This window comes from Dromiciops gliroides, chromosome 4 (genome assembly GCF_019393635.1).
Source record: "Dromiciops gliroides isolate mDroGli1 chromosome 4, mDroGli1.pri, whole genome shotgun sequence".
Taxonomy (NCBI): Eukaryota; Metazoa; Chordata; class Mammalia; order Microbiotheria; family Microbiotheriidae; genus Dromiciops; species Dromiciops gliroides.
In genome coordinates this window covers 122,811,286-122,955,464 of record NC_057864.1, presented here as the reverse complement: position 1 = coordinate 122,955,464, position 144,179 = coordinate 122,811,286, and the positions used below count along the sequence as shown (strand labels likewise).

Sequence of the window (144,179 nt, the reverse complement as noted above, 5' to 3'; positions counted from 1 at the left end):
ATTTTTTATCATTTGAAGTCTCCTTCTTAAATGTATTTATTTCCAAGTTTAGAAATGAAAGTCTTCTCTCCCCTAGCTGAAACTGGGATCTTCCAACTCATATTCTCAGAGCACTCTGCCCCCATAACACACGGACTTGTATGATTCTTTCTGCATGTGTTGCATTCCCACCCTCAAATGTAAGCTCCTTAAGCACGCGGTGTTGTCTCTTACCTTTGCCCTCCATATAGTAGGGGCTTAATATGTATTCATTGAATTAAAATGAACTGAGCATAACAAATGAGCCCTCCCCCCCAAAAAAGAAGGGGCATCTCACAGCTATACCCTCACCTGGCCTCAATCATCCCTCCCACCCCACCCCCAAGGCTATAAGGTGTTGTAGCACCTCCTGTCTCTCTACTGCTATCTGCCCATACCTGGGCTCCAGGGATTCTAAATTTGTCTTTCCACCTTCCAGTTTCCTGGGCCTCAATAAGGTTTCTTCTTTTATTCTCTTTGGGGCAAACAAAACAAAAGCTGTTTTTTTCCCCTAAAGGACTTTAGAAGCAACTACAGAAAAGGAGGCAAATTAAGACAAATTCACTTAGTTTAGTGTGCAGCTAGGTGGCGGAGTGGATAGAGAACTGAGTTTGGAATCAGGAAGATCCAATCTGTCCAATCTGGCCTTGGACATTTACTAGATGTGTGACCCTGGGCAAGTCACTTAACCCTGTGTGCCTCAGTTCCTCATCTGTGAACTGGAGAAGGAAATGGCAAACCACTCTAGGATCTTTGCCAAGAAAACCCCAAATGGGGTCACAAAGAGTCAAACATAACTGAACAACAACAAATATACATTTGAAACAATTCAACAAACAGACAGACAAACAAAAAATATCATTGAGTTACACAGCATGGGAATCTAGAACTTTAAATTCCTTGTTCTAGCCATTTATTTTTAGCATAGCTTCTTCGGTTAACTAGCCCCATTCCCACCTGCCTAGCATCTAGGTCTGCCCTATCCTTTTAATAAACTGCCATGATATATTGAGAAAAGATCTGATATGGGACACTTCCTGCCTTTGACTCAAACCCAACTCAATGGTTCATATTCTCTTCAAAGCTGATCCTTCCATCCTTGTTTTTATTTTTTTTTTCTTGGTGAGGCAATGGGGTTAAGTGACTTGCCTGGGGTAACACAGCAAGTAAGTGTCAAATGTCTGAGGCTGGATTTGAACTCAGGTTCTCCTGACTCCAGGGCCGGTGCTTTATCCACTGTGCCACCTAGCTGCCCTTACAAACTTCTAATGTCAACGTCATCTTTTGGAATCCAAACCTATGATTTTATCTCTGTAGGAATCTCCTAGGTGTAAAAATTCCTAGGTGTTTGTCATTGCTAATCTTAGAAAGTTGTCCATGCTCCTGTGTCTTGCTGTGGTCATACAGCTCACATAGGGGCAGCTAAGTGGCACAGTAGATAGAGCACTGGCCCTGGAGTCAGGAGGACCTGAATTCAAATCTCACCTCAGACACTTACTAACTGTGGCCCTGGGCAAGTCACTTAACCTTAATTGCCTTGAACATCCACGGCCATCTTCAACCATTCTAATATATATCTTGCCACTGGACCCAGATGGCTCTGGAGAAGAGACTGAGGTTGGTGACCTTACACAGCCCTCCCTCACTTAAATCTAATTCATTGTAAGCCATGACATCACTTCCTGTTGTCATGGTCCTCTTCAAGAATGAAGAACAATCAACAACAACTGAAGCCGGAAATAAATTCAGGCCTTCTTGCTTCTATCCACTATGCCAAGCTACTTCTCACCGTCTTACCAGCTAACCTTACTCCTTCATATTAACAAGAAAACCAGACTAATACTAGCTGGATCCAATGAAAAATTTCATCCTTTCCTCGGGCCTGCTGCTGGCTCCACTCATTTTTCCATTGTTGATAATAAGTTGATACCATAATTATCTTATGGTGCCTGAATAAGTCATTTAATCACTTGGTATACAAGGATAATTCTCTAAGACCATAAATTATAAACCAAGTGCCCATCTGCTCCATTAAAAGTAGTGTTCTCAATAGTAATATTTATACCAGTAAAATCTCAGGTCTAGTACCAAAATTACATGTGAATTAAATGTAAAGTAATAACTATGACTCCTACCAGTAGCGAGCAATCAATCCATAAACATTTATTAAGAGACTACTATGGGGGCAGCTAGGTGGTGCAGTGGATAAAACACCAACCCTGGATTTGGGAGCACCTGAGTTCAAATCTGCCCTCAGACACTTGACACTTACTAGCTGTGTGACCTTGGACAAGTCACTTAACCCTCATTGCCCTCCAAAAAAAAAAAAAGAGACTACTATGTGCCAGGTACCAAACAATGAGGACACAAAAGGAGGCAAAAAACAGTCTCTGCCTTCAAAAGGCTTATAATCTAATGGGCAAAAGGGTAGCTTTTTTCCATCAAAGGAAGCTATTAAGTCTCTAAGGGGGACAAAAGGGAGAAATAAAGGTGATCCTCACCTTCAAGGATCTTGTAATTAAGTTGGAGATGTGAGATACATTAAATAATTAGCAAATAATACAAGCTGCACATAACTAAGTGCTAAATTGAATGTACTAAGGCCTCTTGTTCCACAGTGACCCTTTGCCTTTACTTTAAAAAGTTTGGGGCTCCAGAATCAAGAGAGGGAATAAGTGGTGCAGCTAGGTGGTACAGTGGATAAACCATCAGCCCTGGCTTCAGGAGGACCTGAATTCAAATCCAGCCTCAGACACTTGATACTTACTAGTTGTGTGACCCTTGGCAAGTCACTTAACCCTCATTGCTCCGCCCCCCAAAAAATTCATTGGGCTCATCATTTTTCATAGCACAGTAGTCTTCCATCACAATCATATACCACTTGTTCAGACATCCCTGCAATTTCCAGTTCTTTGCCACCACAAAGAGAGCTGCTATAAACATTCTAAAACATGTAGGGTTTTTCCCCTTTTTTTCCCCTAATCATCTTTGAAAATAGGCAAAGTACCTTTTAATTTTATCTGTTTTAGCCATAACTTTGTCTGAGATCATTATTGATACCCCTGCCTTTTTTTTGCATTAGCTGAAACATAATAAATAAATAAATAAAGCATAATAAATTCTACTCCAACCCTCCATTTTAATTCTGTGTGTATTTCTCATTTTTAAATGTGTTTCTTGAAAACAACATATTGTTAGATTCTGATTTTTAATCCATTCTGCTTTTTACTTCCATATTATGGGTGAGTTCATCTCATTCACATTCAAAATTATAATTGCTTTTTGTGAATTTCACTCCATCTTATTTTTACTCACTGTTTTCCTTCTCAGACTCTCTTTTCACCCTACCCCTATTACCCTATCTTCTCCCTTTAACAATCTTATTCCTTATTTTACCCTCCCCTCTAAAAGTCCCTCCCTTATCTATTTTCCCCACCCTACCCTTTTCTAAAAACCCCTCCCCCATTCTATCCCCCAATTTTTCACCTCTCTAGAAGTTCAGAAGATCTCTAAACCGAGAGAGAGGGATTGTTTCCTCTTCAACTCAGACAAGACTAAGGTTCCATATTACCAGCTTTCCACCTCCACTGGCACCCTCTGTATTAGTTTTTCCTTTCATGTCCCCTTTTTATGAGATTTCTCCTTTTAACCTCTTCCTACTGAATTTTGCTTTTAGAATCACTTCATCATACATAACTTAACCCGAATCTTTCTTTCAAACTACCTTAGTAATGATAACTAACTGGTATGTTCCAATGCAACCCAGTTTTATGTCCTGGGACAGCAAATATCTACTGAACACATATTGTATGGGAGTTTGACCAGATCACTTTATTTTCTTTTAAGTAGTATTTTATTTTTTCCAATTACATGTAAAAATAATTTTTAGCATTCTTTTTAAATAAAAGTTTGAGTTCCAAATTTTTTCCTCTCCCTTCCTTCCCTCCTCTTTTCCTTCTTCCCAAAGATATTTTGATATAGGTTTTACATATATATGTATATATGTGCATATACACGTATATATGCAATCACATAAAACATATTTCCATATTAGTCATGTTGTGAAAGAAGAAACAGAACAAAAGGAAAAAACTATTACAGTGAAAGTAGTATGCTTCAATTGATCAGAGTACTTGATCAATTGGATGGGATTGCAGAACACAGACTTTTTTCTAACATGATATAAAGAACACCTACTATAGAGCTATGCTTGGATATTTACCCTTTGCTGAGAGATCACAGGAAATTCTTCCATTTGATTCCTAATAACTGAGTTTTTCTCTAAGATGATTGTCCACTGAGTCAATGCAACTAGTTTCTTATCAGAAGATCTACTCCTTCCCTGTAAGTGATAAAAGAAAGCCAGTGCAGCTTTTTCTTCTCTTTCTTCCTTTTACTTCCAAACTATAAAATAAAAGAAAGAATCACTGTTTGGGCAGAGAATAGGAGATTTCTCTTCTCTTTTCCCTCCACCCAAAAAGTGGTTATTGCTGGTTTGCTGAAGCATGTAATGAACTAACTGTATGTTCTTGCCCAGATGGACTGAGGTTCCTAGATTGCATATTCCTAGAACCCTCTTGCATTTATGTGTTGTTTTTTTCTGAGTATAGATCAGAATCTAGAGTTCCTGATGATGGACTTTTCCTTGCATAAGTGTTTGGAGATATTAATGGAATTCCTTCAAAGCAGATGGAAGAAGTCAGCATGGGCTTCATATACAGCTGAAAAGAGAGATAATGAGAGTAGACTGTCTTAGGCCTGGAAGTTGAGTCATGGGTAATATTAAAGTTGAATATTCAGAAATTGGTCTCCTAGAAAGAGAAAATTCTCTCAGTGGCATGCTCTTGGAGAAAGAAGAGGATTATTTATAATCACCCAGCTAATGAAGGACTAAAGCCACACCATGGCATGAGAAGCTCAGAAGTGGAGACGCAGGAGATCTGAACCTGGTTGACTCTTTTGATGTGAGTTGCCCAGAATCATGTATGTGCAAGGTGAAGAGGCTTGATTATTCAACAGCCTCAAAGTTTATTATTTACCTTATAAGGGAAGTCTAAGGGGCTAAGTGTTTTGTATTTAGAACTCCTACAAGTCTTTTGCATGTTGAACATTTTCTGAGAGGGAGGCTATCCTTTGCCTATTACCCAAATTGTAATACAGTGAGTTTCTATGTGGAAGTTGGGGACACAGCTATCCAAATGACAACTAGATATGAGCTCTAAAATGAACATATTTAGAGATTTTCTTGAAGTATTTTAGAAGGGGGCAGTAAGTCAAATAGAGAAAATTTCTTACTGCAGATCAGCCCCAAAGATTCAACCCAGTCTGTGTGAGTCCAGAGTCTTGGGGGGCCCTGGGAAACAGGTTACAGTGCCATAAACTCTAAGTGCTTGGATTCAGTGCCAGAAAAATATACCCTGTATGGTGCATGGATATTCCCAGAACTCCAGCTTTTTGTTATAAATTTCATCTTCACTAATATCTTTAAATGGGGCATTACTTCCTGTAAGAAAAACAGTGCAAAGCTTTTGAAAAACAGCTCCCTGATGCTAATGGAAGCCCACTAGAAGCAAGATTTATATTAATAGGGTCAGCGTAGTTAAGGAATACTCTGTATAAAGAAATTCTCTCCCCTTCTTTCTTCCTTTGACTTTTTTCTTTTTTTATTCTCTCCTTTTTTCTTTCTTTTCTTTTTTCTTTTTCTTTTTTCTTTATCTTCTCTCTCTTCATTCCTTTATCATTTTCTTTGTTTATATCACTTCATGTTTCCTTTTCTCTTTTTTCATGTTTTCAGTTTCTCTTTCTTTTTATCTTTTTCTGTCTCTTTATTTCTTCCCTTCTCTTCCTCCTCTACCATACTTCCTCCTCATTTTTCCCTTCTTCTTTTTCTCCTTCTCCTCCTCCTCCTTCTCTCCTTTTGTTTTTGTCTCTAGCATTCTTCTACTACCACATCTGATGAAATGCCCCCCCATACCTTCCACCCCCCCCCCTACTCCAAGCTAAGTAAACCCTCCTCCTTGGCCTCCCACATGAGGAATTAGCAAGCTTTGTCTGTGCCCCTGGTGCCTATTTTTACACTTGTGTTTGTCCCAGAGTCTGACGTGGTTTATCACGGCTCCTCCAAAGCCCCATTGTTCAACTCTTCAAGAAGAATGTTGTTATATTGACTGCTAGTGCGTCAGCCCGGCTCTCTCTGGAGCTGCTCTTGGATGAAATTAGATAATTTCCATTAGGAGACCACGCATTATTAGTCCCTGGTGCCAAATTGGAAAGTGAGCCAAGATGACTATTTCTGGCCACACTCACCTCAGGAAGGAACCTTCTCAGCTTTAATGGGATTTTGCTATTGTTGGTTGCCTTCTGTTTGACACAGGGCCAGGCTGGGGTTGAAAATTGTTTAGAAAGCTGCATGAAATATAATAGAGCCCCAGCCATTTGCTGCGGCACATTCCAGCATGATGTTTATTTTGAAGAGGGGGGAAAAATATATTGTCCTTGGCAGACAATAATGAAAAAACCAGTAACTCAAATCTCTGAACATATGCTTCTTGTTGCTGTAGTATTTAAAACTCCCTGCCGGTATCAGGGAATTTCACGCTGAAGTGATAAATCTCAAGCAATATTTATAAGCATCTTCATTACCCTCCCAGGCAGATACTCAAAGCATGTGGGGCCTCCAGCAGCTAGCTGAGACTTTTGGGAAGTGGGTAGACATCAGGGAAAGGGAGTAATCCAAAAGAAAATTTTGGATTCACATTGGTCACAGCTCACACCCTGGATATTAAGCCCAACAAAACCCATGCTCCCAATCACTCCTGTCCATTGCTTGGTCAGCCCCAGGAGGATTACTTAAGATTACTCAGGTCCCACACTGGGTTAACAACAAGAAGAGAGAGCAGTTGTGGTTGGATTAAGCTTTTCATCCCAGAAATTTTCCTAAGGATGGATTTTTTGCTTTTGAAAAATTGCTATTTTATTCTTTTAATGCTATCTTATCACCATCTTGGTACTAAGGACATGGTTGTTGTCTAAGTGTACTGAAGCATCTCTCTGTTTTCATTGAGATTGGAATCCTTAAATCAGCTTTCCTCTAGAGAGTTGCTTAGGTCCAATAGGCCAGACCTTGTCCATGGATAAAAATAATTCTAGTTCATAGAACTAATTCTCTGTTGCCAATGAAAATGTGAGAACTCCGAGTGGTCCAGTGGATAAAGCACTGGCCCTGGATTCAGGAGGACCTGAATTCAAATCTGGACAAACACTTGACACTTACCAACTGTGTGACCCTAGGCAAGTCACTTAACCCTCATTACCCCACCAAAAAAGGGGGGGAGCAAACGGGGGAACTCCAGAGCACAAGGAATCAAAATTCATAGATAAACACTTTCAGCCTCCATCCCTTTAAACCTTTCCCTTTTGTCAACAATTTGCTAGTGTCCTGTTGAAGCTTTGCCTCTCCCGCCTTATGCCCATTCTCTGATGAATGTTCTCAGAACTAGTAAAGAGGCAGGGAATAGGAGGACAAAGGAAACCTGGATAATGGCTGGTGAGGGTAATGGCAGCCAACTCTTAATGCAAATCTGTGGTCAAGAGGAATGCCCTGGTCAACAGCCCCAACATGTTTACCTTCCAGGAGAAATCACATGAACTCAAAATGATACTATTACTTATGAAGTATACTGGAAGGGCAGTTTGATCAACCTTGGATGGCATCCTTGTCTCCAAATTAAAATCACTGCAGGCTTCTGATGGGATACTCATCCAGAACTAGAGTTCTGGCCAGAAACACCCTGGAACAGGGCTTCTGACAGCCCCCTAATTTTTTAAAATCCTTTTTTGGTGCCTTTTTGTCTTTACATTAGTCATTTCAACAATCTCCTCCTCAGGTTGACCCCTCCCTTCTGAGAAAGAAAACCTATTTTAAAATATACAGTATAGTGATGTAATCTGACAATCTATACAATAGCCTGTCCTGGCCATTCTTGGCCTCTTTGCCATGAGCGGGAAATACATTTCATTATCTGTCCTCCAGGACCTTCAGTGGTTTTTCAATTACTCAGAGCTTGACTTCCTTTTAGTAATCTTTAAATTCCCATTGTTGTAGTGATTATGTATATTGTTCTCTTGGTTTGTGTTATTTTACTTTTCATCCTCAGATGTGCCATTTGTTACAACACAACAACATTCCATCACAAAGATTTACCCTCATTTTTTTCAGCCCTCCCCCAATCTGTGCCTTTAGTTAAAGATTGCCTCCAAATCTTTCTAGAATCACAGGCTTTTAGAACTTTAAAGACATTGACAGTTATCTAGCCCAAACCCTTCAGTTAACAGATGTAGTGACTGTGAGCCAAAGAGTTGAAGTGATTTGCCCAAAGACCACACCATTTTTGGCAGAGCCTGACCTGGAACCCACGTCTGTTGATTCCATGACCCTTGTTCTTTTTATTGTACCACAGTGTTGGCAAATCCTTTCTGCTCCCATTTCCTTAATGGTGAGGGAGGCTTTGATCCTGAATTGGATACATGAGCCTATATGTGTGGGAACTTCCAAAACAGTTCAGATTCCTGTCTATGATTTTTCATATAATGGGATTTTCATACATGTCTTTTTTTTCTTTTTGCTTTCAAACTGGATGTTATTGATTCCTTTTGTTTTTACATTGATGTCTCTTCTGGATATTATTTCCCCTCCCCCCCAAAAAAAAACCCTGAATATTATCTTATAAAAAAAGAAAAAACAATTAAGGGAAAAAAAAGATAGAATGAGAACATCTGATAAGGTCTAGTGCATTCTACCATTAGAGTCTCTCAAATCTCTGCAGAGAGAGGGGAGATATATTTCGTTATTTGTGATATAGGACCAGTATTAATTTTTCAATGACTCAGAATCTGGCTTCCTTAGTGAATTTTTAATTTACATTATTATACCTGTTATATATTTTGTATTACATGTAAATGCAGTTATATGTAAATATATTTACACAGATAAATGATGTATTATATATACATATGTATGTACACATATAAAAGCTACCATATTACAGAAATATATCTATGTATTTGTGTGTGTGTATATATATATATGTATGTTTATTTTATTTTATTTTTCTGGCTCTAGGGTTGGAAATTTTTTTAATCATATAAATAAATCTTCCAATGTTTCCTGCATTACTTTTTTAAGGCATTCTTTTTATTTCTGCTTGCATAATAATATTCCATTATATCCATATACCATAGTTTGTTCAGACATTCTCCAATCAATGGGCATCCACTGTGTTTTGAATTCTCTGCTACCACAAAATGTTTGATATGAATACCTTAAAAGATATTTTTTCAGTCATTCCATAAATCCTTCATGAAGGATCCACCCAGCATGCTCACAGCCTCCATTTATTTCATTTTGCTAATATTTTGAGGGTACCATTACCAATCTATTTTTTTTAGTGAGGCAATTGGGGTTAAGTGACTTGCCCAGGGTCACGCAGCTAGTACATGTTAAGTGTCTGAGGCCAGATTTGAACTCAGGTACTCCTGACTCCAGAGCCAGTGCTCTATCCACTGTGCTACCTAGCTGCCCCCAATTACTAATCTCTTGATGTCTATCTGCTCTCTCATTCTTACTGTTGGATAGGTCCACCTCTTTTTTCTTCTCATACCTCCACCTGATGTCTTTTACTCTACATCACTCTCACAAATCATTACTGGTAATATGCCACAGCCTGCTTACACCCAGTATATCTCTTCCAGAGATGGTGGTGGTTCATGATTCACAGCCCTATAGCAATTGGCAAATATTGGTGTTAAAGGTGTCAAAGTCAGAGAAGCTTAGAATCTTTGAAAGCAAACACAGTTCATAAATGGAAGCTAGCCCAATATCTTCCCCCTCCTTACTTCTAGAATTAGCTCATTTTCCATCTCCATTATCTGTCCAAGATATATGCATATAATAAGAGTAGCAAGTCTTCTTGACTCCCAGTATCTATCTACTGCACCAAGCTGGTAAGTAAAGCATCATCATTCCCTTCAAGGTGGAAACTGAGGCCCAGAAAGATTAAGTGACTCACTAAATTGTCACAGAGGAGAAAAGTAGCAGAGAAAGGTTTCCAACTCAATTCCTCAGACTTCAAATCCTGGATTTGTTATTCTGCACACACTCCTATCTGACCAAAATCCTTCAGTCTGTAGCTTCAGCTCATTTCCTTTGGCTCTGACTGCAGATGACAGAGGACAGCTGTTCTCCATCCTCTGTAGTCTAACCTTTTCCATGTTCAAAGACCATTATTGAGTCATCCTTCAGTCTTCACCTGATTTACACTGTCTATAGACTAGGGATAATTATGTTTCTCTGCCTCTAAGGTTTGGCCATGAGAAATAACTCATTAAAATGACTGTAAAGTGTGATGACAATTATGGAAAACAATAGCCAGTAGCCTGCTCTGGCCCCTGCATTCCTTTCTGAGGAAAAAACAATGCTGGAGCTGAGCTATAAAAAGAAACCTCAAGATAATATGTGCCTATCTCCTACCAATATCTATTTATTTACCAGGAGGGCCCAGGCACTTCTGGGCTGTTTTCAGCCTTTATGAGCACATTTCTCATCTGTCCTTTTATTCCTGCTGGGTCGTTTTCATTGTTTTAGGCTCAGAGATGTGTGATAAGAATCTGGTATTAGGAAAATCCCAGTTCCAGAAAGGAACCTACCATTGTCCCTCAGTACTTCAAAGCTCTCACAATCTCTTATTTGTATTATTTCTTTTTTAAAAATAAGCACCAACAATGGGTTTTGCCTCAGAGACTGTCTGTGGAAAAAAATTAATTTCTCATTCTCATGACAGTGACAATGTAATGAGAAATACTGCTGAGAAATAACGAAAGGAAACCACTTTTAACTTTAATATTATTTTTATTATTGCTGTATATCACACAACAGAGGCATTGTGGTTAACTTCATTTCATTATTTGCTTTGATAGAAAGCAAGTATCTGGATAGTAAATAAAGAATTGAACTTGGAATGAGGATAACCCCAGTTTAAATTCTACTCCAGACACTAAATGTGTGACCCTGGGGATGTCCCTTTAACTCTGTGAACTTCAGTTTCCTCACCTGTAAATGGATCATAAGAATAACACCTACCTTATGCAGTGGTTGTGGGGTTCAAATGAAATAAAATTTATAAAGTGATTGATGTTGGCTCGTACTCACACACTCATTCAATCATTGAACCCTTCATTCATTCATTTGCCTGCAGTAGTTAGTATAAAGAGGGTTACATTTGAAGTCCCAAGGACCTGATTTTGAATAATGAATGGCTCTACTACTTCCAATGGGGATAATAATACACACTCTAATTACTTAGGAGGGTTTGTGAGGAAAATACTTGGTCCATTTTAAAAGGCTGTAAATTATCCCTGCTGGGGTGCTCAGAGAGGGTACCACTTGCATTAGGATTTAAAGGACAGGTGGGATTTTGACTAGCAGAAAGGGAAGGGGAGTGCATTCCAAGCAGATGGGATCTCATGAGGAAAGTTTCTGAGCTGGAAAAGCTCAAACTGGCAGAAGAAAGGATTTGTAGGAAGAAACCATAGGAGGTAATCCAATAATTCAACAAACATTTGTAAAACACCTGCTATGCACAAGGTGTGGGGCCAGGTGCTAGGCATACAAAGACAAAAATGAAACAGTTTTTGTCTTCAAGGAACTTACATTCTATGTAGAAGATAAAACTTATATGCAGCTGTTGTTCAGATGTTTCAACTGTATCTGACTCTTCATGAACTGATTTGGGATTTACTTGGCAAAGACACTGGAGTGGTTTTCCATTTCTTCTCCATCTCATTTTATAGATGAGAAAACTTAAACAGAGTTCAGTGACTTGCCCAGGGTCACATAGCTTAGTAAGTGTCTGAGACCAGATTTGGATTTAGGAATTAGAGTCTTCCTGACTTCAGATCCAGAACTCTATGCACTGTACCACCAAGCTGCCCCTAATATAGATGAATAATTATCAAGTGTACCCAAAATGACATAAAGAAATTTCAGGAGGGAGGAGGCATGAACAACAGAACAGATCAGAAAAAGTCAAGTGTAGAAGAAAGCATTGGAGTTAAACTTTGAACAAAGATAAAAATTCCAAAAGGGAGGGATGAGATTAGAAGCACTTTTTAAACCCGAGGGAAAACCAACACAAAGGTTTGGAGATTGGAGATGAGATGTCAGGTACAGGAAACCGAATGTGGGCTAGTTTATCGGAACAGAAAGTATATGAGGGGGAATAGTATGAAATTAAACTGGAGAGGTAGGTGGGAGTCCTGAAATGCCAAGAAAATTTTGCATGAATGGAAGACATCGCACTTTAATTATGTTCCTTCCCATAAAGCTTTATTTTATCTTGTTGACAACACTGTAGGTTCTATAGGGCAAGTTTCATCTCTTTTTGACACATGAAGTATAGTGCCAAATAGAGTTTTCTTCAAAAGGAGCTAATAAATAGTAGACCCTTCTGGCCAGTTCCTTATCACCCTAGACTTGGGTTACTACTCAATGGTGTAAATATGAAGTTACTTCTCTTGGGATCTTGCCCAGTGCTCATCACCTGTTATACTTTCTCTTCTTAAACTATCCCATAGGGACAGCTAGGTGGTGCACTGGGTAAAACACTGGCTCTGGACTCAGGAGGACCTGAGTTCAAATCTCACCTCAAACAGTAGCTGTGTGACCCTGGGCAAATCACCTAACCTCAATTGCCTTAAAAATCTGGGGCCATCTCTAGTCATCCTGATATATATCTTGCCACTGGAACCAGATGACTCTGAAGGAGAGATTGAGGTTGGTGACCTTGCATAGCCCTCCGTCACTTAAATCCAATTCACTGAAAGTCATGACATCACCCTGCTGTCATGTTTTCCTTCGAGAATGAAGGACAAACAACAAACTACTCCTATGACCATCACCACAAATAGACCATTAAATTTCATGGGTAAAAACTAATTTTAACTTCAGATGTAACCTAGGTCCAGGGATATGCTGGTAAATGTTTAACAACCAACCGACCAGAAAAAAATGTACACATGATATGGTTTAAAGTTTACATTTCGCATTAATAATATTCTCTCCATAACTTTCTTAAATCTAGACAACCAATGAAACAAAAAATCAAGCCCCAACTAGTAGTATTTGCTGATTAAGGAGGTGTAAATGCTCATACTAAAAAGTTAGCAGTTAGCTCTCTAAAGCTAGTTCAAGCTGGCTCCCACCTAAACTAGGTGGGAGAGTGATGGTCCTGTGTTGCAAGCTTTCAGACTCTTCATTGGTTGAGAGAATCACACAGGCACCTGTGCTGAAACAGATAAAGAACTCCTGATCTGAGAGGCTCTTCAGGAGAAACACACATGGAGAAAGAAGCTACAGACATGTAGGGAGAACTGACTCCTCAAAATGCCCCTGATTTCTATGTTGCCTATGTAGAGAATGAATTTCCTTGGATGAGATCAGTCTCTTTTTCTTGGCTTAAGCTGAGATATTTCACCCCCCAAAAAAAGTTCATTCACTCTTGTGTATTTGGGGAGGGGAGAGGGGAAATATTGTAATCTTCAATTTTGGTTTGCTGTTTTGCTTGGATAAATGAGTTTACTTGGTATTCACCATTTATGATGGACTTTTGTGTAACTTGTTCTTCTTGTTGTTAGTCCTTTGTTCTCAAAGAGGTCTGTGACATCAGGGTGATGTCATGACTTGCACTGAAGTGAGGAAGGACTGTGCAAAGTCACCAATCTTCCTCCCTCCTTCAGAGCTATCTGGGTTCCATGGCAAGTTATTTATACATATATATATATATATATATACATACATACAGAGAGAGAGAGAGAGAGAGAGAGAGAGAGAGAGAGAGAGAGAGAGAGATTATAACAACTGAAGATGGCACCAACGTTTAAGGAAATTTGGGTTAAGTAACTTGCCCAGGGTCACACAGCTAGTAAGTGTCTAGGGTGAGATTTGAACTCAGGTCCTCCCAACTTCAGGGCCAGTGCTCTAACCACTGTGCCACCTGGCTGCCCCTTTTTGTAACCAGAGTTTAGTAGGAAAGACCTAAACTGCCTAGCATAAACTAAGGGCTACCCTTCCCCCTCCCTTAAAAATGACTAGAGAAGCATCTTTCTTTCTGAATCTCTAAATGTTGTACTCTTAAACAAGCAACATTTGAAGGGGTAAATAGACATAATTCTACCCAATATTTCTCTCAGAGACTGGAGAAAAGTGTGCCTGATCTCTGGGTGCTCCTAGGGTCTGCTTGCCCTCCCATGTCCAGATAGGGTGAAAGAATCACCCTTGGATTGAGTCCTCTTCACTGAAGTGGAGACAAGCTTTAGACCATATCTATCCATTCTACCCATAAGCTAACCATTTATACAACCTTTGTGGACATACCTGTCCTACATAGCCAATGTGAAGGAATATGTGTGGATGCTCCCTCTTCATGCCTAAATAGATGGTTTTCATAAATAGGCATGACTCCACCCCCTCCATGCCCCATTACATTCCAGTGGCTTTCTGTCTCCACTGGATCAAATACAAAATCTTCTGTTTGGCTTTTAAAACCCTCTATAATCTGGCCCCTTTTTACTTTTCCAATATTCTTATATCTTATACCCCAGTGTCTTTGATACAGACACTGGCCTCCCTCTTGTTTCTTGCAAACAACACTCCATCTCCCAACACTGAACATTTTCACTACCTGGTCCCCATGCCTGAAATTCTCCCTTCTCATCTCTGCCTGCAAGCTTCCCTGACCTCCTTCAAATGCCAGTTAAAGTATCACCTTCTATAGGAAGACTTTCCCAGTCCTTCTTTGTGTCTTCCCTCTAAGATTATTTCCAATTTACCTTGTATATGTATATGTCCAGTTTGTACATAGCTATTTGCATGTTGTCTCATACCCCTACCCCCCAGACTATGAACTCGTTGAGAACTGGATAACTTTTGCCTTTCTTTTTGTACCCCTAGTGCCTGGCACATAATAGGTGATTAATAACTGTAACTTGACTGAATGATTATTTTCCCTGATCTCTTTCCATTTTTTGACACATACTGAATTCCATTATTCCCAGTCCTGAGAGAGAGATCCAGAACAGATAGAAGGTTATATATGGACAAGAAAATGTATAAAGAATGCCAGGAAAGCATAATGGAAGAAAATTGATAAAGAAATAGCCCTTGTCTATTATTATGTGTTTTAGGATAAGTATAGAAAAGTACTGGTAAGCAAACTCCCTCTACTGAGGGAATTCTGTCCATTACTATAGACTTGCAACTTTTCTGCAACTCATAGTCTTAGAGAGTGACCTGGGGCAGTGAGAGGTTAAGTGATTTACCCAAAATTTATCCATACAGTCAAAATGTATCAGAGGTAGAACCTGAACCCAGATCTTCCTGACCCCAAAACAGGCTGTCTATTCACTCACCTGGCTGGACAAACAGTAGAACAATAGAATATTTAGCAAGCCCTAGGAAATGTCTCCCTTTGAGGACTCTATTAATCTCAAGTTAACAAAAGAGCCTTTATAAAGAAGAGATGACTAATTGCAGTTCCCTCCTCAGGGTCAGTTTGGGCAAGAGCCCAAAAGGCATCTCTAAAGATATGTTATTTATTTTCAACTTTTATAAGAGTTCCCTCACTGTGGGACAGCTACAGGGACTCTGATTGTAGGATGCCTCTAAGGGATCTCTGTTATTGCAAAAGAAGATTCTAAGCACTCATTTGTAACTTTTATAGGCATCACATTCATTTTCAGGGTTTTTCACAAGAAGCATTCACCAAGTCTTTTGTGCCAAATCTTTATTTTTCTTTCAGAAATGAGCACAAATGGAGGGAACTAAGTATAGTAACATCACAAGAACTTTGATAATTTAGGGATAGGAAGACGAGGCTGATTATGAAGCAATGCTTCAATCAATAACTAACCTTATGATGTGATGACTATTATAGATATGAATATGGTTTATGCTCTTAAGAGGAAAAGAACTTTATAATCAAGGAGCAAAGGAAAGGTGCCTGCTTTTATACTGTTCCCAGGGGGTATTTTCTAGCCCTTTATCTTCATGTCCTTACCAATTTCTATCCTTAGCCCCAAATAGAGAAGAGTGATACAGAGGAGGGAGCCTAACTGTCTTAGCCTAACTGACTGAAATGCAAAGAGATGCTCCAGATGTGACACTAAGTACTATGTCTTTGAAACTTCAGACTCTGATTCTACTGGGAGCAGAGGCATGGCTTAAGTTTATTGCTTTGAGCTAGTTCCGTCAACCTAAGGGAGGAAGGAGAAAGTGATTTTTTTCATAGCAATGTATGGGGTAGAGAGAGAATGGAGCCATGGCAATCATTTTAGAGGGAAGTCTGCCAATGTTTGCTCATGGAAGGCTTTGCATTTCTCAACTGTAATTCAGACCATGCAATTTAGTCCCAGAGCAGTTCACTGATAGTCTGGGCCCTAGTCTTGATGCTCATCGTCAACTTTTGATCTGCCCTTTTGCCTAGCAGCTTCCTCATTTATTATAGCTATATGTTACAGTGTTGGCCTTTTAATCAATCCATAAACCTTTACTAAACACGTAATATATGCCAGGCACTGTGCTAGACACTAGAGATATGAATCAAAGACTAAAAAAAGTCCTTATTCTCAATGAACATTCCTTCTAAGGGGGAGAGAAAAGAGAAACAAATGCAAAAGAAATATAAAGAATAAATGCAATTAAATACAAGGTAGTTGGGGAGGGAGGTGGGCAGTTGGGTGGCACAGTGGATAGAGTGCAAATCCTGGAGTCAGGAAGACTCATCTCTCCGAGTTCAAATCTGGCCTCAGACATTTACTAGCTGTGTGCCTCTGGGCAAGTCATTTAACAGTTTGCCTCAGTTTCCTTATCTATAAAATTAAGCTAGAGAAGGAAATGGTGGGAAATGACAAGAAATCCTCAAATGGGGTCAGAAAGTCAGACATAACTGAACAACAACATAGGGAGTAGGGCACTATCTGGAAAGACTCTTTGATAATGCATGAACTTCATCTTGAAGGACGGGAATTCTTTGAGGTTGGGGTCAGGAAGGAATGCATTTCAGGCATGAAGGGTAGACAATGCAAATTCCCAAAAGTGAGAGGTAGACTGTGATGCATAAAGAACAGAAAAGTCAGTTTGGCTGGATTGCAGAGTGTGGGATGGGATATAATGTTCAATGAAGCTGAGTTCTGGCCCTGGCTTAGCAATTTACTGGTTATGTGATACTAGGCCATTCATTCACTGAGGCTCAGACTACTGAACTGCAAAATGGGAATAAATCCTGACACTATCTCCTTCACAGGATTGATGTGAATTTCAAATGAGATCATGTATGTGAAATTCTTTGTAGCTCTGAAGCCCAAGGGATGTACAAGTTATTGTTCCCTGTGGCTAGTAATACTTCTCCCCTCTGACATACTGTTTTTTGTTTCTATTCCTTGATTTCTTTAAATGAAAAATTATCTGTGTGTTTAAATATAATTAACCTTATCTGGAATTATGCTTAAGTAGACTATTTTAACTGGAGGGAAGAAAAGAGTCCAAAGCAAAGAACCAAAACACCCATGGGCATTCGGGATGACTGAAATGAGTGAAAGATAGGGTCCCCTTTTGCTATGCTTTTACTTATATTTAAGCATCATTGGAAAGAACCAAACCAGACAAACCAGCCCTTCTCAGTGGGGCAGCCTAGCCTTCTGCAGATCAAAGCCAGCAAATTAGCAGCTTTTGCTCAGACCCTTTAACCCCTTGGAGAACAGACATGTCAACCCTAAATACTACTCCAGGTTCTAAAATAAACTCCTAAAAACCGAAACTCATTACTTCATAACTTCAAAATACCACAGAAAATAATCATTATTTGAAATATAAACTTTGAAATTGTGGAAGATAGAAAAGCTCTCAAACACTAGTTTGAGTAATCTGGAAAAAGTAGTCTGGAAAGAGTTTGAGTAATCTGGAAATAACATCAGAATTGTAAAGGATTGTAAGAATATATCCACTACACTTACATTACATCCGCTGCACTGCATCCATAACATGATATAACAGGATTTGACAATACCTATCTGAGGTTAGCAAACCATATTTTGTTCTTTTTTAAGAACCCATAGAATCACATATTTGGAAGAGGCATTAGAAATCAACTAGTTCAACCACACCAGAAACATAAATCACTTCAATACCTCCAATGAAGGGTCATCCACTCATGCAGAAAGAAAGAAAAAGAAACAATTTTTTTTCAGGCTCAAGTCTAAAGAAAACAGAGGGGGAAAGAAAAGCAACTTAAATTCTAACAATATTTGCTAATTATCTGGGAATTCCCTGCTCTGTATTTCTCAGTGTTTGATGGTGTCAGAAGAAACATTGTTATAAAATATTACTATAAGGCAAAAAGCTAACTCTTTCTGACCTTGATACTGAGAACTGTAAATAACATTTCTCTATAATACTACAGATATGTGAGCATTGGAGAATTTAAGATTGATCATCAGGGGGCAGCTAAGTGGTGCAGTGGATAAAGCACCAGCCCTGGATTCAGGAGGACCTGAGTTCAAATCCAGCCTCAGACACTTGACACTTACTAGCTGTGTGATCCAGGGCAAGTCACTTAATTCTCACGGCTCTGAGAAAAAAGAAAAAAAAAAATTGATCACCAGCATTAATAGGAGTGGGAGATGGGATTAATTACTAAAAAAAAAAAAAAAGCTAGTAGCTGGGACTCATTTTTAGTTGTGTAATTTAAGATTCTAAATGTGGATTCTAATCTGTTCCCCCAGTTTTGGGGGAAACTGACTAAAATCACTGATAAAAACGAGTTTAGGTTTTTAAGGGTTTATTAGAAAATAGAAAGAAAAAGATTGAGAACAGAATTCCAACAGCCTGGCATTCCTATCTTTCCTCAAATTTCCTGTGAAGTCCTCTGCCGCCACCACCACCAAGTCAGGAACCCAAAAAGCACAAGAGCTCTCCGCGCAGGCTCCCTCTCCTCCTTCCTGTCTCCTCCCAGAAAATAGGAGGCTCCTCAAGTTGATTGGCTGGTAGCCTTGATAGACAGAACCCATGAGCAAACATCATTTCCTGACGCCAAGGAAAAGCCACAATGTCTCTGAGGCATTTTCCTCATGGTGGAGCTTTCCCACAGCAAGTCTCCAGTAGGTGGCATCATTCCAATCATTACAGTCCCCCCTTTTGTTCCTCAAGAAACAAAATGTTTCCTTGACAGAACAGTAAAAAGAATATAATAACTATTGCTAACTAATAATATGTGAACAACAATATAGAAAAGGAAGAGAGGAAAGTTTTGTTCAGAGGGGCGATTTTTTTTTTTTGTCCTCATGAACCGACGCTTTGACATTAGTCTTGCAAAGGGAGAGCCTCTGCATAGAGTACATGTTACAGATGGCATATAATAACAGAAAGGAGATAGTAAAAACTAATAAAGCAAAACAATTCATGTAAAGTCTCTGAGTTCTCTTGTCTTCTTGAAGTGGTAAGATGTCATCAGGAGGAAGCTGGATTCTGGTCTGGAAAACTGGATTCTGGACTCTGGTCTGGAAAGCTGGATTCTGGACTCTGGTCTGGAAAGCTGGATTCTCTTTAACTGATTGAATTGCTGGATTTTTATTAAACCTTAGCATAGCATTGTCAATGATCAAATTAATAAATTCCATTACGTAGTTATAGTAGCAAGGGCAATGGATATGGGAAGGATTAATTTGAGGGAAAAATAGTTTCCCCTAAACATTAAATGAAGAAGCCCGAGTAAATTATTTCTAAAGTCTCTTCCAGCTCTAATATTCCATGACTCTATAAAGTCAATGAAGGGGGGCAGCTAGGTGGCGCAGTGGATAGAGCACCAGCCCTGGAGTCAGGAGGACCTGAGTTCAAATCCAGCCTCAGACACTTAACACTTACTAGCTGTGTGACCCTGGGCAAATCACTTAATCCCAACTGCCTCACTAAAAAAAAAAAAAACAAATAAACGACAAAAAAAAAATAATAAAGTCAATGAAGGGAAGGAGGAAAGGAGAAAGGAAGGAGGGAGGGAAAAAGGAAAACAAGCACTGATTAAGCACCTACTATGTTCCAGACTCTTTGCTAAGCATTTTACAAATATTATCCCATTTAATCCTCAAAACAACTCTGAGTGGTAGATGCCATTATCTCCACTGAAGCAGACAGTGGTTAAGTGACTTGCCTGGGATAACACAGCTAATAAGTGTCTGATATAAGATTAACTCCAGGTTTAGTGTTCTATCCACTTCACCTTTATAACTTTATACAGTCACAGAATCATAGAATCACTGAATTTGAAAGTTGGGAGGGACCCTAGAAGTCATCTGGTCAAATAGAGTCACAAAAACCCCATTGTAATATGGCCAACAAGTGGTTGTCCAGCCTCTACTTGAAGACTTCCAAGGAACCCCAAGACTTCTACCTCTCAAGGTAAATCATTTCATTTTTTTTTAAATCCAAGCATCTTTTATTATGTTTTTTAGTCATTTATGCCATGAATTCATAGGGGATGATTCCAACAGCTCAGGTTCCTTGCCATTGGTTCTCACAAAGTGTGCTTCTCTGGATGGAGCATTTCAATTGAACGCAGGTGCCTTTTTCTTTGGCTTTCTTCTTCTTCTGGTCATATTCTTTTACCCTCTTCAGGAAGCTATCTCTGCTCTTAGAATGTTTAATATGTTCAATACGCACATTAATTCTCTTGGCTAGAATCTTGCCTTTAACCTGTTTGTTTACAACAATGCCTACAGCATGTTGAGTAACATTATAGACCCATCCAGTCTTGCCATTTGTGGGGTATTCCTTGCTGAACTCTGCCTATACCCTTGATATCTACAATATCACCTTTCTTTTATATTTGCATATACATAGCCAAAGGGACAACACTGTTTTCTAAAGGGCCAAGAAAACATGTATCATGTCCCTCTCCTTTTTCCTTTTATGTTCATCATTTTGGCAACTCACTGAAATATGGAGGAACCAGCAGAAAAGCTAAATCATTTCATTCCTTTTTTTTCTTTTGGCAAGGCAATGAGGGTTAAGTGACTTGCCCAGAGTCACACAGCTAGTAAGTGTGAAGTGGCTGAGGCCGGATTTGAACTCAGGTCCTCCTGAATCCAGGGCCGGTGCTTTATCCACTGTGCCACCTAGCTGCTCCAAATCATTTCATTCTTGAACAGTTTTAATCATTAGAATTTTTCTGACATCAAGTCTGAATTTTCCTCTTTGTAACCTCCAGCCACTATTCCTGGTTCTACTCTCTGGGACCAACTAGAATAAATCCAATCCCTGATCCACATGACAGCCCTTCAAATACTTGAACACAGCTACTTGAACACCTCTTCCACCCCATGCCCAAGCTTCTTTTCTCCAGGCTAAACATACCCAAGTCCATCCGCTGATTCTCATGTTATAGACTAAAGGCCTTGACCATTCTTGTTGCTTTCCTCTGGACACTTTCAAGTTTATCAATGTCCTTCTCACACCATGGTGCCCAGAACTGACCATAGTACTCCAGCTGAGGTCTGACAAGGGCTCAGTACAGTGGGAATATCACCTTCCTATTCCTGAAAGCTATGCCTCTCCTGATGCATCCTAGGATGGCATAATATTTTTTTGGCTGCCACATCACACTGATGACTCATAATGAAGCTTGTAGTCTACTAACCTCTCTCCCACCCTTAAGATCCTTTCCAGAACAATGCTTCCCCATCTTATACTTATAAAGTTGATTTTCTGTACTCAAATACAGAACTTTACCTGAATCACTATTCAATTTCATCTGACTGAATTCATCCCAATGTTCTAGTCTATCAAGATCCTTTGAAATAATAATTGTCATCTACTGGATTAGCTATTCCTCCCAGCTTTATACCATCTGCATAATTGATGAGCACACTATCTATACCTTTATCCAAATCATTGGGAATAGCACAGGGCCAGATACAAATCCCCTGGGGTACTCCTCTGAAGATCTTCTGCCACATTGACACTGAACCATTAACAACTCTTCTTCAAATCTGGACATCCAACCAGTTCTGAATCCATCTGGTTGTATTATTTTCTAATCCGCATCTCTCCATGAGAATGGTATGACATAGTTCATAAAAAACCTTTGTTAAAATCTAAGTAAAGTAACACAGAATTCCCCTGATCTAGTAGTTTAGTAATCATGTCAAAAAAGGAAATAAGATTAATCTGAAATGACTTGTTTTTGATGAAGCATTGTTGGCTCTTTGTAATCATTGTTTCTCTTTTTAGAAATCTCCTAACCATCTCTTTCATTATCTTTCCCAGAACTTTCCCAGGAATACATCTGCCACTTCTTTCCAGACCCAAAGAGGTAGTTTACCCAGACCAGATGGCTTGAATTCACCAAGGGCAGCTAAATTCTCTCTATTTCCTTACTTATCTTGGGTATCAATTCCTTGTTAGTAATTTCCAGTGTAAAGGCCATCCCTCTTTGCAGAGAAAATAGAGCCAAAAATAATTGGGACCCAACTTCCTCCCTGTCTTTAGTCAACAAGCATTTAGCTTATCACATGTTGTCAGTCCCATCCACGCAAAGCAAAAGTCCTATCCAGCAAGGTGCTGGTAAATGTTTAACAACTGGCTCTCCAAAATCTGGTTCTCCTCACCACATTTTCAGTAGGGAAGCTCAGGTCAGGAGACACTGGCTCTCAGACAAGCAAAATAACTTTAGGGGAGAGAATCTAGGAGTATAGACTGGGATTGGATTTCATGAGTTTCTGATTTAACCCTTGACCCACCAAATTTGGTGGTGGAAGTTCTGAGGAAAAACTCTTGGTAGTGGGACAGCTCCCTGAATGAAGTCAGTAGAGTCCCATGGGTGGGTTTACGACTTCAAAGTTCAGGGAGTGGCCTTGTCTGAATCACTTCTCTACTTGAACTGCAAGTCACAAGAGCAGAAATGAAAAAATAAATTGGGAGGGGCAGAGAGCAGAAGGAAGAGAGCAAAAGAGGGAGAGGAAGAGAAAGGGAAGAGGGAGTTGGGTCCTGACCCTGAGGAAGATGAGAAAAGGGGTTGGTTAGAGAAGGTGCTGGAGGTGAGGGATGGACCAGCCCTTGGAGGGTCCCTAAAGCATGGAAGGCAGGGGGCAGCTAGGTGGCACAATGGATAAAGCACCAGCCCTGGATTCAGGAGTACCTGAGTTCAAATCTGGCCTTAGACACTTGACACTTACTAACTGTGTGACCCTGGGCAAGTCACTTAACCCCCATTGCCTTGCGAAGAAGAAGAAGAAGAAGAAGAAGAAGAAGAAGAAGAAGAAGAAAGGAGGAAGAAGAAGATTAATGTAAAGAAGGTAGGATCCTGAAGGCAAAAGTAGAATGTAAGGAGGTTGGTTGCTGTCCTTTCTTCTTAAAGAGAACCAAAATGACATGACTGTGTTAGAGTCAAGTTACACAAATAGTGCATGTGAACATTTGGGGTGGATTCTCTAAATTTGTGCATCTTGCATTTCTTTTGAGTTACTTAATTTTGCTTTGCTCATAGAGCACAGCACCTTCTCTGATGAGGGCACAACATACTAGGCTGTCCTTTGCCAGTGTCTCCAATTCCATGGAATCAATTCCAAAGTTCTTAAGAGAGTACCTTGAGAATGTACTTGTCTTGCTTTTTCTGACCACCATGTGAAAACTTGCACTGTGTGAGTCCTCCATAAAGTAGTCTTTTAGGCAAGCATACACTTGGCAATTGAACGACATGGCCAGTCCATCAGAGCTGTGCTCTCTGAAGTAGAGTTTGAATACTTGGCAGTTTAGTTCAAGAAAGGACCTCAGTGTCTGGTACTTTATCCTGCCAGGTGATCTTCAGAATTCAATTCAAATGGAATCAGTTCAGTTTTGTAGCACAGTGCTGGCATACTGTCCAGGTTTCTTTCATAGGCATACAACAATGAGGTCAGTACAATGACTTTGTAGACCTTCACTTTGGTAGTCAGTGTAATACCTCTTCTCTCCCACACTTTCCTTCGGAGCCTCCCAAACAATGAGCTAGTACTGGCAATGAATGCATTAATCTCATTGTCAATGTGTACATCCCTAGAAAGTATACTGCCAAGGTAAGTAAACTTGTCCACAGTATTCAGAACTTCTCTATTTGCTGTAACAAATGGTTCCACATTTGGATGGTGTGGTGCTGGCTGATGGAGCCCCTATATTTTCTTAGTGTTGATTGTTAGGCCAAAATTAGCACAAGCAGCAGAGAACTGATCTATATTTTGTTGCATCTCAGCTTCAGAGACTGCACTGAGTGCACAATCATCTGCAAAAAATAAATCATCCATTACCATATTTGATGTTTTGTATGATCATATATGTATAACCCATATCAGATTGTTTGCTGCCTGGGGAAGGGGAGGGAAGGAGGGATAGAGATTGGAACAGAAAAATATAAATAAAAATGTTTAATCTGGAAATAAATTTTAAAAAGAAGGTGGGAGAGAACAGCTAGGTGGCACAGTGGAAAAAGCACTGGCCCTGGATTCAGGAGGACCTGAGTTCAAATCCGGCCTCAGATACTTGATGCATACTAGTTGTGTGACCCTGGGCAAGTCACTTAACCCTCATTGCCCCATGCACACACAGAGAAAAAGAAGATGGGGGAGGAATGTGCTGGGAAGGATACAGGAGGTATATATGTATTTATATACACACACATAAATATATATCTTATGCATATATGAGTTATTTAGGTTTTATTTATATAGTAATTATATTTAAACAAATTTGTCATATATATTATTTACATAAATTGATATGTATATGTTATTTATAAAAGTTATTTAAGGATTTAAAATTCTAAGTTGTATGTATTAGAATATTTCTAGGTATATCTAAATGTAATAATGTAAAAAAATACATTATATATGTCATATATATGTATGTATATATTATGTCTATGTTTTATATATGTATAAAATATAATTAAATATCACAAATTAAATTTAAAAGAAATTATGCACCAATACTTCCTCCATTTTAGTCTTGGCTTGTAGCCTTTTCAAGTTGAATAATTTACCATCAGTGACCTTGATGGCACATTCATCCTCATTGAAGGCATTTGACAATATGGTTGAAAACATCATGATAAAAATCATGGGATGGGGGCAGCTAGATGGCACAGTGGATAGAGCACCGGCCCTGGATTCAGGAGTACCTGAGTTCAAATCTGGCCTCAGACACGTACTAGCTGTGTGACCCTGGGCAAGTCACTTAACCCCAATTGCCCTGCAAAAAAAAAAAAAAAAGCATGGGAGCAAGCACACAGCCTTGTTTTAATCTATTGGTGACTGGGAAAGTGAGAAAGCATTATCCATTATCCAGAACCCAGGCAAGTGTGCCATTATGATATTGACATATCATACTGATGAACTTCTCCAGTCAACCAAGTTTTGTCATAATTTTCCATCAGCTGTCATGACTGACAGTATCAAAGGCCTTGCCCAAATCTACAGACATTGTGTACAGACCTCTGTTCTGCTCCTGTCATTTCCCCTGGAGTTATCAGGCAGAAAACATTAGGTCAGCCTGTTCCAGGCCCTTTTTGAAGCCACACTGGCTCTCAGGTAGATGACCATCTTCCAGGTGAAGGATCAGTATGTTAAGGAGGCTTCTGGCAAGAATCTTGCCATCACTAACTAAGAGAGAGACCCCCATGATTATCAAAGGACAATCTGTTTCCTTTACTGTTATAGAGATAGACAATGGAAGGAAGCATCCTTGAACTTCTAGGGGCTAACCTCCTCTTGCCATATAACCTGAAATATTTCAGTCAGCTTTTCTTTGAGCAATGGACCTCCCCCACCCCACCCCAACACACACACACACCTTGTAAATCCCAGCTGGAATAGAGTCAAGACAACTGTTGATGGCTCAAGAGAAGGGGATAACCTTGGCATCTTCATTGTCTAACCAAACTCTAAGGGCTTCATTGCACCAGCTTCAGCTGCCATCATGACCATTGGAACAAATTGTTCTCATCTGCCTGTTCTACCAGGGGAAGTCTTCACATGCTTGGGGTAGACACCTCCCTAACTCATGGAAGGAGTTGAGACTCCTCAGCTACCCTCAATATGGTTTAGCCCATCTGCCAAAATGGTTTACTGGGGTGTGGCCTCTGCACATGCTACAGCTTCTCGGAGCCATAGGCAAGAGTTAAGTGGATCCAGTAGACGTGAAAGGTGGGAAGCAGCCCTGAAAAAGCAGCCCTCACACCAGAGGTACTAGTCCTCCCTGAACACCCTACACCCCAAAAGAAGTAGGAATCCCACATCATAGGAGTCCAATTCAGTGAGCAGCAGGAGCAACAGAGTGAGGATAACAGGGCCAAGGGATGGTCTGCTGCTACATTCAGTTCTTCCTTTATAAGGTAATGGTTACTGATGTCCAGAGGCTCTGCCTCAGTTAGCTGGAAGATTTGGAAATTGAAGTCAGCCACTCATTTCAACAGAAATTGATAGTCTTCCTTATGAACGACTTACTCAGCCACAGGTGCAGGTTGTGCTATCCTTTATGGTCATTTATCCTTCCCATTAAAAATCAACCTTTAGAAACCCAGGGCAGCTACACAGTGGATAGAACACTGGGTTTGCAATCAGGAAGACATGCGTTCAAATCCACCCTCCAACACTTATTAGCTCTGTGACCCTAGCCAAGTTATTGAACCCTGTCTGCCTCATCTGTAAAAAGAGCTGGAGAAGGAAATGGCAAACTAGTCCATTATCTTTGCCAAGAAAACCCCAAATGGGGTTACAAAGAGTCAGACATGACTGAAACGACTGAATAGCAACAACAACAGTATTGGAAGCCTACTGTGTCCTTAGCACTAGCTCCCCTAAAGAGTGATGATCCCCCTGTGTGGAAGTCTTCTAGTCATATCACATATTCTCTATGGAAGGGTTGGAAGATATATTACAGGGCATCTTGCTCAGGCACCACATCTTTAAGGGGTTTGTGCAGTGGTACCAGGGCCAGCCTAGGGACCAACTTGTTGGTCAGGGTGAATTGACCAACACATGGCTCTTGGGCAAAGGTTACCTTTGTTGTATTATACATAGGTATCATAAGTCTAGTGTGAGCAGGGTTCATATGTCATCATAAACATATTTATCCATGTAGGTACTATATCCCGGTAGGGACTACTCAGGGAGGCCAGAGTCATCAAACCTGTTGAAGTCCCTGAGCAGCAAGGAGATGGCATAGCCTGAGGCATCTACCACTTTCTGCAACACTATGATGTCACACTCAGTCTGGATCTAACCATGGTGCCCATAATATGGATATTCACTACCTTGCTGTCTATCAGCCACTGGCCAATGAAGGTGAAGATCTAAAAAGCACTAGCCATGCCTGCCAGGACAACAAGCATAGGGGCCTAGCTGGGCATGGCTCCCTTAATCTATCTTCCTTCTCATGACAGAGTAAATGAAGTTTTGGACTTGGAGGCAAGAAGTCTTGAGTGATCATGTCTGTATGACCCCAGCTCTCAACCTCTTCGCACTGCAGATTCCTAATCTGTCCAGACCTGAATAATTTACTGAGCATCTTCATGTCCATCATATAATCTAGTGCTTTGGGGAGTTGCAAATATTTGAGGAAAAGCTGTGTGTGTCTGTCTAACCACAGACAGAGCCTTGGACTTTACTTCCAGGTCACCAAGGTTCCTTCTACCTTTGACTCAGTTGTATGTAACTTAGGCATCCTGCCTGGGTGGAAAGAGGACTGAATTTCCTTTTTCATTTGTTTGTTTAATCTAAATTCATTGGTGAGTTTCTGTGCATCTTTATATGTCTTTATAAAAAATTAACTTGTCATTGGAATTTTTTATCTTTGTGTAGTCAAAATATAATTTTTGATTATCTCCCATTCTTCCTAGGCTGACTTGCCCTTGAGATATTTTATTGAATGGTATCCTACCTCTCTTTCCTCTGAATTGGTTGAAATTTGCTTTTCCAAAATCTAGGGAGCATGACAATTATGCCCACATTTCATCTCTTCTATCATAAACTCTAGGTTGGAGTGGTAACTTCTGATTCCTATCATGCACTCTAGCAACTAGTTCTGTCCAGTTAGTGAGAATCAGATCCAAAATGTAATTTTCCCTTTTTGGTTCCTCCCCATTTTGAAGGATGAAATTATTACTAAAGTAATTCAAGTTGTTACCTATTTTGGAAGGGAGGGGAGAGAAGAGGGGAGAGGAGAGGAGACATATTTCTAGTCTTCATTAGGTCTACTCCAAAGCCAAATATTTGAAAAGAACCCCTTTGTTCTTTGTGAAAATAAAGATAGCTTCAAGGAAAAGATACACTTGCCCCTTTTCACAGTTTTTCTGGAAATATTTAATGATTACTATTTATGCCTATGCTTAAAGGTAATGATATTCATCATCTATTAAGTATACAAGGGGTGAATAGATGTTAGTTCCTAATTATAGTTCATGTTTATTGGTCTTGGACTTTTGGAGCTCACATTCTCACAGAGGCTAAATTGGAAAAAATAGACATAAATAATAACATGATATATATATATATACACACATACATTTATATACATACATATACATATATATACACACATTTATATACATACATATACATATATATATGTATGTATATATATATATTCTGCATTCCACTTTTGACATACAAACTACTGGGTTCAATAAGGGTAATTTTGCAAATAGTAAACTTCAGCTGATTTGATCCCCATTCCCAGCTAAGTTAAGAACATCTGAAATGAACTGAATTCAGTTTGCTTTTTACTAGCAGACCCCTGGGATATAGCAGGAGCTTAATAAATGTTTTTTCCCTCCCTGCTCACCTCCACAAACCAGAATGACAAATGAAAGCCCTGAGGGCAAGGGATTTGTAGCATACCTAGTTATTTACAGGTTGTCTCCCTCATTTGAATGTGAGCTCCTTGGGGACAGAGAATTTTTTTGTACCCCCCACCAGCACCCCTGCCCCAACACAGTACACCTCACAGAGTAAGTACCTCATAAACATTTATTGACTGACTCTTTTTTTCTGCCGCACCCCCTAACAGCCACCCTCCGAGTATAAAAGCAAGATTATTAAAAGAAAGTTTTGGTGGTGGTGGCGGTGGTGGTGGTGGTGGTTGTTTTAAAAAAAAAAAAAAAAAGATCTGATTTGAAAATGTTAAAGCCTAAAATGACAGAACACAGATTTAATAAATCCATTTTCCCCTCTCTTCTCTCTCTGGTGTGATGAAAAGAGAATTGGAACCAGATTGCTTGGCTTCTAGTTCTGGATCTGCCACTAATGAGTTGTGACTGTGAGGAAATCATTTAAATTCTTTGAACCTTACTTTCTTCATTTTTTTGAAATTAAGGGGTTGGATTAAATAATCTTTATGGTCCCTTCCAGCTCTGACACATTCCACAATTATAATAGGAAAGCTATATTGCAGTGTAATGGTGATTGGATTAGAGCACTTCCCATGGATCTTGGACAAACTTAAAACTTTTCTATAGACTATTGCAGGTACAAATATGATAAATAAGGACCCCTTAGCCAATAGGCTACTTGCATTTAACAATTTAAAATCCATTACAAAAAGAGTAGTTCCATTTAAAGGAGAGATGTTAAAAATATTGTAATTGGAAAGTCTAGGACTTATAATAATCCCTGTCACATTTTAAACCTTTCCTTTAACTTAAAGGTTAGTATCCATCTTTGTATTTAAATCATAGCGACATCAAAGATCATAGCCACTGCAGAGCCAAGGCACCAGAACAATGCAATTTGATCCAAAAAACCAAAATTAAGTACCTATGATGTGCTCTGAGAATATCAAAACAAAACAAAACAAAACAAAAAAAACCTACCAACAACCCAGTCCCTACTCTTAAAGAACTTACATTTTACCAGACTATTCACCCTTCTTTTTGTGGAGAGAATAAGGAGTAGGAATAGATGAGAGATGGTTGGAGGTTAAGTATCATAATTATCTTTAAAAACTCAGTAGCTGGGGCAGCTAGGTGGCACAGTGGATAGAGCACCAGCCCTGCAATCAGGAGTACCTGAGTTCAAATCCGGCCTTAGACACTTAACACTTACTAGCTGTGTGACCCTGGGCAAGTCACTTAACCCCAATTGCCTCACTAAAAAAAAAAAATTTTAATTAAAACAAAACAAAAAAATAACAAAAAAAACCTCAGTAGTTTTCCTAGCCTCTAACTGATCCACTTCACACAAAAAATAAGGCAGTGGGAAGTTTCAAATTGACATTGTTCTAGAAGAAATGTAGGAGAAATGTCAAACTCTTTATGATTGTCAGAGTGGACAACATTCTACATCATAGCTCTATTTCTCCCTAGAGTTGTTATGTTCATCTCATTAGTCTAAGAGCTCTACCTAATTCAAATTTACCCCCATCAGAATAGCTCTGAAACCTCACTGAAAAGCCTACCCTTTTCCTGAGTCTTATTTTTCACTCAGCTTTAATTATTATGTCAGGTCTCGACATAATAGAATTGGCCCCCACAGGACCAACAAGCAGATTTAAAATTTGAAAGCAGTATTTTGCTCTTTTGTATAGTTTCAGGAAAGGAAATAAATAATATATAATTAAAGATCAATTGAATGACTGCAAAACCATAACTTCTCCTCTACTGATGGAGCTGATGGGGGAGGTGGGAAAAGAAATAAGTATATGGGTGTAACCCAAACCCCAAAGACCATTGGTATGGAACTCTTTCCTCCCTGGTGGAAATCCAACCCTGATCCAACCTTGTATAAAGGGTGGGACACCCTTTGGTGAGAGCAGGAGAAAAAAGAGATTAGGTTTCTTCAGGTTTTTTCAGGTTCTTCTGGCTTCCACCTTCTGGAGAGAAGAAGTAAAATGCTAGACTCTCTTCAGCCCTCCTGAAGAGAGAAAGACCTTGGAAGGAAGGTAATATGAGAGGAGCTGGCAGCTTCCATCATGTCCCTATGCACAGCTTGCTACACTAAACACTTCAGAGAATTTTCTCTTTGGGTGAAATCTGGGATTCTCAGTTGAGCTGGGTTATCTTGCTCCCAAAAGGAAAAACTCATTTACTCTTTGTATTCTCTGGTATGTATCCTCACATGTATACTTTCTCTATTTTTACTTTCATGATAAACTTACATAAATGGGTTTCTTTATTATTTGCCATGCATGTATTCATTATGGAACTTGTATTTGCTGGAAAGTGAGTCAAATTTTGGTTATACAGCTTTGGAACTTCCTTTTCTCATTAAGAAATGGCATTCAGGAATTTAGCTTGAATGTGAAAATCACATCCCCTAAACTAACAATATGTAAAGGAGTAGATAGATGTAATTCTAGCCTAGTATGTCCTCTCTTTGAGGATAGTAGAATGGCCAGCCTCTGAGTCTAACTTCTTGCTTCCTTTCCTGGAAGGAATTAAGAAGATTAAGTTAGGGGCAGCTAGGTGGCACAGTAGTTAAAGCTCCGGCCCTGGATTCAGGAGGACCTGAGTTCAAATCTGGCCTCAGTCACTTCACACTTACTAGCTGTGTGACCATGGGCAAGTCACTTAACCCTCATTGCCCTGCAAAAATTAAAACACAAGCAAACAAAGAAGAGTGAAGTTGGGAGGGAGAGAAGAGATGCTAGAGATATTTATTCTTTCCTCCCTATAAGCTACATAAACATAGCCACATTACCTGGGCATATTCTGAACACAGAAGTTTAGTTGTTGTTTTTAAAAAATAAAGCTCAGTTCTTTTCTTGAGAATAAGCAAAGCAGTATAAGAAATAAAACATAGAGGGTAGAGCCAAGATGGTAAAGTAAAGGCAGGGATTCACCTGAGCTCTCCCAAATTCTCCTCCAAAATAACACCTCAAAATGACTTCTGGAGGGGCAGAACCAACAAAAGGTTGGGATGAAACAATTTTCCAGTTCTAGACAGCTTAGAAGGTCAGCAGGAAAAATCTATCTCACTTAAGTGAGAATGAAGCACAGTGTAGCCCAGGCTACACCCAGAAAAGCCCACAGCAGGACTTGGGGGAAGAGGGTTTGCATTTTCAGGGACTTCCAGAACTCTCAGTCAATAGGCAGTAAGGTAGTCAGATTACTAGTCAACAAGAGAATATAGAAGACTCTTTGCTGGCACTGAGTGCAGGACTCTGTCGCACTGCCCACGCATGGTTTCAGGTCACAATTCCAGGACAAAGAGGAAGCAACTCCAAGGGATCAGGGACTTTGGTCAAAATTCTAGAACAGAAAAGAGTGCTTATGATCCTTCACAGATGAGAGCACAGGCCATGAGAGCAGTGACCACACCTCTCCTTAAATCATCCCACCTTGGAAGAACAAAAAATTTATGGACCCCAAAAACTACCTCTAAAAACAGTAGAAATAAATCCTGAAACTTGGGACAGTGCCCCCACCACCCCAGAAGCAGAAACCAACTTCAACATAAAGTTAAAAGTCAAGAAATAGGCTGGAGAAGCAACAACAACGAACAACAACAACTTGACCATATAAAATTACTATGGTGACTGGGAATATAAAAACACAAAGCCAAAAGATGAGAAAATCAAAAGCAGTTATATGCAAAGAAAACCATGAAGAAAAATACAAATTAGTCATAGGCCCAAAAAGAATTCCTGGAAGAGCTCCAAAAAATTTTAAAAATCAAATAAAAGAGGTAGAAGAAAAATTGTGAAAAGAAATGAGTGATGCAATAAAATAATGAAAAGAGAGTCAACAGTTTGGTAAGAGAAGCACAAAAATCCACTGAAGAAAAGAACTCTAAAAAGTGTAACTGGACAAATGAAAAATTAGGTATTGTCAGGGGCTAAAATCCTAGCTAGTCTGTCTAAAATATCTAATGAGTTGTCGCCAATAAATTATAAACTTTAGCAAGAGGTAGACTTTTAAGCATTTATTAAAGAGAATAAGAATTTGGTGAAGAGAGAGAGAAAGGCCTAGATTCATCTATCTATCAAAGGGAAAGCACATCTTTAGCTCTGCTCTCCAGCAGAGTCCTCACAAAAGAGAGCAAGAGCCAGCCTCACCCCTCCTTCCTCTCACAAGCAAACATCACTTCCTGATGCCAAAGAAAAGCCACATGTCTTGCCCTCAGGCGCCTTCTCCTCATGGCGGAGCTTTCCTACAGTAAGTCTCCAGCAGGTGGCATCATTCCAATCATTACAGTACAAAGGCTCACTGAAAAAAAATTCTTAAAAATTATAATTGGACAAGTGAAAGCTAATGATTCCATGATACATCTAGAAAGACTAATACAAAACAACCAAACGTGGACAAAATAGAAGAAAATATGAAATATCTCATTGGAAAAACAACTGACCTGGAAAATAGAAGAGATAATTTAAGAATAATTTGACTACCTGAAAGCCATTATCAAAAATAGAGTCTAGACATCATCTTTCAAGAAAGTACCAAGGAAACTGTCCATGAGTAGGATGAAGGAAAATATACAATAAGTAATCATTAGTTTGAATGTGAATTGGATGAGCTCATGTATAATATGGAATTGGAAAGCAGAGTGGATTAAAAACCAAAATCTGACAATTTATTGTTTACAAGAAGTGCACTTGAAGTAGAGAGACACATAGAATAAAAGTATGAGGCTGAAGGAAAATATTATGCTTTAGCCCAAGTTAAAAAAAACAACAGGGTATTGATCATGATCTCAGACAAAGCAAAAACAAAAATAGATTTAATTAAAAGAGATAGGGAAACTACATTTTGCTAAAGGTACCATAGACAATGAAGCAATATCAATACTAACCATATATGCATCAAATGATATTGTATCCAAATTCTTTAAGGGAAAATTAAATGAGTTATAGGAAGAAATACATAGTATAACTATATTGGTGTGGGAACTCAACTTTCCCCACTCAGAGCTAGATAAATCTAACTAACAAATAAACAAGAAAAAAGTTAAGGACATGAATAGAATTTTAGAAAAATTAGCCATAATGGAGAAAACTGAATAGGAATATAAAAGAAAATACCTATTTCCTAGTGACACATGGCACCTGCACAAAAATTGACCATGAATTAGGGAATAAAAACCTCACAACCAAATGCAGAAAATTAGAAGTGTTAAATGCATACTTTTAGGCCATAATGCATTGAACTAATAAATGAAACTAGGAGTTGTTTTTATGGAGAAAAACAATAAATAGATAAACCACTAGTTAATTTGATTTTTTAAAAGATGGAAAAAAACAAATTACCAGTATCAAAAATGAAAGGGGTGAATTCACAACCAATGAAGATGAAATTAAAGTAATCATTAGGAGCTATTTTACCCAATTATTTGCCAACAAGTCTAACAGTTTAAGCTAAATGGATGGATATTTACAAAAATATTAATTGCCCAAATTAATGGAAGAGGAAATATAATACTTAAATAACCCTATCTTAGAAAAAATAAATTTAACAAGCCATAAATGGGGTCCCTGAAAAAAAATGACCAGGACCAGATGAATTCACAAGCAAATTCTACCAAACATTTAAAGAGCAATAATTCTAATATTATACCAATCAATAGTTGGAAGAATAGTTAAAGAAGGAGTCCTACCAAATCCCTTTTATGACACAAATATGATGTTGATACCTAAACCAGGAAGAGCAAAAACAGAATAAGAAAACTATAGGTCAATTTCCCTAATGAATATTGAGGCAAAAAATTTAAACAAAATACTAGTAAGGAGATTTTATCAATATATCACAAAGGTAATACACTACAACCAAGTGAGATTATACCAGGAATGCAGAGCTGATAGAATATTAGGAAAACTATCAGCATAATTGACTATACCAATAACAAAACCAACAGAAACCATACGATTATCTCAATAGATGCAGAAATTTTTGACAAAAACAATACTCATTTCTATTTTTTAAAAAATACTAAAAAGCATAGAAATAAATGGAGTTTTTCTTAAAATGAGTGAAGAATCTGCTCCTCCTTTAATTGTATCACCTTAGATCCCATGAAGCTTGGGACAGTACATCCTGGAAGCAGTGCCCCACTTTAAGAAGGAGTTAAAAGTCAAGCAAAAGACTGTCAAGATGAGCACACAGAGAAAGATGAGTACCATAGAAAGTTTTTTTAGTGAAAAGGAAGATGGAGGTGCACCCTCAGGGCTCCTACATCCAAAGCTTCCAAGAAAACTATGAAATGGCCTCAGGCCATAGAAGCACTCAAAAAGGACTTTGAAGATAAAGTAAGAGAGATAGAGGAAAAAATGGAAAGAAAAATGAGTGATGCAGGAGGGTCATGAAAAAAAGTCACCAGCTTGAAAAGCCAAATTGGCCAAATGGAAAAGGAGGTACAAAATCTCTCTGAAGAAAATCATTGCTTCAAAATTAGGGTTGAGCAAATAGAAGCTAATGACTTTATGAGAAATCAAGAAACAATAAAGCAAATCCAAATGAATAAAAAATAGAGAGCAATGTGAAATATCTTCTTGGAAAAACATCTAATTGTTTCTTTCAAGGAGGAAAGGAGAGAATTTGAAAATCAAGAATTTTTCTGGGCAAGTCACTTAACCCTCATTGACCCACTCAAAAAAAATAATTTTTAATGGTTAAAATTGGTTTTACCCATAATGTTTTTTTAAAATTCACATAAAAATTAAATACAACATATTTGCCAACTGATTTGATTCATTTAAAGGACTAGTCATTTAATGAAGGATTCCTGAACTATAGTTCCATCACTTGACTCCTTCTAAGGGCAAAGAGACATGGACTCAGGAGAACCTCTGGTGGAAACAGAAGATTGATGATGCTTTTCCATTTCTATTCAGTGTCCCATCATTGGCAGGGAACTCCAACTGTTTTTCATTATGGTTGGCTTATTCGTGAGGTGGGACAAGTGGACTCAAGGTCACAGCAAGAGGAATCCTTTACCATTCTACCCTCTAATCTCTCCTTGAATTCAAGGCTTCCAGTGACTGAGAAGTATATCCCATCCTTCTTTGTCCATGTCAAAACCTAATTGCATAGCTGTGGTGCTTAGACAGAATATAAATATTTAATACTGTTACAGTATGAATATAGGTTATATCCTAAATTTAGGTCTTTTTAAAAAACATATATATATATATATATATATATATAACCTATATCAGATTACCTGCTATCTAGGGAAGGGGGGAGGGAGGGGATGAAGGGAGAAAAAATCTGAAATTGGAAAGCTTGTATAAACAAAAGTTGAGAACTATCTTTACATGTAACGGAAAAATAAATAAATAAATAAAATATTTTATTAAAAAACATATACATATCATCAAATTCAACTTCCTCATTTCAAAGATGAGTAAATTGATAATGACTGATAGATAATGGCATATAGATGTAGATGGGTAGATGGATGGGAAGAGGGAAGGAAGAAAGGAAGAGAAGAAAGAGAAGGAAGAAAGGGAGGGAGGGAGAGGGTAGAAATCATCTTGTTAGTTACATTAACTGGGATGTCAGATACCCCTGATATAGAAAATCAAAAATATCAAATAGAGGCTATATTCAGATTTTATACATCAGCTTTGTAGGCAAAGGTGTAGAGTTCTAACTCTGGAACTTCCTATGACCTTTCTACCCTGAAGCATCCCTCTGCTCCTGGGAATCCCTTCTCCCATTGAAGAGAGTCTCTATTTTGAGGAAGCACCACAAGGAGCAAGGATTGTTTCTTTGTATCTTCAGCACTTGAACACTGCCTAGCCCATAGTAAACACTTGATAAATGTTTATTGACTAACTGGAGTTGAGGAAAGGTTGGCACATATTTGGGGGGGGCATGAGGCAATTGGGGTTAAGTGACTTGCCCAGGGTCACACATCTAGTGTCAAGTGTCTGAGGTTGAATTTGAACTCAGTTCCTCCTGACTCCAGAGGCAGTGCTCTAACCACTTAGCCACCTAGCTGATCCGGTTGGCACATATTTTAACCAATATGATATATTCTGAGGATGGGTAGCCTAAATACTAGAAATAGAGGGGGAAATGCTACCATAAGGTTTAGGACTGAGGCTCAGAAATACAGAGGCACAGCTTAGCCTATTCATCTGGAAATAGCCCTAACTACTTGTAAGCTCTGGCTTGCCCAGACCAAAGTGGAACCTTCATGTATTTTAAATGAAAATTATTCTAGCATATACGAGTGGTCAGGGAGTGAGCAGGAATGAAGAATGGACAAGATAAGGGGAAAAGTGATACTAGAGAGAGGTCCCTAGGGTAAAGTAGAAGTCCCCATGAGCTTCATTCTCATAACCTGAATATTACCCTTCTTTCTGCTCCCTCCATACTTCCTTCTTCCTTCTAAATCCTCTCTCTGTTCTCTAGGATCCTAAATGTTTCTAAGAAGAACCCACTGAAACATAAAACTATAGTTTCTCATGTTCTTCCCAGAGTCCAAGATGTTCCAGGGCAAACCAACCTGCATGTCAGAATTTCAATTTGAATATTAGCCTGAACAAGCAGGATAATTTCAGAAAGGCCTAGAAAGACTTATATGAACTGAGAAATAGTGAAGTGAGCAGAACCAGGAGAACATTGTACACAGTGACAGCAATGTTGTTTGATTAGGAACTATGAATGACAACTATTCTTAGCAATACAATGATATAAGACAACCTCAAAGGACTAATGATGAAGCATACTATTAACCACTAAAGAAAGAACTGATTAGGCAGCTAGGTGGCACAGTAGATAAAAACACTGGCCCTGGATTCAGGGGGACCTGAGTTCAAATCCAGCCTCAGACACTTGACACTAGCTGTGTGACCCTGGGCAAGTCACTTAACCCTCATTGCCCCACATTAGATAGATAAATATATAGATGATAGATAGATAAATAAATGAGTGAATAAGTGAATGAATAAATAAATAAATAAATAGATAGATAAAAAGAAAGAACTGATGTTGACTGAACACAGACTGAAGCATGCCATTTTTCACTTTCTTTTTCTTTCTTTTATTCAAGTTCTTATACAAAATGACCAATATGGTAATGTTTTACATAATTGCACATATATAACCTATATCTGATTGCTTGCTGCCTCAGGGAGGGGGGAGGGGAGGGAGGGAAGGAGGAATAGAATTTGGAACTCCAAACTTTAAATAAAAATGTTTATTATTATTCTAAAAATAAATAAATAAATGAATGAATGAATGAATGAATGAATGAATGAATGAATGAATGAATGAATGTTAACCTGAATGACTGGAGCCAGGAGATCTCCTAAATTCCACATGCTAGGGAAACTGTCATCTGGTAGACTCACGATATGGAATGATCATTTGTTTTTGTACAGAGACAAAGGGGGAATTTGTTTTCCTTGAGTATCCATATTTGATGTAAAGATTTTGCTTTTCTTTTTTGTTCTCCAATTGGTAGAGGGGGAAGAAGGGGAGGATGAGGGGGAGGGTAAGAGGGTAAGAGAGAGGGAGGAGGAGAGGGAGAGGGGAGGGGAAAGGAGAATATAAATGTTAAGTAAAATAAAATTTTAAAACACAAAAAAATTTTTGGCTGATGATCCACCTGATATTCTGCACTTTGTGGAGTTAAAACTTGGATGCAACAAGGGTTTTAGGTCCTAAGAACTGCCTGGGTTGTCATGTGGAAGTCATCTGGATCCAGAGCAGGAGCTTAGGGTTTGGGAAGGGACAAAAGATGCTTCAGAATAAGCCTCCAGGTAGTTAGAAACAGAAGAGGGTTTCCAGAAGTAACCCCTATCTGTCACACAAAACAAAAAGGCAGCAAGATAGGAAGCAAATCGAAGTTTTGTTTATCATCATGATTTTTTTTCTCACTCATTTCCTCTCTTGGTCCTCCAGTAACTGGCATCCCTTTCTATCTCTGGTTTCCCAGCTGCTATCTCATTAATAACCTCCCACATCAGCATTCTCTCACCAGTCCCTTCAGCTCCTCCCTCTCCCCACCACCAACTCCCTCCTCCAGCCATCTTGTCTCTCTCCTTTGCAATGGGACTCTATTTACCACCAAACAGGATTTCCGTAAGTGATAACCGCAAGAAATCCTAGTGACTTGGCAGAGGCCTCTCTCCCCTAAGTCCTGCTTGGAGTCAGCTTGTACAGAGGGAAAGTTTCCAACATCTTCCCTTTTTCCTTCCCTTGCCTCCTCTCTCACCCAAACCATTTCAGAGTGGGATTTATCCCAGAAGTCTTTATTTACATAGAAAAAGTGAGTGATTTACTCTATACCTATCCTTCTCCCTCCCAAAAAACTGATGTTATTTATGGTTTTAAGTTTGGGAGAAAACATATGATGTCTTGGAGCTCTGGTGATTGTAAATGACAGAAGGAAGAGACAAGGAGCTAATATCCCTGGGGACAAGAACAACTTGCATTTGGGGTAAATTGGCAAAGTTGGGTGAAGAAACTCACAACTTCCTGGTAAGAAGTGTGGGAAAGGGGGGCAGCTAGGTGGCGCAGTGGATAGAGCACCGGCCCTGGAATCAGGAGTACCTGAGTTCAAATCCGGCCTCAGACACTTAACACTTACTAGCTGTACGACCTTGGGCAAGTCACTTAACCCCAACTGCCTCACTTTAAAAAAAAAAAAAAAAAGAAGTGTGGGAAAGGACCTCCACAGACCATGTAGTTCATCCTCCTGCCTCTTAGCCAGACCACCCTCAAACAAAGCCTTCAAAACCTCCCTTGGTAACTCATTTCCATTCAATAACAGTCCTTGTCCATTGTGCCCCTGCCTCATATCTGAACTATTGGCTCCTCACTTTAACAAGCACTCACAATTTACTGGCATATTATTAAGAAACTGGAGGCCAGAATTCCATGGTAATGACTTAAATTTTTCTTCATCGAAAAAACAAGCCTTTGAGAGACCTCCTTGACCATGATCTGGAGGTCTATTTTTCTGCAAAACTGTCAGGATCTAACTCCTAAAAGCCACATAAACCATGATGGATTCTGGGGGAAGTGTTATCTCACTAAGGAACATCATCATGGGAAGAATGCCAAGTTCAGAGGAAAAGTGAAATGAGATAAACAAGATGTAGTCATTGTGGGGATAAAGGAGCTAAAAGAGGCAAAAGCCCCTAGGGACAGGCTGCTAAGGCCTCAGGAAAAAACTTTTTTTTTCTTGGCAATATTTTTCTTTTTTACAAAAGAATTGGGGGAGGGATCCCAAAGCTTTTCTAGGAGTCTTCTACCCATTTAAGTTCTTCCCATTTCCTCCCCAGGCTGAGGGAACATTTTGATGAAAAACAAGCTTTTTACTTTCAATAACCTGTGGGATACTGCAAATTCTGAAAACCTTTGAACATCTCTTCTTTCTTCATAGAATGCATAATAAAGAACTGACTTTGGGATGGAAAAACTGAGGGTCATTGTGGACAAGCAAATGTAGCTTCTACAAAATGCATATCTGATCTTCTCTCAGTCTACAGGAACATCACAAGATGACCACAGAGGATAACAGGCTGGTGCCTAATTGGTACCTTCTAATTGAGGAGGGAGCAGCAGTGGCCTAGAAGCGTGGCCTGCTGGAAATTTTCTCACTCTATTTTGTGTAAGTTCTCTGACCCTATTATAAGGTCAGTGGGAGTTGGGGGGTGGGTGGGATGGAAAGCAGAAAAGCATATACATACTGGTCTTCTCTGTTCAGGGCCCCTTCTCTACATGCCCATAAATTGCTACTGACTTGGCAATGGGGGTTAGTAGCTTCCTTAGTCAGAGACTGCCTAGTAGAGACATAAACATAACCATAAGGAATCATTTCCAAACAGGGTTGTCAAACACTGAAAGAGATTATCAAGGGAGGTCATGAAATCTCATTCTTGGGAAGTCTTTAAAAAGAGGACAGGAGCTCCCCCATTTGGACTGGTTTGGGTAAGTGATAGATTGAAGGCAAAAGAATGAATTCAGTGACCTCAAATTCTCTTGAAGTCTCCAGGTCTGTTATGGTTTTCTTCCCTTTAAATTTCAATCCTCAAGTGACTCTACAAACTTCAGGAATTAGGATGCTATATCATAGGATCATAGATTGGGGGGGGGGTGGCGCGCAGGGCAATGGAGGTTAAGTGACTTGCCCAGGGTCACACAGCTAGTAAGTGTCAAGTGTCTGAGGCCAGATTTGAACTCAGGTTCTCCTGAATCCAGGGTCAGTGCTTTATCCACTGTGACACCTAGCTGCCCCAGGATCATAGATTGAGAGCTAGAAGGGACCTTAGAAGTCACTGCATCTGATGCTTAATTTACAGGTAAGGAAACTGAGACATAGAGAGGTCAAGTGATTTCTCCTAGGTCACCCAAAGAGTAAGTGGCAGGGCTGCTTCTTAATCCTAGGGCATCTGAGTCCAGAAGCAACATGTTTTCCATCATGCCACACTTGCTAAGGCTTCATTTCACTCTAACACCAGTCATTGTGGATTATATTATGACCCCTCCAACTTCCTACTGTCAGTACTTTTCCACTCCTGTAGAATGGCAGTGTCAAAGACAGTAAGGAACACCTTAATGCCATGACAGCAAATCACTTAGAAAGTGCAGAATGCAGAGCCAGACACTTCTTTTGTCTTTATGCTTGAAGAGAAGCAAATGCAGTATAAAGCAGGCTTGGATCCTGCAAAAATGTAAAAGGTTCCCAGAAATTTCATGCCATGATACCCCAAGCTGGAAAAGAAGTGCCATTTCAAATGTTTATCCCAACATCTGATTTAATTTTATACAGTTTCCCTTAGTCACAAACCAGAACAAATACTTAAAGATTTATGACATCCTTCCATTCAGTGACTTAAGTAATCAGAGTTAATAATACAGTCATTCCACAGCCCAAGGAAGAAGCCTTATAATTCTTCAGGACCTAAGATTCCTGAGAGGCAGGTTATTTTCAAGGAGGATTTAAAGTTTTAAACCTCTCAATGAGCCTTGAAATGCTTTTTTTTCCCAGTTCACGTAAAGTGCTTTCCCTCAGAAACATAGGACTGAAAAGTTGATCTAGATACAAGTCTGGTGGCCAGCATTCCCAAATTCTGACCTGTCCTTAAAAAATCATGATATATATATATATTCATTCAGCCAACAAACATTTGTTAAGTAGTTACTCTGTTAGAAGTACAATGCTGGGTACTGTGAGGAATACAAATACAGATAAAATGTGGTTTCTAGGACTTACGGAGCTTGCTGTCTTGTAGATTTGACATCTATACTCAATGCTTCTTGAAGAATTGATGATCTTCTGTGCTTATAGTCATGTATTTCCTAATGTGAGGATGGGGAGGACAGAAAAACAGGTAAATGGAGGCCTCATGCTTTAATAAGGCACAATGCTATATACCTAGGTGAAGCCTATATAAGTCTGCTCTGTGATAAAGTCCTGTGAGTAGGAACTAAGCATGCAAATGAACAACTTGTGGGAGGGGGAGAACTTGAGTTTCTCCTGACTGCTTTCTAAATGTGCTGTAAGCCTTTAGGGAGTAGAACCTGGGATGTCCCACCTCACTTCCTTTCCCCACTAAGAGTAAACACACACACACACACACACACACACACACACGCACATGTCCTGTGAATACATGACACCTTCGCTCTTTGAGTTTGTACTTTCCTTTTTTTTAGGTGAAGGGCTAGTGGAGGTGAGCTTTGAAAGGTGAGAGGAACAAAGGTCTAGGGATCAGTCCATGCTAGAGACTGAGGTCAGCTGAGTCCAGTCTTCCAAATCAGACTTCGAAGTGACCCACAAGTGTGCAATAGATAGACACCACAATCAAGATGCCAGGTACTACAAGAGGAAATAACTCTTACCTTGGCTATGCCATCATATTTACCATTTGCTGGAATGAATGCTTTGTAGCAACTGCTTTAAGCATGAGCCCACTCTCCTCAGGGACCTAGGAAGAGTGTGTCCCTGGTTCTGGGAAAGGGATATATTTGTAACTTCTGTTCTTGCTATATGTTCTTAGTAAATGTTCCTTTGTAAAAGGTAATTGATGTTAATTGGTTAAATGACACATGAAGTGTTAATCACTGGGTAAATCAATGAACTATAGGAAATACTAGTTATAACTGACAATTGACATTGGGGAGAACACTTTGGAATGGATGGGGTCTTGAGTCAATAGCATTAGAAAAAAATCCCATCGCCCTGGATTCAGAAGGACCTAAGTTCAAATCTGGCCTCAGACACATGACACTTACTAGTTGTGTGACCCTGGGCAAATCCCTTAACCCTCATTGCCCCCCAAAAAAGCCTATATCTGTTTGTGCTTGAATAAAAATAAAGCCATTTTTTTTTAAAAAGAGAAAAGAAAAGAAAAAAATCCCATAGCCATCTTTCCATATGCAGGCTACTGTTTTCTCTTTCAATCTTTTCTTCACACACTAAAGAAAGCATTAAACAAATGTGGAACAGGAAACACCTTCAACAAAAGAATCAGCAAAAATCATGGTGAGACTCCCTTCAAGGGACAGAGCCAAGTTGTTCAAAAAGGAAGTTAGAGAGTAGAATCAGACCCTAGATTAAGCTACTGGAGGGAGGGAGGGTGGGAGGAAAATTTGGAACTCAAAAAATATCTTTACATGTAATTGAGAAAAATTAAAAATAAAAATAAAATAGAAATGAAAAATAAAGGCTACTGCCATCCACCAGTTTAATCCTTTGCCAGTGCATTTGTTTTCCCAAAATTTCAGTTTTCACTGTTTATGCCACTGTTGCTGCTCATGAAGTTTGGGAATAAGGAGGCCATGAGTAATTATATCTCTATCTAGTACTAACCCCGGGTCCTAACAGGTTCATCCAAATCATAGTGTTGATCCACAAAGGTTCCCCAAGGGTGCCAGAAAAACACCCAGAAAAGAGGAATTAGATCTTTCTTTTCTCTCAAGAAGATGGAAATCCATAACCCCAATCCCATCCTCCAAAGGTAAAATAATAACATGACTCTTTCTTACTTACTTCCTTTCTTGTTTATCTTTCTTTTATGATGCTCTTTTGATTTAGAAATGGCAGATAGGCCAATGGGGGGGGAGGAGAACTGGTCAATGAGAACACAGTCCTTTTTTTCTTTTCTTTTCTTTTTTTTTGCAGGGCAATGAGGGTTAAGTGACTTGCCCAGGGTCACACAGCTAGTAAGTGTCAAGTGTCTAAAGCCATATTTGAACTCAGGTACTCTTGAATCCAGGGCTGGTACTTTATCCACTGTGCCACCTAGCTGCCCGAAGAGGACACAGTCCTTAGGAGCATGTGGAATATGCCCTGCCCGATGTATATCCACATGTTGGCAGGTCCACTTCTGGAAATGTGTGAAAATGTTTATTCCCTGCATCACTTTAAGATTTGTTTGTACTTCTGTCATTGCTATATTTTTGCAGTAAATACCCCTTTATAAAAGCTAGGTGGTTACTAATTATATTGAATAGATATCAACTGGTCAAAATTATATTGGGTGCTAATGATTGTTTAGATGATATTGATAAGATATTAATTTGATATTAGTAGAAACATACCAGAGGAGGGCTCAGTTAAAAACCACATTGGAGAACACTTTAAGGGAAAGTAGAGAAGGATTAACCTCTCTCTCTTGAACCCAATTGGCTAATGAGAACAGGGTTTGGGAGAGTAGGCCCAGAGCTTCTATGTGCTATAGTTTCATTGCTTTTCTTTTAAACAAAATTTTATTGATGTTTTGGTTTTGAATAATTTTCTTTCCTTTTTTAAAATCCCTCTTCCCTCAACTCTCTACAGAGTCATACCTTGCAATAAACAAACAAGAAAAAGAGAGAGAAAAGGTCAGTACCAAAAAGCCACCCAACATTCACATTCACCAAATCTGGAAACGTATGCATTATTTCACAGCATAATCCTTCACCTCTACGAAGAAAAAAGATATATTTTCTCATCTTTTTTTTCATGGCCATGTATGGTCATTAAAATTACAAAGCACTTAGTTTCTTCCTTTTTTGTTTCTCTTCCCACTTACATTGTGGTATCCATTGTATATATTGTTTTCCTGGATCTGCTTACTTTGTTTTGTACCAGTTCGTGTAAATCTTCACATACTTCTCTGTATTCTTCATATGAACATGGTCTTTTTTTAAAAGCTTACTATAACTCAAATAAATGTTGCTTAAGTCTATCATTTTACCAGGACTTCTGTAAACAATACTACATAATGAAAAGTATATGCCATTATAGATTAGGATACAATTAAATTCAACTCAACATTTATTAAGTACTTACAAGGTACCAAACATTGTTCTGGGTGCTGGAGAAACAAAGTCAAAATCCAAACAGTTTCTTTCCTAGAGGAATTTATACTCTCCTGAGGGCAGGGGTAATAACATTTAAACAGATTAGTAAACACAAGATAATTTCAGGACAGAAAGATGCATCATTCACCCCACCCCCAAAAAATGCTCAAATGTGCAAGGAGTCTTAAACAACAATTTTCCCTGAGACATTCCTAACTATTTGACTCAAAACCAGAAAGACAACAAAGTCATTTTTCTCAGCCTTTCAATAAAAAGCACACAACATTTTTCAGTTCTACAAAAAGCTCTGAGCATATTACCCAGGATGTCAACTGATTTAAAATATCATCTTGCATTTGTCTTGGCCACATTAATGAGATCTGTTTTACCAATACATTTATATTTATTATGACTCAGGGCAGATTATAGTTGTTAAAGTTTGTCCTCAGGACATGAAAACACTCCTTTGTCATTAATACATTTTGTAATATAAACCACGATGTCAGGTCAATGTAAAGGGTAAAAACTTTCCTAAAGTATGCACACATCATTTTTTAAAGCAATTGAGCCTAATGGAATAACAAAGATCATCATAACAAACCATTACAGCTTTGGTCTTGGCAACTCTGACCACAGAAGAACCTCCAAGAAGCGGTCATCATTTCTCCCATGTTATGGCATCCAGACGACAGGCATGGCTTGCAAATGAGTCATATGGGCTCAGGAGCGCAGTAGCGATGGGAAGACTGGACGATCAACCATCGGATTGTTTACTGAGAGCTTTCCCCACTGATGTTAACCAGAGCTGCTAGAAAAGAAGAGCACTCCAGCTGTCCCAGGCTCACAGACTAACAAGCTTACTTAATTGCCGGGTCAGTAATCTGGAACACCCCCGCCCCCATCCAATTAGACATACTCTATCTCAAGCTTTATCAGGTGTAAAAATATTCATCAGAAATGACATTGACAATGATTCTTTGGCACCAGCCTCTGGTCTTTCACTTAAAACAGCAATTCTTAGAGGAAAGGAGGAGGTGGGAATTGGGGGAATTGACTTGGAAGCTTGTCAAAACTTGAAATGATTCATGCTAATGCATGAACTGGGATGGAAGAAGTAAAAGAGGACTGAAAGAAAAAGAATAAGAATGGCTGTATTTTCATAGGAGATACAGAAATGAATAACAGACCCAGAGAGGTTGTGAAGACAAATAAATATTGGCTATGGAAGGCAAAGGATAGGAAAACTTCACAGTCATAATAATTGAAAGTGGGAGAAATTGGGTAAAAATAGCTCACCCTTCAAAAGAATGAAGGTGAAAAAAATTGAGGACCCATTTCCTTGTTGAGAAACTATTCACCCTTCCTTGAGCCAGGTCAATGGTCCAATTTGCAACTTTCCAAAAAGAGCTGCCCCAAAGACAGGTCCCAAACCTTGGTTTCAGTAGAACAAATCAGTGGCAGAGCATCCAAAATTCTCGGCATTCCAATGTCTGTGGCTCTAACCACTTAGTCCACTTACAGGTCCACCATCTAGAATAATGAAATAAAATCCTATAATCCTAAAAGATGCACTGTTATTGTTCAGTCATTTTTCAATTATTTTTGACTCTTCACAACTCCATTTTGGGTTTTCTTGGCAAAGATGCTGGAGTGGTTTGCCATTTCCTTCTCCAACTCATTTTATAGATGTAAAAACTGAGGCAAACAGGGTTAAATGGCTTGCCTACAGTCACATAGCTAATAAATTTCTAAGGTCAGATTCTAACTTGGGAAGATGGCTCTTCCTGACTCCAAACCTGACACTCTAACCACTTCACCACCTAGTTGCCCTGAAAGATGCATATCTTTTATCATATCATTCTCAAAGGAACATATGATGCTGGCCCAGATTTTGACTTTAGCTACCTTAGAAGCTGTCTCATCTCATTTAGGTCATTACTTGGGAAAAGCTTCAGTTATCAAATCAGGAAGATGCATATCAAGTGCCAAGGCACTGTTCACTGTACTCTAATATTATAATGGAAAAAAAACATTTGTATATATACAATCATAGTAGAAGGGGAGGATAACTTTCATAGAAAACTTAAGAGCATCCAAGGCAAGTTATATGCAGTTTCTCATGTGATCCTTGGGAAATATCCTGTGAGATAACTCCTACATGGTCTCTATTTTATAGTTGGAAGGCTGAGGCTTAGAGTGGTGGGATAGCTAGGTAGTAGAGGCTACTTAAATCTCCTTTGGCTTCAGCTTTCCCATATATAAAATGGGGGGGGTGATATCCCATACATCACAGGGTTATTGTGAAGATTAAAGGAGATAACTGATGTAAAAGCATTCCTCAAAGCACCATATAAATGCTAACTATTCATTAAGTGACTTGCCTATGATCACACAGCTTCTAAGTGTCAGAGGTGGGATTCAAACCCATGTGTCTCCTGATTCTAAGTCCAGGGTTCTTTCCACTGTGCAATACTACTTCATTTGTATTGGCATCAATACCTCCCCCATTAGATTGTAAGCTCCTTAAAGGGAGGGACTGTCTTTTGCCTCTTTTTGTATCTCCAGAACTTAGCACAGTTCATGGCATGTGGTAGGAACTTAACGAATGTTTATTAACCATGGAAAGAGCAAGTTTGAAAGAGAATTTCATGACTTGGATGAACATAGCAGCCTGAAAGAATGAGGTAGCTTCCATAGGCAGTTGTTTACATACGGAGAGAATCTTGGTCACTTAATACCAAATCACCTAATCTGAATGGCTATCCTGCATTCATCTAAATTAAGTATTTCATCAAACATGTGCCAAAAGATTATTTTTAGGCAAAGCTTTAGCTGGGAGTGGAAAGGAGTAAGGAAAGGACCTGGAATAATGACCTTCATCTATTACCAATGTGATACAGAGAAAAGAGAGATGAATTTGGAGTCAGAGGACCTTGGTTGAAATCCTTGCTCTACTACCTATTGCCTAGATAAGTCTTTTAACCTCTTTGGGATGTGGTTTCTTTCTCTATAACCTCCAAAGACCCTCATAGCTCTAAGTCTAAAAATGCTGATAATTCTCACCAATCCTGACCACCATTCCCTATCCCTGGAAAAAAACAAAAAGGAAAAAGATGAATAGATAAATAAGCAAAGTAGGAGAGGAAAAGAAAAAGAAGAGACTGAGGAAAGATGGGCCCTGTGAATTAGAGGGAGAGAGAAGAGGTTCTGGAAAGAGAGTAAAACAAAATAGAAAGGAAAGTGGGAGAATCTGGGTGGTGACTTGTACATAGTAGGTACTCAAATATTTGTTAAATAAACAAAAGAACAAGAATATAATTCACCTCACTCCCAGGCCCATTTATGGGTTTAATTTTGTGATTATCTGTAGTATCTATAAATCTGTTTCTGCCCTATTATTATTAGATCAGCTCTGTTGGAGAAGATTCATGAGACACAAGGAAGATCTGGAAACTTTCAATGACCTAATGAGACAAGGTCCCAGACTTCTGGCCTGTGATCTAGTTTCCTTTTTTCCCCCCTAAATCCCTAATGCTTTAATAAGTATTTGCAGAACAAAAATCCTCAAAAGGCTTAAAATTAGAGAGTAAGAAGAGGGGAAAGTTGAGACTAGACTTGTTCACTTTTTTTTTTAACTCTTGCTCTGAATGTATCACTAGAGTTATTTCTCTAACATTTTTCATGTTTTACAGACTTGCTTCTGGGCATATATTTTCCCTTTTCTTCAACTTCTGGCCATCCTTCACATCTACTTGTATTCCAGTTGTCCCTTATCTGCTGTTAAAAGGGGTCTCATAAAAAATAAATAGATTTTGTTATTCTGACCTTGAAAAATACAAACAAGCACAGACTTTTCCAAAAACAAAGAGAAAAAGAGGATCATGTGTGAAAAAGTGAGTCTCTATTACATAGTTTGATATTTTAAAGTATAGAATAAATTAAATATATTAGTTCCAAAGCTGTCCTGTTTATCTGTATCTCCCCCTGAATTTCTTTCTGTTCTTTTCTGTACTTTAAAAAATTAATTAATAATAATTCATTTTAAATTTTACATTAAATTTAAAAGTAAAAAAGAAAGATGTCCATTTTTATTTTTAATTAAACCTAATTGATGCTTTTTTCCTATTTTCCTTTAACAAGTTTTTAAACTTTTTTTTGAATTTTGACTCCTCTCTCTCAAAAATTCTCTCTTTCTAATTTTTTTTTTTTTTGGTGAGGCAATTAGGTAAAGTGACTTGCCCAGGGTCACACAGCTAGTAAGTGTCAAGTGTCTGAATCTGGATTTGAACTCAGGTCCACCTGAATCCAGGGCCAGTGCTCTATCCACTGAGCCATCTAGCTGCCCCTCTTCCTTCCTAAATTAAAAAATTCTTCCAAAGGGGCTTTTATCCTTCTAAAAATCCTCCTCAAGACAGAAAGATGCAGGGATCTTTTTTTTTCCCTAAGGAAATTATCATAGCCTTTGTGTTGTAAAGAAAATGAAGAGGATTCTTGTGAGGACATTATTTGGTATATACTAAATGAACTAAATAATTTGGGACTGTATTCTAAGAAGTGAAAAGAAGTTATATGCAGTTACAATTAGTGTTTGAGATAACTCAGTTTCTACCTTTCTCACAGATAAAATAACATAAATAATTATGCCTGTTTTAATATTTGTTATTGTTAATAAACTGTAATTTCAGTTTTTAAAAAATCCTTCCTACTACAGAAATTCTATCATATCTAAAACCAAAATTTACAACATGTACTTCCCAAGTTGAATTTAGTTGCCCCATCATTATTTAAATGACATAAGGCAGCTAGGCAGTGAAGTGGATAGAGCACTGTACTTGGAGTCAGGAAGTCCTGAATTCAAATGTAGATTCAGATACTTATTAACTGTGTGACCCTGGGCAAGTCATTTAATCTCCATTTGCCTCAGTTTCCTCTTTTAAAAAATGGAGATAATAATAGCACCTACCTCTCAGGGTTGTCGTGAAAGAAAAAAAATGATTTAATAGTTGCAAAAATGTGTCACAAACCTTAAAGTGCTACATACATGCTAATAAAAAGAATGTTTCACTTATACTGGTAATCCCATGAAACACAGACTTAAGGACTTCATTAAATAATGTTACATTTCTTCCCTACTTGTCAAAATATTCAGTGTTAGTGCTTCTGCTCTTCATTTGGTAGTGAGACAGTGACCCCTCCATAAATGTTATTCTTCCCACCACCACTCATTAAAATAGTGTTTTATACAAATTTTAGGTTCCACAGCATTGGCTGCTTCACTTGCCATTTTTAAGCAAAATGCTCCTTTAGAGCAAGGTTTTGAGACCCCACACTCGTCACACTGACTATACTGTCAGCCTGGGTTGATGTGTTGGTTAATTTTACTGAACTTTCTCCCCGTCTCCCCACCCCCTTCTTTTTATTTTATATTATTTGCTACTGGGTCTCTGGATAGAGGAAGAATTTGGTTAAAATATAGACAAAAAACATTGATCTAGAGCCAGAAGGGACATTAGAAATCACCTAAGCCAAGCCCCTCATTTTGTAGATGTGGAAACTGAGGTCCAGGGAGATGATGACAGAGGTGGAAGTGGCAGAATGAGGATTTTAACCCCTGTTCCCTTCCCCAAAAAGCCAGCTCCCTTTCCACTGCACTAAACTGCTCCACCACCTTGGTAAAACAAAAGATATCTATAAAAATATTTTTAAAAAGAAGCTTCACACATTTCATCTGGAATGTTTTCTGTAACATGGCCTTATAGTTTTCACATGTCATTCATTTGACCCACACACACACCATGATTTTTATTTTTGGCAACATTACTCTTTGCCCCAACTGTTCTCCCACCTTCTCATAGTTCTTTGACCATGTTTGTCTTTGGCATCTCTCTCTCTCTCTCTCTCTCTCTCTCTCTCTCTCTCTCTCTCTCTCTCTCTCTCTCTCTCTCTCTCTCTCTCTCTCTCCTTCCTGTGCTCTAGGAAAGACACAAGAGTCTGCTTTTTCAAGGCACTCCTGAGCCTAGAAGGTCCAGAAGCTTGGTAGCATCACTGCTAGATTTCCCAGTGCTTAACTGTTGGCTTTGGGTGGATGAGAATAAATTCTTCCAACAGCAGTAAAGACAGCTGAAACAGGTATTATAGCATTCTTAGAGCTTGGTCAGGCATTAAATATGCCAAGGTTATCCACTGCATCCCAAGCCATCACCAGTTATCTTGTCTTTTGTCTTGCCACTGGACACTGATGACTCAGAAAGAGGGAGTGAGGCTGATGACTTCATGCAACTCTGCCTCACTTAAATCCAATTCACTGATAAGTCATGACTTCACCCTGTGAAGTCTTTGGTCCTCTTTGGAAAGGAAGGATGAACAACAACAGCGATAGTCCCACAGGGTATGACTGATTCTTTTCAATCAATTATAAAATATTTTCTGTGTAATGTCATGGGTTTTCATCCAATGATCCACTCCACACCTCTCAAAATGATTAAGGACTTGTTTGTATTTAGTTTACATCTTTGACTAAAGTCTGAGCTTACTGTGTTAAATTGGAGTCAGACTATACCCTCCCTCACTCTTACACTAGACACACACTTCTCTTGAGCTATAGTGGGTGCGTGAATGGAAAGGTAGATGGAGGCAGAGGTTGAATTCTGGTGACTGTTCAAATATCAACTACCCCACTTGCCTCAGTACCCCTAACATCTTTCTCAAAACTTATCCACCTAGGAAGCAGCTAGATGGCACAGTGGATAAAGCACTGGCCCTGGATTCAGGAGGACCTGAGTTCAAATCCAGACTCACACACTTGACACTTACTAGCTGTGTGACCCTGGGCAAGTCACTTAACCCTCATTGCCCCCCACACAAGAAAATAAATAAATAAAACTACCCACCTAGTATCTCACCCACTCCTCTTCACATCTCAACTTGTGAGACCTCCCCTAGAGCAAGGGGATGGTAAAACTATCTCTTTAAAATCGAATCCTTCTTTAGTCAAAGGATCAAGAACAATGATTTCAGCAGGTTTCATCTCATTTTCAGTCATAAAAGAAGGATTCTAGGGTAACATCACCTCAGACTCTTTTTTTCCCAAAATTTAACTTATAGATCTATAGGTGACTGACATGACTAGTGTATGGAACAACCACAGGAAAGGAACTCTAACAGAGAAGGTGGATGGTTTGGTTTGGTTTATTGTGTTAATCTATTCTGTGCTATAAGGACATCTGAGAAATATCTTTCATACATATTCCTGATGCCATATTTCAAGTGGAATGGGGGGGTTAAATGTTCAGTACCTGGCACAAATGGCACATCAACACTGCTTCTGGAATTAAACAATGCATTAGACATGGGAAAATAAACAAATGTCATGGGCTTTAAACAGTCACGGGCTAAAAAACAAACAAACAAACAAAAACATTGCCAGGAATTCCTAGATTCTAGGGGTGACTGGAGAATCATTCTCCATATAGGGTCTAAATATGAGCAGCAGAGGAAGGAAACTTATAGAGCATATATTGCTATAGAGAACTAGGGTCTCTAACTTTGCACAGCCAGGGTGACAAGGAACATAAATAAGGATGTAGGGCATGATGGTTTCTAAAGTTCCTCCCAACATGGGGGTGGCAGAGGGAGGGTAGTGTTAAGGTAGGCTTTGCCGTTGGGGTGCTGACAGTGCTTATATATTCCTCTAAAAAGGAAAGGGGGTGGACCTCATAGCAGGGTAGAACCGTAGTTGGTTGATGTTACAGTATCGTTGGAACTTTTTGGAAGGAGACTCCCACTCGGAATCAGAAGAGTGGCTCATTAAGCCTCTGGCTCATTTTCAAGGGGTTCTCTTAGTGTGGGAAGAGAACATGGAGGGGCAGCCTAGGTGGTGCAGTGGATAAAGCACCTGCCCTGGATTAAGGAGGACCTGAGTTCAAATCTGACCTCAGACACTTGATATTTACTAGCTATGTGACCCTAGGCAAGTCATTTAACCCCCATTGCCCTGCAAAGAAGAAAAAGTAGAAGTTAAAATGGATTCTATCAGATACTGTGCTTCTCCCACAATGGCCTTTTGGCATCTTGGGTTCTCCCCTCCTCCATTAGGTGGTATTTGCCCCCCACCCTTAAAGACAGCTTTCATACCACTGGCTCCAGGCATAAAATTCTATGACTCTGCCATCCAGTCCTAATGGCAAGGATCCAGAATCACAAAGCCCAATCACAACCTATCACTTTGATGTTGGCTGTTTGGCAGGCACAGTGTTATTACTACTTCCCCAAATTCAGCAGTTCAATAGATATATCCCACTCAGACAATAAGGCTCTTTATGACAAGGCCTTATAGAAGGGGTAGAAAATATTAACTTTGACTTCAGTAGGTCCTGTGAAGTGCCAGATAGGAACATAATTGATGTCTGGGATGAGACCAGTAGGGGGACCAGAGCTAAAGGCATACATATAGTCCTCATGAGATATTTGAGAACAGCTATGAACTAGCTTTTGTGATACTGCTTGAAACAAATTTTCCTTCCTCAATTTGCCTGGAAGGAGAACAGGTTTGCATCTTTTCTACCCCTGTATACATGTGTGTATACACACACACACACACACACACACACACACAGTTTATATACAATATGGGACTGGGTCCCCATAATTAATTCTACTTGTAAAATCAAGATTGACAATGACATCAATGTTGCAGGCTAACTTTGATTGATCTAGGGGAGGGTTATGATGGGATAAAGGGGAATCTGAGTTTATGTCTACTTCAATAAATTCATTAAATGTACAGAATGGGGGTTTTTTGGGGGGGGAGGGAAATAATTCCTTTATAATAGAAGTACTTTTGAGGCTAGCTGAATTTAAAACAGAACATTACATACATACAAGGCTAAAATTAGGGGAAAAAACAAACTAAGATGAAGAACTTGAAATACTCAGGGAATTATGTAATAATGCTTAGAAAAACCATATTTTCAATTGGCCTAATATTTTATGTTACAAATATACACCACAATTGCTCATTAAAAATAGTTTTCTTTTCCTGAATAAGGGAAATATTTGGCTTCCTACAGTCACTTTCTCCCCCCCCCTCCTTTTCCTTTTTTTTCTCATGGTTAGGACTTTTCTTCTCCTGCTCTTGTTTAAGGGCTGCTTCTTCCACAGTTAATGCCTCTCTAGTCACTGGCATTCCTCTTCCAGCAACCTCTCCCTGCATTCTTTCTGGGGCAATAGAACTATTTCCCAGGTCTCCTGTAAAGATGTATGGATATCTAAAGATAAAATAGTTTTTTAAAGTCTTCCCAGGTCCTAATCCCCCACCCCCAAAGTCCTCACCATGTTTTCCAGTTTTTTCAGTCCATAGCATATCTGTGTAGGTACCAGAAGTTATCAACATCCATCCTCGTTCCCATTCTCTCTCTCTCTCTCTCTCTCTCTCTCTCTCTCTCTCTCTCTCTCTCTCTCTCACACACACACACACACACACACACACACACACACACACACATACATACACACATACACACTTTAGAGCACTGAGAATAATAATAATATAGTTAGCATTTATATAGTGCCTTCAGGGATGCAAAGAGATTTATGTATATTATCTCACTTGAACCTTACAACAACCCTGTGAGAAAGGTGCTGTTAATATCTCCATGTTATGAATGAGGAAACTGAGACTGAAGGAGGCTAAATGAATGGCCAGAGTCACTGTCAGGGAGTGTCTGAAGTGGATGCAAATTCAGCTCCTTTTGGCTTCAAGTCCATCACTCTATCCAGTACACCAACTAGCCAAGCTGAAAAAAAATCAGTATTGTGTTCATGGAAACTGTCACAGTGTCGATCCAAGTAGTGCCTCTCTATAAACAATGTCCCTGTATCTCATAACTGGTGGCCTTAGCACAGGTTATCAGAGACCAAAGTAATGGGGCAAGTGGAGGCGACAGGTGTAGGTAGGATACGCGCCAGCATGGCCTGAGCCTTTGAAATAGCATAGCAAGGAAACAGTAAGGGGTGAGGGCAAACAAGTCAGAATGACCTGCAAAGGTCATTAGCCTTAGCATAGGACCACCATGCCCTGGAAGATCCTAGCTGAATGAAGGGGACACCTATGGGCATACATACTAAAAAGATCTGAACACAGCAGCTTCTATCCACATCATCAGGAGCAGAATAAAAGGAGCATTCATCTGCTTTCTGCTAGGACAGGGATCACTTCCAGTGGACTGCTTACAGGAGGTGGATGGATGGGATGGGTGCAAGTCCTGTGACAACTTATTAGCTCTGGATATTGATGGAAATTACTTTTACACACAGGAAAAGGTTGCAAGCATGGCTTCGGAAAAATCCTAGATTCTAGAAGCAACTCTTAGAGATATGTTTGGTAAAATTATTTTTGTTGATGGGGATTATGAGTTCATGTATAGAAAGAGCTTTGAGAACCTTAAGTCAGTATGTTAATTACTGGCTATGACCATTCCTATTACTATTGGTAACATAAGGAGGAAGAGACTAGGGCTATCATTATGAATCTAAATCCACCTGAGAATGGAGACAATGTTTCAGATAAACAAAACATTTGTTTTAATTATTTAGATATTTCAGGCAAAATTAAAGGTCTGGAACAAAGTTATTTGGACAATTGCCTCAATTTTCCACTTCACTATCAATGTATGAAATCTGCCAGACTCTCCCATAGCTCCACTTCAGAGCTGAAAAGTCTATCTTTTATTGGTCACATTTTTTTTATTGTAGTCATAGTAAAGTGACTACAGCTGCTACTCTATATATGTGGAACCTGCCTACTTTAAAAAAATAAATAAATAAAACTTTTTTGCATACTTTCTATGGGATAACAGATCTAATTATGTGGCAAAATCGAATAGTGATGTTACATTTGACATTTTTGAATGTAATAACACTTTAAGGTTTACAAAGTGATCTCATTTGAGCCTAGAATATAATGCCACTGAGGGCAGGGACTATTCTATTGTTGTCTTTTTATTATCAGGTTCTAGCCTAGCATAGTGTCCTGAAAATAGCAGCTATTTAATAAATGACTGATGAATTGAATCAAATTGTTATTTAAACCATTCATGAGGTTAGACTACTTGCCAGGAAGCTGGTGGGAGGAGGGGGAAAAGAAGGGAAAGCATTAAAGATGACACTCATTTCCATTTATTTGTGGTTTTAAAACATTTTAAAATTTTAATTAGGTTCCTGCTACAAAGAGATAAAATAAAGGTATACAGGAGAGAAAATTCAAATGAAATTCTCCCATTTCAACAGGTTTAAGAATTGTAATTGAATCAGTAGAAAAATTAGACCTTTCTCTATTTATAAACAAACTAACAAGGTCATTTCTTGCTTCCTTTGAAAGTTTCTTCAGTAGTTACTCACTTTAAAATAACATTACCAACTTTCTATTTCTGTCCCACAGACTCCAAAGCCTTTCAATATTAAATTTTTAACACTGCAGATCTGGTGACAAGACCTCCCACAGCTACACAACTGGTGGGCTTAAGAAAAGAGCCTGTGGAATTTGGTTACAAAATATCCATGCATTCATAACATCAGTTATAGAAATTCAACACGCCCACAGCAGGTAGCATTCTCAAGAAAGATCCTAAGTTGTCTCTTCTCTTTTTTTTCAATTCTTCAAAGACCAAAATTACACATGGATGGTCTTCCAGTCCCTTGGACAGCCTGAGCTCACCTGTCATTCCCAAAACTTGCACCATTTATCAAGTCCACAAAAATCTGAGGACATTCTCATTTATCTGGGCACTGAACAAGCAAGTGATGCAACTTAAAAACAGTTAAAGTTTTACAATTCTACATCTAAACACCTTTGATAGTTTGTCCTGAACTTTAGGATAATTTAATAGCTAGTGACTTTTATCTGACTTTCATGCTGTTGTCATTTATCTGAGAAGCCGGTTGTTCCAGGCCCATGTAAGGACAGCCAATTTGTACCTTTTTAAGAGCTCCACATCATAGAATAAGATAATAATCCATAAAATGGTTACATGGCACCTTTAAGGTTTCCAAAGTGCTTTACACACATTATCCTATTTGAGCCTCAAAACAATCCCATGAGGTACATACTCTAGACATTATGATCCCTATTTTAAAAGGGGGAAACTGAGGCTCAGAAAGGTTCATTGACTTACCCATAGCTAGGTAAGTGTCAGAGTCAGGATATTAACTCAGGTTTTCCTTAGTACAAGTCCACTATTCTTTCATGTGACATTGGCTTTCTAAAGGAGATGAGGAAGAATTTCAGTGTTTCTTTGGGAGTGATTTGTTATCCAACTTTTCCCAAACAGGGATTTAAATTAGGTGGTACAGTGGATAGAGAGCTGGACCTAGAGTCTGGAAGACTCATCCTCTTGAGTTCAAATCTGGCTTTAGACATTTACTAGCCTTGTGACTTTGGGCAAGTCAATTAACCCTGTTTGCCTCAGTTTCTTCATCTATAAAATGAGTTGGAGAAGGAAATGGTAAATCACTTCAGTATTTTTGCCATGAAACCCCAAATAAAGTCATGAAGAGTTGGACATGACTGAATGACAACAACAAGAAGAAAAGTATTTTTTGTCCACCTTTTTCTCTCTCCCCATGAGTAGTGGTGATACAAGGATAGTGTGAGGAAGAAGAGATTACTACATCTCATCCTCTTCTCCTCAACACAAAGTCCTAAGAGTGTGCTTTTCTTTGTCCATTACCTACCCTCATCCACCCAACCCACTGGTCCCACTTCAAAAGGGGGCTTATCAGAAGCCAGTCTTATCACTTCAGTGATTCTCAGGTGCTGAAATAATAAGATTTAGCAGATACTCAAAGACCCACCTGGAGATTAATCTAGACTGATTGAATCAAGTGAGAGTGATTAACTGCTGATTAGCCTACTTCAAGTTAATTGGATTGTAATCACACCTGGCTATCCCTTAAGAAGGTATTGTTCTCCGAAAGTAGACTGTGAACTCAACTTGAGAACACATTCAAAACCAATGGATTTGGATGACACCAACCAATCAGCTTGAAGCAGTGTGTAAGGACCGCCTCTGTTCCAGACCTATAAAAAGCTTCTACAAACAGCTTGCTAGAGAGTTCCTGATTAAAGCAGGCTCAGGGAGGAGGACTTGAGGAAGAACCCAACAAGGCTAGAACTCTAGGCTAGATAGGCTTTTTCTTAACTTTCTGAACTCCTTGTGAATACCTGTATGCTTTAATAAATGTTTAATGCCCAAAGACTGGTGCTGAAGCTTCTAATTTAAGGAGACCACAATTTAGATTTTAAACATCACACTCAGAAGTTCTAGTAGCATTAAGAAGGGCCCATTTCTTCTCTTGGTGTTCTGGGACACTGGAAGTCGAAAGGAGTACTAAGAGATGAAAAATTTAGGACACTTAAATCAGAAGAAATTGTAAAGATGTCCATTGCTAAAAACGCTTCTTAAAAGGGGTTATTTCCCAGCAAATATACAGAAGAGATATGCCACACAAGGAGATGGTGCTACTGTCACTGGTCCAAGAGATACACTGGATCTCCCACTTTGATTGTTCCTGGATCTTCCAGGACATAATACTGTCCAAAGAGAGGTGCCTTGCCATACACCTTTTGGTCACAAGGATCACACTGCCGGTAACTGCAAAAAGAAAAAGACTACTATGAATCATGGGTGAAGTGGAAGCAGGTTCCCAAACAGCAGATTATTTTCTTTTTCTGTTTGTTTGTTGGTTTTGGTTTTGGTTTTGGTTTTGGTGAGGCAATTGGGGTTAAGTGACTTGACCAGGGTCACACAGCTAGTAAGTGTTAAGTGTCTGAGGCCAGATTTGAACTCATGACCTTCTGAATCCAGGGCTGGTGCTCTATCCACTACGCCACCTAGCTGCCCCATGATTATTTTCTCCCTAGTTATGTTAATATAATACAATGGAATGGCGAGTCCTCTCCCAGGCACCATCTTTTGCTGCTGTCTTTCCCTTCTTTGTTTTTGTTTTTTTTGTTTTTTGTTTTTTGGGGTTTTTTTGGCAGGGCAATTGGGGTTAAGTGACTTGCCCAGGATCACACAGCTAGTAAGTGTCAAGTGTCTGAGGCCAGATTTGAACTCAGGTCCTCCTGAATCCAGGGCTGGTGCTTTATCCACTGCGCCACCTAGCCGCCCCCTGTCTTTCCCTTCTTTGGACACTGATAAATTAAAAATTCAACATGTCACCATATTGTGACCCTCCCCCTTGCCCCAAATCCCCTATTTCTTTATGCTGATTTGCCTGTTTCTATTAATGGTGCCATCATTCACCAAGTTACCAAGTCTTAGAAACATTTTTGACTCCTCTTTTTTATCACCCTCCTTTTTCAGTCAGTCATCAAGTCTTGCTGATTTCTCCTTCAAAATGTCTCTCAGATCAATCTTTTCCTTTCAGTTCTGCTGCCATCACTACAGTTCAGGTTCTTATTATCTTGTACATGGACCACTGTAACAGCTTTTTAACCAGTCTCCATGAACTCAAGTCTCTTCTTCACCATCACTCCCTCCATGCTCCAATCCATTCTGCACACCATAACCTTCTGAAAGTATACATCCTGTATACAAGGTCCATTTTCTGAACACAAAGCTCTGGTCAAGTCATTGCCCTGCTCAATTTAACTTCACCAAAATGTATCAAACTGGTTTTATGTGCAAGGCACATAAGTAACTGAAATTAACACCCTTAAATGTTATATATCCTCCTGGTCTTATTGACATCCAATACATCATGAAGCCAAATGGAGGAAGAAGTTTATGTAAGAGCTGAAATGCAACAGGAGAAAATGAGGTAGAGGTCCAGATAACCTGGCTGTGCTGACCACAGAGGCCACAGGAATAGAGATGAAATGTCAAACATGGTTGAAACCATTGGGAGACACCCTATGGAAGACTACACCACTTCTCCCATTTGATGCAAAACTCTTACCTTTACCATCTGATATCCTGGAGTCAGAAGGACCTGAGTTCAAATCTAGCCTCAGACATTTATTAGCCCTATAATTCTGGCAAGTAACTTAAGCTTTGTCTGCCTTAGTTTCTTCAGCTGTAAAATGAGAAGAAAATAGCACCTACCTCTGAGGGTTGCTAAGGATCAAATGAGCTAATTGTAAATATGCATAACAGTGCCTGGCACATAGTACATACTATAGGAATACTTATTCCTTTCCCTTGCCTAATATAGAAGTTGACACCATTTGACAAAAGGCATTCCTGAAATCAGTTCACTTAGATATGTACCATAGACCCTCTTGAAATTCTAGGATGACTGTTTTATTTGTGGCTAAGTGTAGCTTTTATATAATATACAATTTTATAAAATATTTGTTGGGAAATAAAAAGTTATATATGTTTTGTTATACTGCATATTATATATATATACATGTACATATATATTATTATTACTATCACTATTATTACTAGTGTTACATTGGGGTTTTTCCCTTCATTGAATGTTGATATTGTTACTCTATAAGAGAAAGGGAATAGAGTATTGGGGAGAAACATTTTAATTATCATCTGGAGAAAGCTGTCATGGCTAAGAGTGAAAAGACTAAGATAATTTCTTTACTGAGAAACTGATTGAGTTAAGTGTCATCTTTGAGAAAGACTGAAGAGAGACTTTGAAAGAAATAAGTTTAACTCTTATCATGTGATGGAGATGTTCTGTGGAGAAGCTATTCTGAAGAGAAATCTGGAAAGGTTTTGATTATCATCCTGAGAGCACTGAATGATAAAATTGTAAATCTAGTGTCTGTTGAGAAGGCAGCACTTAGTTTGTGGTTGGAGATAATTCTGTCTGTGACTTTTCTCAACCAATACATTGATAAAATATTTAAATATGTCTTTTTACTATTTGTTACAGTGTTAATGAATTGCTTAGCTAGTAACATCAATGTTTGTCTAAGCCTTTGAGAATAAGGTCTTATACTGAGATGAATGAAAACATGAGAAAAATATGTTTCTTTTATTTATTTATAAATTGCATAGGTAATTCATTAACCAATAAGAGAAATTGTACATCTCTATTCAGTTTATAAGAAAATTTTGGAATAAACCCTTTGATTTCCCTAGGACCTATATAAGAAATTAATAAGGAAATGAACCAGTAAGAGAGAGTGGTGTTTGGTTTGGTTGTTGACTAGCATAGTTCACCACACCCAACACAGTCTACATGAACATTTTTATCTCTAACCCTATTATACACATACTGTTACAATGTCTAAATGTATTGTGTTTTGTATATATTTTTGACAGTCAAGGAAGCAGTCTATCAAATGGTATTCCTCATTGTGTTACATTTACTATTAATGTGCACTTGATGTTTGCAGAATGCTTTGTTGCCGAGACTTAAACACTGACTATGGGTAGAAATGCTATACCACCCTCAATAGCCTTTTCTGCAGAAACTATAGATATTATTACTGTGTCTTTAAGAGGCAAGTGATACATGATTTAGACATAAAAGGTGATGACATAAGCAAATTAGGAAAGCAAGGAATAGATTATCTGTCACATCTATGGAGAAAGGAAGAATTTATAACCAAACAAGAGATAGAGAACAATGATATAAAATGGATAACTTTGATTTTATTAAATTTTCTAAGTTTTGCACAAACAAAACCAGTACAACCAAGATTAGAAGGGAAGCAGAAAGGTGGGAAACACTGTTTATACCAAGTGTCTCTGATAAAGGCCTCATTTCTCAAATATAGTGAGAAATGGGTCAAATTTTTAAGAATATGTCATTCCCCAATGGATAGATGGTCAAAAGATATGAATAGGCAGTTTTCAGGTGAAGAAATCAAAGCCATCTCTAGCCATATGAAGAAATGTTCTAATTCACCATTGATTAGAGAAATGCATTAAACCACACCTATCAGATGGGCTAATATGGCAGAAAAAGAAAATGATGAGTGTTGAAGAAGATGTGAGAAAATTGGGTCACTAACACACTGTTGTTGGAGTTGTAAACTGATCCAACCATTCTGCAGAACAATTTTAATCTATACCCCAAGGGCAAACAAATTGTGCATACCCTTTGATCCAGTAATAAATACCACCACTAGTTCTGTATTCCAAAGACATCATAAAAAAGGGAAAAGAACCTACATGTACAAAAATATTTATAGCAACTCTTTTTGTGCTGGCAAAGAATTGGAAATTGAGGAGATGCCCTCAATTGCAGAATGGCTAAACGAGTTGTGGTATAAAAATATAATGGAATATTGTTGTGCTATAGGAAATGATGAGCAGGTGGATTTGAGAAAAACCTGGAAAGACTCACATGCACTGATGCAAAGTGAAGTGAGCAGAACCAGGACAGGTACACAATAACAGCAACCATATATGCTGATCAACCATGATTGACTTAGGTCTTCTCAACAATGCAATGATCCAAGACAAGTCCAAAAGACTCATAATGGAAAATGCTCTCCACATCCAAAGGAAAAAAAAAACTGATGGAGTCTGAATACAGACTGAAGCACGCTATTTTTACTTTCTTTTCTTTTTTGTGTTTTTTCCCTTTTGTTCTCTTTCTCCTTTCACAACATGACTAATATGGTAATACATTTTACAGAGTGAACATATATAACCTATATCAAATTGTTTACCATCTTAGGGAGATGGAAGGGAAGGGGGAGAGGGAGAAAATTTGGAACTAAAAATTTTATATAAAAAAGAATGTTAAAATTGTCTTTATGTGTAATTTGAAATAATATATTATTTAAAAGGAAAAAATAGGTAAAAGAATATGAGGGAATTCACAGTTAAATGCAATGGTGGAAGGAGTCTGTATAGCAAGACAGTTAAGATTAAACTGCCATTTCCCCAGAAAAAAAAGAGAGTTAACTGTCATCTGTAAAGGTCTATGAGAGAACTAATAAGAGCTGCCATCTTGTGAGAGACTAAAACTAAGGGGATTTAACTATGTGAGAGACTGGGATTGAGGAGATTAACAAGCAGAGGGAAGAGACTGTGAGAGGATTAGAAGTTCAACTCTTATTTTATGAAGTGAAATGTTACAGAGAATTCCTTAGACCTGAATGAGTATCCTTAGAGGACTATTTCCAAGACTAAAGAGGAGTTAATTTAGCATCAGTGGTGAGAATCTCCCATTTCATATCTCTTTCCTCTGATTTTGAAGAGCATAGAGGTGATTCTGGCTATAAACTTCATCCCTTGAATATATATTATAAATACTTAATTGTGTCTTTGTATTGTTATTTGCTATTATAATAAATTATATGAGCAGCAACAGTTAAGTCTACGAGAGAAAGGGGGGGTGAAGCTAGTGAGAAAAGAAGTGTCTATAGACTGAGGTGGGTACTCAGAGCTAATTAATTAATGAGAGATTGTGTATTTCCATTAATTCAAAAGGAAAGACCGGAACATACCTCCTGATTTCCTTAGAACCCAGGTAAAAAAAAAAAAGTAACTAAAGAAAGTAACCAATAGCAGAAAGATATAGGCATGAATTGGTATGGTTGTGTTCTAATGCATACATTGCCCACCTTATACCCCAGGATTCAGGTGAGGACTCATTATCTCTAAAACCATTCAAATGGATTTAACATTCAAATCTTCCCCAATCTGGCTCCACACTACCTTACAGACCAATCTTCTAGAACTTCTATTCCCCTACACAAAGTGTATGCTCCAAGCAAAGTGGGCTACTTGCCTTGCTTTGCCCTAATGTGTTTTATGTGTTCTCACTCCTATATCTTCATAGCATTTCCATTATAGCCAATCTTTATCCAATCTTCAACTATACTATCCATCCAATCTTCCCAGCCAATTTCCATCTAAACTATCCATCCTTAAAGGCCCAAATCAAATATCACTGCTTCCATAAAGCCTTTCCTCCTAATTGGATGTGATTTCTCCCCCCTCTGAATTCCTATGTCACTTTAAACCACTTACTGTGACACTTATCCCAAGCTCCCTGTATTGCTCTTCCCCAAATTTATTTTCCCTTTGGGACTATAAGTTGCTTAAGCACAGAGAAAGTACCTTGAACATCTCTGTATCCCCCATAGTTACTTGTAAAGGGCCTTATACATAGCATATGTTCAACAAATATCTATTGAATGGATAAATTAACGAAGCTAAACATTACGAAAAAACTAAACTAGAGGGAGAGGGCTCCAGTAGAAGTATATAGCGGGGGCAGCTAGGTGGCACAGTGGATAAAGCACTGGACCTGGATTCAAGAGAATCTGAGTTCAAATCTGGCCTTAGCCACTTCACACTTACTAGCTGTGTGACCCTGAGCAAGTCACTTAACCCTCATTGCCCCCCGCCAAAGAAGTGATATAGCAAGAGAAAGGGAAAAAAACATAGGAAGAGAGAAAGAGAGAGAGAGAGAGAGAGAGAGAGAGAGAGAGAGAGAGAGAGAGAGAGAGAGAAACAGTAAGGGAAGGGTAAAAAACAAAGAGTGAAATTCTCTCCTTTAGATTTCATTCCAACTTAACCCCAAATCCACATTCTTAAGGCAAATTATTCATACATAGCAATAACTAGCTTACCATTGAGGTTGGGCCAATAAACCAAACATTCAAACCCTGGCACTGCACCCTTTAAGATAGTGGGTATGGAGGGGGAAAGAAGGGAGTGAGGAGTGTTGCAGTAACTTGTTCCTGATTTTGGTTTTCGATTCTAAAACTTTTAATGAGAAGACTGACTAAATACACCCCAGAGCTACCTGATGTAAATAAATTCCATATGCCATGAATAATTAATGAATCCTACCCAGTCTGTTTCATGATAATATCCCTGTGCAATAATATATTTCAGTTATGATCTTGAATAGTCTGTGGGGCCTGGGAATCTCTCTGGGTCTGTCTCACCTGGCAGTAGGATGACTAAACAAGGATATTCTCAAAAAAAAAAAAAAAAGAGGATATTTTAGACATCTATCACTTTAAGGTCCAGACCTAGAAGCAGAGGCCCTCTCCTTTTAAAGTTCCAGTTTTAGGATTATCGTAACAGTCAAATCCTGTAGACTTTGGGATCACTGGTTCTCCACACTGAAGATAAAAGAAACTAGCTGCTAAGAAACCTGAGTTCTAATTCTAACATTTCCACTTACAAACTATGTGAATAACCAGAAAAATCACTTCACTAAATGTCAGAGGACTAGACCAGGAGATAGGAATGCTTGAATTTAAATCCATCCTCAAGTCCCAACACCTCTGTTTCCCTCAGATCCTTCATTTATAAAATGGGAACAGCAGCAGCACCACCACCTACTTCCCCAGGTTGTTGTGAGGCTCAAGTGAGATAATATTTGTAAAGTGCTTTGTAAACCTTAAAACACTATGCAAACACTCACTATTTGTTTAGTTCCCACATCTGTATGATGAGGAGAGTATCTTTCCTGGATGCTTCCAGGAAGGGGGCATTGCTGATAAATGGTCAGAACCCTAAGTCTTGGACATTCCCTCTAGTCTTCTCCTCACTGTTGACTGGTGGGATGCACTTGGAGTCCAAGTATCTGAGTTCCAAACCTGGTTCTGTTTCTACCTGTGTGACCTTGGGCAAGTCATGTATCCTTTCTAGGCCTCAGTTCCCTCACATATATAAGTGAGGAGTTAAGGTTAGATGGTCTCTACAATTCCTTCTGGCTTTTAGTCTATGATTCTGTGGGCTTCAGCTTCACTGAAGTGGGGAAGGAGCTGAAAGTCAACCCATCATGTGCAGTGTTTGCTTTCTCCAGGTCCTTTTAGCATGTTCAGGGGTTACCCCACACACAGTCACTCAATTGCCCTAATTTTAGTCTCAGTGATGATTTTCAGGGCAGCAGGGTGGCAAAGTGGATAAGAATGCCAGACCTGGAATCATGAAGACTCATCTTCCTGAGTTCAAATCCAGCATCAGACACTAGCTGTGTGATCCTGAGAAAGTCATTTCACCCTGTTTGCCTCAGTTTCCTCATCAGTAAAATGAGCTGGAGAAGGAAGTGACAAACCACTGGAGTATCTTTACCAATGTAAGGGGCTAAAATTCTAGCTAGTCTGTCTAAAATATCTAATGAGTGTTCACCAATAAATTAGAAGCTTTAGCAAGAGTTAGACTTTTAAGCATTTATTAAGGAGAATAAGAATTTGGTGAAGAGAGAGAGAAAGGCCTAGATTCAGCTGTCTATCTCAGGGAGCCAATGTCTCCAGCTCCTCTCCCCGCTGAGGTCCTCCAGAAAGAGCCCAAGAGAGCAAGCCTCGCCTCTTTTATAGAAAGTACCCACGAGCAAATGTTACTTCCTGACACCAAGGAAAACCGCATGGCTTGCCCCCAGATGCCTTCTCCTCATGGTGGAGCTTTCCTACAGTAACTCCCCAGCAGGTGGCGTCATTCCGATCATTATACCAAGAAAAGCCCAAATGAGGTCACAAAGAATCAGATATAACTGAAAACCAACTGAACAACAATGCATCTTTTAGGATTATGGGATTTTATTTCATCATTCTAGATTATGTGTTGTTTTCACTTACATGCTCCCACTATCTTCATAGCAATCTGTGTAGTAGGTAGAGAAAGTAATATTATTATCGCCATTATAGAGATGAGGAAATGAAGCCTCAGGGAGATTTTCACTTGCCCAAGGTAACTAGCTAGTAACAAGCTAGAATCTAGGTAGGTCTTCTGACTCCTAATTCAGTTTTCTTTCCACTGTGTCATGGTATCTCACAAAGAAGCACAGTCTTACTCACTCTAGGTATGTTGGAGAGTATTTCTAAGGCTGGCTTATTACCAAATCATTTATTCCTTCAACAAGCTTTGATTAAGTGCTTACTGTATTCACTACACTGTAGTTTGTGCTCTCTCTCTGCCCTTTTATACTTGCTAGTGCATTCATCCAACACAACCCACTCTTTGTGGTGCCAGTGCTATCTCACAACTTGAGAAGAGCTCCCTCATGCTTTCTTATAGCTGTTAGGCAAATCCCACAATGTCCAAGAAACATTGTGGCCTAGTGGAAACACTTGTGTTCTGGTCTCTCCTCTGACATCTACTAGCTGTGTGACTAGGGGCAAGTTGTTAAACTCTTCTCAGCCTGTTTCCCCATCTGTAAAATGGGAATGATACTATCTGCATGCACCTATAAGACAAGGTGACTGAGAATCAAGTGAGACAATGTCTGCCAAGCACTTGGAAATCCTAAAATCCCTATATAAAAATCAGTTATCCATTATTATTTCTTGCATTCTTTTTTTTTTTTTTTTAGTGAGGCAATTGGGGGTTAAGTGACTTGCCCAGGGTCACAGAGCTAGTAAGTGTTAAGTGTCTGAGGCCGCATTTGAACTCAGGTACTCCTGACTCCAGGACCGGTGCTCTATCCACTGCGCCACCTAGCCGCCCCCTTTCTTGCATTCTTAATGCTTTGCCCCACAACACATCACTTGCCAGCAAACCTCAATTCCTGTTGTCAAGCAGAAAGTCTAGACAGCTCAGATAGGAGATTCAGAAAGCATCATTTCCTAAATAACTCAGACATAAAGGGCCGAAGAGCCCGGCTCCCTGCTGCAAAAACAGAGGGGCTATTTTCTGACTCCAGTGTTGACTTAGCTTCTCCATAATTTATGTGAGCCTACAGGGCCCCTTTCCCTTCCAATTTATGACCACCTGTCTTGGGGGAGTCTATAAATTACACTTATGACAATTTAAATCTTAGTAAGAGATAAGAGAGAGACACCTAGGTTGGCTGCGCTGTCTCACAGAGCATTAGAGGCAATTAGGCCCAGATTGTTGGGATATATGAATACTTGTAATACATCTGCACAAGGGCATCAGCTCCCGGTTGCACATTCTTATTGTGTTTACCTTTGTGCCTGGAGTCAATTATCCCCTTCCAACAAACACACATTCACAAATGGAGGAGGAGCAGAAAATACAGAGGTATTGCAGGCAGGGCTCTGGGAGCCTTAGAGGTACAGGCATCAAAGTGAACTTTCTCACTCCAGTGGGCAAAGGTGACTGTTTTAAAGTCTGAAATCATACAGTATCTGAGAGGAGGAGAGGAGGTAACATTTAAATGGAACAACAGTGACCTCCCAAAGTGACTTGGATGATTCATGCATTCCAAGCAGCAGGAAAATGTGAAGGGGCCAGTGCTTTTATGTTTAAAGGAGCCTAACTCCTGAGACTCTTTAGAAGAGTCACATAACAGAGTCAACTAGGCAGTACAATGGATAGAGCACCAGGCCTGAAGTCAGGAGGACATGACTTTGAGCTTCAGGCACTTACTAGCTGTGTGACCCTGGGAAAGTCACTTAACCTCTGCGTGCCTCAGTTTTCTCATTTGCAAAATGGGAATAAAAATAACACCTACCTTCCAGGGTTTTGAGAATCAAATGAGATAATTGTAAAATGCTTAGCACAGGAGCAGCTAGGTGGCGCAGTGGATACAGCACTGGCCCTGGAGTCAGGAAGACCTGAGTTCAAATCCGGCCTCAGACACTTAACACTTAATAGCTGTGTGACTCTAGGCAAGTCACTTAACCCCAACTGCCTCACCCCAAAAAAAAAATGCTTAGCACAGTGTCTGGCACATTGTAAACATTACATAAATGTTAGCTGCTAGTAGGAATAGGAAGAGGAGAAGGAGCTTGTCTTTTGTTTTTCAAGAGGACCAATGATATCATGGAGTGAGGATTTAAGTGAGGCAGAGTTTCACAGAGTTGTCAGCCTCACCCTCTCTTCCAGAGTCATCCAATTCCAGTGGCAAGACAAAAGTCAGGGCAACTGGTGATAGCCAGGATGAAGTTAATGACCTTGGCAGTTAGGTGACACAGTAGGTAGAATGCTGGGCCTACCTCATCTTCCTGAGTTCAAATCTGGCCTCAGATACTTACTAGCTGTGCTACCCCGGACAAATCACTTTACCCTATTTACCTCAGTTTCCTCATCTTGTAAAATGAGCTGGAGAAAGAAAAGGAAAAACCACTCCAGCATCTCTGCCAAGAAAATCCCAAAAAAGGGCCATGAAGAGTCAGATATGATCTAACAACAAACCAAATTCCAGTAATAGCAGCAGCAGCAGCAGCAGCAGCAGCAGTAGTAGTAGTAGTAGTAGATGTTATTGTATAAAGAATTCCTAGTTTGGAGTCAGGGGATCTGAGACTGAACCTCAGTTCTGCTACACATGAGTGGTATCCTTTGGCAAATCAATAAACCTCTTTAAATGCTGGAGACTGAGTTTTAGTAGCTGCTTGAGGTTTTGCAACACCTCATTCCTTTCCTACAAATACTGCTCTGCATGCTATTCATATGTAACTCTCTGGATTTTGTTTTGTTATATGGCTGAGAATTTCACAAGGCTCATTTAGATAATGCTTTAAGCTCCCAGGACAGCCCAAAAGAACGGAGAGAGCAGTGTTGATCAAAACAAACTAAATACATAACTAGCATTTCTATCGTGCTTTAAGGCTTGCAAAACACTATTATCTCATTTTATCCTCACAACAACTGAGATAGGAAGATACTCTTATTATCCCCATTTTACAGATGAGGAGACTGAGGCTAACAGGGTAAAAGGACTTGCCCAGGGTCACACAACTAGTAAGTGTCTGAGGCCAGAATTGAACTCAGGAAGACTTTTCAAGAGTCTTCCTGACTCCAGGCTTGGCATTCTATGCACTATGCCACTTAGCTTCCTCTAAATTATAGATGCATAGAATTTAGAACCAGAAGGCATCTTAGACATTATCACCAGATCCACTCTATCCCACATTTTGCAAATGAGAAAAATGACCTCTAAAGAGGTTAAATCATTTGCCCAAGGACACAGTTCATAGGTTGCAGAATTAAGATTCTTTTTTTTTTAGTGAGGCAATTGGGGTTAAGTGACTTGCCCAGGGTCACACAGCTAGTAAGTGTTAAGTGTCTGGGGCCGGATTTGAACTCAGGTACTCCTGAATCCAGGGCCGGTGCTCTATCCACTGCACCATCTAGCTGCCCCCAGAATTAAGATTCAAAATGGATTCCCTGACTCCAAATCCAGGAATTCTTTATACTACACCGAGATGCCTGTTATTACTCTTCGTGGTATATGGGAGGCAAGGAGGATCACAATGTCATCATCATTTAACACTTGCACCATGCTGGTATGTGCTCCTACCTCTCAACTCTTCCCTTGGCCTATGGAGTTCAAATGATCAAACGATGATGCTTGGATTGCTGAAGTGTGGTGCCCAAAACAGCACAAAGGAACTCAATGGGGAGAATTCTTTTCAAAATAGGAACTTCAAAGTAACCCCTTAGGCAAAAGACTATGGGCACAAATTTTCTACTTCCATTTAAGCACAGTGGAAAAAATATGGTGGTACTTGAGGCTAGGGGATCACTTGAGTTTTGAGCTATGGTAGTGTTATGGGAGGATTATGGGCCCCAGTTACCCCAACAGTTGTCTGGGGAGGTCAAGGAACTTTTTCCTTGAAACCTCAGGAGTTTCCCCTTGAAATCAAATAGACCTCTCCTTGAGCTCAATCAAGGACATACACACCCAAAAGAGATAAGCAGCACCAGATCAAACTAAGCATGCTCCAGGACCACCACCCCACATTCCAGACCCCCTGAGCACCTGGATGAGGTAATCCTGTTGGGAATGACTACATCAGGAAAAGACCACCCGGAACCGCCCACCAGCAGACTGCTTGGACCCACCAGGATGGAGTTAACGCCCATCACCAGATTGCTCACAACAAATCATCACCTACCCCAGCCCACCACCAGAGGACCCCCCAGCCCATCACCCAGTAAGGGACATTCTTACCTACACCATCTGAACTCTATAAAAAGGTGCTTCCCAAGCTAGTCGGGGAGGAAATCGTTTTGTTTCTCCAAAACCTTCTTCCCGGCCAGTTTCTCTTGTACCCCAATAAACCTGTTCTTTTATTCCTGAATAGGACTTGCGTGAGAGTGTAATTCTTTACAGAGGAATCCTAAGGACCCACGTGCTTTCCCCCCATATCAGTATGGAATAAATCCAGCACCAATATGAGACAAGGAGAGGAGAAAAGAGAGGAGGGGAGGGGAGGGGAAAAGAGGAAAGGGGAGGGGAGGTTAGGAGAGGAGAGGGGAGGGGAAGGGGAGGAGAGCTTTGGCTCACCTCACATCTCTGCGTTTCATATTCCTCAACCGAAAAATGAAGATGTCTAACCTAGATGACCTTTGAAGTGCCTTCCCTCACTAAATCCATCACTGGATTTGGGGTCTAAAGACCTGGACTTAAATCCTGCCCCCAAACCCTGGCCAATTCACTTCATGTGAGATAATGTATCTAAAGCTTTTTGTAAACCATAGTGTGATATTGAGATATATAAAATCAGTTATTATTAGTCACCTCTTTGGGTCTAAGTTTTCTCATGTAAAAAATTAAGGGGTTACCTAGTTAATTTCTAGGATCCATTCAAAATCTAAAATCCCGTGATGCTAAGTATTAGGTGTCATTTGTCCTGAATACACAAATCTAAGCATCAGTTGGCTTTCTGTTTTGTCATACCTCCTTAGGGTTTCCAGGGGTTCCTTCCTGTTCATGATGCCAGTGTCTGGATCCACAGTGGTTAAAATGCACCTAAACAAAAGAGAGCAAACATTAGATTATAGCTGGAAATGAGTGACAACACCTATTTCTTCCATTGAATGTATAACACTTACCGGCCACAAGCCATTATCCTTTTCATTTCCACATCGCCAATGAGGATTTCATTCCAAGAATCCTAGGAAATAGGTAGAATTCACATTTATGCCATCATGCCTAAATTACTTGTCTTGAACACCCAATATAAAAAAATTTCTAAATTATTTAGCTCAAAGTCACAAGGATATGATGCTAACACCAACAACAATTTACCTCAATAAGTACTTCATAATTTTATTTATAAAGCATTTTCATACACAGAACCTTCATTTGATCCTTGAAACAACTCAGTGGATGCAAATATTATTATCCCCCTTTTACAGATAAGAAAATTGAGGTTCAAAGAGGATTAAAAGATTTGGCCATGGTCACAGAGATAGTAATCAGAGAACTCAAGACTTAGATCCAAGGTTCCAGATTCTTGATTCAAAATGTTTCAAGTATTACCAAGCTGCCTTTTCTGGAAGAATGGAATATATCACTAGCCTTATTCTCCCTGCCCTGCCTTTGTTATGTGCCACTTTTCCCTCCCTAGCTGGAATGCTCTCTCTCTCCCGTCCTTTTTTTTTTTTTTTTTTTTTTTGGTGAGGCAATTGGGGTTAAGTGACTTGCCCAGGGTCACACAGCTAGTAAGTGTTAAGTGTCTGAGGCTGGATTTGAACTCAGGTCCTCCTGACTCCAGGGCCGATACTCTATCCCCTGTGCCACCTAGCTGCCCCTCTACCTCCTTTTAATTCACCTCCTCTATGACCAAAACCTGGCTCAAAACTCACCTCCTTTAAAGTGGCTATGATCAGTTGAGATATTTGGTAGGTGCTTAGCACAGTACCTGACACACAGTAGATGTTTAATAAATGCTTATTTCCAGTGTGATCTTTGGCCATTCGTTTACTTTCCCTAAACCTCAATTTCCTCATCTTGGACTAAATGATCTCTTAAAGTCCCTTCCAGCTCCAATAATCTATGAAATGATTAACCTATTTTATTGATGGAGGCATTTCACCAGCCAATGCTGATTATACTGCTAACCTTCTCATCTGGTATGACACTGGCCCAATTTTCCCACAAATTCTCCATAGAGAGTTCTCTTAATAAAGATGTCCTTGTTCTTTCAGTTTCTTGGGGACATTCATGGCTGTCCATCTACTGTCACTATTCTCATGATATGACCAGCCCACCTCCTTGTATGGTCATGTCTTCCATAAAGTTTTTGAATGCTTCTTCTCATGCACACATCATTGGCAATATGTCTTGTATATATTTTTTGTTTGTTTGTTTTAGTGAGGCAATTGGGGTTAAGTGACTTGCCCAGGGTCACACAGCTAGTAAGTGTTAAGTGTCTGAGGCCAGATTTGAACTCAGGTACTCCTGACTCCAGGGCTCTATCCACTTCGCCATCTAGCTGCCCTATATATATTTATTCATTCAAGGAAAGCCTACATTTCAAAACACTTTAAACCAGCAAGTATTTCTTGGGTACTTATTATTCAGAAGGAACTGTGCTAGGAACCAAGGGGGATATAAAGAAATATAAGCCAAAACTCCTTCCTTCAAAGAGTTTACAAGAATCCATGTAAGATAGTTCATAAAGAAGTTCATAGAAAGTTAAGACAAATAGTTCAAGACTTTGATCACAAGATACTCAAAGATACTCAGTCCTTGATCATTTGCCAGATTAAGTAAGGGGATACCAATTGCCACAGGAATTTGGAGAAGGAATGGTAAGAAATGGTTTTGAGCTGAGCCCTGAAAAAATGGTAGGCTTGGACCCTGAGATCCCACTGCTAGGCAAATTCCTCAAGAGGGACAAAGACAGAAAGGTTCTATATATGCTAAAATATTAATTGTAGTATTCTTGTGGTAGTAAAGAATGAGGGAAAATAGATGCTCACCAATTTGGGGAATGGCTGAACTAATTAGGCATCACAAATTTAATGGAATATTACTGTGCTAAAAATGACATAATGAAGAATTCAAAGAAAGGAAGACTTATATGAACTGATACAGAATGAAGTGAGAAGAGGCAGAAAAACAATATATACAATGACAACATTTATGTAAGTGGAAAGTGATAAAATGAAATGGAAGGTTATGCAATTATAATCATAAAACTTGGGCCCGGGGCAACTAGGTGGCGCAGTGGATAGAGCATCGGCCCTAGAGTCAGGAGTACCTGAGTTCAAATCTGACCTCAGACACTTAACACTTACTAGCTGTGTGACCCTGGGCAAGTCACTTAACCCCAATTGCCTCACTAAAAATAAAAAAAAAAAAAAACCGTGGGCTCTGGGAAGAAATGTAAAAATGAACCTTTCTCCCTCCATTCTAGATGCCATGGGTGTGGAATCTTATATACAATGTCAGACATAGTCCATGTGTTTGATAGTTTTGCTGAACTGCTTTTTTCTCTTTTTAAAAAAATCTTTGTTACAAAGGAAGGCTTACTAGGACCATGAAAAGAATGGAGTGAAAGAGATATTTCAGAAATGAGATAATATATGTAGCATGTTTTGTAAACCATAAAGTGCTATGTAAATACTAGCTATTATAAAAAAATTAAAATAAAAAAGAAAGGTATGATGTGAGTGGGTTGAAAAAATAGGGAAGATAGAGGACATTCTACTAAAGATTTTCTAAATATGTTTAACAGAAATCAGAAATATAATGGGGATACAAAGAACAACAGCATGCTACAGAGCCCATTAGCGATGGGTGTTGGGTGCATATAGTGTGATAGGGAGGGTAACTAGGTGGCTCAGTGGATAGACTGCCAGGTCCTGAAGTCAAAAAGTCTCATCATCCTGAGTTCAAATTCAGCCTCAGACACTTCTAGCTGTGTGACACTAAGCAAGTCACTTCATCCCATTTGCCTCATTTTCCTCATCTGTAAAATGAGATGGAGAAGGAAATGGTAAACCACTCAAGTATCTTTGGCAAGAAAACTCCAAATAGGGTCACAAAGAATCACACAGACACAAGTGAACATCAAGTATGATGGGCAAAGGTCAAGTTCTACAAGTAATTTAAATGTTCACCTGGGTATTTGGCTTCCTATAAATCTATCCTTTATCAGTCTGAAGACATAGCTTACCTACCATGAGACAGAATACTTTCACAAAATGTGGCCTTATGTGAGCTAATGTGTGTATATGTGATGTGTATATTGCTGTATTAGAAAAAAATCAGGAAAATTGTTGCTTTTATTGACTTCTTACACCAGAGTCAAATGAGCAACTATTTGGCAAAGGCCTGCTCTACAAAGGATTTACCACACGGGGGCAATGTGCTCACACAAAACCTGGAGGTTACAGCAAAAAAACCTAATCAAATCTTAGGGACAGAGCCTGGGTCTGTTTTTTATTCATATAAGGAACACCTGGTGGAGGAAATTCTACCAATTCAAAAAAATGCTTTCTTTGCCACTTACTGTATCAGAAGGTTGTCTAAAGCACTCAACTGACTTGTCTAGACACAGCCAATCTATATCACAGAAGAGACTTGAACTTGGTCTTCTTGGCTCCAGAACCAGCTTTCAATCCATTATACTACTTTCCTCCAATGAAATTGTTGGATCGTAAATTTAGAACTGGAAAGGGTCTTCCCCTTTATTTTATGGGTGAGGAAACTGAGGCCAAAAAACATTAAGTGACTTGTCCAAGGTACTTTGATTCTAAGGCGAATGTTCCTCATTCAGCATTCATATATGCATTCATTCCCTCAATAAATATTTACTTATAGCTTACTATACACATAGTTTTTTCGTTAAGAGATAGTCCTTGCAGGGCAGCTAGATGGAGCAGTGGATAGAGCACCGGCCCTGGAGTCAGGAGTACCTGAGTTCAAATCCTGCCTCAGACACTTAACACTTATTAGCTGTGTGACCCTGGGCAAGTCACTTAACCCCAATTGCCTCACTAAAAAAAAAAGAGAGAGAGATTCCTTGCCCTCAAAATTTCTTTACTCATGCATCATTCTGTTAAGGAAATATGACTTCTGATTCATGGAGGGACTTCTGGTTGAGGGAAATTCAGAGAAGAAGAGAAAAGATAAGTGAAAAGGAAGACCTGGACCTTGAATGATAGATGGGAGACCTCCCCAGAGTTACAGGCAGGCCAGTGGTATAAGCCAATACCCCTACGTGTTTCTTGATTTCCAGCCCCTGTGCCCCCAGAGACTGCTAACATAAAAATTCTCAGGTGAGATTATTCTCTCCTTAGTTATACTGAGATTTTATTTTGCTCCTGAATCAAAGAACCTCTAATCTTTAGTAGTTTCTCACCTAAGGCACATAGGACAGCTAGGCAGCACAGTGGATAGAGTGAGGGCATGAGGTCAATAAGACCGAAGTCGAAATCTGGCCTCAGACACTTACTAACTGTGAGACCCTGAGCAAATCACTTAACCTTTTTTACCTCAGTTTCTTCATCTGTAAAATGAGCTGGAGAATGAAATGGCAAACCACTCTAGTATTCTTGTTAAGAAAACCCCAAATGGGGTCACAAAGGGGCAGACATGACTGAAACAACTGAACAGCCAAAGTCTATCACCCAAACTAATCTGCAGTTTCCCTTCATTTCTGTTTTATCACTTGCTGTGATGAATATGGTTTTTTTTCTGTTTTCTGTAATTATCTTTTCTATAACAAGCATTTACTTGGAGGGGAGCTAACATGACTGAGAACAAGTTAACTGTTATTTTCCCAGTCTGGGTTAGGATTACTTTCCATCCAGAGCAACTAGATAAAACCCAAAGCATCATATCACTAGATTAAAAATGTCTGTTGTCTAATAGACATAATTCTAGTCTAATATTCCTCTTCTAGGCAGGAAAGCAAAGGAATGATCACCTAGTTATAGCCACCGTGTGTGTGTGGGGGGGGGTGAAATGAGGGTTAAGTGACTTGCCCAGGGTCACACAGTTAGTATCAAGTGTCTGAGGCTGGATTTGAACCCCGGTACTCCTGAATCCAGGGCTGGTACTCTATCCACTGTGCCACCTAGCTGCCCCCTAGTTATAGCCATCTTCCTACTTTCCACAAAGACAGAAATGTTAGTCTTGCTTGGAGAAGTAGAATTATCCACTTCAGATCTCTATTTATAAATCCCTTTCACATATACCCTTGGTTCCTATGGCCCAGCACAACCTGCTACACGGAAGTAGGGGAGTTCAGCTATTTCGTATATAAATATTTATATACCAAATAATATTATAAATTTATATTTATAATGTAAATTATAATAACTTATAATTTATAGTGCTTATATAATATGATAATAGTTATCATTTATAATAATAGTATGTATTAAATACCTACCATTTATAAAACCTGGTTTCTAAATACAAAAATAACTAAAAAATCAAGCTAGACTATAAGTACCAAAAGAGAAGCATAAACAAAACCTTATCAGTGCTCATCTCAGAGAGTAATCACTTTGACTTCAGGCTAGGGTAATCAGCTCTCTCATGAGAGAGAGAGAGAACAGACAAGAGCTAAGCCTAGAAGAATTTCAACTGGCAAAGTGTCCAGGGAGGAGGGGGTAGTGTATACAGGTAGCAATAGCAAAAAATAAAAATCAGTCTAGTTTTGCAGCAGAGTAGGGTTTAAGTAGGAAAAAAATAATGGGGGAGGTGAGACTTGAAGATAAGATTGAGATGCCAAGGGCCATATTGTAGAAAGACTTTAAAACTGAGAGAACAGGTTCTATTAACTGCATTCTTACACATGCAACAAGTAAGCATTTCAGTAATGCCCTGCTATATAAATTTGGCCACACAGGGGCCAACTTGTCAAAAAAACTGAATTCCATTTTAGACAAGCTGAGTTAGAGGTTCTAGTGGAAAGACAGGTGACTTATTGGGCTAAAGATTCTGGATTTTATGTTGAAGATAATGGGGAGCCAATGAAAGATACAATGGAGAGAACAATAAGCTTGGAGTGCTGAAATTGGAGTAGTGGGTCCTGAGTTTTAATCCCAGTTAAAGTCACTTACTACTTGTGTGAGCTGAGGAAAATTACTGAACTTTTCTGAGCCTCAATTTCCTCATCAATAAAATGAAGAAGTTGGCTGAGATGACTTCTCAGTTCTATGAGCCTATAATGCTTCTCCAAAAAAAATTACATAGAATCTTTATTTAAGATTATCAATCTAATAACATAGAAACATGGGCTTGGGGCAAGAAGGGACTTGTTCAAGATCATACAGAATTTAAGTATCAAAGGCAGAATTTGAACCCAGCTCCTCTGACTCTCAATTCACTATTCTTTCCACTGAAGCACATTACTTCTCACAGTAGTGTTAGATTAGGCACATCTAAACCTCAATGAAATCGAAGCTTCAAGGACAGAAAAATATTCAAGTGCAGAGGCTAGTAGATTAAGCAGACCACAGTGATATGGAAAAGAGACTTCAAGATGCCCTTAGTCCTTTCAGGTTGGTTGACCCCGCACCAAGGAAAATAGGTACCAAACCAAATGTAGTTTTTCCTGGCAAAGTGTCTATAGCACCTGGGATTGATGGATGCATTCTATGTTTCATCCAATAGATGCCTGTGCTTTTATTATTCATTCATTAAACTAATTAAGGGTATTATTTTAAATCATGATCTGAAAGAAGGTGTCTAAATAAAGTAACAGAAGGGAAGCCAAGGTGGGGGGGGGCGGGCAGTGGAGGCAGGAAGAGTTCATGGTGCAAACAGGTGAGAGTATGAGCCAGAGGTTAAGCAATTGTATATTGGATAGATGCAGAGGGGAAGAAGTGGCTGTGTGGTAGTAATAAGAAAGAAAAATATTAGCCAGATATGAAGGAGAACCTGATATCACCTGGCAAGCTGTCAAATCTAGATAACTAGGAGTATGATATCATCAACAGAAATACAAAAACAAGCAGAGAAAGCTACTCTAAGTTATGGCAATGTGTCATATGTTGATCAAAATGCATCAAAATGGTTGTCTTAATTGCATGCTTACACAAGCAATAAATATGCATGTAAGTAATGATCTGCTATATAAATTACACTACATGGGAGCAAATTTGTCATAAAAACTATTGAGTTCTGGCACAGCTAGGTGGCGCAGTGGATAAAGCACTGGCCCTGGATTCAGGAGTACCTGAGTTCAGATCCGACCTCAGACACTTGACACTTACTAGCTGTGTGACCCTGGGCAAATCACTTAACCCTCACTGCCCCACCAAAAAAAAAAAAAAAAAAAAGAGTTCTATTTAACCAGGTTGTGTTTGAGGCGCTGGTACAACATCAGGTGAGGTGCCTAGCAGGGAGCCAGAAATAAAGATTTGGGGGTTCTTTGCATTGAAAGTCATGGAAACAGTAGACAACATAGAAGGAGAAGGCCTCCTGTTCTAGATGTATGACCCTTGGTTCTAAGTCAGTTAATCTCTGTTGCCTCCAGTCTCCTCACCTGTAACATCAGGGAAATGCACTAGATAATCATTAAGGTCTTTCCAATTTATCACCCAATCCAGATTCTAGTATCATTTATCTACTGGCCACCAAGTCATTCTCCCTCCTTTCTCAAGGAATTCAATACCTGGTTTGTTAATTCCCTCCCTATCCAAATTCCTACCCTTATTCTAGAGGATATTTATGTTGAGGGGTATACAGGTGTTGAGGAAAGACTAGTGCTCTGGTGTAAGGGCACATCATACATTGACCCCAACATAGTGTCATTTTGTCATTGTGGTCCTCCTTGAGTATGAAGGATGACAACTGAACACCATGACCTTTCAATTCTTCAATCTCCTCACTGTCCATGACCTACTCCCTTTCTCCACATCACTGACTGACCTTATCTTCTATTCTTTGTGAAAGATAAAAATCGACTAAAGGCCCTCAGGACTCAAAAGAAGGAAATCACTGGTGATTTTAGAGAGCAATTGCTCGAGTGATGAGATTAGAAGCATGCTGCAAAGGGTTGAGAACCAGCTGAGAAGAAGCAGAGTCAAAAAGTATAGACAATTTTTGCCTAAGGGTTTGGCTCTGAAAGGGAGTAGAGATAGAGAATAATAGGTTGAGAAAATGATCAGGGCTAGTGAGGATTTTTTTAAGGATGGAGGAGTCTTGGACCTGTTTGTAGGCATGAAGGAAAGAACCAAGAGATAGGGAGACATTAACAATTAGAGAAAGGAGGATGCAGAGTTTGCAAGACTCAATGAGATAATGGATGTAAAACACTTTGCAAACTTTAAAGTACTATTTAAATTCCAATTATTGTTACTGTTCTTGGCCTCCAGTCCCTCGGCCTCAGTGGGGTGAAGACTTCCTTCTCTTAGACTTCACTGCCTTCTTCTGGGCTCAAGAAACGCTTATAATGAAATTTAAGGGTATTCTAAGAAATGTTTACTTGGGGGGGAGGCTATACTCATACTTTAAAGTAGGTTCTCAGTCAGTCTCTCAGTCAGTCTTTGCTAGAGCCAGGGAGCTTATCCATTTTCCTCTTTCCCTATTCCCTTGTCATTCATTGGTTTAATTAATTTCACCTTTGCTGTGTATTTTATTCCCATTAACAAAACCTGATTTTTTTGTAGAAAAGAGGCTATTAATCTCCTTTCTTATTGGCCAGGGAAAAATAACTAAAAAAGGTAGTTTGGAGGGGAGGAAACTTTGAACCTAGAGGTCCCTCATTTTCTGAAACCAAATATCATGGCAAGCCACCCAATTAACTCTCTCCATATAAATTTGGCCCCTACAAACTGAACTAACTAGGTCCACTACTTATTTATATTATTTTATCTCAACTTAGATCTCATGGCAACTAAGCAATTTTTTTTTACTGTGCTAGGATATTTTCTTTATTTTTTAATGTGACAAATATTTTTATTTTATAGTTTGGGGTTCCAATTTTTATCCCTCCTTCCCTCCCTCCCCTCCTCCCTCCCTGAGGCATCAAGCAATTGGATATGTGTTATACATGTATGATTACGTGAAACATTACCATGTTTGTCATTTTGTACAAGAAAACTTAATTAAAAGAAAAAAATGAAAGAAAGCAAAAAATAGCATGCTTCAGTCTGTTCCATCAATACCAGTTCTTTCTTTGGAGGTGGATATTATGTTTCATCAATAGTCCTTTGGGATTGTTTTGGATCATTGTATTATTGAGAATAGTCAAGTCATTCATGGTTCTTCATCAAACAATATTGCTGTCTCTGTGCACAATGTTCTCTTGGTTCTGCTCACTTCACTATACGTCATTTCATACATATCTTTCCAGGCCTTTCTGAAATCATCCTGCTTGTCATTTCTTATAGCACAATAACCATCTATCACCATCATATACCATAGCTTGTTTAGCCATTCCCCAACTGATGGACATTCCTTTGATTTCCAATTTTTATCCTCCAAAAAAGAGCTGCTAGAAATATTTTTGTACAAATAGATCTTTTTCTCTTTCAGGGGATGTCTTTGGGATATAAACTTAGCAGTCTTATTGCTGGATCAAAGAGTATGTACGGTTCTCTAGCCCTTTGGGCATAGTTCCAAATTGGCAAAGCAATCTTTTACTCCTATCCAAATGATTCTGAGTACCACTCCTCATAGGCAGATCTGAACATTCTTTTCTCTCCTCAAGCTTTCCACACCACTCCCTGCCCCTAGTCTCTCATTAGAACCTCACTTCATATTTTAGTAAGAAAATAGAGCTGTGAGCACCATTGTTCCCCTTCTCTACATTAAAAAAAAAACCTAGAAATTATCCCCTATTCTCTTCTCCTTTATTCCAGGCTCTGATAAAGAGGTGAACCTTTTTTCTAAGGCCAATATCCCTTGCAACACCGCTTAATTCCATCCCTTCTTATCTTCCCCAGCAGAATGATTGAATTATGCTGCCTCCCTTGGAAAACCAGAAATAGGACTACTCAAGGAGGTAGTCTCAGGCACATCAGTTGTGTTCTCTTTGTGCACACATACACACACACAGAGTACTGATTTATAAACATAAAGCAAGGATGAGTCAATTATACTGCTTTATTAATGCCCAGCTTGAAACAGGAAACTGCATATTCATGTTCTACGACAGTGGTAACTCCCACTCATAGATATAGTTAATTTAGACCACATGTGAATGAATGAGCAATGTTATTATCTAATATTCACACAAAAGGATTTCTAATAGGCCAAGATATGAGATGAGGGAGAATGTAAAAAAAAAAGTGAAGAAGCAAAAAGTTTAGTGGGAAAATAACAGAGGTAACATATAATGTTATCTTTCAATTACTGCTACTTGACCAGCAAGAAGGGCCCAGAAAGGGAGTCTCTGAGTATTATGTAGATAATCATAGAACTATGACCACATGGACATAGGCTTGGAATAAAACAGAAGTTTCTCCAGTGAGAAGCAAAACCAAAGATGACCAGATAGCAGGACAGACATATAGAGGAATCAAGGAACTATTAAAGTTTAGATTGACTAACTAGATAACAGGACTGACTTACAGAAGGAGTAAGGGGAGGTAAAAATCTATAGTAGGTAAGTTAATTAGGCATGGCTAATAACTGACCAGAGCTTAGAGACAGATATAAGCCAAAGGTCAGGACAATCATTTTTTTAAAAATCCCTCTCAACTCTCAGGAATATGACAAGCATCCAAGTTTTCCCCACCCCACCGCAAAAGAAACTTTCCAGTTTTCAAGTGGACACCCCATCTATCTTCTATAAAAGCATTTGCCTTCCCCCTGTTCTAGGAGGGGAATGTTTCTAAGTCCTTCTTGAGAGGTGAAATCTTTGCCTTCCCACTCAGTCACCTTCCCTAGCACCAAATAAAGACTACTTCAATTCTAATTGGATTGTGAGCTAGAGTGTAATTCTTTATTGAGGAATACCTAAGAACCACAACAAACTGTAGGTTGGGGGCTGTCAATATGACTTAGGCAAGGGAGTAAGGGACCAAAAGGGAGTAGAGGAATTATCTGCTTTGAAATTGAATGATCAAAGCTTCTTCTCTCCTCCATTAGTGTAGGTAACTAAGAATTAATAACATAATTCAGTTGAAGATTTGAGAGAGATATAGTCAGTCTCTCGACTGACTATATGTGTGTAGGTATGTATATGTATGTATATGTAATATATTATATATATATATATGATTACAAAGAGAGATTTATATAGAGACAGAGAGACAGACTCAGTGTAATCACTGTATATTTGACTTCCAACCTAATCTGGAAATCACATTTCTTTAGCATTTCTATGCCTAGCATTACATTGACAAGCAGGTATGGTGGAGAGTGCTAGGCTAAGAATCCAGAGAGAACTGGGTCTGAATTCTACTTCGGACACTTACTGTGTGGTCCTAGAAAGGTCACCTCCCCCTCTCTCACCCTCTTTTTCTTCTTCTGCAAACTGTAGATAACAACAACTTTCATAACCTATTTCAAAGGGTGGTTGTGAAGATAAAAGGTCATGCATATAAAGTGTTGTATAAACTTTAAATCACTATTTAATAGTATTATGACTATTGGATAAGGGCAGAGGGAATATAATAATAAGATATGAATCAAGTGCTTACTGAGACACTGATCTAGAAAGTGGTGATGGCCATGTGGAAATGAACAAAGACTCAAAAGAGTAGGCATTGTCAGGGAGAATTTGATTTTCATGACCTTATAACGCCTATCAAAACACTCCTCCGGGAGTAGACAAACAGATCCTGTTACAACCATTTTACAAATTAGGAAACCGGTGTTTATGAAACCTGACACTAAAATTTATACCTTAAGACTCTTTTCCTTTCTACTCATAAGAGCTCTCCAAGGAAGCTCTTAAAGCAAGCGGTTGTATTATTAGCAAAAGCTTATGGAAGATCGAGTTTCAGATAAGAGCATAGGATCAGATTTCAAACTGGAAGGGACTTTAGAAGTGACCTTCCTCATTTTACAGATGAAGAAACTGAGGCCCAGGTAGGTAATTAAGGTCATACAGGTAGTAAGCAGCAAAACCAGGATTCAAACCCAAGTCTTCAAATCCATTCCTTTTTCTACTTCCCCACACTGCCTACTTCACCTGCCCACAAATTACAACATCTAGGAAACACAGATGACAGAAAAAAGCTAAAAGTACAAGTAGATAATGTGCAGTAGATGTGGCACCAATAGAACTTCCAGATGACATTTGACAGACAAAATCATCAAATCCCATTCTCTTTCACCCACATATCTCAGGGATACCTATAATGTGTCATGCCATGGGAGAAGAGGTCAGAATCACCACCATGGTGCCAGGCAGAGTTGAAGATACTCCATCACTGTGATGAAAAATCCTGAGTCATCCCAACTCAGGGTATTTATGGTGTAATACAGTAAGGGGGCTGAGAAAAGAGTTTTATCTCAGTTGGAAAAAACTGAAATGTACACACCTGCCCCACCACATGTTAAGCTATCAAAGCTGCCTTTGGAAGACATTGCTTTCTTTGACAGCTGACTCACAAATGGCTCACATTGATACAGCTTCACACAGTCCATAAAGATCTTACAACACGATCTTCTACAGAGATAGTACAATTTTTAATATCCTCATTTTAGAGATGAGGAAATTTGGGCTCAGAGAGCCCAAATAACAGTGTTTAAAAGAACTTCAAACTATTTTCAACTTTCTCATTTACAGATGAGGAAACTAAGGCTCAGGAGAAAAAAAAACAAGTGGTATGGGTAAGTGTCAAAGGCAGGATTAGAACCCAGGTCTTCCTGGCCTTGGGTTGCATGCTATCCACTATGCCACAACAATTCTCATCTTGCCCATGGGCATATACTTAAGTGGAAAAGCCAATACTTAAATCCAGGAACTGTCACTAGAACCTGTGTTCTTTCTATTCTTTACTAACTTTCCAAGGGTAATGTGATAGATCACTGTTCTCACTGGCATGGGCACTCCCTCTAAGAGTACTAATTGAAACAATCTTGCACATACACACACATACACACACACATATTATTTAAAATAAAATTGTATTGATATCATCTTTCTATCACCTACATTTCCCTGTCCTCCCAAAAAATAAACCATCTCCTATAATAAAGAAAAAAGGAAGTTCAAGGAAGAAAAAAAGTTCAGGAAAAATTAAACAATATATTGAAAAAAGTCTGATGTTATATTCATTGTTTCATACACATGGTCCCCTCTGCAAAGTCACAGAAAAGTGCCTTCTCAGAGTTCTTTTGGTGAGCCAGGATTGGTCATTAGAATGGCATAGCATTCTTTTAGATTCATTTCTCTCCAGGCTGCACTCCTGACCCTCTATGCCATTACCTACCATGCTACAGAAGTCTTTTCACCCTGGAAGCACACTCCACCCCTGTGTCCCCTTCCTGGTCTCTCCCCACACCTTCATTTTAAGGAAAATACCCAGATCAGCATGTCTTCATTCCTCTCCAGGCTCTACCCCTGAACTTTTTCAGACTTTCTTTACCACGCTTCCTTGCACAAGTACTTTCCTTTCCCTTTTTCAACATTCTTTTATATGTTATTATTCCATGTTAGAATATAAGCTTGAGGGTAGGGACTATCCTTTTTTTCTGCTTATATTTGCATTCTCTATGCTCTGCACAGTGCCTGACACAACAAATGCTTAATAAACGCTTGGTGACTTTACTTTATTTGATCTTTGACTGTATTTTTCCATAAATCCTCCACAGAGGATCTAGCCATGATTTGGAGGGCTTCCCTTGATTCTTCTAATATTGCTGTTCAGGGGATCTTGTAGCGAAGAATCCTTATTTCTTCCTGCATGACTATCTCCCCTCCTTTTCCTGTTGTGCGTAACCTTGGATGATGTCTTTTATGCCTCATCTCACATGCAAGCTATCCTGTTGATATCCTAAAGCCAATTCACAGCCACCATGTATCTTTCCATTGTCTTCTGCATCACCTGTGATTCTAATTTTTCTAAAATTGTATTGTCCCATGATTCACCGCTGTATAGCACGAGCAGTAGGAGGTAAGCTTCTTTAGGGTAAGGTCTATTTCTTTTTTATATTTGAATTCCCCATGCCTTGCCCATAGAGTCATTTAATCAATGTTTATTGGGGGGCGGGGAGAATCTCTTCAGAAAGTTTCTCTGATAAATATCTCATATTCAAGATAAATATGGAACTGATTCCAATTTATAAGAACAAGAGCCATTCTACAATAGATAACTGGCCAAAGGATATGAACAGGCAACTTTCAAGGGAAAAAATCCAAGCTATCAATAATCACATTAAAAAACCGCTATAAATCACTAATAGAGAAATGAAAATTAAAGCAACTCTAAGATTCTATCTCACACCCAACAGATTGGCAAAAATGGCAAAAAAGGGAAAATAACAATTGTTGGAGAAGTTTCGGAAAAACGGCACATTAATGTACAGTGAATTGGCATTTGTGGTAAAGAGTAATATCGGAAGTTTTAGCTGAATCATTTGAGAAATTGTGCATGCTACTGAAGCAGCTTTTGAAGGACCTCCCCTTTTGGGGAGGAACATGCGAAGAACTTCTGGGACACCAACTTAAAAGTGAGGGCAGGAATGGAAGTTTGCTCTCTCTCTGGCCGTTAACTTAGCCATGGCGGCACTCTGGGGAGAGGAGTTCAGAAACACGTGGTTAGTGTTCAGTCTTTGGGTGTGCTGGTTCGAGGCCTGGTGGATAGTTTGAGATTCGGTGAGTTTTATAAAGGAAAATGCTAAATTCCTTTAAACCAGTTTAATCTCTGGGATCAAATAGACTAAGTTTATATCTAAGACTATTCATCTGTATTTCTACTTCTTTATTTCCCTAATTGGTTTCACCTTTGTTGTCTAATTAATTCCCAAGCAATAAAAAACTGATCCCTCACAGACTAAAGCTCAGAGGCTCCTTTTCTTATTGGCCTGGGAGATATATATAAAAGGGAAAGTTTAGGGGGGCAGCTAGGTGGCGCAGTGGATAAAGCACCGGCCCTGGAGTCAGGAGTACCTGAGTTCAAATCCGGCCTCAGACACTTGACACTTACTAGCTGTGTGACCCTGAGCAAGTCACTTAACCCCCATTGCCCCGTAAAAAAAAAAAAAAAGAAAGAAAGAAAAAAAAAGGGAATGTTTAAAGGAGGAAATTAATGCTCTGTATATCCAATTTTGAATCAAACAGAGGGTTTCAATGGAAAGGGTCCAAAGACCTGATCTCAAATCTCACCTCTGATACCTGCTGCTTATGAGACCCTTGGGCAAGTCACATAACCTCTCTCTTAGGCTCAGTTTATTCAGCTGTAAAAATGAAAGGTCGGGTTAAATGACCTCCAAGGTCCCTTACATATCTTAATCTATGATCATCCTACAATGTTAGATCTTACGAGGCACAGACAAGGGGAGAAAGGCAGAGACATCATAGCATGGAGGAAAGCATCTTCCCACTAAGACACCACTCTGTGCCCTGGCTTCCCTAGAGGCTACATACAGGGGGAGGTAAATGTGAACCTTCTCCTACTTCAGCTGCCTGCACTACTAATTCCAAAGGCTCAGACTCATAGAGTAAAGCCATCTATGATACAGCTAGGTATGAATAGAGTGTTGGATTTGGAGTCAGAAAAACCTAGATTTAAATTCTGTCTCTGAGATTTATTGGCCGTGAGGCCAAGAGGAAGAAATATAACCATTTGGTCTTTGCTTCACCACCTGTAAAATGAAGATAATACCTGTGGTATTATTAGGTGGGTGTCCCAATGGATAGAGCAGTAGGCCTGGAGTCAGGAAGACCTGTATTACCCTGGGCTAGTCACTTAACCTTTGTCTGCCTTTGTTTCCTCAGCTGTAAAAATGAGGATAATGGCCCCTACCTCCCAGGAGTTTTGTGAGGGTCAGATGAGATAATATTTGTAAAAGCACTTAGCAAAGTGCCTGGCACACAGTAGAGACTTAATAAATGCTTGTTCCTTTCCTCCTGTCATATCTACTTCACCAGGTTGTTGTATGACTCAAATTAGGTAATTTTTTTTAAGTGAGATAATTGGGGTTAAGTGACTTGCCCAGGGTCACACAGCTAGTAAGTGTTAAGTGTCTGAGGCCAGATTTGAACTGAGGTACTCCTGACTCCAGGGCCGGTGCCCTATCCACTGCGCTACCTAGCTGTCCCGATTAGGTAATTTTTTTAAAAAACATTCTTTTAGTTATAACATTCAGAATGATATAATCAAACCTTTGAGAATGGAAGATCTGGAGCAAAAAACAGAAGCTAAAAATCAAAGGGGAAGGAAGGTGTATATTATTCTTTACCTCCTCATAAACCCTGCATCCTGATATCACTATATTGGGCCGGAAGTTGTTTGCTTTAACTTTCTTCTCAAGCCTGGAATTGAGATCTACCAGTGAAGCCTCAGAGAGGATCAAGAAAGGGCTGGCATCAGGGTAAGCGACCTGCACAATGAAGAAGAAGTGAGAGGGGAAATAATTAGTGTGCAGAGCATGAAAATGAGCTGCCCGAAATTAGATTATAATTATTACAGAAGTACCCTGTGTGTTTCTTCTCTTGCCTAGTATACATAGTCCAGTTTATATAGACAAGAGAAGAAGCTTAACAGCTTCCACATGCTCTGCCTTTGGAGCATCCTTGGCATATCTTGGTTATATAGGATCACCAACACAGAAGTGCTCCAACACGCACAACTTCCGAGCATCTACTCGCTACTGAAACAAAGCCGGTGCACCACATGCAAGTTGGGCGAATTCCTAAAGACCTACTCTATGGCGAGTTAGCCTCAGGCCAAAGACCTGCTGGACACCCCCAGCTTTGCTACCGAGATGTATGCAAGCAAGACTTGAGGGCTCTGGGAATAGACATCGGCAGCTGGGAGGAGATGGCCAAGAACCCCACCTGATGGAGTTCAGTACCCAGGAGCAGCTTGCGCTCAGCTGAGATGGGCCTTCAAGCTCGGGAGGAAGAAAAACGAATGAGACGAAGGAACCAACGGGCAACAGAGAATGCAGTTTTCCGATGTCCTGGTTGCGGCAGGAGCTACAGCTCCCATATTGGACTGCACAGCCACACTGTGGCCTGTGGCTCTTCAAGGCGCTGATCCATGGTTGTCCTCAACTGGTGGAAGCCTACTACTACTACTACTACTACCCTGTGTGCATGCAAATGCTCATTGTATGTTTATTTCTTTACTCCTATGGATCCTATAAGAGAATGAGAATGGTCAGCCAGAGGCCAGTCTACCACTAACCAGTTACATGACAATAGGCAAGTTAGCTAGCCTCTCTGAGCTGCCATCTCTTTAAACTAAGGCAGTTGGACTAGATTGGGGATTCTTAACCTATTTTTGTTTCACAGACCCCTATGGCAATCTGATGAGTCCTACAGACTAATCAGAATAATGTTTAGGGGTTTGTTTTTTAAATAATTTAAGGAAATGCTCAATTTCAATGAAAAGTTAATGAAGGGGCAGCTAGGTGGCGCAGTGGATAGAGCACCGGCCCTGGAGTCAGGAGTACCTGAGTTCAAATTTGGCCTTAGACACTTAACACTTACTAGCTGTGTGACCCTGGGCAAGTCACTTAACCCCAATTGCCTCACTAAAAAAAAATAAAAAAAAAAAGGAAAAAAAAAGTTAATGAAAATTAAAATGTAATTATTTTCCCATCCAAGTCACAGACCCTCTGAAATCTGTCCACAGACCTCAAATCCTCTGGACTAAGCAATCTTTAAGGCCCCCTCTAGCTCCTCTATTCCAAAGATTCTGATAGAAGAATCTAAAAAATATGAACAGTTTGCAAATGCCCAACATGCTTTCTACCAGTCAAAACATTACACTGATGACTCATCTGTCATTAACAGGCACATGATATTTCCTCAGTTCACTTTTACTTAATAACAGTTCTTATTTGCCTTTAGCCTTATTTCTTTTAGATCGGTCTGACTTTTTTTCAGCTTCTGAGCCAACAACAGCATAAAACACATGTTGTAATTCAACACAACTGCAATCACAACCTTAGAATTTTGTAATCAAAGCAATATTCCAGTATGGGGTGAAAGGGAGACAGCTGAAGATCAAATAAGATGATGTTTCTAAAACTCTTCACATAGTATCTGCTACATAGTAGGTGCTATATAAATATTTGTTCCCTTTTCCTCCAACCTTCCACTCATGGATGGAACCACATCTGAGAGCAAAAGAACAAAAACATTCACAGATCGAATACTAACAGATTATTTGTCTGTTCAAACCACATCGTACCACACCTCTAACATGAATAAGAAGACAAAAGCTTAAGCAAGATAAAATTTGAGGTGTTCAAAATACAAAACAGCAATCAGTGCTAACATAACAAAAATGGCATTTTAAACTCATTCCCCGTGCTACTGGAGACAAAATGTCTACTCTGACAAACTTCTGTCGTGGGTATAACACTGATTTAATGGCCAATGGAGATTATATGCCATACATCTCAGGAACTGAGAAGAAAATAATTTACAAATTGACATATCACAGGAAAATCATTCTCATCTAACCTTATCTGTAGACCGGAAAGCATCCACTATTTGTTTGGAATTTCTTGGCCTCATCTGAGGCTCAAAATGCACCAAACGATAGGGCTGAGTCTTCAGAAAACTGGTAATCCATTGGGCAGCCTCATCACCACAATCTCTCCCCTCGATCTCAAGGCCGTGAACTCTACAAGAGGTAAGGGAAGGGAAAAGTTATAATCTGAGACTCGGAACACATATTTTTTAAATGTAGGCATGACATATTGAACAAAGATATATTCTTTATTATTACTATTAGTTACTTCCTCTGCTCCTGAAATTGTAACCTCGTAATCCAAAGACAGAGGTCAAATGAGGATTCAGAAGACCTGAGTTTTAATCCTGACTTTGACACTGAATCACTGTGAGATCCAACAAGTCACCCTACGCAGCTACCATTTTATGCTTCATGTTCCTAATATATAAAATGAGAGTATGGAGTATCTATTGATAACCAACAAGTTTTGGAGTTTTGTTTTGTTTTTTGCTGAGCAACGAGGGTTAAGTCACTTGCTCAGGGTCAAACAGCTAGTAAATGTCAAGTATCTGAGGTCACATTTGAACTCAGGTCCTCCTGAATCCAGGGCCAGTGCTTTATCCACTGCGCCACCTAGCTGCCCCCCAACAAGTATTAAGCACCTTCTACGTGCCAGAAACTGCATTGGTCATTCTTATTTCTTAGACAGTATCTCTTGCATCTATCCCCTTGTCCCCATCCACATGATCATCTCTCTAGTTCAGAACTTCATTTCCTCTAGCCTGGTCAATTGTAACAGCCTCCTATTTGGTCGTTCTGCTTCCCATCTCTTCTGTCTCTAATATATCATTCTCACTACCTGCCAAAGTGATATTCTTTTTTTTTTTTTTTTTGGTGAGGCAACTGGGGTTAAGTGACTTGCCCAGGGTCACACAGCTAGTAAATGTTATGTGTCTGAGGACAGATTTGAACTCAGGTCCTCCTGACTCCAGGGCCAGTGCTCTATCCACTGTGCCACCTAGCTGCCCCTACAAAGTGATATTCTTAAAGCACAGGGCTGTCCATGTCATTCCCTGCCTCAGAGAATTCCAGTGGCTCTTGGGAAAAATAAAATTTTTATCTTTAGGACTTAAAGCCCTTTCACAATCCACATCTGACCTAATTTTCCAGACTTATTGCACACTACTCTCCCTCAGGCACTTTACACTCGAGCCAAATGGCCCTTCTTACTGTTGTTCAAACTTAATTTTCTATCTCCTCTCTCCATTACTTGGAACAGCTGCCCCCCATACCTAAAATGCACTCCCTCTTCCTCTGAGGCTCTCAGAATCTCTACTTTCCTTCAATACTTAGCCCCAGTACTGCCTTCTACCAGAGGCCCATCCTGATCCACAACCAATACCCCTGCCAATTGCTAATGCTTCTCCAGAAAATGCTTTGTATTGCCCTTGTGTCTATGTTGTATTTACTTCTGTCTACATGTCTTATAAAAGAATATAAGCTCTTTGAGGACAAAGACTTTGAATTTGTCTGTATCCTCGTGCCTGGTAGAAGGTTGTGATTTAATTGTTGAATTAATAGAAGTAAGGAGATTCCCTTACTAGGAATTACCTACACCAAAGGTGTCAAACATGCAGGCCTCTGGGCCAAATATAGCCCACAGAACTCCTGTAGCCTGAACCAGACTAGAATATAATTGGGGAAAGTTTAACAAAATAAATAAAAATACAATAAAGCATAGATAATGTTAATATGTGGCCCTCTAGGTCAATATGCAGCCCAAAGAGTTCCTTATGTATGGTTTATTGCAGCCACAGCACAACTTAAAAACAACTCAACACCACCAGCAAGAATAAAGAATCACCAATACTGCAAATATTCCGAAGAATGAACCATAAGCCATTGCAAAGGAGAGGTTCCCAAAATGTGTGTGATAATTCCCACACCACTGAAATCATTCCATAGCCTCCAAAGGAAATTAATTGAAAGGATATTCATTGGGAGGTACAAGTTCCATTGTGTTCAATCTGACATCTCATGTTCTACAATTTCTTTCATTCCTCTCCCCTGGACTCCACCATGGCAGTATTTAGAAGCCACCTATCACTGTCTTGAGCAGTGAAATGTCAACCTATTAGTAAACATTAATGGGCAGCTTCATTTTGGAGAGAAAGAGGATTTGAGAGAATGGGGAGGGAGTCAGAGTAGTTTAAGAAGAGGGGTGATTAAGTATTGTAGAGATGACAGATGATAATTGCCTTAGCAGGGTTTATATTTATCTTTGCTAAATGGTGGGGGGGAAAAATAAGAATTTCTAGTCCTTCCACTTGCCAAGTTTCCACAGTAACTACTCTACAGCACCTGTTGTTTTTATACACTGAAGTAAATGGCTCTTCTCACCCCACCCCAAGTGTAGAATGAATCATGTAGATTCAATCAGAGAACCACAGGATCTCCCAGTCAAAGAAGGAACTTCAGAAGCCGTCTTGTACAACCCATCCCAAAACAGGACTACAGAACATCATTGATAAAGGTCATCCAATTTCTTCTTAAATATCCCTCATTTGAGGGAAATCACTACCTTCATACCACAACTGGACAACTCTGATCATTAGGAAGTTTTTCAATAAATCGAACTTCCCAAAACAGAAGGAACAGATATCACTAAGTCTGCAAATAAGGCCAACAGGACAAAAACCACCTGGGCCTGGGACAAATGGAGTACAGGGAAAGGATACGCATTCTATCACCTCAATTATGACCATCATCTCTATTATCTTCTGCCCTAGCCTGGCTGTTGCTGGAGATCAACACTCCACTGACAAAATTTTTTAAAAATAAATCAAGTAAATATATGTAATATATAATATACATATAATATATAATGATAGCAATGATGATCATCATCATAATAAAAGCAACTAACCTTTATATAGTATTTTAAGGTTTTCCATATGCTGTTTGATCATCTGAATTCAGGGGAAGTCAGTTAGACAGCAGTTTGTTTTAAAAAAAATCTGAAAGGTTTAGTGGACTGCAAACTCAATATGAGTCAGCAATGTTATGTGGCAGCCCCCCAAAAAGGTTAATGCAATCTTGAGCTGTGTTACCAAAGCATAACTTCAAGAATAAGGAGGCTAGGGGGCAGCTAGGTGGCGCAGTGGATACAGCACCGGCCCTGGAGTCAGGAGTACCTAAGTTCAAATCCAGCCTCAGAAAATTGACACTTACTAGCTGTGTGACCCTGGACAAGTCACTTAATCCCAATTGCCTCACCAAAAAAAAAAGGGGGGGGGGGCAGCTAGGTGGCACAGTGGATAGAGCACTGGCCCTGGAGTCAGGAGTACCTGAGTTCAAATCTGGCCTCAGACACTTACTAGCTGTGTGACTCTGGGAAGTCACTAAACCCCAATTTCCTCACAAAAAAAAAAAAAAAAGAATAAGAAGGCTATAGTGTTTCTGTACCTAGCCCTAGTTAGACCACATTTGGAGTACTATGCTCCCTTCCTGGGGTCACAGTTTAAGAAGCCCATGGATAAACTGGCCCAATGTCCAGAGGAGACCAAACCAGGATGGCAAAGAAACTGAATTTGTGCCTTCTGAGGATCACAAGTTGAAGAAACTAGGTATGTGTAGGCTGGAGAAGAGAATACCCAGGGGGAACATAATCAATGTGTTCAAGTTTGTGGAGAGCTGTCATGTAGAAGAGAGATTACACATGTTTTGTTTTGTCCTAGAAGGCAGAACCAGGAGCCATGGGTAAAAGTGGCAAAGAGGAAACATGGTGAAAACAAATACCAAACTTCTAAATCAATTAGAGTTGTCCCATAATGGGAAGCAGGAAATGGCAGACCACTCTAGTATCTTTGCTAAGAAAATCCCAAAATAGGGTCACAAAGAGCCTGACACGACTGAAAGGACTGAATAACTACAACATAATAGAATGACTGGCATTGACAAGGAAATCTTCAAGCAGGGATTCCTTTTTGGGTATGAGTTGGACCAGATGGCCACTGAAGTCCCAATATTCAAATTCAATGATTCTGTAATCCTCAGAGTAACCTTATAAGGTAGATATTCTTTTACAAATGAGGAAACTAAGACCAAGAAAAATTTTTTCCTTTTTTTTTTTTTTTTGGTGGGGCAATGAGGGTTAAGTGACTTGCTCAAGGTCACACAGCTAGTGTCTGAGGTGGGATTTGAACTCAGGTCATCCTGAATCCAGGGCTAGTGCTTTATCCACTGCACCACCTAGCTGGCCCGACCAAGAAAGATTAAATGACTTGCCTCAGTTCACAATGCTAATATATCTCTGAAGCACTATGTGAAACCAGGTTTTCCTGCCTCCAAGCTGAATACCCTATCAATTGTACCCAAAGTTCTAAACCCAACACACATTCCCCACCACCAACACCACCAAAAGAAAGAAAAAAAGTTTGACCTAAAAAAACCAAATTTTTGTTTGGGACTTAGGCCTCCAGTTGGTTTTGGTAGCAAAGACGTGATGGTGGGGCAAAAATAACTAGAAAGCCATATTTCCTTTGGAATTCCCAAATAGGGACACAAAGAGTAGTGGCACAAAGCCAGAAGTGACCCTGAAGAATCCCCAGAAGCTATGTGAATTAACTAGAAATCTTTAGGAAATTATGTGTGGGCTCTGGTTACAAATCCTTTACAGGAAAGTGGTTTCATCCCCTTGAGAGCAAACTCAACCTTTGTCCAAAGCAGATGTGTGCTGACAGAGATCCTTAGTCTTAACATTTGGCTGTTTATAAATGTTTAACCTTTCAGGCCAAAAAGTTTCCAATGGACCATGTAGAACCAGGAAAATGTCCCGTACAAAGAGATTACTAGAGATCAGGTTTCATTAAAACAGCTCCACAGGAACTTCTGTGACTGAACTAGGATATTGTGGTCGGGAGGAGGTGGGGGGGAGAGAAGTAATATTGCCTCAGTAAGCTAGTCACCTCAGCTTTCCAAATCTTTAGAATCTATAGAAATTATTTTGTGGTATGTTATTTGTGTACCTTTTACCAAATGTGGCAATTATTTTGTGTTTCTTCTACATACTATAGGGGTCCCAAAATTCATCCGTGAGCTCTTTCCTAAAGTTTTTGATTCATTAAACATAAACAAAATAAATTCCCCAAAGAAAAAAAAAACATTAAAATTATTTCCCACCTCACCTGCACTTCCGCACCACATTTGTGCTGGGTGCTTTGATTGGTAGAATCAAGTCCTGGGTGTAAGCTGCACTGAGCATCAAGGAGTCATTTTCACAGGTTAGGGAAATTAGTACCAGGCGGGGTTCCTGTCGGGCAGTGACCATATTCCCTTCTTCATTGATGATCAACCAAAACCTGCCATTATCAGAGCACAGCAACAAGAGGAACAGAATAATTATCAAAGAACAATAGCACAGAGTCCTAGGGCTGCATTTCATGGAGGAGAGGGAGAAGGGGAGAGAGAGGAGGAAGGAGAGGGAATACAGTACCATTCAGCAATGCTGAATTTATCCCTTAGCTTTCAAGGTCCAATGATTACCCAGTAAATGGATACATAGCTATAAAGCACTATGAGCTGCTTGAAGTTACAGAAATTCAAAAATAATATTGAAAGATAGTATATAATAGTGGGGGAGAGAGCCACTCTTGGGAGTTAGAAAGACCTGTGTTCATGTCCTGTTCATGTACAACCATGGGAAATGACTTAAGCCCTCAGTTCCCCAGAGTGGATTCTAAAATAATATCTTACAGGTAAAATGATCTTCCTAAAGTCAGGAAGACACATCTTCCTAAGGTCAAATCCAGCCTCAGACATATACTAACCTCAAATGGGGATCATAAAGAGTTGGATAAAACTGAAACACCTGAACAACAACAATGTGATTTGTATTAGGGGAAGGAAGTTTCACACTGGAAGTTCCCTCTAGTGATGGGATCAACTCTGGATCTCAGACCCACCTAACAACAGTGTGATAGAAATTCTGAGAAACAAAGTTCCAAGCATGGATCAATTTATTAAAGAGGCTGTTGTTATTATTGTTCAGTCATAGCTGACTCTTCCTGACCCTATGGACCATAAAACACCAATACTGTCCATGGAGTTTTCTTGGCAAAAATACTGGAGTGGTTTGTCATTTCCTTCTTCAGTGGATTAAAGCAAACAGGTTAAGTGACTTGCCCAGGGCCACACAGCTAATAAGTGTCTAAGGCTAGATTTAAACTCAGATTTTCCCGACTCCATGTCCAGCTGGACCACCTGCATTAACTAGGTTAGCAATAACTAATAAATTGGGTCTATGACCTCTCAATAACCAAACACCATGAGTCAGGGTTTTTTATGGTAATTAACAGGATGACAGAGCAAAATCTGAACAACATGGGTATGTCTTCTGATTGGGTAGAAAGTAAAAGCCCTCTGACACAGTTTGACATTTAATTGTTTGGACCTCTCTTTTTGAAATTTCTCCTAAACTCCAAACAACATATGTGATTCCAGGCACGAGATAAAGGTTTGTTGTTGTTTGCCCTTCATTCTCAAAGAGGACTATAAATGGGAGGTAGTGTCATGGCTCAAAGTGAATTGGATTTAAGCACCAGCCTTTCTCTCTCCTCCAGAGCTACCTGGGTCCAGTGGACTGACATACATCACGATGACTGGAGATGACACGAGATATATGGCCCAGAGTCACCCAGCTAGTAAGTGTCAAGTATCTGAGGTTGAATTAGAACTCAGGTTTTCCTGACTTCAGGGGCAGTGCTCTATCCACTGAGCCACCTAGCTACCCCCATAAAACAAAGGCAAAACAAACCAGATTAGTGGACATTTCAATGAGGAGGTGGGATAAGTGTCATCTCAGCTCCTTCCCATTACATCACTGGGAGATGACATCAGTTCTAAGGTGATAGAAGTACTCTTCAGGCAATCAGTTTAGTCTGCAGATGACAGGAATTGCTACAGTTTAAATTGATGAGATTTAATCTTTTCAGTTTATCAGCTTTCTCTGAAATTGTAGATGGTGGGTGAAGTAAAGAGGCTATGGAATAGAGGGCAGCTTTGTGACGCAGTGGATAAAGCATTGGCCCTGGATTCAGGATGACCTGAATTCAAATCCGGCCTCAGACACTTAACACTAACTGTATGACCCTGGGCAAGTCACTTAACTCTCACTGCCCTGCAAAAAAAAGAGGGAGGGGTATGGAACAGTGAAGAATATTAAATCTGCCTTGGTTAAGTCTTAACAAAATAGAATTAAGAATCAATTTTCAATTTCACAACAAGGATAACAACAAAAACCTCACCATTTTCAAGCATAGACTAAGGAAATGATATTCTGATTCACAGAAAACTTTAGTGAGCTCTTCCTGTAATGAAGTCATATTAATCTTCCATTATTGTCCACAGTGTGAAATAGGAGATAATGTGTTGAACCTGCAGTCTAGAAGAACCTAGTTCAGATCCTATCTTTGAGGCTCACTAGCCATTTGATCAGGGGCCACTCACTTTATAGCTTAAAGCATAAGCAAGGGGCAGCTGGGTGGCACAGTGGATAAGTCACTTGCCCTAGATTCAGGAGGGCCTGAGTTCAAATCCGGCCTCAGACACTTGACACTTCCTAGCTGTGTGACCCTGGGAAAGTCACTTAACCCTGATCGCCCCACAAAAAAAAAAAAAAAGCATAAGCAATTGCCTATGATTTATCTACTATGTAAAGAATATTTCCACCTGAAAGTAATCCACAGTTCCCTTTCCTAAATAAAAAACACAGAAGAAGGCATATTAGTCTATTTTTAAATTCAACTTACAGATGTGAGAAATTAATGAGCCAAGGTCACAATTCAATACAAGGTCCTTATCTCACTCACCTATTCTGTTTTGCCAATTCAGTGAATTTATTATTCTATTAAATAAAGGGGCACCAATATTCTTGAGGGGCAGCAAGGTGGTACAGTAGATAAAGCACCAGGTGTGGAGTCAGAAAGACCTGAGTTAAAAATATTACTAGGGGCAGCTAGGTGGCGCAGTGGATGGAGCACCGGCCTTGGAGTCAGGAGTACCTGAGTTCAAATCCCGCCTCGGACACTTACTAGCTGTGTGACCCTGGGCAAGTTACTTGACTCCGATTGCCTCACTGAAAAAAAAAATTACTAGCTATGGGAACCTGGGCAAGTCACTTAACCCTGTTTGCCTCAGTTTCTTCATCTATAAAATAAGTAGGAGAAGAAAAATGGCAAACTACTCCAGTATCTTTGCCAAGAAAACCCCAAAGGATATCACGAAGAGTAAGATGACTGAAACAACTGAACAAGAGCTATTCTTGAAGGGCATTTGAGGCCACGAAGCAGTGGCCTCAGAAGGCATTTTCACTGAACATGCAAATTGCCCATTTGGAATTTGTAGGGATACACTCCTGATAAGCATATGAGGAAGTAATTTGGATGAAAATACCCCCATCCTTTGCTTAGAATGCTCTTGGTACAGCACTACTGTTCACACCATGCCCATGTGGCATAAACATGACCAAAACATTCAAAACTCTAAAAGACAGGTTTTATATAATTCCCAGAAAGGTCAAAGGATATAATCCTGTCCCTAACTCTTTCCATCCTAACCCTTCCTCTCCCAACAAAATATTTACTAGCGCCATTTGAATGTTTCTTACCAATGATAATAACCAACCAACTCCCTTTGGTTCTTACAGATAGCCAACCAAGACAAGCAAATATAATCAAAGGATCCTGGGAGGAACGTTAAATATCATTTAATCCAATCCCTGAATTTTACAGATAAGGAAACTGAAACCCAGAGAAGTGAAAGAAATGACCCAAGATGACACAGGCACTAAAATGAGAGAATCATGATTGGAAACCAAGTTCTCTGACTTGAAATCCGACACACTTCATCCACTGAATCATACCAACCTCCTGGAATTAATTCAAGTTCTGCAATCTCATTTTTCAGAGCAGATTATCCTTCCTTCTTCCCCTTGCTGCTCACCTTTCAGGTCTCTCACTCCTCCACTAGTGGAAGGAATGGGCAGGCGGGAGGGAGGAAAGGAGCAGAATCCGATCTATCCATTTTCCTATTTCTTCCAAACATGCGAGGGAGATGGTTGCGAAGCTGGATCTGTGAACTTGTCAGTATCCCAAGTTTCATGAAATGCAGGAGCCCAGAAGTTAATTATGAACTTAACCAACCAGAATGGACTCTTTCCAGTCCTCAATCACAGAATCTCCATTCAAGGGTAATTGGATGCTAAAATGGAGTCAGCTGTCCAGCAGTGTCCAAAACAGGACCCCTGGAAGGTGGCATAAATGTTGCCTTTCCCCCAGAATATAAAGCTCCTTAAGGTTAGGAATTGCTTTGATTTTTTAATTTTTTTTTAATTATCTCAGTTTCTTCCTCTGTATTATTACTTTACATCCCTGGCATTAAAAAAAAAAAAAAAGATGGAAGGGCACTTGGGAGCCAAATCCAACCTCTTTATTTTACAGATGAAGAAAATGAGACCCCAAAAGGTTAATGACTTGGTAAAGGTTACACAGCCAGTAAGTGTCTGAGGTAACATTCTAACTTCCTAACTTTAAGTCCAATACTCTTATCTACTCTATGACACTAAATAAATTCGTCTTGACTGATTAGGGCAGCTCTATATCCACTGATAGAGCAATGGCTCTGGAGTCAGGAGGACCTGAGTTCAAATGTGACTCAAACACTAAGTGTGTGACCCTAGGCAAGTCACTTAGCCCTGTTTGCCTGGAGAAGGAAATGGCAAACCACTCCGTTAGCTTTGCCGAGAAAAGCCCCAAATGGGATCACAGAGTCAGACAGGATTGAACAACAACAGACTGATCGATTGATTCCATTGAGCAGGGGGTCTGGGGTGCGGAGAGTGGCCTGCTTTCACAAAGTCTCCTGGTGTTTATTTTTAGCTAGGTCTGGTTCTATTATTCATCATTGCAAGGAACTCCCTATATGAGGGCTACCTCCACCAATGCAGATCCCCAACGCAACTGAAAGAAGATCTAGCTCCTTTTGGGAGCTCCTTGAGTGCAATGAGTGGCAATTAAGTGACTTGCCCAGCATCACCCCTCTCCCTGGTGGGTATGAAAAACATAACTTGAACTCCGTTCTTCTGTCCTCAAGGCTAGCTAATCCTCTAACCAGTGGACCACAGTGCCTATAGAGTGCTCTGAGGGCTGAGATGATATTTCAGTTTCCAAGTGCTCAATAAACATCTAAGAAAATTGGATTTTCCATCCATACAAGGTGCTGTGTACACTTGGAGTCCTTGTGAGCCACAATTCCTCAGCAACTACATTGTAAAACTGAAAACAGCCAGCAACTGAACACTAGGTTAGAATATATTTCTGCATTTTGCATATTGCCCAGCCTATCCACCCCCGCCCATTCCCGATCCCAGGGACTGGAGCTGTGTCCGGAGCGTGATGGTACCTGTCCCTTAGGTGGCCGCTGCGCAGCCCCATCTCCGTGCATTCGGCCTCTTTCATAGGCACCCCCCTGCAGGACTTGATGGGGTAGATCCAGAGCTGCGCCACGGTGCCCACCTGCTGCAGCCGTCGCCGCCGCCGCCGCCGCCGGCCCCGCCGGCCTCTAATGCTCCAGGCGGCGGCGCTCAGCGCCGCGACTGTGGCCAGCCCCAGGGCGGCCGCCCCGAGCCAGGCGGTCCTGGGTTGCGCCGAGGCTAGGAGCGCAAGACGGAGGCGGAGCTGGGGAAGGCTGAGCCCGGTGAGGGCAGACGAAGCTGCGGCGCCCATGACTGCGGAAGAAAAGGCCAAGACTGCGCGCTGTCGAGCGGCCACGGAGCAGAGGAGTGCGCGGACAGCTCGTGGGGCCCCGGCACAGACGGGGCACGCAAGAGCTGGAGCCCTAGGCTCGGCCACCGGCCTGGGCCTGGGTGGGAGGCGTGGGCCTTGGCCCGATGCCCCGAGTGGGAGGGGAGAGCCCTGCACCCTTTGCGCTCCCTCCCTGAGCAGTTAGAGTTCTGCCCCCAAGACAGAAATATCTGGCATTCTCCAGGGAGGAAGAGGGTGGGGTGTGCAGGCCCCCATCCGCCCTGATCTACCATGCCTTCTCCTCCCCACCTTGAGCTAATTAATTACCTCTGTCTCATCTTGACTTTCAGTTTCTTTTTAAAAAATAAATTTTATTCTATCTGACCACCAAAGAGAACAGGCATTTGTATATTCCTAGAAGAGAAGGAAGTATTGTGTATAAAACTGCAATAATGTCAAACCCAAACAGAAACTGAGGGCCACTGATCTGTACATAAGGATCCCTGCGGGCTACATACTGACTTAGTTTTAAAACATATTATCTATGTTTTATTATGATTTTAAAATTTATTTTGTTAAGTTTTTCCCAATTACATTTTAATCTGGCTGGAGCAGCCTTCAGAAGTGTTGCCAGCTGTTTGTACATTATACATTACAGAGAGCTGCAGTTCTTTGCAAAATCTTCATGGACATTGTGCAGTTAGCTTATCCCCTTAAGTATATAAGGACAATCTGAAGCTTTCAAAGATGTTCTACTGGTCTGGCCTTTCTTCTGTTCTCTTGTCTTGAACAGGGCTGTACTTCAATGACTATCTCTTCTTTCCCTTTTCTCTTTGCTATCCTATCCCTAACCCCTCTTGCCCTTCCACCCACCCCCAACTAAAAAACAAAAATAAAAGCAAAAAAGCCTGTAACAAATATACATTTATCGAGCTAAAAAAATCCCCACGTTGACTGAGTCAGAAAATGTATCTTTTTTTGCACCTTGATCCGTGTACTGCTCTCAGTGAAGAGGTGGGTAAGCATATTTGAGGTTCTATATTGTGGAGTCAATGGTTGATCATTTCATTATGGATCTGAGGTTTCTACTGGAAAATTCAGAAAGATATTTATTTATTGCTTGAAAATATGTGAGTTCAGAGAGGGACCAACAAGAATTGGAATATCAAAACCAGATATCAGACACTTCCACATAGGAAATGTACTCCGCTCTGGGTAGCCTTGCAGTCTTCATTAGCTTCAGATTAGACCCTATAAATTGTAATTTAAAGGGAAACCCAGGACTAAAGGAGGAAGAGGCTATCAAAAAGGAGAAAGCACCAGAGGTAAAAAGATGGTGCAAACATGTCCACAAAGAAAAGAAAATGCTTCTATACTCTGCTTCCATCATTGAGTATAGTGGAGAACACTGGAGTATATGTAGCCATTATCTCTACTCTGGCCAGAAACTCTGAGGGTCTTCCCTTCCCAGATTGAGTCTTTTGTGAAGGTTAACTAGGCCAGCTTTTGCCTCAATTCTTAGGTAGCCTCTAACTACTGAATGGGTGTTGCCTCAGACTTTAGCTTTAAAAGGCCAAGGGCTAAGGCCAAGGTCTCCCACTACATCCAAGGCCACTGATGATTGTCCTGACCTATGTCTTGCCACTGGACCCAGATGACTCTGGAGGAGAGAGTGAGGCTGATGACCTTGCACAGCACAATAGTATTCTACCACATTTATATACCATAATGTATTTAGTCAGTACTACCTCAAATTCTCAAACTTTGTTATTTCATAAAAAGCTATAGGGGCAGCTAGGTGGCGCAGTGGATAAAGCACTGGCCCTGGAGTCAGGAGGACCTGAGTTCAAATTCGGCCACAGACACTTGACACTTACTAGCTGTGTGACCCTGGGCAAGTCACTTAACCCCCATTGCCTCACCCCAAAACAAAAAAAGAGCTATAAATATTTATGTATATCCTTGGGGTTTCTTTTACTTAATTCTATTGTTGTTGTTCAGTTATGTCTGACTTTTTATGCCCTCATTTGGGGTTTTCTTGGCAAAGATACTGAGGTGGTTTGCCATTTCCTTTTACAGCTTATTTTTCAGATGAGGAAACTAAAGCAAATAGAGTTAAATGACTTGCCCAAGGTCACACAATTAATACATTTCTGAGACCATATTTGCACTCAGGTCTTCCTGATTCCAGGCCCAGCACTCTATCCACTTCACCACCTATTTCCTTCTCTATCTTCCCTCCAATCCCCCCTTTTCCTTTCTCCCTATACTAGAATGTAAGTGGTTTGTCTTTGTTTACTCCTTTATCATTGTTCATTTCCGTTTATATTTTTTTTTCTCTTAACTGCTATGTAGATGTTTTGGAATCATTCTCTTTTTCAAGTTTTGTGTCTTATGTGTCATTGTCACCATAATAGCTTTTTATGGTTGGATCCTTTTTTCTATTTGCTCATTCTTCCAGCCTACTTCCCAACGTTGGACTTGATGTTAGGGTCAGGCCTTCTACTTCTTCTGGGAAGATCCTATTGCTGCTCTCTTGGTGTATTGAGTGTTGTGTTGTTCCAATAACCAAGGGTCAATTTAGGCTCCAAAACTGCTAACTTATCAGTGCTCCCAAAATGGTCTGATCCAGGGCCAGATTATGACTACTACCTTCCTGGTCTAAGCTCTACAAGTTCTACCTGAGTTTGATAGACTGCTGCTGGACACAGCCCCTGTCATCCTGCTGAGAATCTCCTTTGGTCTGGGATTCCTGCCCTGGTTATTCCTTTATAGTTGTCCGTCTGAGCCAGAGGCTAGAACAGGTGCCCCACTTTGCTTCTGATACCTGAGCTAGATTCCTGCTGCTGATACCTCAACTTGATTTTCTCTAGGTATACTATCTAGGGCCTGAAACTTTTCATGGGAATACTAGGCAACAGTTAATAACAATAAAAAAGAGGGGAGGAGCTAGGATTGTGGAGTAGCCGTGGAGGGAAGAGCTCTTCCCCAAAACTCCCCCAAACAGATCTAGAAAAAGCACCAGACTGGGAGAGTTAGAGGAGGCACAGGTTCATTTCTACCCCTATCCCTATCAGTCACCCTGGTCCTACTACCTATTACTAGGTAGTAGGCAACAAAGGTGCCAGTTCACGTCCATCTCTGTCCAGGTATGAGCCCTGGGAGTGCCCCATGTGGGTCTGGAGCCCCTTCTTGACTCAGTGATGACATAGTGATGTCATTTTGGTCTCTTCAAGACTGAAGGACAACAAACGACCAACCATAGCCCTTGTCTTTTCTCCTCCCTACCTTCTTCCATTTCCCCTCCAACTCCTAGAACCCAAACTACGTGGCAGTGCCTTCCCTAGACCTTATAGAGGTGAGGAGTTGTTAATTATTCAATAAATATTTCAGAGTACATAAAGTGTCCAGTCAAGTTAATTAGCACTTATTTAGAACCTGGCATGTACCAGGTACTGTACTAAGTGCTTAGGATACAAAGAAAGATAAAAAGAGTTCTTGCCCTCAAGGAGCTCACAGTCTAAAGTTCAGGAAGCAAAGGGATCAAAGTAGACCGGCACGGTTAGGTAAGCTTTCATGGAGCAGGTGAGACTTGAGGATCAGTATTAGATAGGTGGACATGAGAGAACTGTATCATTTAGTTTCTGCAGATAACCACTAATTCCTGTCTCTTTTCAAGGTTTAGCTAAAGTGCCACCCCCTACAAGAGCCCTTGACATTGGTATTCCACTGTTTCTTTGGGGCTCATTGTTTTCTGATTTTAGTTGAATGAGTATCTGGATTTGGAAATGGCTGGGTGATGACCATGTGAACTTTGAAAAATCAGGAGAGCTTTCAGAGATCTCCCCATCAAATGGCATTTGCAGCAGAATCTACCAGGCTTCATGCCAGCTCTGGGTAAGAGAGTTTAATGTCTCTCCTGACCCTTACACCCTCAGTAGCTCATGCTCCTTCTCTAATCAGTGAACATTTCTTAAGCTCCTACTATATACCAGGCACTGTGTTAGTCAATCTCGAAAGAGCCAGAGGCAAAAGAATTGGCTCTGGGTTTTTTGGGTGCTCCCCAGTTCCAGTTGCACAACCAATCAACAGTCAACCTCTTCATCTTGTGGTTGGCACAGTGGAACCAGTTACAGAATGTCTGTGTATGCTCCAACATAGGGAGCAAAGTGCACCTATTGCACATTATCATGCCTTTGCAGAAAGACTCTCCATCCTCTTTCACATGAGTGTTTTATTTCCTCCCCATACTCCACCCCTTACACTATGATCCCAAACATTCCTCATCCAAACCATTCCAATAAGCATTTATATAATTCTTAATCTGTTCAAGGCACTGTTCTCAGAGCTGAGAACACAAAGACAAAATTTAACACAGTAAAAATAACTCCTTGAGAAGTTTGCATGTTACCGGAAGGATACAAGTTGATTGGTTGGTTGGTTGGTTGATTGTTTGGTTGTTGTCCTTTGTTTTTCCTTCTTTCTTTCTTTCTTTCTTTCTTTCTTTTTTGGTGGGGCAATTGGGGTTAAGTGACTTGCCCAGGGTCACATAGCTAGTAAGTATCAAGTGTCTGAGGCCGGATTTGAACTCAGGTCCTCCTGAATCCAGGACCCGTGCTCTATCCACTGCGCCACCTAGCTGCCCCCTGTCCATTGTTTTTGAAGAGAATCAAAGCGATGTCATTATTTGGGGGTAAAATTATATGGGTAATATCTTCTGACTCACAAATAAATCGTATTTAAGTGAAGCAGAGTTGCACAAAGTCTTCAACCTCATTCTCTCTTCCAGAGTCATCACAGTTCAGTGGCAAGACAAAAGTCAAGACAACGGGTGATGGTTTGGGATACAGTGGATGACTTTGGTGTTTTCGATGTTTAACCAGGCTCTAAGGGTTCCATAGCACCTACTTCAGCCTCCTTCATGGCCATTGGAAGAAATTGTTCTCATCTGCCCATTCTGCAACAGGAAATCTTCACATGCTTGAGGTGGCCACCCCTCTAACTCACCAACAGGTTTGAGACCCCTCAGTTACCCTCAAACTGGCTTAGCCCATCTGCAGAAATGGCTTACCGAGCTGTGTCTACTGCCTATCAACATCTTCTTAGAGCCACAGGTGAGAGTTGGGTGAATCAAGCGGGCACCAAAGCCCTGAAAAGGACTGGGCAGCCCTCACACCAGAGGTACTAATCTTCCCTGAACACCAACATGGAAACAGATATATATGTACACATAAATAGAGAAGTACATGCATGATCATTTGAGATGAGAGTGAATACTAATACCTAGGGTCATTAGGAAAGGCGTCCATTAGGAGGTGGCGCATCAACTGAGTGTTATAGGAAGACAAGGCTTCTAAGAAGTGGCGGGGAGGAAGGCGTGCCTTTCATAGGAGGCAGCCTATCCAAGGTCATGACGTTAAGGGATGGAATGCAGAGTTTAGGCAACATTAGGTTCAATTTTGCCTAGAATGGAGAGAATGTGAGAGCCTCTTGTTGTTGTTGTTATTGACGATGATGTTGTTGTTATTGTTGTTGTTGTTCTTCTTCTTCTCCTTCTTCTTCTACCATGTTATTTGGTGCCCAGCCCAGAAATGATTAGGGTAGTTATGATGCCTGCATCTGACTAAGCTTTAAAAAAGAATCTGCTGCCCACCCTGCGTACAAATGCAAGACTGAAGGGCTTGTCTGAAGCAAGAGACATATTTATCTGTTTCCCATAGACACCACACTTGAATGTTTGTTCCGACTTCCCAGATCCTACAGAAAGGGCACCAGTGAAACACCTTAATATTTACTAAATAATAACTGAAACATTCCCATAATTTTCCTCATTCTCTATTCTCATTCATTAATTTTTTAGGTTAAAATTATCACCTTTTTTGTCTCCCAGTTCTACTCTCCCCACCCTCTCTGCCCAGTATGTAGCACCTTCACCCTTACACTCTAGGGAAAATCCATAGATGTGTTCAAAGGGGAAAGGGGAAAACAGGAAGGATAAGAGGAGGAGTTAATGATGTAATGTTTTCCACAGGAAGAGAAGAGAAGAGTAAACTGGGACAAGCCTAGCCCTAGTGGAAGAAACATTGATTAACATTTATAGATACAAGTCTGGAAATGGGATCATAGGTTTAGAACTAGAAAGGAATTTCTGTGGTCTTCTTTTCTTTTCTTTTCTTTTTTTTTTTTAGTAAGGCAATTGGGGTTAAGTGACTTGCCCAGGGTCACACAGCTAGTAAGTGTTAAGTGTTTGAGGCTGGATTTGAACTCAGGTACTCCTGACTCCAGGGCTGGTGCTCTTATCCACTGCACCACCTAGCTGCCCCCATCTTCTTTTCTAATATCCTCATTTGACAGGTGAAGAAAATGAAGCCTGAAGAAGTTATGACTTCCCAAAGGTCTCACAGGTAGGAAGTAGCAGAACTAGGCGTAAGCCCAGGTCCAGCTGTATACATTTCCATTATATCATGATGTCTTATGTCTTAGCAAACTGGTGTGCATGATTCAGAAACTGAAAGTTTCTTCACACACATACACATACGTGTCATTAATTGTTATGTTTTTACCTCTCTTCCGTCTTCCACCCCAACTTTTTAATTGGAAAATTCAAGTGTCACTACCTGCTTTGTTCCAATCCAAATGCTTCGATTTCACGTGCATTACTGAAAAATCTGTTTTTCAGGCTTAATCATTTGTAAAAGTTGCCCAGGAAACAGATGGCCCTGCCTCATGGGACATTTAGGTTTAGGGAGAACTCAAGACCCAGGACTTCATTTGATCATAGATTTAAAGTTGGAAAGGGCTTCTAGGTCATCCAGCCCAACTGCCTTATTTTTTGAATTAAGAAAATGAAGCCTACAGGTGAAGGATGGGTAGAAACTGGATGTGGAAGGCAAATTAGAAGGGTTCTATGAGAGTCCTAGTGCATGAAATAGGATAGTGGTAGTGTCAATATACAGAGGAAGCTAGATGGCTCAGTGGACAGAGTGCTAGGCCTGAAGTTATTGTCATGGGGTGCAGAGCACCCCAGAAGTTCTCTGGGGCATCTCAAGGAACCTTCTCCTTGAGAAACTAAACCAGAGGACAGATAACACCTAAAGAGATAAACGGAACCAAATCCCACTGAGCTAGCTTTGGATTCCCACCCTTCATTCTGGTCTCCTTTACCCTGGGGAGATAAATTTGGGTGTGGCTTTGGCTTTTGTGTCCTGAAGAGGGATCCATAGCCACCCCTCACCCAATTCCTCTAGTCACCACCAGTGGGGGATGGTCCTCCACTCCTCACCCAATTCCCCCAGCTACCACCAGTGGGAGATGGTCCTCCCTTACTAAAGGAACTTTCCATAGTCAAATGGTCACCCCTCCCCCCATGAGTCCTCTATAAAAGTACCTGCCATTCTCCTGCTCAAGGAGATTGGTACCTCTGAGCCATGTGCTTTGTGCCTGTCTCCCCATGAGAAGTCCAAGGATTTCTGTCATGGTTTCCCTTCCCACCCCACTTCCCTTCCCTTGCCCCTAAATAAACTACCACCTTATTCTAACTACTTTTGTGTGCAAGAGGGTATAATTCTTTAAAGAAGAATTCCTAAGAACCCCAACCCCTAACCAAACCCGTACCCCATTTCCCCCATTACATTATGAAGACCTGAGTTCAAATCTGACCTTGAATAACTATGTAATCCTAGGCAAGTCATTTAATTTCTGTGTGCCTTAATCCACTGGAGAAGGAAAATGACAATCCTGTCTAGTGTCTTGCCAAGAAAACCCCATACAAGATCATGAAGAATTGAATACAAATGAAAATAACTTGTCAATTGATTCAAGAGAAGATGTTGATGGAATGGATTTGATGGAATTGATAAGAGGCAACTGACTGGATATTGAGGAAAGAAGGCAACGAGGGAAGAGTAGAGTCAAGGATGATTTCAAGGTTATAAATCTAAGTGAAGAAGATATCCTCAAAAATAAGGAAATTTGAGGGAGGGCAAGATATTGGAAAAGGGGAGATTTCAGTTTTATTTCAGATATATTTAGTTTGATGTGCCTATAGAACATCCAAGAGATAATCAGCAGTCAGTTTCTTGAAGTCAGGACTTGATATAACAACAACTAGCATTTATATAGCATTTTAAGGTTTTTAAAGCACTTTATTCATGATATCTCAATTTGATTCTCACAGCAACCCTGTGATGCTATTATTTTCCTCATTCTAGAGATGAAGAAACTGAGGCTGAAATGGTTTTTTTGTTTTTTTTTTTTTATTGAGGCAATTGGGGTCAAGTGACTTGCCTAAGGTCACACAGCTAGTAAGTGTTAAGTGTCTGAGGCCGGATTTGAACTCAGGTACTCCTGAATCCAGGGCCAGTGCTCTATCCACTGCGCCACCTAGCTGCCCCTAAAATGGTTTAAGTGACTTGTCCGGGATCACACAACTAGGAAATGTATGAAACAGGATTCAAATTCAGGTATTCCTGATTCCAAATCAAACACTCCACCAACCTTGCCACCTAATTGCCTGATGTGAGGTAACACTTGAAATAAGTGGGACAATTAGGTGTTACAGTGGATAGAGTGCCAGGCTTGAAGTCAGGAAGACTTGAGTTCAAATCTGACCTCAGACACTTACTAGTCATGTGACGCTAGGCAAGTCATTTAACTCTATTTGCCTCAGTTTCCTCATCTGTAAAATAAGCTGGAGAAGTAAATGGCAAACCACTCCAGTATCTTTTCCAAGTAAACCTCAAATGGGATTAAAAAGAGTTGAACATAACTGAAACTGAACAACAATAATTTGGAGTAAGTGAGGCCATAAAGGGAAGAAATGTAGAAGGAAAATATAAGAAAACTGAAAACAATGCTCTAGAGGACAGCCATATTAAGGAGTGGGAGATAAATGAAGACCCAACAGAAGGAAATAAGAAAGAACAGTCAGACATGTAGCAGGAAAATTAGGAAGGGATAATAACAAAGAAGCCAAGGAAGGAAAGAGCATCCAGGAAAGAGCAGGTGACTAACAATGTCAAAAACTAGAGAGTACAGAGAATGAAGATTTAGAGAAGGCTGTTTTATTACCTAAAAGATCTTTAGAGGTGGAGAACAGTTTCAGTTAAGTAGTGGGGTTAGAAGCTAGACTGTGAGATTTGAGAATGAGTGAGTAGTGAAGAAATAAAGGAAATGAATTTAGAGTCATTTTTTTCCAGGCATATGGTAGTCAAAGGGAGAAGAAATATAGGATGATAGGAAAGGATAGTAGGGTCAAGTGAGGATTTTTTTAAAGGATGAGAGATATCATATGCATATGTTGGTAGGCAGTAGGGAAGGTTGCAGCAGATAAGATGAAATTGAACATGAGATGGAAGGAATGTGGATAGGGAAACTTCCCAGTATCAGTCTTTCCTCATTGACTGGAGTAAAACAGTGCAGGTTAAGTGAAGGTGTAGAGGACTGTGAGGTTTGGAGTTCAGGACATGAGGGACCTTAAGAGAGATGTCCTCAATTTTGTCAATAAATTAAGTTGGAGATATCTGATGAGAGAAGGGCTTGGTATGGCAGTAGAAGCTTAAAGACAGAAGAGGTTTGCAACAAATCTAGAGAATTAATTAGGGAAGAATTAAAATTTTGTCATATAATAATGAGGACCTAGCTGAGAAAAAAACAATGGCTTGAATTTGTAGTAGCACCATTGGCATGGTGGTCTGATTTCTTCTAAAGACATTCAGCATCATGATAATGGGAGATGCTGAAGATGATCCACATTGGAAAACTGCCAAGGTGTGAACAGTGTGTGAGAAATGAATACTTATCTATTTAATAACTAATTATTGTATCAGGACCAAAGTTTTTACCCTTTTTTACAGTAAAAGAAATTCTAAAGTTTAGGCTGATGGGTGTATTCTTGTGTTTGCTCAGACAGGTCTGGAAAAGTGTTAATTCCCCCTATTAAGACAGGTGATATGGAAATTGATGCCTCTTTAACCAAGATTTGAGTGACACAGGTCATGTACCCCAATAACCTCATTTTAATATAACCCACCTTCGGGGGCAGCTAGGTGGCGCAGTGGATAGAGCACCAGCCCTGGAGTCAGGAGTACCTGAGTTCAAATCCGGCCTCAGACACTTAACACACACTTACTAGCTGTGTGACCCTGGGCAAGTCACTTAACCCCAATTGCCTCACTAAAAAAAATAAATAAATAACCCACCTTCCATCACATTAGCTAATTAGATTTGGTTGCTGCTTGATGGGCCACCTCTTGTCAGAAAGGCATAAAAACCTAAAGAAGTAGCCATGCATGCAGTCTCTTTGGCTCCCGAGGGGACAATGAGCCTGTTTTTGTTGACTGCTTTCTAGACATAGTCAATAAAGTTGATTATGATTTACCCAGTCACTTGGTTTCTCAGAATTTTTTAATCATCACAAGTGGGAAGAGAAGGGATAGGAGGGTCATGGTTAGAGAACAGTGTATAGTAGAATTGGTTTCCTATAGGGTTAAGACTGAAGAGAGAGGAGTGAGGTCAGAGCAGTAGTGAAAGATGGAGAATGAAGGAAAAAGGAAAGAGGTTCTAGTGAGGACAATATAAAGTTTTAGGGAAGAATAAGAGATTATAATAAGAAAAAGGAACTTCATAGTTTAAAAGAGAGGAGGGAGCACAGTTATGGGTGACAGTGAGACAGACCTAAGATGTCACTATCCCTCTATGTGGCTGAGGTAAAGATGTAGGTCACAGAAGTTGAGGTTGATGAACTGGAAGGCTAGAATGTTCAAAGGGACATGACTAAGTATACTTTAAGTATTAGGGCTAGGTTTGGAGCTGAGAAGAAGACATTTGCCAAGTATTAACCTCCTCGCAAATGGAGAGTAAGTAACCTGGAAGGAGGCCTATAGTTCATTGAAATAAGAACCTAAACTCAATGTAAGAGACCAACAGAGTAACTCTCAAAAAGAAAAGGAGGAGGTTTTATGATTGTGATATGAGAAAGTTCTGAAAATTACAGTGGAGAACATGGAGTATGCTGCCTCCTTCTGGTGCAGTGTATTTTGGAATGTATTTTGGAAGCTAAGAATCGCAGTATCTTCTGGAAGGAGCTAAGTTTCTATAAACACAAAAACATAATGTAAAAGAAAATGTAGGATGAAAGGAAGCTTGTTGGTGTTAGGAGTTCCATGGAGGGGGAAAATGGAAAAAAAGCAATAGGAAAAGGACTGAAAAGGGGTAGAATTGAGTCTAAAAAAATCAGAGAGAGGTAATAAGAGAGGTGAGTTTCATCTCAGGAAATGGGAACTCTGAATCACAGGACTCAGGGGAGAAAGAGGGATAGATTTAATAGTCATAGAACTGGGGAATTACCAGTTGGTTGGTGCCCCCAACTTGTGGAGGTAATTGGAGTGGGGAGGGGAGGCCATAAGAAGTCTGAGTCAATAAATGTCATCTACTGCCAAAAAGGGCACGACCAGGGCCTCAAAGACCACACTTGATACAGAAGCTGTGTGCGATGCTCCATGTATGGGGATAGCTTCTGGATATGTTTGCTATCCTACCAACTTGGGATGAAGAAACACAGCTAAAGCCTTGTGTGAATTCTGTCCAGTCCTTGCAGTTCCAGTTTCCAGGCATGAATTTCCCCAGGCCTGTTTTGCTATCTTCTGGCATATTTGAAAATTAAGGCCTTTGTCCAAAATCCAAGGAACAATAGCTGGCGATAGAAAACTGTGCAGAGGGTTGATTCCTTTACCTCTAGGAAAGTATAGCTAAGGGGTGTACAATGGACAATACTCTAAGAAAGGAAGGAAGATAAGAATCAAGCATTTTTCTGCTTCTGCCCAGTCACTGTTTCATGACCCTTGAGCTATAGTTTCTGAACAGAAAGAACTAGTTAAAGCCATCATACCCAACTAGGGGAGATAATGGTTCTCCTGAACATAAACTAATACTGGAAGCCTCCACCTTTCAGGTACTCCTTTCTTCATAGACCTTCATCCCAGCATTCAGCACCTATACTGGAAGGATCAACTGCAACCCAAAGACAAGAAATATTCCTCATCCACCCCTAAGATTAGTGGAACATAGCCCCATTGGAAATGTTATGGTCCTGAACTTTTGCTTGGAGATTGAAGTCAGCCAACTGTGTCCCCCAAATATCCTCCAGTAATTTAGCTTCATATAAATAAGTTTGGTACATGGGTTGTTTTACATTTTTCTGATTTACCAGAAAATCACCAATTTAGAAAACATTTGTTTTTGTATGGTAGGCAAAACCAATGAGCTACTCCTACTACCCTAACTCCTTAATTCACTAATGTGAAAAGTCAGGTGGCCATGTCTTTTTTTTTAATGGCATTATTTGGGAGTGAATAGACAGGCTTCTCTGGAGCTTATGGGAGTCACAGCCTCTCCTCCGCCATCTTGGCTCCACCCACCAAGGTGGCCATCTCTATGAAAGTTGCTGTGTTCTTAAACCATGAAGACTGGAAAAAAATAAATGGTGAAAATCCTAATGCAGCCAGAAACAAAAATCCATAAGCCTCAAAATTTTTAAATGTTTAATTTGAATTATATTTATTACAATAAAAATACCATAGAAGCAGAAGTAGATTATCTCATTGGCAGACTGATTCAGGAAGATTTCTTTCTTAATCATGCTGCTAAAATAGGACATTTCCATTAGTTTAAGCCAAGTTTTCATATCTCTAAAAACATTCATACTCCCCTTAGGCCAATCCCTGCCTTAAACATTCCATTCCAATCAAAATTCCATTCTCCTGTCCTCCATTCTTATTAGAAATATTCCTGTCACAAAAAGGTTAAAAATAATGTCTCTCCATATTAAAAACTCACATATCAGGTACAATCCTGTTTCTTAATGGCAGGAAAATAAAGGTAACAATTGATTTGTGAAATAGAGCCTACCAGTGGTATAAACACAGTGGGAAAATGTGAAAGAAGCAAGTGCCTGAGTCCTCCAATTTACCTTCAAATAGGGAATGTTGGAAATATTACACTTTAAAGGCTTACTGATTTTCCCTCAGTTCTTTCTCTTACTTTTCCTCATTAATACCAAAGTTAGGGATTTAAGAAATGTCATTTTAATTAGCTTATTATTTTTAAATGAATTTTATTGATATCTTTTGATTTTTTATATCACCAGAATGTCTTCCAGTGTTCCTCCTCTTCTCTCATCTGAGAGAGCCATCCCATATTACAAATAATATTTTTAAAGGGAAAAAAGAAGAAAAATCAGCAAAACTTATCAATACATCAAAAACTCTGAAAATATGTTCAACATACCATACCTGTGGACATCTCACCTTTGCAAAGTGAGGTAGGGGTGTCTTCCCATTTCTGTCCTTTGGGCCATGATCATTCTTTGTAAACTTTCAACTTTCACTTTTGATTATTTTTTGACTATTCTTTCTGTTTTAATTTGGTTATATTAATTCAGTTTAATTTCATTTGCATCATTGTAATCATTGTGGATGTTGTTTTCTTCTGTTTATTTTACTCTTCATTAGTTCATGTAGATCTTTCCATGCTTCTCTGCATCCATCACATTCATCATTTCTTATAGCACATTAATAGTCCATTACATTTATCTACTAAAATTTGTTTAGCTATTCCCCAATAAATGGACATCTAGTTTGTTTCCAATTCCTTGCTACCACAGAAACTTTAGCCTGTTATTATTATTCCTTCTTCTACCACATCCCTGCCCAGACCTTTCCCTTTTGTCACATCAACATACAGAACATGAGTATCAATGGAGAGTCAGAAGTAGCATCAGGTTTTTCTAAGACAAATCTACTAAAAGGCTTTATGTTACAGGATCTGCAGAGATGTCGCTGTGTGATCCTGGTCAATCCCTTTCCAGTTTTTTTAACCTGAATGAATTACAAAAAGACTGGTTATTTCATTTCCTAGGTTGCTGAAATATAATATCCCAGGGTTATACCCCCTCGCCCCCACTTCATGTCACTTCAATAGATGAGGATTTTTTTTTATTTGGAGGAATGAGTAAGGTAGGTACCTGTGATATCATACATGTAATTAACTCATGGGATCATAGATCTAGAGCTGGAAAGTACTTCAGAGATCATCTACTCTAACCTACTCATTTTCCAGATGAGAAAACCAAGGCCCAGAGAGGTTGTTACTTGCCCAAAGTCACAAAGGTATTGCAAGAATCATATGAGGAAAATGGGTATTCCAAACATAGGAAACAGCCAAAGTCGAGTTATAACAGTGAGATATGGAGCGTCAACAAAACCAGTATCACTGTATCTTGGAGTTTGGGAAAGGGAATAATGTGTAATAAGACTGGAAAAGAAAGATGGGGCAAGATTGTAAAGACCTTTAAATGCCAAACAGGGGAGTTGATATTTGTCACTAGAGGCAATGGGAAGCCACTGGAATTTATTAAGTATGAGAATGACACGGTCAGGCCTATGTTTTGGGAAAATCACTTTGATGCCTTGTGGAGGTAGGTTTGACCAAGGAGAGACTTTAGGTAGGAAGACCAATTAAGAGGCTATTGCAATTGTCCCGTAAAGAAGTGATAGTGGCCGGAAATAGGGTAATGTCTGCATGAGAGGAGAGAAGAGGACTTAGAGAAGACTTAGAGGTAGAAACAACAAGATTCTTCAGTGATTGGACGTGTAGATGAGGGTGAGGAGCTGAGGATGAATTAAATTGCAGGAGTTCAAACTGAAAAGGACTATAATGGTCTCTGAATTCTAGTTTTTGTCCATTTAATCACAAAAAACAAAAAAGCACTTATTGGGTGCCACCTGTGTGTCAAGCTCTTTGTGAAGTATGATAGGAATATTACATAATAAATATAAGATGAGGTTCATATTAGGAATAACATTTTTTCAGTTTAAACCAAGTTCCACCCAGATTTCCTTGCTGGCCAAGAATCTTTCTCCATATTCCCTAAAGCGTCCAACAGCCAGCCAGCATTAGGTCAGCAATATTTCTCAATAACTGAGCAGCAAAGGAGACCCAAGGTATTTAAAATCTCAAACCCTACTCTTCTGTTAACAATCTGTAAGCTTTTGGACAAGTTTCCTAAATATAGGCAACTGCAATTTATCTTTTATCTTCTTCTCATGGACCAAACAACTACCAAACAGAATAACAGAACTGTGTTTTTCTGGCCTTCAATTTTGTTTAACAACCGAGATCAGGCTACATAATCTCTAAAGTCCTTTCCAATTCTGAGATTCTGTTTCTCTCACCAACACAATCACTACCTGACCCCTAATTTCAATTTCTCCTAGAAACTCTCCACCTTTTCCCATACTCCAGTTCTTCTTCCACTGAAGCAGTCAGAACATATCACACCGACCCCTCCCCCTTGAGTAAACTCCAGTGGCTCCTTATCACTTCCAGAAACAAATGGAAAATCCTCTGTTGGGCATTAAAGCCTTTCACAACCTGGCCCCTTTCCTACCTTTCCAGTCTTTTTATTAAACTTTACTCCCTCCCACATTATAATGCAGCAACACACTTGTCTTCTAGTTCTTCCTCATATACAACAAAAGACTGCCTCTTTTCTTCCTTTTTTTTGGGGGGGGGGGGGGGCAGTGCCGGTTAAGTGACTTGCCCAGGATCACACAGCTAGTAAATGTCAAGTGTCTGAAGCCGGGTTTGAACTCAGGTCCTCCTGAATCCAGGGCTGGTGCTTTATCCACTGTGCCACCTAGCTCCCCCCAAGACTGCCTCTTTTCACTGGCTTTCCACCATGCCTAGAAGGCTCTCTCTCCTCATGTCTGCCTCCTGGTTTGCTTGGCTTCTTTCAAATCCCAGCCAAAACCCTACCTTCTATAGCAGTGCTGTTGAACTCAAATAGAAATAGGGCCCTGAAACCATAGATAAAAATCCCTGTGGGCTGCATATTGAGTAAGTAGTAAAATGTGATGTTATCTATGTTTTATGGTATTTTTATGAATTTTGTGAAATATTTCCCAATTATACTTTAATCTGCTTCAGGCTACACATGGGGGTACTGTGGGCTTTGTGTCTGACACCTTTGTTCTATAGAAAATTCTTTCCTGATTCCCCTTAAAGCTAGCCCCCGTCCTCTATTGGTTATCTCCAAAGGATCCTGCCTATTGCTTGTTTTTATATAGTTATTTATATGGTGTCTCCCCTATTAAACTGAGTTCCTTGACATTGTCTTTTGACTTTGTTTGCATTTCCAATGCTTAGCACAGTGCCTGGCCCAAAGCAGGGACTAAACAAGTGTTTGTTGACTGACTGGGCTATTGCAATAGCCTGTCAATTGGTCTCATTGCATCATCTCTCCCTTCCAAAGTCTATTAACCCCATAGCTGCCAGAGTGATATTCCTAAAGCATAAAAATGACCATGTCCTTGCTCTGCTCACTGAACTCCATTACCTCTTACTAAACTCTATTACCTCTAGGATCATAAACAAACTTGTCTGTTGGTATTTAAAGCTTTTCATAACCTGACTCTGACCTACCTTTCTAGCCTTATTATGCATTATTTCCCTTCACACACTTTCCTAAACAGCTAGATTGGCCTTCATGCTGGGTCTCAGACGTCACTCCCTCTCTCTTCTGCTTTTGCATAAGCTTTCTGTTCCTCAAGCCTGTGATGCATTTCCCCCTTACTTCCACCTTTTAGAATGTCTGATTTCCTTCAAAATTCAACTCAAGTGCCACCTTTTTTATGTAAGCCTTTTCCTGACTCCACCATTCTCCGTCCTCCATCTCCCCCCAAAATTACCTTATATTTATTGTTTATAAACTTATTTATCTACATGCTGTTTCTTGGTCCTATATACAGACCCCCCCCCCAGATAAGTTCCTTGAGGGCAGACAATTTTATTTCTCTATTCCCAACAACTAGCATAATTCCTAGCACAGAGTAGGTTGATAAATGATTATTGATTGGTTGATTGACTTTCATAAAACTTTTTTATCCCAATTCCCTTCATCCCACTTCTCTCTGACCATTCCTTCCCTATCATCCACTGACTTTTAATCCTTCTCTACTCTATTTATTTATTTATTTTGCAAGGCAATGAGGGTTTAGTGACTTGCCCAGGGTCACACAGCTAGTAAGTGTCAAGTGTCTGAAGCCGCATTTGAACTCAGGTCTTCCTGAATCCAGGGCTGGTGCTTTATCCACTGCACCACCTAGCTGCCCCCAATCCTTCTATACTGTAAATGTAGGCAGCCATCAACTTCTGCTCTCAACCTTCTTCTTTCTCTATGTCTTTGCTCTTAGTGATCTTGCCAGGCTTCAACTACCATCTGTATGTGGAAGACACCCATGGGTGTGCTGGTAAATATTTAACAATAGGCTTTATGGGGTGGGGAGGAATTATACCTGACACACTTTTAAGATTAACCCGCATCATTAACATTTTCTTCCTTAGTTTAAACCTGCACTATCAACAGAGCAATAAATCAAGCCTTGATTTGTACCATTTGCCAATTTCCAAAGTGTAGAATGCCCGCACTGAAAATTTAACAACCAGCTCTCATAGAGCCAGTAGGAACTGGCTCCAGCATGTCCCTGGCATCACTAATTAGTAAATACAGACTTCTGGTACTCTTTTGAGCACCAGTACCATATTTCCAACCATCTGCTGGATATTCCACATAGAGATGCCACTAGCATGTCAAACTCAACACATCTAAAACCAGTGCAGGCTATCCTTCAAAAAGAGTTTCTCCTCATGACTTTCATACTTCCTTGAATGGTTCTACCATTTTTTGGGTCGCTCAGGCTTGAAATCTCAGACTTATCTTTGATCTCATTTTTCTTTGCCACCCACATTTAGTCAACTGCCTAGTCCTGTTGATTCATTCTTCACAACCACTCTTGGATCTCTCCCTTATTTTCTATTTCTTTTGCCACCACCCACCCAATTGTCTCATGCCTGAACTAGTAAATAGTGCCTCCAAACTCTTCCCTGTCTAACTTGTCATGAAGACCACTACAGAACTGATTTTCCTAAAATTACTTCTTCAATCAAATCATTCTTCTCAAAAACTAATGGCTCCTTGATATGTATTGAATAAATTCCATGTCACTTAGTCAGGCAGTCAAAGATTTCCATAACTGGCCCAACCTACCCTTTTTTGTCAATTTCCTACTAGTTCCCAAAGGAACTCTATGTTCTTGATATTCATTCCCTGAATACTTCCTCTCATTTCTACCTTCTACACCTCTGTTCATGCCAAACTCTCATTCTACAAAACACATACCTCTTTCCCAATCTTTCTTGACAGAAATTCTGTCCATCCTTCAAGATACAACTCAAATGCTATTAACCTTTCTATATCCTTCAGATTCTATTCATGTGGCAATTTTGTACATTGTCTTCTTTTCTAGATTGGAAGCTCCTTGGGAACAAAAATAATGTAATGTCTATATTTTTATCTCTTATATACCTTACAATGCTCCCTTGAAAATATTGTTCTCTCAAACAATTATTTAGTGAATAATATCAATGAATTTGTAAAAGGGCAGAAGAACATACAGACCTAGATAAAGTAACAGAGACTAAGAGAAGGTATGACAGTCAAGCCATCATGGAATGATTAATCAACCTAACACTATCATACTTATAGTCTTGACATGCAGGAATTACTCATTCATCACAATTTGTCCTGTGTCAGCTGTTTAAATCACCTACATGTGGGATGCTTTGCACTCAGAATACAAGGTGTTCCTCCAAACACCTAGTTCTTGAGATCATAAATTAAGAGAGGGATGTCCCAGATAATGCTACATAGCTTAAATATCAATAAGAGAATAATGGAGGTAGGCATTTAATACCACATTGACAAGAATTATGTTACTCTTCAAAATCCTGAGGGAAAAATTGAAAACCATCTTCCCTACTGAATTTGATGAAATGAGGATGTAGTCCTCTTCCTATAATGATTTTAATGCACCCTATCTGAAAGGAAATGTTGCTTATAGACCTATAGACATCCTGTTCAACCTTGAGGGTAAGGGTCTTTGGCTGAGAGGAAAGGAAACATCTAAGCTAATACTGTGCAGACAGGTTCCTTATGCAACATATGATGTCATAATAGTCTAGGATCATATTTTCACAGCTGAAGGGCCTCTGAGGTCATCAAATTTAACCTCTTCATTTTACATATATGGAAAATGGGGGCTAAAAAAGTTGACACTTGCCCCATATCACACAGGTGGAGCTAAAATTTAAACTAAAGGCCTCTAACTTCCAATCCAAATCTCTTTGCACTACATCATCACTCAAAGGCATAGTTCTCTGCCCTTTAGAGAAAACACTCAAACTTTAAATTGCATTTTTAAAATTTTTGATGACATTTAAATTTGGTTTAACAACTTTACACAGTTGCTTTTGAATTCTTTAGTCCCTTTCCTTGACTTTTCTATCAGATAGAGAAAATATAAATAGATAGCTCTTGAGAAGAAATGACCTGCATTATGAAGGTCATCTGAAATGAACTAGAAATAATAACCGATGAACATCATTTCACTGGGGAACCTAATATAGACTTTTTATAATTTAATGGAAAGTTGAAATGGGAAAAGCTGAGTCTAAAATAGAGATTACAATTGTCAGAATGAAGGGGAGAAAGAAATTTCTGCAAGTTCCAATATCATATCAAGGATAATACACTCTCCAGAGATCTAAGGAAAAGAAAATGGAAAATCTTCTAATAAAAGTCAATCTGATTGTTATTTCATCATAATTTTGTGCAAGAGGGAAGCTTTGCATTTACCATATCAACCATGTGGTACTTGTCACCCCCAGGACTTCCATCACTGAGTGATCAGATACACAGGGTCACCGACTTTTAGGCTCCCAGTCTTTTCCACTGAAAAATACATCCCAAAGAGTGGGGATGATTTGTATATATGCTTCTCTGACGGGTCACAGAGACGGTAGCTGAAAGAGACAAAAAAAATCATCAGGCACATGAAGAAAAACATAATATAAAGCAAATATACTGGCCCAAGGGGTTGTGCAAACAACTTCTAAAAACTCTCTTGGAAAGTTGATAGGAGCAAAAGTGCAAGAAAAATATATTTCTGGCATTTCTAAGAGTATTCTATTATTACAAATGGGCTTAACAGCATTGCATTTGCATCTATGTTGAGAGGCCTCACTAGAGGCCATTAAAAAGTTTATAATTTACTTATTCTAAATATGTTGTCTATCTACATTAATAGATTTCATAATACTTTGCATGGAATAGAGCTGAAAAGAGGAATTACTCTAGATTCTCTTAGTTTTTTTCAGTTGTTTCAGTCATGTACAATTCTTTGTGACCCCATTTAGGGTTTTCTTGGCAAAGATACTAGAATGCTTTGCCATTTTCTTCTCCAGTTCATTTTACAGATGAGGAACTCAGGTAAACAGGGTCAAGTAACTTGCCCAGGATCACATAGCTAGTGTCTAAGGCTGGATTGAATTCTGGTCTTCTTGATTCCAGGCCTGATGCTCTATCCATTGTACCACCTGGTTGCACAGATACTCTTAAAATTCTGACAAAGTCATAAGTTTAACAGTAAATCAGGGACTGGGGTTCCAAAACAGAGCAGTCAAGCATGAAAACAGGAATTTGGAGTGTGATATAAAGCAGAGCTTAAATCTGGGCCTTCGAGGTGGAGAAAGTAACTTCTTTGCATCTAAAAATCTAATTTGAAAGGCTCTAGACCCATTTGGTCCAGTACTTAATTACCTACATGTTTAAGCCTACACCTAGTTATGCCATGATAATGATAGTATCAAAACTATTGGATCCTTCCCTCTTAACCCCTCCCACTCCCCTGCCATATGATCTACCTCTTCAGAGTTTCCAGGGGCTCTTTTCTGGTAATGATCCCAGTGTCTGGGTCCACTGTTGTCATGATACATCTGCAATACAGCCGAGAGAGTTAGGCAAATGTGAACAATAACCAATAGGGCAAAGTTTTCAGTACCGAGTGTGGCTAGTACTTTTACCTGGGGCAAGCCAAAATCTTGTTCATTTCCACACTCCCAATGAGGATTTCATCCCAGGTGTCCTAGGAGAGAGAGGTTTTCTTTTGAATAAAGGCATCATCAGGCTTTCCAACCAGTTCTTTATTAGTTGAAAGCAACTGTAGTTGGATATAGATGTCAAACATAAATCTGTATCTCTACAATGATTGTTGGAAGATTTTGAAACAAATAGACTTCTGTAATTAGGCCTGGAAATTTAGCCACTATTTATAGCACTGTTTCTAGAGGGAAATTCACTCTATGGGAGAGAAGCTCACTTATAAACAGTTTTGCAACCAAAATCCATTTTGGAAGTTGGGGACTAGCTGAAAAACAAATATTTCCAAATCATTTTCTGATGTCCCACTTATTTCAAGCAAGTCAATACCGTGAAATATGATAAGAAGACAACTTGGGCAAATACCCAGGAGCAGATGTAATAGCATTTGCCTCATTAAGATAACTGATCTAGGCCACATGTTAGGAGAGTTTAAGAAATCAATTTGCTGAAACAGGCATTATACACTTCACCACAAGAGGGCAATGCAGTCGCTTACAAATACAACCATAGCTAGCTACCTTTCTCAACGCCTCTCTGACAAGTAATGAAGATCTCATCAATTGGAAGCCACAAATGTTATGTTTACTCAAGATTCTAGTTGTGAATTCAAAGCCAAGGAGTCTAGAATTTCAAAGAAAAGTTTCTCACAGCCACAATTCAGTGAAAAGTAATCTTTGCTGCACATGTTGTTCGACCCTTGCAACACGCGGCAGGCCAGCAAATTGCCTAAATTTCAAAACAGCTTTCTTTATAGCCTCAGATGTCAGGCTTGCAGTTTCCTCCTAATCAGAAGCATTATTTTACATTTGCAAATAAATTCACCTTTTTCATTGAAATAAGGGTATATGTTTAGAAAAGGGTGAATTGGCTCCAAATTTTTCAGGATGAAAGAGGGGGAGAAATGCCCTTTTATACCATCTTGTTTTGTTTTTTTTTTGGGGGGGGGGCAATGAGGGTTAAGTGACTTGCCCAGGGTCACACAGGTAGTAAGTGTCAAGTTCTGAGACCGGATTTGAACTCAGGTCCTCCTGAATCCAGGGCTGGTACTTTATCCACTGTGCCATCTAGCTGCCCCATTTTTATACCGTCTTAAAAAATAATACCTAACATTTACATAAGATAGGGTTTGCAAGACATTTGAAATATATTATATCATTTGAGTTTTACAATAACCCTGTGAGGTAAGTGATATAATATATTTATCCCCATTTTACAGATGAGGAAACTGAGGCTGAGAGATTTTAAGTAGCTTGCCCAGAATGATACAGTCAGAGAGTGTTTGAGAAGAGATTCAAACCCCAGTTTTTCTTTCTTTAAGCCCCACCACTCAATCTGCTCACAACATTGCCCTGTAACTCTATATGGCTAAAATGTATTTCCCTCCCTTCATTGTAGAGATAGTCTATGAGTGTGAAATATTGACTATTCAATCAGACTCAGTAGATATGTTTGTTGGTTTTCTAAATTACTTTTTCTTTTCTTTTTTTGAACTTTTGTTAAGGGGCAGCTAGGTAGCACAGTGGATAAAGCACCGGCCCTGGATTCAGGAGTACCTGAGTTCAAATCTGGCCTCAGACACTTGGCACTTACTAGCTGTGTGACCCTGGGCAAGTCACTTAACCCATATTGCCCCACCAAAAAAAAAAAAGAACTTTTGTTACCAGGTATGACTCTGGGTGAATGGGAAGAGATATTTCAGAAATGAATATGAAGTAAAAACAAAAGATATTAATAAGAAAGTGATGCTGGAAAATATTAATCTTGGGATCTGGATATACTACAAATTATTGTGGGTCCCCCCTCTGTGTGTGTTTTAAATAAAGTCAAGCTTTTAATACATGGTAGCCAGTTTACAAAACAAAAAGGATATGCTGTGTTGGGGAGGAGGGAGAGGAAGGAGAGGAAAACATTTGGAACTCAAGACCTTATAAAAATGAATATTGATAGCCATCTTTACATGTGATTGAATGGGGGGCAGCTAGGTGGTGTAGTGGATAAAGCACCAGTCCTGGATTCAGGAGGACCTGAGTTCAAATCCGGCCTCAGATATTTGACACTTACTAGCTGTGTGACCCCGGGCAAGTCACTTACCCCATATTGCCCCACAAAAAAATAAAATTTAATTTAAAAAAAATGTGATTGGATCCCAACCCCCAAGACCAAGGGAAAAGCAGCTCTCTCTCCCCCTTCAGGTATGAGGTAGAGCAGGACATGACCCCAGTATGCTGATAAGCAATACTAAGTTCTGCAAGAGAATATGCAGGATATGGATGGATGCTGCACATCCCACTAATACCCAATTATCAAAAATCCCCAGCCCCAGTTTTTGCATTTCTCCTTGCCTGGTAATTCCCTTCCCTTCCTTTGTTTTGTAAAAATACAAAAGACCAGGTCTTTTCTTACTCTACTGGGACAGTTCACCAAGGTGATCTCTTCCCTGGCCATATTCCTCTTTCCTAATAAATCTTTTTATTTTACAAGATTCATGATAAGCCTCCAATTCTTTGGGTGAGTTAGCCCCCTGATTCAAGTTGCAAGTACCCCCAAACAACACAGCTAGGAAGGGTCTGAGGCAGGATTTAAACTTGACTGTGAGTCTAGCATTGGGGAGCAGCTAGGTGGCACAGTGAATAAAGCACTGGCCCTGGAGTCAGGAAGACCTGAGTTCAAATCCGACCTCAGACATCTGACACTAGTTTTGTAATCCCAGGCAAGTCATTTGATCCCAATTGCCTCACACACACCCCAAAAAAGAAAAGAAATAGGAGATGGGTAGTGGACCCTCACCCTGCATTTATAAATTTCTTTGTCCCTCTTTCTTTCCCTACCTCCAGCCATGCCAACTACAGTAAGTTTTAAGGCTATACAAATAAACCCTGGGGGTACCTACTTATTTAAAGCAGGCTTTTTATAATAGGAATTCCTTTGTAATGTGAATAGTCATTTCCCTTTACTCCTACCAAACCAATTTATCTTTTATTTGTTTGAATTTCTTTTTTTTCCCAGGTATTCCAATATGCAGTGAACCATTGAATACTCTAGTCTAGGAAGAATTAAAAGTGAGCATCAGCCTGCATTGTCATTCCTATGCTAATTCACCCAAATTGCAGAACTCTGCTATTTTTATTTAGTTGGCCTCTTAAATATTGATATGCATTAGCATTTCCTATTAATATTTAACAGGATCACCAGAAATGGGAAGTGTCATGGCTGAGCAATGGCCTCAGGAGGCCAAGTTAATACTACTCTGAGAGCCTTAACTATTGTGCCTCCTAACTTAGAGGATATATGCACAATATTAGCAGTATCAAATTAGGAAAGGATTTTCCCCCCCATTTTAAATGGCTACATATTTCTATATGAAGGTTAAAGTCATTATGCAAAAAGGACAAAATGTTTCATAATTTAAAAGGTATCAATGATTTCTTTAAACTTAGCCTATTATGGAAAGAAGCATAACTAAAGTTAAAATTAGAACAGTCATAGAAGTTAAATATAATTTTTTTTAAAAACAGCTATCATCCATCCAAGATACCTTAGAAGTGGTGCTTAATTTGGGGCTAAGTCTGTAACTTTTTCTCTTGTTTGTCAAGTCACTAAAATATACAAATACTTCTAACCAGAAACATGAAAATATCCTGGGTTTCCCTACACCACAAGTTCTTTTTTTGAGTATTTTGTGTCCTTATTGTTGTAAAGTAGAATATCCAACACAGATTATAATGATTTTTCTTTTCTTTTCTTTTTTCTTTTTTCTTTTTGCAGGGCAATGGAGGTTAAGTGACTTGCCCAGGGTCACACAGCTAGTAAGTGTCAAGTGTCTGAGGCAGGATTTGAACTCAGGTACTCCTGAATCCAGAGCCAGTGCTTTATCCACCTAGCTGCCCCTGAAATGATTTTCCAAAATAAATTTGTTTGAGGCAGCTAGATGGCACAGTGGATAAAGCACCAGCCCTGGATTCAGGGGTGCCTGAGTTCAAATCCGGCCTGAGACACTTGACACTTACTAGCTGTGTGACCCTGGGCAAGTCACTTAATCCCAATTGCCTCATTAAAAAAAAAAATTGTTGTTGAGTTGCTGCAGTCATATTCAACTCTTCATGACTGCATTTGGGGTGAGGATGTACTTAAATTATTTTCTTCAATTTGTGATGGGTAGAAGAGGTGAAAAAAATACTGGTCCTTGGATATCCTCTATTAAAGAATTAAAACTCATACATGGGGGGCGGCTAGGTGGCGCAGTGGATAAAGCACCGACCCTGGATTCAGGAGTACCTGAGTTCAAATCCTGCCTCAGACACTTGACACTTACTAGCTGTGTGACCTTGGGCAAGTCACTTAACCCCCATTGTCCCACCAAAAAAAAACAAAACAAAAAAACTCATACATGTCCAGATTAAAGATAAAAGCAAGGTTTTTATTCAGCACAAGGGGATGCAGCCTGGAAGAAGGTCTAGAACTTTAACCTCCCCCAACCAGAAGGACAATGCTTTCATTGAGAGTAGATGGGATGAAGACCTGAAAATGGAAAGTTCCTGTTTGGGGTGGGGTGGGGAAAGCCTGGATGCCTGTCATATTCCTGAAAGTCTAAGGGGATTTTTTTGAAATGATGATCCTGACCTCTGGGGCTATCTCTGTCTCCTGGCTCCAGCCAGGTTTGCAGACACACCCAGACAACATTCCTGCTATAAACCTTTATATCCCCTTATTTCCTTGGCATCTCTGGCCTGCTATCTGGTTATCTTTTAGTTCGCTTCTCAGAGGAGAAGCTCTCCCTAATTGAATCCAAGCCCATGTAAAATTCATCCTACAGGTCTTCAATCCTGCCTCTAAAAGAACACTGGGCCAGGTACTTTTTTTTGGGGGGGGGGGTGAGACAATTGGGGTTAAGTGACTCGCCCAGGGTCACACAGCTAGTAAGTGTCAAGTGTCTGAGGCAGCATTTGAACTCAAGTACTCCTGACTCCAGGGCCAGTGCTTTATCCACTGCACCACCTATCTGCCCCAAGGACCAAGTACTTTTGAAGAAAATTTTACCAACCTCATCTTTAGCAATCTTCCTCCAGCAATCAATTGTTCTAGTATACATGACATCAGCTCCCTCGTGCCAAGATTGCATCATCACTCACCACTGTAGTATATTGAAGGGATAGTAAAACACAACTGCTTACCCAGTCACTGATTTATTCACAATCTGAAGGATCTTAGTACCTGAAACTACATCTTTTACTGTATCAGAGATTCCCAAGGAGGCTGTGCTATAGATGATAATCCCTTGCTCTGAGACTTTGAAAATCTGAACAAGCCACAAATTCCATCAGACAGTGATTTTCAAAATGTGGTCTCCCACACCTCTGAATTTTCCTTCAGTGCCAAATTTCCCAACATCAGCTGCCAGGTGGGTTCTTGCAAAATCCAAGAGGTAGACAAAACAGAGAAAAGTGACTCCATCTGCACACTACTAGAGGTCAGATTACCAGCAAGACACTTCCAAAAATGTGGGTGCATAGCCACTCCTCCCCCAAAGACCTACTTGTTACTTATTCTTTTCTTTCTTTCTTTCTTTCTTTTTTGGTGAGCCAATTAGGGTTAAATGACTTGCCCAGAGTCACACAACTAGTAAGTGTCAAGTGTCTGAGGCCAGATTTGAACCCAGGTCCTCCTGAATCCAGGGCCAGTGCTCTATCCACTATGCCACCTAGCTGCCCCTTGTTACTTATTCTTTATTTTTTTTTTTAGTGAGGCAATTGGGGTTAAGTGACTTGCCCAGGGTCACACAGCTAGTAAGTGTTAAGTGTCTGAGGCTGGATTTGAACTCAGGTACTCCTGACTCCAGGGCGTGTTCTATCCACTGTACCACCTAGCTGCCCCTTGTTACTTATTCTTAAAGGCAAAGTTAAGGGCCTGCATGGGGTGGGATATCTGATGACATTTGCTGGGATACTCTGCTACAGACAGAGCATCCCTTGTTCCTTTGGAAGTCAGACTATACAGTTTATTATGCCTTTATACTATTTATTAGTAGTCATTTCTTTTCTCTCTTCTTTTTTTTAGTAGTCATTTCTCTACTTGCATGCTTCATCTCCTATATTATCTTTTTAGGTTATGTTGCTTAACACAAAGCACTTAATATTTTTGCAGGCAATGAATTTTAAAAAACAGTCTATTGCAAAACAACTCCAGAAGAGATGTTACAAATAAAGTTCACAGCTTACCTCCTCAAAAGCACTGCAGCCAGTAACCACGATATTCGGCCTAAATTGTTCCATTTTTATTTTCTTCTCTAGTCTTGTATTAAGGTCCGACAGGGAAGCCTCTGAGATCATCATGAGGGGACTGCAGTCTGGATAAGCCACCTGCCATAGGAATATATCACAATGACCATCAGGGGGAGCCCTAGAGTGGTGCTTTTCTTCAGTTTCACCCAAGGCTTGGGTGGGTCACTTTTTTTTTTTAGTGAGGCAATGGGGGTTAAGTGACTTGCCCAGGGTCACACAGCTAGTAAGTGTTAAGTGTCTAAGGCCGAATTTGAACTCAGGTACTCCTGACTCCAGGGCCGGTACTCTATCCACTGCGCCACCTAGCTGCCCCTGGGTGGGTCACTCTTAAGAGAGATCTTTAAGGCAAGAACATGTGAAGAGCAGAAACAACTTATTGCAGAGAAGTGGGTCATCGTGAAGGAAAATATGGTCACTATTTTGTCAAATTAACTTTGCTGAAAGATTTTTTTCTTATTCCAACACTGAACTGTTTACGAATGCCCAGTTTCCATAGTTTGTTGCTCATATAGCACAGTGGTATATTTATGGGCCATGACCATCAGCTCTGCTCAAACTTTAAAATGTTACTGGAAACATTTCCTCGGAGTCTGTCCGGGCTACAGGGCAGAAGCAGCTTCAAAGTGGATATGGTGAGGGCATAGAAGAGGGTAGGAAAGCATGAGAAAAAAATGAACAAGAAAATAAAATGTAGGCTAGAAACAAGTTTCAGCCTTTTCATCACTAAATCATTTTGCGTCTGAATTCCTCTAGCTCTACTCTGCCTGGACGCAGTTGTCACTTTTCATAGGCCTAAATAAGTCAAGTAATGGACACAGGAAAAAAGAAAAGTTGACCCATTTCTCTACCATATCCCCTCAAAAAAAACTGTTAGAAAGGGTGGAGGGGTGGGGCAGGGGAAAACCATGTTCTCATTTTACCTGGTAATTCTGAATAAAGGGTTGGAAAATTTCTGTTGACTTTCTTCCCTTCATTTGGGTCTCAAACTGAACCAGTCGAAATGTTTCTGTTTTTAAGTAGCTGGTGATCCACCGAGATACTTCATCTCCACAGTCTCTACCCTGAATGTCAACGGAAAATACCCTGAGGGAGGGATAAAAGAGAAACCAGGGATTACAAGGGGGTCAGTGCTCAGAGTGACTGTCAACAGGAAAAAAAAAATTAAACTTTCCACCTAAAAATACTGTCCAGCTTCCCTTCTACTATGAATTACCTGCTCAAACATTTTGTCAAGGTTTGACTATCCCAAAGGCCCACCCAGCCGTTGCATTGTAGCCTGTGAGGTGACTTGTGGTTAAGCTCAGGAGCTTCAGAGATGTTTTATATAGTGGTTTGGTATCATGAGATATTTACTCAGTCTCTCTGGTCAGGGTCATCTCCTCTACTGTCTACCATCTACTCCCCAGACCAAAAAAATCTTAGAATTATATTTGCTAATTTTTTTTTATTCTTCAACTCTCACATCTTGTTCTAAGTGTGAGATGGAGTTCTATTGTTCTCACTCCTGTGTCAGGCTCAGAGCTACCACATTCTCAGTCCTAAGAAGGCAGGAAGAAAAAACCGCTTGCAGCTAGGCTCTGAAAGCTTCTTATGCCTGAAGGCATGTCTCCAAAAGTCCCTTACTCTATCCTCCTGCTTCTGTTTCTGAGATTCCTTTGAACAGACTCCAGAGTCAGCATTCTTTTCAATTACTATGCTGCCTCACAATGGAAGGCCCTAGGTAGTCACACAATTCTTCTGGGATATGTCCTGAACCCTAGAATTCAGACTCTTGCCCTAAAAGTCATACCCCTCCACTTATTCTTGATTCTCTCCCCTTCTTTCTAGATTCAGATAAGTTTGTGTTCCTTTAAATCCTTTATTAATTTCAATATATATGCCTTCTTTTAAGGTTTGGGCAAATCCTAGCACTGAAATAAAACTTTGAGAAACTCTAAAAAAGAAAAACCGGTCCTCAGCGCGAAGAGTGGAACCTTCATCCTCCCGCCCACACCCCCAGCTCACTGTGGCACAGCACCTGCAGTTCCGAATAGCATTGGTAGAGGGTATTTTTTGAGGTACAACCAGATCATCCATATCTGGAGCACTGAGCGTCATTTGGTCATTTTCCCACTTTATGGAGATCAGCACCAGGCGAGGCTCCTGCCTTCCAGTGACCATGTGACCATCTTCCTTAATCACCAACCAAAACCTACAGAGACAGAAAAGTTTCTAGGCAATCCTCTTTGGTTTTCTGATCCTTTTCTCTTTCACTCTGAAAATACTGGAAGTAGTGGCAGGAATGAAATGTCATGAGGTCCAATGATGGTTTCTAGAGATTGGCTGTGTTCCCTTGAAACTATAACGCCACCTGCTGGAGACTTACTGTAGAAAAGCTCCGCCATGAGGTGAACGTCTCTGAGGGCAAGACCATGCGTCTTTTCTTTGGCGTCAGGAAGTGATGTTTGCTGGTGGGAGGAAGAAGGGGGAGCCTGGCGCTCTGACTCAGGCTCTTTCCTGTGGACTCTGGCGGAGAGCAGAGCTAGGAATGCTTCTCTCCCTTTAATAGATAGATGAATGTAGGCCTTTCTCTCTCTTTACCAAATTCTTATTCTCCTTAATAAATGCTTAAAAGCCTAACTCTTGCTAAAGCTTATAATTTATTGGCAACCACTCATTAGATATTTTAGACAGATTAGCTAGAATTTTAGCCCTTAACAAAGCCTCTTGTATCTGGACGTGGACCCAAGAAAACCTGGGTTTGAATCCTACCTCTGACATGGTTATGTGAGCCTGAGAAAGTCACTTAATCTCTCATCTGTAAAACGATGACCTCTAAATTCTCTTCCAGACCTAAATCTATGATTCTCTGAGGTAGGAAGGTAGTCAGAGTATTGGAGTTTGAGCCATGAACAGGTCTGAGTTCAAATCCTGATCCAGCCACTTACTAGCTTTGTGTCCCTGAACAAGTCATTTAACTACTCTTAGCCTCAGTTTCTTCATCTGTAAAATAGGGGTGACAATAATAGCACTTAGCTTACAAGGTTGTTGTGAGGATCAAATGAGAAAACATATAAAGTGCTTCACAAACCTTAAGGTGCTAGCTAAATAGCTATAAAATGGCCAGGTGTTATTATTAGTTATGAGAGATATGTTCCCACCAGATATGGTCCAGGAAAATCATCAATTTCTCAGATGCCAAAGGGGAAAAAACCCAACAACTTAGATTGGAGATTGGAGATTGTGAAATATAATAGACTCTACAAAGGGACAGAATCTGTTATTTAGGAGGTATAAAAAAATCCAGGTAAGATAATTCCCTCTAACAATGGGTCAGCTACTTTCTGTAACTCAAGTGTTGCCCTACAGCATTGAGAAGCGACTTTCCTGGTGTCACATAAGCACTAGGTGTCATTTGGGTACTTGAACCCAGGTCCAACTGGCTCTCTATCTAGGACAGCTTTCTGCCTCTCTCTATAAGGTAGTTTACTTAGGGAGCTTAGAGGACCTCATTCATTCAGTAGCTCTAGCCCCCAACACCTTCTTCTCACCCTGTCCAACTCCCAACTAGATACATTAGACTCAAGACAGGAGTGAGGAAAGAACAAGATTCTTCTAGAATGCTTTGACCTAGAATGAGACAGAATTATTCCAGATTGCCCAGGATTACTACCATGTAACATGAATCTCTTAGGTAAGGAACCCAGGCTTCTGCACCCAAGGGTCCACAAGCTAGTCTCTGGAGTGGAACTGTGATGGAGCAGGAAGCACACTGGATCTGGAGTGATGGCACCTGGATTCAAACGTTGACTGTGTCCCTTACTGCTTGCATGACCTTGGACTAGACAACCTTTGAGGTCCCTTAATCTGTGATTCAAATTCTGTTCTCTTAATGTACTTGACTCCTTATCATGAATCATTCATGTGCTTATTCAGTATCCTGAAATCACTACCTTGACCTATGACTCTCAAACTCAGCTCTAGACAGAACACAGTGTAAATAAGCAGGTGAGTGGGGGAACTCTGTGTGTGTGTGTGTGTTTTACAAAGTAACCATAAGATGAAAGTCTTCAGAAGATCTTCATTCTCCTCCAGGCCTTTGAATGGGAATGCTTGGCAAGCTTCTGTCCTTAACCACCTTCTCTTTCTCTCTCACCATTCTTTCTTTTGGAAATCTCTTTCACCTTGAGATTTTTATCTACCACTTCTTTGCAGAAGATTCCTCCACTTAACTCTATAGCCTTGATCTCTCTTCCGAGCTCCAGCCTTACTTTTTCTATTTTTTTCTAGTGGCAGTCACCACCTTGATGCAGGCCATTATCTCTTTATGCCTTCACTAATGCCTGCTGGTTGGTCCACATGCCACAAGTTTCTCCCCACTCCTATGCATCCTCCACTCAGCCTGCAAAGTGACTTTCCCAAAACACAGGTCCAACCATGTCACACTGCTCCCCCCCACACTCAATAGACTCCAGTGGCTCCCCATCATCTCCAAGATTAAATCCCCTGTTTGATAGGCAAAGTCTTTCATAAGCTAAGTACCCACACATGAATACACACAGACCTTTCTAGTCTTCTTAAAATGTATACCACCGGGGGCAGCTAGGTGGTGCAGTGGATAAAGCACTGGCCCTGGATTCAGGAGGACCTGATTTCAAATCTGGCCTCAGACACTTGACACTAACTAGCTGTGTGACCCTGGGTAAGTCACTTAACCCTCATTGCCCTGCAAAGAAAGAAAGAAAGAAAGAAAGAAAGAAAGAAAGAAAGAAAGAAAGAAAGAAAGAAAGAAAGAGAGAAAGAAAGAAAGAAAGGAAACTTATACCACCCAAAAAATAAAAAATAAAAATAAACTTATACCACCCAACATATTCTTTAATCTAATGACACTGACCTCCTTCCTGTTCTACTAAGAAGATATTCCATGTCCTAATTTTGGACATTTTCACTGTCTGTCCCCCATTTCTGGAATTCCCTCTTTTGTCATCTCCACTTCCTGGCTTCCCTGGCTTCCTTTAAGCGCTAGCTAAAATCCCACCTTCTGCAGGAAGCCTTTTCCAGTTAATTCTAGTGCCTTCCCTCTGTTGATTATTTTCTATTTATCCTGTGCAGAGTTTCTTTGTACTTAGTTGTTTTAATCCCAATGCTTAGGACAGTGCCTGGCATATAGTAGGTGCTTATGAGACATTGTCTCTACTTGAGATCCCAACTTGATCTAGTTGATAACCTCAAACTCAATATGTCTGAAACTAAGCTCATCCTCTTTCCCCTAACTTGCTCTTTCTTCTGACCACTATTGTATAGAAACACCGTTTCACCCTGTCTCCCATGTTTATGACCTTAGAATTATCTTTCATTCTTCTCTATCCCTTTCCTCTCATTACTAAGTAGTTATCGGGTCTTGTTGAATCCACTTGCACATCTCTTGAACCCATCTCCTCCTCTCTCTTCTTTACTGCTACCAACCTAGTACAGGTCCTTATTACTACCTGCTTGGACTATAGTAAGAGTTACCTTATAGATATTTCAACTCTCATCCTTTCCAACTCTAAACCCAAATATTATTTCTTATACATAGAAATGGCCATGTCTCTCTTCTATTCAAAATCTTCAATGGCTACATACCAAGTTCAAACTCCTCTACCTAACTGGGATGCTTTACAACTCTAAGAATCTATCATATCTAAGGTTCTCCATAACCTACATCAGCTCGATCTTTCCGATATTATCATCTATTATTGCTCTCCACACACTATTCTTGAGTGAAACCAAAAACCAATCTTTCCCACAAATTGGTCTAAGTTCCTAGATAATATATGGGTAGATTCCCTTAATTGTCTACATGTATTCAAAGCAGCATCAATAATTTTCAGTTCGGGAACCAGGTCATAGTCAACCAATGTCTTCATTTCCATATTAATGCTGGTTATCATAATTCTTCTTATCCTTCATCTCCTCCTCCTGATTAATATTATTGTTATTGCTATTATTATTATAGTTTCTGTTAGGGAGACAAAAGACCACAGTGTATATTTGTGGGGAAGATAGTTTTCTGGTTTCACTCAAGAACAGTGTATCTTTCCAGTATTATCATCTATTATTGCTCTACATACACTATTCTTGAGTGAAACCAGGAAGCTATCTTCCTCACAAATATTCACTCTTGTCTTTTATCTCCTTAACGACGACTATAGGGGGCAGCTAGGTGGCACAGTGGATAAAGCACTGGCCCTAGATTCTGGAGGACCTGAGTTCAAATCCGGCCTCAAACACTTGACACTTAGTAGCTGTATGACCCTGGACTAGTCACTTAACCCCCATTGCCCCACCAAAAAAAAAAACCAACACAACTATAATAATAACAATAATGATAGTGGTAGTAACTAGCATTTATAGCACTTTAAGGTTTACAAAGCATTTTATAAATATCATCTCACTTTATCCTCACAACAAACCTGGGATATAGGTTCTATTGATATCCATTCCACAAATGAGGAAACTAAGGGAGACAGAGGTTAAGTGATTCCAGATTTAAACTCAGGTCTTTTTGACCCTAATTCCAGTGTTCTCTCCATCGTACCACCTAGCTGTCTTTCCATGCATTTGTTCAGGCTGTCAATAGTAAGAACTGACTTTTATATAGTATTTTACATACATTATCTCATTTCTTCCTTAAAACAACCCCTGTGAAATAAGAACTACAAACCAGATCTTGAAGCCTTGGAATTACAAAAAGGAATGAACACATTGGTTGGCTATGACCTGGTTACAGAACTTAAAATCATTGATGCTGCTTTGAGGGCATGCAGACAATTAGATGATTTTGCTAGCAAAGTTCACATTCTAGAAGTTGTAACAGGCAAAGCCTCTCAAGGAAATCTACCCATATATTAGGTACAAAGTTAGATCAACTTTAGATGAAGTTGGAATCTCTACTCCAGAGGAATTTGGGCCTAGACAAAGCATAAACTCTTGTGCATGGGCTTCCTAAGGACTGATTGGTACTGCCACTTGATCATACTCATTTACCTGGAGACTTAAATCTGACTTGAAATACTTACTAACTGTGTGACCATGGACCAGTCACTTAACCTCTCTTTTCCTCAGTTTCTCCAACCATAGAATAGAGATAATAATAGTACCTACCTCACAGGGTTGTTGTGAAGACCAAATAAGATAATCTTTATTAAAAGCTCTTAGCACAGTAGATGTCATATAAATGTTTATTCTTTTCCCTCAATGAGAGTATCTATCCAAACTTTATATGTCACTCCAGTGCCTAGCAGAGTACTCTGCACATAGTGGTTTCATAATAAATGTGTTTTATTATACTCTTTTTAATCATCTGAAGATTTATAAATATGAAATGAAAGGAGCATGATCCCTTTGAAAATGATTTTCAAGAGTGCCTATGAAGTTTCTTTCCACAATGATATGTTTTGAATATCTTGAAATATCTTAAATGGTTTAGGTATAAAGTCAAAAAGGAATTGTGGGGGCAGCTAGGTGGCACAGTGGATAAAGCACCGGCCCTGGATTCAGGAGGACCTGAGTTCAAATCCAGCCTCAGACACTTGACACTTACTAGCCGTGTGACCCTGGGCACGTCACTTAACCCTCATTGCCCTGGAAAAAAAAAAAGGAATGGTGAAAATAATCTCATGAGGGCCCTTTGGTCTCTAGGCATAATACCATTAAATCTCAGATTAGCTGAAAGGTTATATGCTTGTAATTACAGTTGAAAAGCAGCAAACAATCTGTATGTAGCAACAGATAGATGATAGATAGATGTATGGGTGGATGGATGGATGGATGGATCGGTGGATAGATGGATGTTTTTGTACTGCCTTCATAATCCTATTCAAGGAAAGGTAAAAGATGTGGTTTCTATGATTCCCCAGCCACAACCTAAGTAAATAAACAGGTAATAATGTTTATCACCTTCTGCTCAAATAATAACCTTTATCACCCACTACAAAGTACTGTTGTTCAATAAATTAATAGTTATTGCTATTCTTCCATATTTGGAAGTAATGGAGTAGGGTCATTTAGATCCATGTTATCAGAAACTAGAATATAGTCATATTCAGTAGCAGTTTATAGCACATTTGTTTCAAATTATAAAAAACTGTTTCACATTTAAAACATTATTCTAGCTTTATTTAAAATTATGGTGCCCTTGAACCTAGAACACTATTTGTAGTAGTTCTGTTACCCACAGTACAATAAATATAGATTAGAGCTATGGAAAATTCAGAAAAAGGAAAATGATTATAGGATGGAAGGAAGTTGGGATGTGGGATAAACTAAGAAGATATCAACTCTTCAATCTCAACAGGTAAAACCTGAAGACATCATTAAAGTTTACAATAATAACAACTCACAGGGTTTGCAAAGTATTTTCATCACAACCATCCTCTGAGATAGGTAGCACAAGTATTTTTATTCTCATTTTCAGATAAGTAATCTGTAACGATTGGAATGACACCACCTGCTGGAGACTTACTGTAGAAGAGTTCCGCCCATGAAGCGAAGGTCTTTGAGGGCAAGACCAGGAGTCTTTTCTTTGGCGTCAGGAAGTGACGCCGGCTAGTGGGAGGAGGAAGGAAGAGACTGGCGCTCACTCTCACTCTCTTTCCTTTGGACTCTGGTGGAGAGCGGAGCTAGAAATGTGCTCTCCCTTTAATAGATAGAAATCTAGGCCTTTCTCTCTCTTTACCAAATTCTTATTCTCTTTAATAAATGCTTAAAAGTCTAACTCTTGCTAAAGCTTATAATTTATTGGCGACCACTCATTAGATATTTTAGACAGTTTAGCTAGAATTTTAGCCCTGAACAAATCTAAGGCTTATATGGATTAAATGACTTGATGGTTACACAGCAAGTAAGTGGTGGAGCCAGAATTCAAACCTAATCCTCCTACATCCAAATCCAACTTTATTTTTCCTTACCTGAAAACAATTGAATAGCTAGCATAGATAGGATGAATGTGGACATATTTACCAAATCCTGAAAAACTAAAAGAAAGTCACCTCCTGTGAAACTTGATAGAGGTAATTTGGGGACAAATAAAGAGAATGACCAGTTATTTTTCATGGGGGGTACTAAACTTATGATACTTATTCATTTCAAAATCCCTTCCCTATTCTCATCAACAAGAACATGTTAAAAGTAGGTGAGGCTTATATATTGCCCTTTAAAGTTTACAAAGCACTTTACTGTTGCATTCGATCCTCAAAACGGTCTGGTGAACTAGGTATTAAAGATATCATTATTTTCATTTTAGAGATAAGGTAATAGTCTCAGAGAGGTTACTCTTCTTACCTCAGAGAGGTTATTCTTCATGTGAAGAATACATGATTCTGCTACATTTGTTGTTTGATGAAAACATGAGGCCCTTGACTGGTAGAGAGAAAATGTACCTTTATAGACACACTCATACATACATACATATGTATATAGGTGTGTATATATTTATATTTATTTGTAACTAAATAAATCTATATATGTATGTATATATATATATGTTAATTCAATTCAATTCAATAAACAATAAGCACCTACTGTGATTAATTAATCAACTAGCATTTATTAAGTACTTATTATGTGCCAAGTAGTGTGCCAGGCTCTGGTGACACTGAGAATGGTGTGCCCATTGTATCAAGCCTATAATAGTATAAGGCCTCCTCAACAGCCACTGAAGAAAAAGTAGTCTAATAATCCACACTCAATTAGAACACTGCAGATTTAACTGATGTGTTGGTTATTTTGCTAAACTGCCTGCTTTTCTTCTCTTTTTTTTTCTCTTTCTACTACTACTACCAACACCACCCACCACCAGGGCTGCTGCTGCTACTACTACTACTACAATTATTGTCATTATTAATATTGTTATTGGTTATAAGGAATGGTTTGCTGGATAGAGATATAGGGTAAGAAGTGAATGGCTGAATGGGAAAAAATCTTTGTATTAAATTTCTCCCCAAAGGGTCTGACATCCATGATATATAAATGATTACTAAATGTGCAAAACACTAATGGCCATCTGCAATAGATAATTGGTCAAAGGATATGAACAAACAGTTCTCAAAAGAAGAATCATAAAGTATTCACAACCACATGAAAGAATGCAAAAATCACTAATAATAAAAGAAATGAAGATTAAAAAACAACCCAGAGATTTCATCTCACACTCTGCAAACAGGCAAAAACAAAAAAGAAAAAAGAAAAAGAAAAAGAACAAAAATGTAAATCATTAATGTTGGGGGGTGAGTTGTGGAAGGATAAGCACACAAATATATTGCTGGTGGAGCTGTGAGAAGGTACAACCATTTGAGAAAGCAATTTGGAGTAATGCAAATAAAGTGACTAAAATACCTATACCCTTTGAGTGCTTCTATGGACTGAGACCAATTCATATTTTTCTTAGAAGTTTTGGATGTAGGAACTTTGTCTTTGTTATCTTTTTCTGAGGGTATATTTTGATCTTCCTCGTTACCATAGAAACTTTCTATGGTCAGAATGTTTTTCTGTTTGCTCATTTTCCCAGCCCATTTCTTTACTTTTAACTCTTTGTTAAAGTAGGGCACTGTTTCCATGGTAGAGGGCACACTGCCCCAAACTTCAGGGGGTTAATGCAACTGTTTTCAGAGATACTTCTAGGAATTTGTAAGTTTTTAGCTCTTCCAAGGTGGTATGATTTAAGGAGAGGTAGTCTCTGCTCTTTGGACCAGAGACTTCATAACTGGGCTTATACCCCCAGGAAGACATCAATCAGAAGAAAGTCCCTATAGATATCAAAATATTTATAGCAGCACTTTTTGTGATAACAAATAATTGGAGACAAAGTAGATGTCCATCAATTAGGAAATGGATAAATAAATTGTAGTGCATGAATGTAATGGAATGTAACTGTATGGTAAAAAAAAAATTATGTGTTATGAATACAAAGACACCTGGAAAATTTTACATGAACTGATAAAAAGTGAAACAAACAGAACTGAGAAAACAATATACTCAGTAACTACAAGAATGACACACACACAAAGCAAAAGTGAATGTAACAAAATGATAAAAAATTAAGTATGACTTAAATGAAGAGATATGAGAGGATTCTCCTAACACCCCTCCCTTCATGGAAATGGGAGGTCTACAGGTGTCACATATTGCACGTATGATTTCAGACTTTTTTCAGTGTTTCCATTAATTGTGTTTATTTTTCTCTCTAAAAAAATACTATTTGTTATATGTAATGGTTCTGGGAGAGGAAGAGGAGGAAGGATACTTGAGATAATTATAATGATGTGAGAAATAGAAGACATCAATAAAAACATTCGAAAAGAAAAGAAAAGGTTTCTGCCATGATACTGGTTGTTCTTGTTTCCCTGTTTTCTTGTTTTGTCTTATTTAGGTGGTTGTTTCACTGAAAGTGACCCAGCTGGAACTAATAATCTCTCCCGATTAAGGATATACTTGAGAGACCCACCTTTCACAATTTAGTCACTGGCTATTCAGCCAAAGACTGGGAACCCATATGACTGTAATATCTACCTTGAAGCATCCTGCAGAGAGTGAATTGGACAGCTTAGATAATGAACAATAGATAAATAAATCATATATTGTCACCAGGAAGGAAGCCTCTTTTTTTTTTTTTTGCAGGGCAATGGGGGTTAAGTGACTTGCCCAGGGTCACACAGCTAGTAAGTATCAAGCATCTGAGGCTGGATTTGAATTCAGGTACTCCTGAATTCAGGGCCGGTGCTTTTTATACACTGTGCCACCTAGCCACCCCAGGAAGCCTCTTTGAGAGAATAATTTGCTCATATCCTGGGATCCCAAAAAGGTCCAGAGCTAAATCATTCTGGGTATATTAATGCCCCATAGCAGAGTGGAAAGAGTATGGAATTATGCCAGAAGACCAGCTCTGCCACTAATTGACTTTGTGATTTTGGTCCAGTTGCTTTACTTCTTAGATGCCCCCTTTCCTCATAAACCAAAAAATACCTATTACCTTGCCAAAGACTGCACTAGGTTTTACCACTGTACAGATTTTATTCTTCCATATAGGAGAATGCATAGAGATTCCTCACACATTTATTCACCATGTCCCCTTTAGGCTACATGTTACAAAATAATATTACAGCAAGAGGCATTGTCATGTAGTCAATAGAGAGATGGTCTCTGGGTCTGGAAGACCGGGTTCAAGTATCATATTTGACACATACTAACTGTAAGACCTTGAGTAAGTCGCTCTTATAGTTGTTAGGCAGGTGTCTCATCTGCATTAATAGATGGGGTTTTACCTCATCTTGGAGATCAATATATCACCAAAACCACTGGTCAGGTTTTATGCACTAAGAGGATAACACTTTGGTCTGAAGTCCCTGAAAATCTTGATCAGTCTTTAACTATCAATCCCCAGTGTCTTACAATGAAATCATTTTACATCATTTTTACCCAAAGGATGACCACTTTCTCTGAAAGGAAATTAGGTCAAAGTTTAAGAACTCTAAAGTTGTATTACATAGTGATAATGCTCTCTTGTAGTGTTGCTGGCTGAGTGTGTACCTAGGTGGACTTTGATGTTTCTTCTGCTGATAGATCTGCTTTGAGAACCGGGACCTAGAAGAATCCAACAGCATTCAAGAATCCAAGCATTTGTTTTTGCCTCTTTGCAGAGTGTGAGTGTGATTTGTCTTTCCCGATCCTCTTTCGGCTAAGAGGAGTCCCTAGATTCCCCTTGCACTTGCACTCACACCCCAATTCTCTCTACTCTTGTACTCTGCTGTAACCTCTCGCCCCACCTGCCAGTCCTGGGACTGGAGCTGTGTGTGTGTGGCAGGGGGAGGAGGTGGGGGGGGGGGGACCCGGATGGTACCTGTCCCTTAAGTTGTCGCTGCGGAGCCCCATCTCCGTGCATTCGGCTTCGTTCACAGCCACCCCCTTGCAGGACTTGATGGGGTAGATCCAGAGCTGCGCTACGGTGCCCACTTGCTGCAGCCGCCGCGGCCCCCGCCGCCGCCGGCTCCGCCGGCCCCTAGTGCTCCAGGCGGCAGCCCCCAGCGCCGCGGCGGCTGCCAGCCCCAGCGCGGCCGCCCCGAGCCAAGCGGCCCGGTGCTGCGCCGAGGCTGGGAGCGCAAGACCGAGGCGCGTCAGAACAGACGAGGCCGCGGCGCCCATTGCAGATCGTAGAAAATCAAAGGTTGTGTGTAACCGACACTGCCTGCGGGTGGCTAGCACAGAAGGGCCCTGGGCTCTAATTCGCAGATGTGTGGGGCAGGAGGGGCCAGAGCTTCACCCTGGGACTCCCCTGCACCCTTGCTATGGAGGGGCGGGGAGCAGACGTGGGGTGTGTGTGCGTGTGTGTGTGTGTGTGTGACAGATAGACACACACACACACACACACACACACACACAGAGCTTCCCAAACTTAAGGTAGATTTTGATCAAAAGAGAAATAAAATTGCCGAAGAGCATCCAAGTATTTAGTGTCTAGTACTCTGATTAGTAAGGATATTTATTGAACTTACAAAGGAAAGTTTTACAAGCTTCAAGATCTTAGATGCATAAATCATTATTACTCTTGTTGAACTTTAACTATTTGTACTTTTGGATGCCAATTTTGGACTAGGACGACTACCACGCAGTCTCGGATAAATGCGCACATGAAATAAGTTCCAGTTTATTGTTTCGGTTAATAAAGGACTTATAAATTAGGAAAAGCACCAAATTTCTAATCCAAACTCCGCAGACGTTCCACCATATTCACTCCGAACCTCCAATCAAGTGCTTTTTCTAGCTATTTCCCTTTGAATAGAAACTACACAATCACCCACCGAATCCTCCTTTTTTCTTCTAGAGGTCAAAGGAGGCTTTCAATTTCCTGTACGTCTTAAAAACCCTAAGACCTTCCACCGTCCCCATCCTTGTTCCCATACTCACCCCCACCTCCATCCCCCTCCTCGTTCCCATCTTTGTCCCCACTCCCACCCCCAGCCCCTTCCCAATTATATACTGTGCCCCTTCTTTGCCCAGAAAAGGCAGTATCATTCTCTTGCATTCAGATTCACTAGAGAGACTAAAAGATTCAGAGTTGGAAGATTTTAGAGATCTTCTACTCCAACTCCCTCATTTTACAGTTAAGGAAACTGAAACCCCGGGGAATCCCAGAACAGTAAACCACATATGGATTCGAGTCCAAGCCTCCTGACTCTTATCTGTAGTCCTTCTTTCTCACTGTGGTAGAGTGGAGGGAAAACGGACTGAGATTCAAGTTGATTGGCTTCTGCGCCTGATTTTACCACACTAGCCGTGGGACACCGGGCAAATCATTTCCACTCTCTGGAACCTCTATTTCTTCGATTATAAAATGAGGAAATTGATTAGATGGCCTCTAAAGTTCCTTCCTGCCCTAACAGGAGTATAAAGGGGAGGTAGGGACATAAATGATGATGGTTCAGAGGACCCCTGATTCCCCCCCCCTAAAAGATGAGAATACTTATAGAACTATTTTCCAGGATCTACTGACTAAAGTAACCAAGATCCACCTTTCTCAACAAACACACGCACACGCGCGCACGCGCACACACACACACACACACACACACACACACACACACACACACACTTTTGGTTTGTTTTTTAAGAAATTGTTCTCCTTTAAAATGGTGTCTCTGCGTTCTTGGGAAACTTTTAGAACCTGAAAATTAGAGGCTCCAATGGGAAGCAGCCGCTTTCCAGGCCTGTTATTGGCTGTTTCCTGTCCCTCCCTCTTAAGGAGAAATCCTACGTCCTCTAATAAACGGCAATACACAGAATAAACTTTGGCCTATGTACTTCTTCATTATATAAAACTGTGAGAGAAAACCTGGACTGGATTTCGAAAAAGCTGTGTACACACCTCTTAAGAATTATTCCCGGGGCAGCTAGGTGGCGCAGTGGATAGAGCACCGGCCCTGGAGTCAGGAGGACCTGAGTTCAAATCCGACCTCAGACACTTAACACTTACTAGCTGTGTGACCCTAGGCAAGTCACTTTACCCCAATTGCCTCACCAAAAATGAAAATTAAACAAATTATTAAAAAAAGAATTATTCCCATCATTTCCTACAATATATGCTTAGAAGAGGAATGGAGGGGAGAGAGAGAGGGAGAATTCTTTTCTTTTAATGGAAAGCATTTTCTGTAAAAGGCCAGGTTAAACTGTCTTGTTATGTGTCTTTAAATTTTAGCCAGTCTCTTTTTTTTTTTGTGGGGCAATTGGGGTTAAGTGACTTGCCCAGGGTCACATAGCTAGTAATTGTTAAGTGTCGGAGACTGCATTTGAACTCAAGTGGCTCCTGAATCCAGGGCCAGTGCTCTATCCACTGCGCCATCTGGCTGCCCCCAGCCAGTCTCTTTTGTATTTCAAAGAACCTAAGGACTAGAACAGGATTTATACAAGTTGTCCCAAAAGTCTTAGTTCATTTTAAAGCTGTCATGGGGAGAATGGGGTACGGGGTTTGGGGTAGGGGTTGGGGTCCTTAGGAATTCCACTTTAAAGAATTACACCCTCTTGCACACAAAAGCAGTTAGAATAAGATGGTAGTTTATTTAGGGGAAAGGGAAGGGAGGGGA

General features: G+C 39.8%; 2 protein-coding genes across 3 annotated transcripts; both read right to left on the bottom strand.

Moving 5' to 3' along the window:
• Window positions 1–58,514: 58,514 nt before the first annotated feature.
• LOC122752644 (mitochondrial amidoxime-reducing component 1-like) lies at window positions 58,515–101,474 on the bottom strand. Of its 2 annotated transcripts, XM_043999520.1 has the most exons (7): window positions 100,913–101,436; window positions 95,641–95,814; window positions 90,463–90,625; window positions 88,227–88,367; window positions 72,011–72,072; window positions 71,856–71,927; window positions 58,515–58,975 (listed from the first exon to the last, which is right to left on the bottom strand). In XM_043999520.1, exons 1-7 carry the CDS (start codon window positions 101,233–101,235, stop codon window positions 58,849–58,851), a joined length of 1,062 nt encoding a protein of 353 aa, XP_043855455.1. In that variant the 5' UTR covers window positions 101,236–101,436; the 3' UTR covers window positions 58,515–58,848. The 2 variants fall into 2 exon arrangements, with proteins under 2 accessions (XP_043855455.1, XP_043855456.1); XM_043999521.1 differs by lacking the exon at window positions 88,227–88,367 and having other exon boundaries at window positions 100,913–101,474.
• Window positions 101,475–113,775: 12,301 nt separating this feature from the next.
• MTARC2 (mitochondrial amidoxime reducing component 2) lies at window positions 113,776–141,932 on the bottom strand. Its single transcript, XM_044005346.1, has 8 exons — window positions 141,443–141,932; window positions 130,604–130,777; window positions 129,507–129,669; window positions 128,524–128,664; window positions 122,230–122,291; window positions 122,071–122,142; window positions 121,004–121,170; window positions 113,776–115,127 (listed from the first exon to the last, which is right to left on the bottom strand). The coding sequence occupies exons 1-7, from the start codon at window positions 141,742–141,744 to the stop codon at window positions 121,044–121,046; spliced, it is 1,041 nt and encodes a 346-aa protein (XP_043861281.1). The 5' UTR covers window positions 141,745–141,932; the 3' UTR covers window positions 113,776–115,127; window positions 121,004–121,043.
• Between the last annotated feature and the right edge of the window lie 2,247 nt (window positions 141,933–144,179).

Coding starts and splice junctions, on each gene's coding strand:
- MTARC2 (XM_044005346.1), bottom strand. CDS start 141,744: ATGGGCGCCGCGGCCTCGTCTGTTCTGACGCGCCTCGGTCTTGCGCTC. Junction 122,292..128,523: donor GCTGCAGTGCTTTTGAGGAG/GTAAGCTGTGAA, acceptor TCTCTCTCCTAG/GACACCTGGGATGAAATCCT. Junction 121,171..122,070: donor CCCCTGGAAACTCTGAAGAG/GTAGATCATATG, acceptor TGTCTCTTTCAG/CTACCGTCTCTGTGACCCGT.
- LOC122752644 (XM_043999520.1), bottom strand. CDS start 101,235: ATGGGCGCCGCAGCTTCGTCTGCCCTCACCGGGCTCAGCCTTCCCCAG. Junction 72,073..88,226: donor GATGCAGGGTTTATGAGGAG/GTAAAGAATAAT, acceptor CCTATTTCCTAG/GATTCTTGGAATGAAATCCT. Junction 58,976..71,855: donor CCCCTGGAAACCCTAAGGAG/GTATGACAAAAC, acceptor TTCTTTTTGCAG/TTACCGGCAGTGTGATCCTT.